Raw genomic sequence first — 122,847 nt, forward strand, 5'->3', positions numbered from 1 at the left:
AGTCCGAAAAATACGGCATATATGTATATAATATATTTTAAAAAATGTTTTGTTTTTTAAAGATGAAGCTTTGTGCTGTTACTATTGGCTGATGTCAACATTGTGTTTTTTCTCCTTTTGCTTCTTGCTGTTTTCCCAATTTTTGCTATTGTTTTTTTTTGTAATGTGCCGAGGGCCAGTACTTGGCTTGTTAGCGTCCCGTCACAGGCGACCGATGATGGTCGTGGTTGAGAGAAGAGTTGTTTGATGTTGGAAGCAAGAAAATGTCTGATGCATTGCAACAATTAGCCTTAATGCACTGCAAGAACAGTGGGTGTCGTGGGCAGCAGCATTTGGGGGTGTGGCCGCGGTGTCAAGTGCGGCGGATGAGAGGATGTAGAGAAAGAGAAAAGGCATGTTCAAGGGTAAAAATGCTCTGTTTGCGGGTCTGCTGATCACTCTCCGGGTGGGGGTGTCATTGGTGTCATATTAATACTTTTTTTTTTCTAGTATTTTCACGATCAGCCGGTAGGGTCCCAAAGATCGACTGCTCGATCGCGATCAACGGGTTGGCGACCCTTATACTACATTATAGAGGTGGAACAGTTCACAAAATAGATGGTTTGAATCTAATCAAGGTTATGGTTTTCAGTTCCATGTTCATTGTCGTTCTTTTTAACAACCCAGAAAACTACATCGCCCAATAATACACCATTACTATTCTGTTGTAATCAATTATGTATACTGTAGTTACAGAGCTGCCAATATTTGGTGTTTGCAATCCAGTAGCTCTCCTTTCATGCACTTTTGTCTAAGCTCGATAGTTGGCAACGACTTCATTGATGTTTGGATTAAGTCTTTGTGCTGTTGAGACTCTCAGGGTGGATTGCAGCAGGTGTTCATCTGTGAAATGACTCCTTTTATATATATATATATATATATATATATATATATATATATATGCAGTATATACATACATATATATATATATATATATATATATACAGTAATATATATATATATATATATATATAGTATATATATATATATGTGCATATATATACATATATATATATATAGTATATATATATATGTGTATATATATATACATATATATATATATACAGTATATATATATATATATATATATATATATATATATATGTGTATATATATACATATATATACACATTATATATATACGTATATATATATATATATATATATATATATATGTGTACACATATATATACTGTATATATATATATATATATATATATATATATATATATACACATATATATATATATATACTGTATATATATATATATATATATATATACACACATATATACACACATATATAAATATATATATATGAATATATACACATATATATGAATATATATATAAATATATATATATGAATATATACACATATATATGAATATATATATAAATATATATATATGAATATATATATATATATATATATATACATACATTTGGGGCGGTATGGCGTAGTGAGTAGAGCGACCGTGCCAGAAACCTGAGGGTTGCAGGTTCGCTCCCCGCCTCTTGACATCCAAATCGCTGCCGTTGTGTCCTTGGGCAAGACACTTCACCCTTGCCCCTGGTGCCGTTCACACTGGTGAATGAATGATAGGTGGTGGTCGGAGGGGCCGTAGGCGCAAACTGGCAGCCTCGCTTCCGTCAGTCTACCCCAGGGCAACTGTGGCTACAGATGTAGCTTACCACCACCAGGTGTGAATGAATGATGGGTTTCCACTTCTCTTTAAGTATCTAATAATAGAAAAGCGCGATATAAAATCTAATCTATTATATATATATATATATATATACAGGGATGTCCGATAATGGCTTTTTGCCGATATCCGATATTCCGATATTGTCCAACTCTTTAATTACCGATACCGATATCAACCAATATATACAGTCGTGGAATTAACACATTATTATGCCTAATTTGGACAACCAGGTATGGTGAAGATAAGTTACTTTTAAAAAAAATTAATAGAATAAAATAAGATAAATACATTTAAAAAAAAATTATTGAATAAAAAAGAAAGTAAAACAATATAAAAACAGTTACATTGAAACCAGTAATTAATGAAAATTTGTAAAATTAACTGTTAAAAGTTAGTACTCCTAGTGGACCAGCAGCACGCACAATCATGTGTGCTTACGGACTGTATCCCTTGCAGACTGTATTGATATATATTGATATATAATGTAGGAACCAGAATATTAATAACAGAAAGAAACAACCCTTTTGTGTGAATGAGTGTAAATGAGGGAGGAAGGTTTTTTGGGTTGGTGCACTAATTGTAAGTGTATTTTGTGTTTTTTATGTTGATTTAATAAAAAATAAAAAATAAAAAAAATAAATAAAAACGATACCGATAATTAAAAAAAACGATACCAATAATTTCCGATGTTACATTTTAACGCATTTATCGGCAGGCCGATATTATCGGATATATCTCCCTCTATATATATATATATATATATATCCATCCATTTTCTACCGCCTATTCCCTTCGGGGTCGCGGGGGGCGCTGGAGCCTATATATATATATATATATATATATATATATATATATATATATATATATATATATATGTATAGTTTTTTTTTCTCTCTCCATAAAATCTGTTATCATTTCTACAGTTTACATTGCGATAGATGACTTACTTTGAAATCATAAGTCAAGCAGATATTCAATATTTTCATTTTAACAGAAAACATTTTTTAAATGCATGATAGTATTTTATTTGTTGCATTATTGGATAATATTAAAGTTTAAAACATATGCAATTGCCTGCAAAACGTGTGTGTTTGTCCGTCAAAATTAAAAGAATGAATACGTTTTGTAAGAAAAGATAAAGTACTTTTTTTAACACATATTATTTCAAGGCTTTCGAGGGCCACATTAAAGAGGTGGCGGGCCAGTTGTGGTCTCCGCCTTGAGTTTGACACATCTTAGGCCTTTCAGTGCACGGGTTCTTTGCACTGAAATTACCCGTATGTGTGAAAATGATAATCATATTATCAAGTTGATACTGCTCTGACTGTCAATCAAAACTGAGCATTATTCTATTCATAAAGGCCGCTTTCTGTACTGGATCTGGTTGGATTGCGAAGGTGTACCTAATTGAGTGTCTAGTGAGTATTTGTGCCGAACAGAAAATAAATCCATCAAGTCAACACAGTCCTTTTTCACTGCGTCACACGAATGAAGGAAATGGCAAAATTTCTCGGGCTGAGCCCCTCACCATGGAAACAGTCTGATATCGTCATGACAACCAAGTCGCAACAAAAGCAGAATGCAATGAAATGAGGGGAAACAATAAAAGAGCGTAATCATGGTTGACAGTTTAAACCCTCACATATTTTTCTTTCTCTCACATTTTTCCTTTTGGCTCATCTTTTTTTCATGATGCCTGCCAATCATCTTTCACCCATGCAGCTGGGGACACTGCTTCACTCCGGGAGTCATTTGGCTGGAAAACTATTAGCCATCCCTGGGAAGGCGCTGCGATCTATTGATAGACTCATCAGACTATGTGTTTCGATCAAGTCCATTCAACCAGCTGGACAATTATCGCCTCAGGACACCAACGATTAAGTTGAGAAGTCATTGTGAGGATGCTGTTGTGTTTCAGACTTTACAACCACACTGAAACTTCCAGACTCACAAAGACGGAAAAAGTTCCAAAATTTGGAGTTCAACCAAAATCGAATAAAATACGCTTCAAAAACTTGTAATCCAAACTATCACACACGACCTCACACAAAGTTTTTCTTTGTTCGTTTTTGTGTTACGTCACCATGGAAGGGTGAAAAAAAAGACATGTGATGGTAACCATAGAGCAGGGGTCCCCAAACTACGGCCCAAAGGGCTGGATCCAGCCCGCCAGCATTCCAAGGTAAAAGAAAATAAAGGTTTTATTTTTATTTTCATTTTTTTAAATCTGTCCTTTCTAATCCATTTTCTAGTGCTTGTTACTCTTGGTGTCGCCTAGCCCCTCAGGCAAATCATCCATCCATCCATCCATCCATCTTCTTCCGCTTATCCGAGGTCGGGTCGCGGGGGCAGCAGCTTAAGCAGGGAAGCCCAGACTTTCCTCTCCCCAGCCACTTCGTCCAGCTCCTCCCGGGGGATCCCGAGGCGTTCCCAGGCCAGCCGGGAGAGATAGTCTTCCCAGCGTGTCCTGGGTCTTCCCCGTGGCCTCCTACCGGTCGGACGTGCCCGAAACACCTTCCTAGGGAGGCGTTCAGGTGGCATCCTGACCAGATGCCCGAACCACCTCATCTGGCTCCTCTCGATGTGGAGGAGCAACGGCTTTACTTTGAGCTCCTCCCGGATGACAGAGCTTCTCACCCTATCTCTAAGGGAGAGACCCGCCACCCGGCGGAGGAAACTCATTTCGGCCGCCTGTACCCGTGATCTTGTCCTTTCGGTCATAACCCAAAGCTCATGACCATAGGTGAGGATGGGAACGTAGATCGACCGGTAAATTGAGAGCTTTGCCTTCCGGCTCAGCTCCTTCTTCACCACAACGGATTGATACATCGTCCGCATTACTGAAGATGCCGCACCCATCCGCCTGTCGATCTCACGATCCACTCTTCCCCCACTCGTGAACAAGACTCCGAGGTACTTGAACTCCTTCACTTGGGGCAAGATCTCCTCCCCAACCCGGAGATGGCACTCCACCCTTTTCCGGGAGAGAACCATGGACTCGGACTTGGAGGTGCTGATTCTCATCCCAGTCGCTTCACACTCGGCTGCGAACCGATCCAGTGAGAGCTGAAGATCTTGGCCGGAGGAAGCCATCAGGACTACATTATCTGCAAATAGCAGAGACCTAATCCTGCAGCCACCAAACCAGATCCCCTCAACGCCCTGACTGCGCCTAGAAATTCTGTCCATAAAGGTTATGAACAGAATCGGTGACAAAGGGCAGCCTTGGCGGAGTCCAACCCTCACTGGAAACGTGTCCGACTTACTGCCGGCAATGCGGACACTGACACTGATTATACAGGGAGCGAACTGCCACAATAAGACAGTCCGTTACCCCATACTCTCTGAGCACTCCCCACAGGACTTCCCGGGGTACACGGTCGAATGCCTTCTCCAAGTCCACAAAGCACATGTAGACTGGTTGGGCAAACTCCCATGCACCCTCAAGGACCCTGCCGAGAGTATAGAGTTGGTCCACAGTTCCACGACCAGGACGAAAACCACACTGTTCCTCCTGAATCCGAGGTTCGACTATCCGGCGTAGTCTCCTCTCCAGTACACCTGAATAGACCTTACCGGGAAGGCTGAGGAGTGTGATCCCACGATAGTTGGAACACACCCTCCGGTTCCCCTTCTTAAAGAGAGGAACCACCACCCCGGTCTGCCAATCCAGAGGTACCGCCCCCGATGTCCACGCGATGTTGCAGAGTCTTGTCAACCAAGACATCCCCACAACATCCAGAGCCTTAAGGAACTCCGGGCGGATCTCATCCACCCCCGGGGCCTTGCCACCGAGGAGCTTTTTAACTACCTCGGCAACCTCAGCCCCAGAAATAGGAGAGCCCCACCACAGATTCCCCAGGCCCTGCTTCCTCATAGGAAGACGTGCTGGTAGGATTGAGGAGGTCTTCGAAGTATTCTCTCCACCGATCCACAACATCCGCAGTCGAGGTCAGCAGAGCACCATCCCCACCATACACGGTGTTGACACTGCACTGCTTCCCCTTCCTGAGGCGGCGGATGGTGGTCCAGAATTGCTTCGAAGCCGTCCGGAAGTCTTTTTCCATGGCCTCCCCGAACTCCTCCCATGTCCGAGTTTTTGCCTCCGCGACCGCTGAAGCCGCACACCGCTTGGCCTGTCGGTACCTGTCTGCTGCCTCGGGAGTCCCATGAGCCAAAAGAACCCGATAGGACTCCTTCTTCAGCCTGACGGCATCCCTCACCGCCGGCGTCCACCAACGGGTTCTAGGATTACCGCCACGACAGGCACCAACTACCTTGCGGCCACAGCTCCAATCGGCCGCCTCGACAACAGAGGTACGGAACATCGTCCACTCGGACTCAATGTCCAGCACCTCCCTCGTGACATGTTCAAAGTTCTTCCGGAGGTGTGAATTGAAACTCTCTCTAACAGGAGACTCTGCCAGGCGTTCCCAGCAAACCCTCACAATGCGTTTGGGCCTGCCAGGTCTGTCTGGCATCCTCCCCCACCATCGCAGCCAACTCACCACCAGGTGGTGATCGGTAGAAAGCTCCGCCCCTCTCTTCACCCGAGTGTCCAAAACATGAGACCGCAAATCCGATGACACAACTACAAAGTCGATCATGGAACTGCGGCCTAGGTGCCAAGTGCACATATGGACACCCTTATGTTTGAACATGGTGTTTGTTATCGACAATCTGTGACGAGCACAAAAGTCCAATAACAGAACACCACTCGGGTTCAGATCCGGGCGGCCATTCTTCCCAATCACACCTCTCCAGGTTTCACTGTCGCTGCCAACATGAGCGTTGAAGTCCCCCAGTAGAACGAGGGAATCACCCGGGGGAGCACTCTCCAGTACTCCCTCGAGTGAATCCAAAAAGGGTGGGTACTCTGAGCTGCCGTTTGGCGCGTAAACGCAAACAACAGTCAGGACCCGTCCCCCCACCCGAAGGCGGAGGGAAGCTACCCTCTCGTCCACCGGGTTGAACTCCAACGTGCAGGCTTTGAGCCGATGGGCAACAAGAATTGCCACCCCAGCCCGTCGCCTCTCACAAATCATATTGTCTAAAAATGCATTTTCCCATTGATAACGTGACATCATCGCGCTTGGAATATATGAATATATATATACACACACACATATACAGTATATATAAATATATATATATATATATATATATATATATATATACACACACACATATACAGTATGTATAAATATATATATATATATATGTATATAGATATATGCATGTATATATATATATATATATATATATATATATATACATATACACATATATATACACATACATATATATATATATATTTATATATACTGTATATGTGTGTGTGTATATATATATATATATATATATATATATATATATATATATATATATATATATATATATATTTATATATACTGTATATGTGTGTGTATATATATATATATATATATATATATATATATATATATATATATATACACATACATATATATACAGCCCGGCCCCCGGCCAAATTTTTTTAACCCAATGCGGCCCCCCGAGTCAAAAGGTTTGTGGACCCCTGCCATAGAGCAACAGTGTTAAGTACAATGAGAAAAATAATTAAATAAATATCAATTATTAAGTACTAAAACACGTGTAAACTTGATAGCTCATGAAAAACGGATCGACTAAGCTTGTGCGCAGAGGATTGCGTCTCTTAAATGAGCAAAATAGAGAGTCCAATCCATTTAGCAAGACTGTCTTCATGAGTTTGCAGAATATAGGCTAATTATCCGAACCCCCACAATACAGGGAGAGGGAGATGCAAATGTAATCATTTAGTGATCACAATGTGATTTATTAAAATTAAAACTGTTCTGCGGTACTTATTTTGCATCTACAGTGTATCCATCTAGCCATCCATCCATCTTCTTCCGCTTATCCGAGGTTGACCACTAAATGGTAACACCCGAATAGGTTTTTCAACTTGTTTAAAGGGGAACATTATCACCAGACCTATGTAAGCGTCAATATATACCTTGATGTTGCAGAAAAAAGACCATATATTTTTTTAACCGATTTCCGAACTCTAAATGGGTGAATTTTGGCGAATTAAACGCCTTTCTAATATTCACTCTCGGAGCGATGACGTCACAATGTGACGTCGCATCGGGAAGCAATCCGCCGTTTTTTCGACTGTTTTCCGTACTTTGGAGACATCATGCCTCGTCGGTGTGTTGTCGGAGGGTGTAACAACACGAACAGGGACGGATTCAAGTTGCACCAGTGGCCCAAAGATGCGAAAGTGGCAAGAAATTGGACGTTTGTTCCGCACACTTTACCGACGAAAGCTATGCTACGACAGAGATGGCAAGAATGCGTGGATATCCTGCGACACTCAAAGCAGATGCATTTCCAACGATAAAGTCAAAGAAATCTGCCGCCAGACCCCCATTGAATCTGCCGGAGTGTGTGAGCAATTCAGGGACAAAGGACCTCGCTAGCACGGCAAGCAATGGCGGCAGTTTGTTCCCGCAGACAAGCGAGCTAAACCCCCTGGATGTCTTGGCTCACACCGTCCCGAAGATGATCAAAAGAAGAATATCGACCCTAGCTTCCCTGGCCTGCTGATATGAGGGTATGTCTACAGAATATATTAATTGATGAAAATTGGACTGTCTGCACTCTCAAAGTGCATGTTGTTGCCAAATGTATTTCATATGCTGTAAACCTAGTTCATAGTTGTTAGTTTCCTTTAATGCCAAACAAACACATACCAATCGTTGGTTAGAAGGCGATCGCCGAATTCGTCCTCGCTTTCTCCCGTGTCGCTGGCTGTCGTGTCGTTTTCGTCGGTTTCGCTTGCATACGGTTCAAACCGATATGGCTCAATAGCTTCAGTTTCTTCTTCAATTTCGTTTTCGCTACCTGCCTCACACTACAACCATTCGTTTCAATACATTCGTAATCTGTTGAATCGCTTAAGCCGCTGAAATCCGAGTCTGAATCCCAGCTAATGTCGCTATAGCTTGCTGTTCTTTCCGCCATGTTTGTTTGTGTTGGCTTCACTATGTGACGTCACAGGAAAATGGACGGGTGTATATAACGATGGTTAAAATCAGGCACTTTGAAGCTTTTTTTAGAGATATTGCGTGGTGGGTAAAATTTTGAAAAAAACTTCGAAAAATATAATAAGCCACTGGGAACTGATTTTCAATGGTTTTAACAATTCTGAAATTGTGATAATGTTCCCCTTTAAGTCGAGGTCCACGTTCAATCAATCAATTCATGGTAATTCAATTCATGATGACGGACATTCTAAAGGAATTGTTCTCCTTATTTTGCTCATTTAAGAGGCGCAATCTTTAAGAGTTTAGCAAAACAGCTATCAGGACGTCACTGCACAACTCAAGTATGTGAGCAAGAAGCATTCATTTAGTATTGGACGACAACAAAACAGTGTAAAGAAAATGTCATCAGCATATTATTGTACATTTAAAATATTCCTCCATTCAGTCCATGCAGTAATGTGAAGCAGTGCAACACAAAAGAAGCATTTTCTAATTAAGCACACATTTCAGTCACTGAAGTCTGCAGGTGGCTAATTCCATTCATCTCCATTGTGTGGAAGCTCTGGAGGAAATTGACGGCACAGATCAGCTTGCATAGTTATGCCGCCACATGCAGTTAGGAAAACAGATTATCCACGTTTAAATGTATGTGTAATGCATTTAGAGGCTTTATCAAAATAATTCAGTCTTGAGAGGAAATGTTGGAATTGTTACTTTGTGGTTTTACTTCCAATTGGTGCCTAGATGATTATTTTTAGAGATGTCCACTCGCCCATTTTTTTCCAGGGAAACTCTTGTATTTTTCCTTTTTTTTTTTCTTGCATAGCACATCCTGCCGCCAGTGTTCTGGCAAGACATCACCCTAATGCAGTGCTTTTCAACCACTGTGCCACGGCACACTAGTGTGCCGTGAGATATTGTCTGGTGTGCCGTGGGAAATTATGCAACTTCACCTAATTGGTCCCAAAAATTTTTTTGCTAATCAATAATTATAATCTGCAAATAATGTGCCGTTGCTTAGTGTCTGTGCTGTGTAAAACTCGGCAGGGTAACCACGTAATACTCCATGTCAGTAGGTGGCAGCAGGTAGTTAATTGCTTTGTAAAAGTCGGAATGTGTCGAGTGAGACAAGGATGGTTTGTTGTAATCCCAATATGCAGACCACATAGGGAGGCAGTGTGCAGGTAAAAAGGTATGTAAAGCTTAAACCAAAAATTAACAAATAGGAAAGGGAAAGGCAATGGCTATGCAAAACGAAAGTACAACTGAACTAGCTACAAAGTAAACAGATACAGAATGCTGGACGACAGCAAAAACTTACAGCGTCCACAAAGTACATCTGTTCTTGACATGACAATCAACAATGTCCACACAAAGAAGGATAGCAACAATGTAAATAGTCTTGCTTGCTAACACAAAGCAGGTGTGCGGAATAGCGCTCAAAGGAAGACATGAAACTGCTACAGGAAAACACCAACAAAACAGGAAGGGTCACCAAAATAGGAGCGTAAGACAAGAACTAAAACACTACACACAGGAAAACACCAACAAACTCAAAATAAGGCACGGCGACCTGGTCGAGTTTCATTTTTTAATGTCTTCTGCTGGTGGTGTGCCTCCGGATATTTTAATGAGAAAAATGTGCCGTGCCTCAAAAAAGGTTGAAAAACACTGCCCTAATGGAATTGATTTTGAACGAACCTTTCACGCCACAATCTTTAGAATAAATCCCACAATATATTTTGTATTTTGTCATTAAATATGTACATTACGCACTAAAAAACAATCAAATTAATTATTTATTAGGTTATAGTTTCGTGTGAAGATGTTAAAAATCTGTTGATGTCGCGTCATCTACAGACATTTCGTAAAATAGCTGCATAGCCAGGTGAAATCCACTCAATTATAATTTATCTGATAAGTTTTAGTACCATATTTGTAATTGTCAGAACATGTTAATAAGTCAGGCCTTCAAATTAAAACCATTGCAATACATTTTAGTTGAAAGACCAGAAATTCACTAATTTTCCAAAAATGTCCCCTTATTTGCAAATGTTGACAGGCATGGATGTGTGAGTCATAAACAAGTTGTTCAAAACTTGTGAATTTTTTACTGAATCGGGAAGTACGGGTTAACCTACTCACTCCTGTTACTGCTAGCAAGTGATGAGTCCAACGATACTGAAACATCAATGCATTATGATAGTGGTTCTCAAACTTTTTTTCAACAATTAGCACCTCAGAAAACACTTGGATCTCCAAGTACCCCCATGATGTTCAAATACTGTAGCGTAGTAGAGTAGAATAGAATAGAATATATCTTTATTGTCATTGTACAACGAAATTGTAAGCATAACTAATTTAGTGCAAATTCATAACACATAAAACCATAAGAACATAGATAAATAGATAAAAATACATAAAATACATAAACATAGCAAGCACAGCTCACATGCACAGTCATTATTGTCGTCTTGTGTAGGCCTAAGTAGTCATTAAAAACAAAGCAGAGGTTTTTATTTATTTAACAAGTATATTTAACATTTTCGGCCACTGTAACATTACACACAGTTTGAACAGTAACACTGTGTTGAATATAGGAATATAAAATACTGTACCTTAATAAAGTGATCCTTTGGCGTACCACTAGATGGAGCCCCAGAATCCTTGCATTATGAAACCCAAGGAGTGATACTGTGTCCCTCAGTGCCTCCATGTGTTCATCACTTTAAAAAAAAAACCACATGACTGTTATAGCTACTCTGACATTTGACCGCAAAACGCCACGTTACAGCGCGTATTAAAAGAAGCCTTCTCACCTCGTTTGGACATCCGTTTTCGTCATTTTGATCTTAGAGTGCGTACTAAAGTAAAAGTTCTTATTTTCCACTTTGGCTCATTGACTGGAGTTGTGCAATCATATTCTTTTCTGTGCTGTTAAAAATAAAAACAGCTAAATAATATTAGCTAACCTTTCATTTTATTTGTTGGTCAAAATAATGACTTTTTTTCAATGCAGAAGATGGCCATAAAGAAACACCAACAAAGTGCAGTGTCATTACAGCTAGTGAGTGTGCCAAACACTCACTGAGACATCATTTACCCTTCACTACTGCTCGCTGAAATAAAAAAGGAACACGGGTAAATGCCACCAATTGTGCAATTGGGGCGGTATAGCTCGGTTGGTAGAGCGGCCGTGCCAGCAACTTGAGGGTTCCAGGTTCGATCCCCGCTTCTGCCATCCTAGTCACTGGGCAAGACGCTTTACCCACCTACTCCCAGTGCCACCCACACTGGTTTAAATGTAACTTAGATATTGGGTTTCACTATGTAAAGTGCTTTGAGTCACTAGAGAAAAGCGCTATATAAATATAATTCACTTCACAAGTGCTACTCAAACTCTATTTGTATAAATGTGGAAAAAGCCTAAAATCAAGTCTCCTCTCCCCTTCCTGCTTGAGCCACTTCACAGGCAGACCAGTGACTCGAGTAAATCGAGTACCCAAATCACTTCAGTGAGTAACTCATAAGAACGCAAGCAAATAAAAGGAATCAGGTTTCACATCAATTTTTTTTTTTGTACATCTTTTGCCAAAACATTCCTTCTTTTCTTTTTTTAATGATTTTGTTAGAGGAAATTTGAACTAGTCTGTCATGACATCTGACTGCCATCTTCTCCTCCACCATCACCACAGTGCACTGCACAGTACAGTGATGAGTGCACTGAGCCAGTGTGTGTGTGTGTGCGTGTGTGTGTGTGTGTGGACGGTATTTATTGTTGCCTGTCATCCCAAATCTCCATGGAGATGCATTCCGTACGCCATCTCTGCCTTCGGTGCAGCAACCTGGAGAGCAGCATAGGTTAGCTGGGAATGAATGTGAGCATGCACACTTACTGATTATTGCAAATAAATGCAGTGGATAAGCTCATTGATTAAACGTCAGATAGGAAAATATCTGCAACACAGCACTTTCCAGGCTCTGTTTTATTCATAGCTGCATAGACACACATGCCTACATGTTACACACACACACACACACACTCACACACACACACACACACTTGACATCTGGTTCAAACAGTCTTGAAACAAATTGATGTGCTTCTTCATTTACAGAGCAGAGGAAATACGGCTAAAAAGGTGAGTTATCAAAATAATAATTTGTTATTATTTGGTACGTACACGTCACATATACATACAGATGAGTTCCAGAATATTCTACTGTGCTACTTACAAATGTGCTTGTAAACTAAAGCTATACATGGAGAGTGACGTTGTTATAATAAACATAAGGCCACTATGGTAAGCTGTGAGAACAACAAAACACATCATGAGAGAGAAAGAATGAATGCTGTCCGCGGAAAAACACAACAGCTGCTTTCCACACGACTTGCAGGAAGTAATCAGATTACATTACAGCACATAGTCGTGTACCATTAACCAACATGAGGCCTAAGTGCAACCCTTGTATTGTATTTTCAATGCAAGATGCTCGTGAAAATGGACGCCAATAGTTTACATTTGGTCCTGACTCAACCAGCATTGATACAGTGAATGTCAAAAGCAGACAATGTGATCTCAAACTGTACAAAAGGTTTACTTTACAAACTTGTTCTCTGATCTTTCCTGCATTTGGATAAAGGTCTGCACACTAAATGGCGCAGAATGAAGACACTAAGAATAAAACAGTTTTTGTCTAATCCTAGTTCACAGTTACAGTTAGACTGTACGACCCCATATTGACAGGTTTTCTGCCATAACAACTAAAAGCTTTAATGAGTTCAAACAATCTACTTCTGCACTCCATACTAAATATACAAGAACAACTCACTTGGATGTGAATGTTGCTTGCTACATTAGTTAATCTAATAATAAATGATGAACACACTTTCTAGGTACAACACTAGATAATGAATAATGGATTAGATTTACATAGCGCTTTTCTAGACACTCAAAGCGCTTCACAGAGAAGTGAGAACCCATCATTCATTCACACCTGGGCACACCTAAGATCATGCGATACATGCCATAAAACATGTTACAGTATATACATTAGGAGTGTATGCAATTGTATTCAACAAGGTATGTATGAATGATAGAGAGTAAAAAATAAAATAATGTCCTCAGTAAAAATAATTCAGTCTACAGTTCCTTCAAAGGGAAGGGAAAAAAAACAGAGACAGATGCTGACTTCGTTGTGCACCTTGAGTTCATGATCTTTTCTGTTTCTTTTAAAAGCCGTTCAGCATCAGGTTAGCGAGGTGACCTCTGTCTGACTGTAGTTTGCAGGCGGCGCCAGCATGTCTTTGCAGCTCTCTGCAAAAGACGAGAATGCACTGATTAGAAGTGAAGTATTTTTTAATGCCATGAAATGATCGCATGTTTATACTGTGCCGCAAAGAGGGTGATCTGGAATAAAACAGTCACAAAAATGCCCACTTAATTCTAGAATTGAGGTAAACATCTTCATTTAGGACAATAATTGTAATTACAATTTAATTTCTAAGTTTTCATTTCTATGAATGGGTTAATACACACAAGTATTGGGAAAGCATACAAAATCCACACAGAAAGGTTCACAAAGAATTACCAGAAACAACTTTTTTAGGTGTGCAAGTCATGAATGAGCCGTTCAAAAAGAACACATTTTTTTACTGAATCAGAATGTTTTTTCATTTACTCGTTTTTGAAATTAATGCGCCGTGTATGCTTAAAATTAGGGATGTCCGATAATGGCTTTCTGCCGATATCCGATATTCTGATATTGTCCAACTCTTTAATTATTGATACCAATATCAACCGATACCAATATCAACCGATACCGATATCAACCGATACCGATATCAACCGATATACACAGTCGTGGAATTAACACATTATTATGCCTAATTTGGACAACCAGGTATGGTGAAGATATGGTACTTTTTACATTTATAAAATACGATAAATGAATAAAACATTTTCTTGAATAAAAAAGAAAGTAAAACAATATAAAAACAGTTACATAGAAACTAGTAATTAATGAAAATGAGTAAAATTAACTGTTAAAGGTTAGTACTATTAGTGGACCAGCAGCACGCACAATCATGTGTGCTTACGGACTGTATCCCTTGCAGACTGTATTGATATATATTGATATATAATGTAGGAACCAGAATATTAATAACAGAAAGAAACAACCCTTTTGTGTGAATGAGTGTAAATGGGGGAGGGAGGTTTTTTGGGTTGGTGCACTAATTGTAAGTGCATCTTGTGTTTTTTATGTTGATTTAATAAAAAAAAAAAAAAAAAATTAAAAAATTAAAAAAACGATACCGATAATTTCTCATATTACATTTTAACGCATTTATCGGACATCTCTACTTAAAATGAGCAAAAAAGGTAAATATTAAATGCTATTATAAATGTGCCCATTACTACATTACATGTATACTTACAGCATGTACATAAAACCTTAATGGAGGTTTTTGGATGTTTTATAAATAGAAAGAATAGAGTGGCTCCCACAGGCTCCATTGTAAGCGGATTTTTGATCGCATTTATTTAATATTTAGAATGCATTAAAAAACAAAACATATGTCTTCTTCTCTTATATTAACATTGAGAATGATGGGCTGAATTCCAAAAAAAGAGCAGTACCCCTTTAAGCACCCGCTAGTTTTTTCTTTAATCTTCCATATGTGATTACTGAAGTGTATTTATTTATTTGAGATGGGCATAAGAATCGATGAATTCATCTCTAAAATGTTGATTAATCCTGCCTTGAAGCGTCTGAGATTAAATGTAGTGTACTACTTGACTGCAACCAGCATAGGCGCTGTTTGCAATCTGAAGAAGAGGAACATGTTATTAAGTTAAGTTAAAGTATCCATGATTGGCACAGACACACTAGGTGTGGCGAAATTATTCTCTGCATTTGACCCATCACCCTTGATCACCCCCTGGGAGGTGAGGGGAGCAGTGAGCAGCAGCGGTGGTCGAGCCCGGGAATCATTTTAGGTTATTTAACCCCCAATTTCAACCCTTGATGCTGAGTGCCAAGCAAGGAAGTAATGGGTCCCATTTTTATAGTCTTTGGTATGACTCGGCCGGGGTTTGAACTCACGACCTAACGATCTCAGGGCCGACACTCATTAATGTGGAAACAGAGTGTGGTTGGGCAACATCCATGAAAATGTAACAAAAGATAAATAAACCTATGTATCATTATTGGTATAAAAATTATGATATGATTGTTCGGCTAAAAATCTGTTTTGAAACAAGAATCTTGTTTTGAATCTAGATATCAATGTTATGTTCACGCTAATATTCCCGTGGTCAACATGCGTCAGCGGCCCGTGAGAGGAGGCATCCACTTTGTCCGTCCATACTGTTAATGGAGACCTTTTAGTGGCAATCATGCAAGAGGAGTCACTAGAGAATATGGAAACTCATCGGAGCTTAGAAGCCTTTCTGTCTCTTTACGTCATCCGCGGGCTTCTCTCTCTCTCTTAGCGCCACTTGAAAGGCTGGCCGTGATGTCGTTAAGGGTTACTTGTTAGGAAACAAGCTGCCCGTTGTCAGGCTGCGAAAATAATGTGCTTTCAGCCAGGATGATATTTACTTTTGTGTGTGTAAATGGCAAGTGCTTGTAGAGACTTCTTGTGATGACACAATCGCAACATTTTTAAGGGAAGTGACTAATATCGCTCATTATCTATTGTATTACATACAGCATATAGTTCATCTCTGTCAAGTTGGGGATTTAATTTTGAATTCACAGTAACTATTGTGTTTATTATCATTCCATATGGTGGCTTGGTTGTTGTCACTTGAACCCCTTTTGCTAGTAATGTGCAGTATAATGTGTGATATTTGCATGTAATAGCTATTATGTACAGCTCACACATGGCTCATGATTGAATTAGCCCCTCCCCTCTCTTGCTAAGATTAGTTTTAAGGTGTTCTGTTTTTCCTCAGCGCTCTATTTGTGTGATCAGAGGCAAGCTTTTATAATCCATCCATCCATTTTCTACCGCTTGTCCCTGATTAATTAAATATTAGAGATAAGCAGATATATTAACATGTTATTTGAGCAATCAGATTGGCGAACTGCGACCTACATTCAGCAGTGACGTGCAGTCAGGGGAGGCAGGTGAGGCGGCGCCTCACGTGCCATCATGGAAAGAAAAAAATGTAAAAAGAAAAAAAAAAAAATTAAATTGTTGTGTATCCGGTGATTATACTATAAAGTTATTTTCCATTTAACTTCACCAGTTTTAGATTATTTTTATTCAAAATCGCTGAATTTTCACATTTGCCGTTTAAATACTGAGAAGAGACTTGCGGTGATCAGCAGCCAGTTGAGCCTCACCATGGATTGCGCAATGACTCTGCTAACTGCTGGCCTGCTGTGCAGTGAGACCGTATTGCTATATGAATTATATTATACATTTCCATAGTTTAGTTAGCTGAGGTATATAATGTACAGTGTATTTTGTCAACAACGGTATGTGTGTAACGTATTTCTTGTGCTGAGCAATCATAAAACGGCTGCGAAGACGCACTGGCTGAGGCTCGCAGTAATCCCGCCTCATGGTGGTAGAGGGCGCTAGTGATCCAAGCGATAATTTTTGCGACTACTCGGCTGCAGTATAAGTGACAACAAGCAGCAACAGTTAGCGATCGGTTATTGTTTCCTCTCGCCTGGACTTTTAACATGGAGGATTACATATATAAAATAAAACAGTTTTCTAAACTGGACTTTCAATCGAAGCAGGAGGTAATAATTAAAGTTATCGATGCTTTTGTTCAGAAGGAGCGGCGCATGGACTTCATTTATAAGTAAAGGTAAGAGCATAATAACGTTTTTTTTATTACATGTGCTTTTTTGTGTGCAACAGTTTGTATGTGTAAAGTTAAAGTTAAGTTAAAGTACCAATGATTGTCACACACACTAGGTGTGGTGAAATTTGTCCTCTGCATTTGACCCATCCCCTTGATCACCCCCTGGGAGGTGAGGGGAGCAGTGGACAGCAGCGGCGCCGCGCCCGGGAATAATTTTTGCTGATTTAACCCCCAATTCCAACCCTTGATGCTGAGTGCCAAGCAGGGAAGAATGCTGGTATGAGCTTTTAAACATAACCCGTTAACTGCTGCCAATCAAATGGTAAATAATATACTCTTTAGGGTTCATATGTTTGTAAATCTGACTGTGATGAAGTCAGTGCCTCACCAGCTATGAACCTCACCGCACGTCACTGACATACAGTACCCACAAAGACTACGTTCACATTGCAGGTTATGATGCCCAATTTAGATTTTTTGGGGGGGTCAAATCCGATGTTTTTATGTAGTTTTATATAGAATGTGAGATACAACAGGATAATGCATACATTTATCATTTGTTTACAAAACGGTTACAAAAAAGTGGGACCCCAAAAATGTACTGTGGTACCCCATTTTTATGACTTGATAGGGTCCCTGGGACCGTCAGTGAAGTGATCCACACAATAAACGACATCACATGCTGTGCAGTGTGTCCGCGGAAGTAAACATGGCCCCAATTAATGTGGGTCTCAGTCCAGACGCATTTGTGGAAATTTCAATTTCAATTGACTAAGACAAACTCTTTGAGGTGCAGCATCTTGTTTCTGATGGAGGTTCCAACACAAATACAGAAAAAACATATAATCACAATAATAGACAACAAACCCAAAAACAAAGTGTTCTCCCACTTCCACAGCACCCCTCATCCACTAGCTCACACACATATACATAATCCATTGCAACACAATACAGTGGAACCTCGTCTTACGAGCTCCTCATTGTACAATTTTTTTGATTTACGAACCAGTTCCCTCCGGGTACTCCTGCTTCCTCCCACCTCCAAAGACATGCACCTGGGGATAGGTTGATTGGCAACACTAAATTGGCCCTAGTGTGTGAATGTTGTCTGCCTATCTGTGTTGGCCCTGTGATGAGGTGGCGACTTGTCCAGGGTGTACCCCGCCTTCCGCCCGAATGCAGCTGAGATAGGCTCCAGCACCCCCCGCGACCCCAAAAGGGACAAGCGGTAGAAAATGGATGGATGGAACCACAGACCGAATAAATATATGCTTTGTTGTACGAACCTTGTCTCAGTGTACAAAGGTTTCATCCACCCGTAGTGTGCCTCGCAGAGCAGCCATTGTGGGCAGGTACCTCGACCTCCGGTGCTCATTGTTTGTCGGCTCAGTGTTGCAGGCGTTCACTACTGTGCTCAGTGCTACTTTGTCTGCTTTTTAATCGATTTTTAGCCGTTTCACAAAAATAATCTAGTTTTGCTAGCTCAAGGAGTTGAAAGTAAGCAATGGACTAACAATCAGGAAGTAACCACAGTGTTATTGACACTGCCTCCTCCCCGTCTACCTTTCTTCTGCTGCACGCAGAGAGGATTAACCATCAAGGTAAAGTTGATTTAATGTTGTATTCCATGTGCAGCTGAGATAGGCACCAGCACCCCCCGTGACCCCAAAAGGGACAAGCGGTAGAAAATGGATGGATGGATGTACCTGCCTGTTAAAGTTAAAGAGTTTTGTGATTTCAAACTAAGTGCACCACAGGGCTAGCGACAGTGTGTGTGTGTGTGTGTGTGTGTGTGTGTGTGTGTGTGTGTGTGTGTGTGTGTGTGTGTGTCAGCAGAGCGGTTGCAAATGACGACAGTCCAGCTAGTTGTTGTTTTAGCTTTGTTATTTAATTGAAAGTTTGTCCATCACCTCTTGTAATATGTGTTTGAAATACAGTACTGTATATCGATTTACATTGTGTTCAATGTGTACAAACTTTTACTAAAATAAGAACTTTTGTCAAGGCTGGAACCCATTATCAATATTTACTTTGTTTCTTATAGAGAAAGTTGCTCCAATATACAAACGTGTCTGTTTAAGAACTCTATTCAAGAACCAATTATGTTCATAAGTTGAACATCAGGTTAGGGATGTCCCGATCCGATATTTGAATCGGATCGGCCGCCGATATTTGCCAAAAAATGCGTATCGGCAAGGCATGGGAAAATACCGATCCAGATCCAGTTTAAAAAAAAACTCCGGTCCGTGTTTTCCAACGCACCGACTTAAATAATACATTCCACTTTTCTGCTGCTCCCTAATTTCCGTTCCGCATTTTCCAGCACACCTTCAACACATCCACAGGTCTGTGGATTCTCACGCAGTTGCTTTTAGCTGATGGCATTACACGACAGGCTCTCCTCAGTCTTTCCTGTGTCTCCCCCTCACAGACAGCAAGCGCACCTTCTTACACACGTCACATACTGTCACGTCATACGTCACATACGTATACGCCCTCTTCGAGCAGAGAGGTAGCAGCATGGCTAACGTTAGCTGTGATGCTAGCGCAGCTGTGTGACCAATGTTCCCTCTAAGGTGCGCGCCTGTGCAATTGCGCACTGCTCAAACGTCCTCTGCGCATAGCAATTATATGCCAAGCACAAAATCAAATAAAAAAATAAGCGCATAACAATTTTCGACACACGGACACGACAGAGAAAACTGTTTTTGTCATCATTGTTCAAATATTGTAACGTCTGTCGAGACGCTTATCTCCGTTCGGTGCCACACGTCCACACCATCAAAATGCCGAGGCAAACATTTCCACATCAACACCGTATGAGAAAATGTGTGATTTTTTTAGTTGTGATTTCCTTCTCTGCATGAAAGTTTAAAAGTAGCATATATTAATGCAGTATGAAGAAGAATGTTTTAATGTAGACATGCAAGCCTTGAAAGAAAATTTTGAAAATCAAGACTACATTTCCTGTAAATGGGTGCATTTCTACCCTATATTTTAACTTTAGATTTATTCTCGTATCAAACTCTTTTGGCTGTTTTTTTGACACTTACATCTGGCGCCCCCCTCCACACCCTGGATTATAAATAATGTAAATAATTCAATGTGATTATCTTGTGTGATGACTGTATTATGATGATAGTATATATCTGATAGTATATATCTGTATCATGAATCAATTTAAGTGGACCCCGACTTAAACAAGTTGAAAAACTTATTCGGGTGTTACCATTTAGTGGTCAATTGTACGGAATATGTACTTCACTGTGCAACCTACTAATAAAAGTCTCAATCAATCAATCAATCAAAACACACAGAATCATCAAACTGCTGTGATTATATGCATCAAGTGTTCATTCAAGGCTAAGGCAAAATATCAAGATATACATCGTGTATCGCAATATGGCCTTATATTGCGATACAATATTAAAAAAAGGCCATATCGCCCAGCCCTAGTTTCAATGATGCCATTTCTGTTTGTCATGTATAATTTTGTCTATTTTGTGTTTATCCTTGAATAAACAGGTCAGTTTCTTGTTACCAACCATTGTGTATTATTCAAACTCCCCTAATTCAGCTGGCTAGTTGTTATCAAGAGTACTAAAACCCTTTTCAACATGATTCTGACAACTAAGTAGGCTAAATAACTTTAAACTTTAATACATGCTCGGATAGGCCAGTATCGGTATCGGTCAGTATCGGTATCGGATCGGAAATGCAAAAACAATATCGGTATCGGATCGGAAGTGCAAAAACCTGGATCGGGACATCCTTACATCAGGTGCAACAGAATCTAACAGCAATTTGGAAAGAGGTAAAATAATTAAACAAACTCTTGTTCGTAAGTGCGAAAATAAATTTGATCTAAAGATAAAAAAGAGGTAATATTACGTTCTTGTGCAGAGCAAGAAAGGTGAAGTGCAAGTGCTGTAAAAAAGTTAGGCCAGGCAAAATAAATCTAGTGCAGCATGGAAGTGCACAGAAGACTAAGACTAAAGCACTATAATGCAGCCAGGAGCAACAGTTGGAACTAAATAGGCTAGATTAACTGGTGGCAAACATGTGTCCTGGCAGCAAAACAAGGAATCCAACAGGAAGTACAACCAAAATAGGAGCACCAGGACAGAAAGTGATATATAACACAGGAAACAAAATTCAAAACTGCCATGTGTGATCATGACAGGTAATGAACTTTAAAAGAGGAAAGAACAATTTTAAGGATTTTGTGCAACTAAAGTAAACCTTTTTTTAACCAACCTATTTTGCATAGGCGATCAAGAAGACGTCAGGCTATGACAGTTTGTGGTGCAGGTCTGTTCCAAAGAGCATTTGGGTGACCAGTCGAGGCCAGTAATGTTCGGACATTGACGTGAGTTCCGAAACAACTTTTTCTGTTTCTTTGTCATTTCTTTTCACACCCGTCTATTTTGACATTTTCGTCACCTGTCGTTGACGTCTCGGTCAGATAACCACGACCTGAGAGTTCAGTCTGACAAAAATGTGATTTCGATGTTTTGGCTTCATAGCCAACACGCTCCGATGCTGTACAATTTTGTTGTTGACAATATAACATACCATAAAGCTACATGCCATTACATACAATCAGGGACTGAGGATGCTTTCAGGAAGCATGTTGAGGTGAAACACCATTTGCTTGTAATAGGTTCTGTCAAAAGCTTCGGCAAATAGTTTCACAAGAGGCAAACTACAGTAAGTGCCCCATTTATGTGCTGTGCTTTTTTCCTGGCGTTCTAATGAGAGAAAAATGTATCTCAGCAAAGTGGCATTTTGCTGGAAAGCACCTTTAGTGCTGTCGAGACTTGATGGAGACAAGAGTCTGGATGGTAGGATTCAAATTCCGGATGTCGAGTTTCAGAAAACTGACAGACATCACTTTATAATTGTGCTCAAGTCAGGTGTGTTAAAGCCATCTGGTAGGCTTAACATAGAGAATGTGACTTTAAAGTATTAGCTTATTTAAACAACATTTTTACGTAACAGTCGCTGGCAGCAGTTATGAAGAATTATTCAAGAACACCTTTTTCCACTGAGCAAATACAGACAGACAAATGATGCAATTAGAACTACAAGGCTCCTTCATCGATCCACTTTTGAACCCTCAGCTGACTAATGACGAAAAACTGCCCTTAGCCGCAATCGCATTCTACAAGAGATGACAAAAGTCTTGCGAGTAGAAGTGGGTGCATATAAGAAGAGCATATACACTATATTTCCATTTAATGAGCGCTCTTAAACGCGTCAAGCTTGGGGTCACACAAGAAGGTCTACCGCCATGTTAATCATGCACCCAATGCACCCAAGCTCTGTGAAATCAATGCAACCAGGAAAGTAGTTTTGGTAACGCTTACAACAACCAAAATACTGTAAATATTATATGTAATCATTAATGTTTCTGTTACTACATCACATACATATTTTAAGTTACCAGTAGAGTGGAAAAACAAAGCTCACAAATAAATAGATCAAAATAGTATCAATCTCACAGATTCCCGAGCCATTTTGAGAGTTAATGAGGAAGCCAGTCATGTGATCTGTGACGCAGAAGTAGCAACCACAGATCCCTTCCCCATCAACAACAATGTGTGCTCTTTGTGAGATCTTTTCTTAGCATTTTTTTTATATTAAAGTGAAGTGAATTATATTTATATAGCGCTTTTCTCTAGGGACTCAACACGCTTTACATAGTGAAACCCATTATCTAAGTTACATTTAAACCAGTGTGGGTGGCACTGGAAGCAGGTGGGCAAAGTATCTCTTCCTCATTAAATAGACCCCCTTTTAGACCAGTTGATCTGCCGTTTCTTTTCCTTTCTCCTCTGCTCCCCCCTACCCCTTGTGGAGGGGGAGACACACAGGTCCGGTGGCCATGGATGAAGTGCTGGCTGTCCAGAGTCGGGACCCGGGGTGGACCGCTCGCCTGTGCATCGGTTGGGAACATCTCTGCGCTGCTGACCCGTCTCCGCTCGGGATGGTTTCCTGCTGGCCCCACTATGGACTGGACTCTTACTATTATGTTGGATCCACGGATCCACTATGGACTGGACTCTCACAATATTATGTCAGACCCACTCGACATCCATTGCATTCGGTCTCCCCTAGAGAGGGGGGGTGGGGGGGAGTTACCCACATATGCAGTCCTCTCCAAGGTTTCTCATAGTCATTCACATCGACGTCCCACTGGGGTGAGTTTTTCCTTGCCCTTATGTGGGCTCTGTACCGAGGATGTCGTTGTGGCTTGTGCAGCCCTTTGAGACACTTGTGATTTAGGGCTACATAAATAAACATTAATTGATTGATAATTGATTATGCACCATTGACAGTTACAACAAGCATGGTTGCATTCACAAACCCCCAGAATTATGAGCATCAATATTAACAAAAATATGTAGGTTTTTGTATGTTCTCTATGCTCTTTATGTCTATATGTACTACTTGTTGAGGATTTTAGTTCTCATTTTGAATGTATTACTTCAAATTTAAATTTAAGGGAATAAGCGGTAGAAAATGGATGGATGGATGGAATTGAAGTATTTAAATTACTAATATGGTCAACTTGATTGTTACACAATGCAATTAATATAAAAAACATTGTTTTTTTCTTTTTACAAACATGTTTTCAAGTACCAGTTCAGGTCAGGCACCACTTAAGCACCGGCACCATTTTTTCAAGTAGAGATGGACAGATTATCGACTGGGCCGATTATTTGGCATTTTTAGGTATATCGGTCTCTTTTTCACTTTCTCTTACTCCTGCAATGTTGATTGTTTGTGCACAGTATATTTATTCTACTTAGCTTTCAAAGCTTCCATTTTTTGGTCGGAAATCCAGTTTTTGTCCTTCTTTCCCGGCGTCTTACCTGTTCTGTTGTTTGTTTCGCTACTGCAACAAGCGAGCAAGGTTCATGTTACATGATTCCATCAAATAACAATGCGACATACATGGATGGACATCAAGATGACAGAAAAGATATCCTTGCCAAAAATCCCAAACTTTGTGTAAATATATTGACAAACAGGAAACGTATTATAGAAGTAAAGAAGAAGAGGCAGCACTCTTATACTTTCTGTAACATCCAGGAAGAAATTATGTCAGCCAGCTTGAAAAACATCACATCTATAAACTACAAGAAGGACCCTAGAATGATTTTATTTAAATATTCACAATATTTCAGGGTTTCTCACGAGGAAACCTTACAATGTGTTAAATCCATAAACTGCTATAAAATTGAGGAGATGGCGAGTTATTGTTTTGTAGAGAAATCACATATTTTTTACCAATTTTCCCAGGAGATTTCCTATATTTTGAAATGCAAATGTTGATGCTCCTCTAACCCGCAGAATTAGACACACATAATAAAGGTGTCCATAAAATTACCTGATGTTGTTTTACGCGATAAATTAACCACGAGATTAGTGCTGCATTAAACATTATGTCGCAACTGGTCCAACGTTTCTTAAAAAAAATGTTTTAAAAAAACGACTTAAAGCCTTGTCCAGCTGTTTACAAACGTATACCATTTATGTTTAAATAACTTTTACTGCAAATAAATATCGGTTTCAAATATCTGTTATCGATTTGGTACTAATATAGGTCAAAATATAAACTATACCCATCACTAGTTTCCCCTAAGTCTCCCCTAGTTACGAGCCAACATCTGGTCTTAGAAGCGGAAGACACACAAGGTTGATGCTGTACATTACTACAATACTACATAAAACTACTCTCTAAAAGTTATTTTTTCTTTCTAAAAGGCATGTTACATGTTAAAATGAGATATCTTGGGCGGGCCAAGGACGGAATAAATTGATCTCAATCATTTAAATGGCCAACATTGATTTGTGTTTTGAGTTACAAGCTCACTCATGAAACCAATTGAGCTCCTAAATTGAGGTACTACTGTATCTTGTATTGTTTTTTGCAAGTAAAACTACAAATATTCTTTACACAATTTGTTTTTGTTCATATTTGTAGTTGTCTGGAGCAGATTACTTGGATTAACATTATTTCTTATGATAAAGATCGCTTTAGTTTTTACTGTACGATTTTTGTCTAATCTTTTGGAATGGATTATGAGATACCACTGTATATATTTTCATCATCAAAAATGTAATTAGATTTGTAGACCAAATAAGTGGTTGGAATTGAAGCTGAAATGATTCCTTTAACCTGCAATAGCTCAAACCTATAGCCCGGGAGGATCGGGACACAGACATAAACGCTAAAGTCTAAAATCAATAACGTCATAGCTAGACATCCATGTGGGAGAGTTTGACTCATGTCTGGGACTTCATGTGTGCATGGTGTGCAGGCGTGACGGTCTCCATGAATGACTTGACTGACTAGTGACTAGACAGCCTTCCTGTCAGCTTGTGTCGCGTGTGATTCCCTTCTTGAGAGGAGAAAAGAAGATGAATTGCGGTCTACAAGTAACTCACCACTGTGGACGCTGGGGTCTCCTGGGGTTAGGAGGAAGCAGGTGGCTTCTTTCTTAGATCTATCTCGCCCCCGGGTGCAACGCAGTGACCACTTTTCATTGGGGGACAGCGGCTGGGTCAGACTGATGCCTTCCTCCTCTGAGAGGGTCACGTTTGCATCCCCGTTCTGTTTGGAGTCTGACAGCAAAACAAAACCCACAGTGATAAATGCCAAAGCTTTTATAAAGAGTCCCCCGACGACTGGGACTCTAAGGTAGAGCAAATTGCATGAAACCTTTGTCTTTCTTTGAGGAAATCCAATTTGACTGCCATGTAATAAGGAATAATTTAATCTTGTGCGCTACTGTCTTTATGACTAAGCAACATTCATCTGATTGGTATAGCCTCTGGGAGAAAGAGTAAAAGGCAAGACATACAGTGGACCTAAATATAATTATAAGGATCTTACATATACCTAAAAAGTAGAGATGTCCGATAATGGCTTTTTTGCCGATATCCGATATTCCGATATTGTCCAACTCTTAATTACCGATTCCGATATCAACCGATACCGATATATACGGTCGTGGAATCAACACATTATTATGCCTAATTTTGTTGTGATGCCCCGCTGGATGCATTAAACAATGTAACAAGGTTTTCCAAAATAAGAGAACAACTTCAACTCAAGTTATGGAAAAAAGTGCCAACATGGTACTGCCATATTTATTATTGAAGTCACAAAGTGCATTATTTTTTTTAACATGCCTCAAAACAGCAGCTTGGAATTTGGGACATGCTCTCCCTGAGATAATCCTGATACCCACTACAACTATGGGAAATACTATACTTTGACTTTCACAAAGTGCATTATTTTTTTTATTTTTTTAAACATGCCTCAAAACAACAGCTACAAAAACAATGAAGGCACACAGCTTCAGTCCAGAGTATACTAGAGTAATAAAGTAAACAATAACATGGTCCTCCTTTAGTGCAAGACTGCTTGGCATACTTTATAACAGGAAATAATAAACTGGGCTCAATCTGCCCTGCTCTAACGTATCTGTATGAGTAACTAAAATGTGCTGCAAGCTAGTGGTGAGTGCTTGAAGTGGCCTAGCAGTCAGCCAGATCATCTGAAATGCTGCGTTCAGACAGGGCAGCTCCGCTCACTGCAAGCTGCAAAGTGTGCGCCATGCAGGGCAGACTAGCCACACAAAACTCCACCGTAGCTATTGCCATACTGCGTGCGTTGTCCCTGACCACAACGTGAGCTTTTGCCCTGGGGTGGTTTTTGTTATATTTTTGTTTTTTCTCGGCGGAGTCTTTAAGTGACAACTGTGTGGTACTACTTTTTTTCGCTGTTTGCTTTTCATCCATCTTCCGCTTGTATTCATCGTGTATCTCCTTATGATTCTCGAAGAGGTGGGAGATCAAATGGTTCGTATTAAAGGAAGACGTTTTGGTTCCTCCTCGCATAACCAACTTTTAGCAGTCATTGCAAATTGACAGTTTTTTATCCGTCAGACACACTTTAAAATAATCCCAAACCATAGACATGGTGTCGTTAGTCAGTCATCGAGCTCGCTGGCTTGTTAGCCACGGCTACAGCACCGGCAACAACACACTCTTATTGTTGTTATGCTCCGCTCGTGGCGGTTTGATGAGGTCATCAAGCGTCGCCAGTAAACCTCTCATGCTGCAATCGTCAACTCCTGTGTTGTGTGTGGCAGAGGGGAGAGGGGAGGGGCGGCTGACTGGGAGATGGAATTGCTCTGTACTTCTACCTACGTCCGTGTTTTACCGGATATGTACCGCTTCGTACAGCGGCGTTTTAAAAAGTCATTAATTTTACTTTTTGAAACCGATACCGATAATTTACGATATTACATTTTAAAGCATTTATCGACCGATAATATCGGCAGGCCGATATTATCGGACATCTCTACTAAAAAGCATCAAATAAATGAACAATCAAAACATGGACGCACGTATTGGAACACCTGCCCATTAAACCATCAGGAAGTGCCAAATAGATTATAATATAATAATAAAGTTAAATAAAAAGCAAGCGATGTTATGCAATGTTATAAATTAAGGCTGTCAAAAATATTAAGTTAACTCATGTTAACAGGGATGGCGTGGATTGGTGTGTAGAGCGGCTACTGGGTTCCTGGTTTGATCCCCAGCTTCTGCCCTTTTAGTCATGTCCATTGTGTCCTTGATCAAGACACTTCATCCTTGCTCCTGATGGGTTGTGGTAAGTGTCTTGCACGGCAGCTCCCCTCATCAGTGTGTAATTGTATGTATGAATGGGTGAATGTGGAAGTAGTGTCAAAGCGCTTTGAGTACCTTTAAAGTAGAAAAGCGTTATACAAGTATAACCCATTTACCATTCATGTGATTAATCTCTGAAAATCATCACATTAACTATGTATGACACAGATTAATTACGCAATGTTTTTTGACCATAAATGGTCCTTAAAATTAACTGCGGATATTTACCTGAAAGGCAGCGCAAGTTATTATATGGTTAGTGATCAGGTCAATGCATTTATGGATAAATGGAATGCATTCAAATAAAACCATTCAAGTACAGTCATTCCTCATTTATCGCTGTTAATTGGTTCGAGACATGATCGCCATAAATGAATTTCTGGCAAAGTAGGAATTGTACAATAATTAGAAGAACAATAAATTAAATATTTTCACAGCGAGAACATGAAAAACGGTTTACTACTTTCTAAATAGGTTTTTAAACATTATGAGAGCCCTCTAGACATGAAATAACACCCATTAATCATCTCTACACCCTTTTAATCAAATATAGTAATGCTGCCTGAGGCTGAACCAAGCAGTGGACACAATATTGAACAGTGCGCTTGGCTTGGTCTCCAATACTACTGTAGTTATGATATTTTTATCCATTCATCCATCTATTTTCTACCGCGTGTCCCTTTCGGGGTCACGGGGGGTGCTGGAGCCTATCTCAGCTGCATTCGGGCGGAAGGCGGGGTACACCCTGGACAAGTCGCTACCTCATCGCAGATGATATTTTTAGTTTACTGTATATAGTAATTTAAAGGGGAACTGCACTTTTTTGTAATTGTGCCAATCGTACACAATCCTTATGAGACACAAGAAGACAAAAGTTCAGGGGTTTTTTTGCATTCTAATTTGTAATAATCTGCTCGTTCTAGGTGGCTAGCAATGCAGCTAATGGGAGCAATCCATTCTGCCTCTAAATTACTTTGAAAATGCATGCAAATATCGCCAACAATACTTCACGTACGTTCCGTAACCTGTTTAATTACCAGAGGTGGGTAGTAAAGCGCTACATTTTCTCCGTTACATTTACTTAAGTAACTTTTTGGATAAATTGTACTTGTCAGAGTAGTTTTAATGTAACATACTTTTTACTTTTACTTTAGTATTTTTGAGAATAAGAAATGCTAATTTTACTCCGTTACATTGAGTTTCATTCCGATTTATTACATTTATTTCACAATGAATTACAATTATCGATTAAGGCTTGCAAATATGTATTCATATGTCAGCGACCGTGCTTCCGGCCGGCACTGTCACATGACTCTGTTTCGCCAATCCAACGTAAGCAGTAGTGACGTTTGATTCCATTTCACCAATCAAACAAGTACAAAGTAAAGCTATAGGAAGCTGAAATAGGTCAGTATTTTTAAAGTATATGATAAAATATAGACCTACGTACTTGTTTAATAAGTATCAAAATGTTCCCAAAGAAGACACTTTAATTACGTGACATGACCCCAGCGTTTCACCCTCTGTTTGTGCTTGCTTCTATAAAAAGCAGTTAATCCTCTGTATATTCAGCTTCAAAATGATAGGGTTGCAAATCCTCATTTGTCCAAAAATAGTCGTCTTTGTTATCTGTTACCAAGTCTGCCATGATTAGAACACACACATGCATTTGTTTCCTGAAATAGGAACACACATTTGTTGCTCCAAGTCAAAAGTGCGCAGCTTTGGGAAAAGAAATAAATGCACTGAGGAAATAAGCTCCGGTATTGCTTAAAATGACCAAAATATGGTAAATATTACATATTGTTATGAATGTGTCTGTTACTAAATTATATATACAGGTAAAAGCCAGTAAATTAGAATATTTTGAAAAACTTGATTTATTTCAGTAATTGCATTCAAAAGGTGTAACTTGTACATTATATTTATTCATTGCACACAGACTTATGCATTCAAATGTTTATTTCATTTAATTTTGATGATTTGAAGTGGCAACAAATGAAAATCCAAAATTCCGTGTGTCACAAAATTAGAATATTACTTAAGGCTAATACAAAAAAGGGATTTCTAGAAATGTTGGCCAACTGAAAAGTATGAAAATGAAAAATATGAGCATGTACAATACTCAATACTTGGTTGGAGCTCCTTTTGCCTCAATTACTGCGTTAATGCGGCGTGGCATGGAGTCGATGAGTTTCTGGCACTGCTCAGGTGTTATGAGAGCCCAGGTTGCTCTGATAGTGGCCTTCAACTCTTCTGCGTTTTTGGGTCTGGCATTCTGCATCTTCCTTTTCACAATACCCCACAGATTTTCTATGGGGCTAAGGTCAGGGGAGTTGGCGGGCCAATTTAGAACAGAAATACCATGGTCCGTAAACCAGGCACGGGTAGATTTTGCGCTGTGTGCAGGCGCCAAGTCCTGTTGGAACTTGAAATCTCCATCTCCATAGAGCAGGTCAGCAGCAGGAAGCATGAAGTGCTCTAAAACTTGCTGGTAGACGGCTGCGTTGACCCTGCATCTCAGGAAACAGAGTGGACCGACACCAGCAGATGACATGGCACCCCAAACCATCACTGATGGTGGAAACTTTACACTAGACTTCAGGCAACGTGGATCCTGTGCCTCTCCTGTCTTCCTCCAGACTCTGGGACCTCGATTTCCAAAGGAAATGCAAAATTTGCTTTCGTCAGAAAACATGACTTTGGACCACTCAGCAGCAGTCCAGCTGGTGTCGGTCCACTCTGTTTCCTGAGATCCAGGGTCAACGCAGCCGTCTACCAGCAAGTTTTAGAGCACTTCATGCTTCATGCTGCTGACCTGCTCTATGGAGATGGAGATTTCAAGTTCCAACAGGACTTGGCGCCTGCACACAGCGCAAAATCTACCCGTGCCTGGTTTACGGACCATGGTATTTCTGTTCTAAATTGGCCCGCCAACTCCCCTGACCTTAGCCCCATAGAAAATCTGTGGGGTATTGTGAAAAGGAAGATGCAGAATGCCAGACCCAAAAACGCAGAAGAGTTGAAGGCCACTATCAGAGCAACCTGGGCTCTCATAACACCTGAGCAGTGCCAGAAACTCATCGACTCCATGCCACGCCGCATTAACGCAGTAATTGAGGCAAAAGGAGCTCCAACCAAGTATTGTACATGCTCATATTTTTCATTTTCATACTTTTCAGTTGGCCAACATTTCTAAAAATCCCTTTTTTGTATTAGCCTTACACAATATTCTAATTTTGTGACACACGGAATTTTGGATTTTCATTTGTTGCCACTTCAAATCATCAAAATTAAATGAAATAAACATTTGAATGCATCAGTCTGTGTGCAATGAATAAATATAATGTACAAGTTACACCTTTTGAATGCAATTACTGAAATAAATCAAGTTTTTCAAAATATTCTAATTTACTGGCTTTTACCTGTAGACTTGTAGTGTGTATATAAAATGTTGATGAGAATTTTGAAGTTGTTTTAGAGGACTTTGACTGTGACTCTGATTACCTGCATCTTGCAAGCGGTTTTTATTATCTTTAGGATTCTTCTTGTCTCTCATGATTGTGAACAATAAACTTTTTTTTTTTAAAGCAGTTCCCCTCTAACTCTTAAGGACTTAAAAATTGTAAATATGATCAAAAAAAATTAAAAACCAAACAAATATCCAGTCTGTGGTGAAGCTGCAGTATTTTAAACGTAAAAGTGTAAAACATTTTTAAAATGTTCCTGAATGACATTGTAACAATACAACTGCATTTATGTTCAAAAATCGGGGAGGTTTTTTTCCTAGAGCAATATCATATTAATCATAAATAATCAAAATTCTAAAGTGTGAATAATCAGATTTTTATTTTTATTTTTAAACAGCACTATTATAAATACAAAGCGATGAGAGAAAATGTTTAAAGTTATATTTGCATGGATAAAAAAATATAAGTGTTCAATTGAAAGTGAAAATAAATCTAAAACACAGAAATGTCAGCTGAGGATCACCTTAATTTCATATCAAGACAAAAACTAAAATAAAAGAAAAAAACAAAAAACAGATTTTCAAAAAGGAGGTAAAAAGTACTTCAGATAAATTGAACCTTTCGATATAGAACATTAGGTATTCTTACCTGATCGGTTTCTGCTCACTTTCTCCTCAGCCGCCAGTGGACAAGTGTCACTCTGAGTGCTGTTTCTGTGTGAGTTTGTCTCCGACTTCCCAAATGATGCAGAGTCAGTTTGAGTATCTGGATTGGGATTGTGCTTATTCTTCTTTTTGGGCAGCTTCTGTTTGGCCATTGCCAGCGAGTAGTACATCCCAAAATTATTCACGATGACCGGGACGGGCATTGCGATGGTCAGGACCCCAGCCAGCGCACACAACGCTCCCACCATCATGCCCAACCACGTCTGCGGGTACATGTCTCCATAGCCAAGAGTTGTCATGGTGACGACGGCCCACCAAAAGCTGATAGGGATGTTCTTGAAGTGCGTGTGATTATAACCTGTGGGGTCGTCTGGACTGGCGCCGATACGCTCGGCGTAGTATATCATGGTGGCGAAGATGAGCACACCCAAAGCCAAGAAGATGATGAGCAGGAGGAATTCATTTATACTGGCCCTCAAAGTGTGTCCAAGCACACGAAGACCTACAAAATGTCGCGTTAGCTTGAAGATCCGAAGAATCCGGACAAACCGCACCACTCGGAGGAAACCTAGCACGTCATTGGCCGCTTTGGATGACAGCCCGCTCAGGCCCATTTCCAGGTAGAAAGGTAAAATAGCCACAAAGTCAATGATGTTCAGCGAATTCTTTATGAAGACCAACTTGTCTGGGCAGCAGATGATTCGCACCAGGAACTCAAAAGTGAACCAGACCACGCAAACGCCCTCCACCAGAATGAGGATGGGCTTGGTCACCATTTCCCACCTCTCCTCTACACGGGTGACGTTGCCCACAACCACCAGCTCTGTGCGGTTCTGAAGCTCGTTGAAGGCTTCGTGGGTCTCCAAGCAGAAGGTGGTGATGGACACCAGGATGAAGAAGAGCGATGCAAGTGCCACTCCCTAGTGAGACACATCAAACAGGTATTATAGTCATCAATAAATTTAACCAACTAAGAAACAACCTGGAACAAGTCAATGGAGTTTAACAGGCCTTCTTTGGGAGGCTTTAGGGCTGGCACAGCAGCCTAAGATTATTTTTTGAACCTGCTAAGCTAACTTTAGTTGTATCAAAGGCAAAATTACTAGATGTTTAATACTGAATTTAAACATATACAACTTGAAGTCGCCACCGCAATTTTTTCTATACATGGTCGAAAATAATCTTTATAAACATGATAAATATATTTACCCGGTCACAACATTAGGTACACCTGCACACTCTCTGATCAATACAGAGCTGCATTAAAAAGCTGCTTTACGCAGCATTTATGCCATTGCATGCCGCACGTCAATGTTGTTATGCACATGCCACCATTAGATTAAAATAATATTTTATCCTACTTTTATCTGTGTGTTTCTTCACAGCCTGGAGCTCCTCATCCTTTTGGCTGATAACAAATAAGGAGGTCCATCTTGCTGTGGCATCGCAACGTAACTAGACTGCAAAACCCCGCATTCAAAACTACGTGCAAGCTCACGTCCAAATGCATGAACCTTACGATTTGATGCTTTGGCATTGTTTACATTTCTAAGTCAGAGAAGACTAAATTCATCATACAGGAAGGGGATTCATATGGCCCCATTCGTCACAGTTTACCTGACACATGAAACATGAATTGGGGGGTGCACTATTCACTTTAGCCACCAGATAGCAGTAGAGTGTTTTGTGGCAATTCCAACTTTTACCACAGCGTCAGTTGCAATGTAGAGTGGCACTTTCATTTCAGCAGACTTCATTGCAAAATGATTTGCTATACCTTCATCTCACACGAGATCCACCCAGGAATGGGGCCATATGAATCCCTACCCAATTGTAGGTCTTTTTTTTTTTAAATAAAACCATTTCACTTTTAAAGACAAATCTGAAATCCATCCATCCATTTTCTACCGCTTATTCCCTTCGGGGTCGCGGGGGGCGCTGGAGCCTATCTCAGCTACAATCGGGCGGAAGGCGGGGTACACCCTGGACAAGTCGCCACCTCATCGCAGGGGCAACACAGATAGACAGACAACATTCACACTCACATTCACACACTAGGGCCAATTTAGTGTTGCCAATCAACCTATCCCAAGGTGCATGTATTTGAAGGTGGGAGGAAGCCGGAGTACCCGGAGGGAACCCACGCAGTCACGGGGAGAACATGCAAACTCCACACAGAAAGATCCAGAGGTCGGTATTGAACTCACGACTACTAAGGACCTTCGTATTGTGAGAAAGACGCACTAACCCCTCTACCACCGTGCTGCCCCAAATCTGAAATGTATCTTTTTTTTTATTTTTATTTTTATTTTATTTTATCTTTTTTTTTTTTTTTTTTTTAGTTATGTCATTCCTGTAGATGTTTATTTATAAACCCCATGAATTGCCATTGAGTGTCACCAAATTGAAGTTCTACTTTTGGCAAATTATAGCCTATTGTACAACCACTGAAATGATAAACAAACAATCAGCTTCACATATTTAACATACTTTTTAAAAGTCAATTAGACACATGATTATAATGTGTCTAATTGACACATTAGACACATTATTAATTACAGAAGCTAAAAGTCTTGATGAAACAAAAACTAGCTCACATAGCGAGACAATAGTACACTATATGTAAGAATAAGATCATACAAAGGGTAGAAATGCAGACAAATGGCTTACATTGTATTTCTTTGAAACATAAATGGAAAGAAAAATTATTATTAAAAACGTATTATATGAGGACATTTTATTAATGAACAATAAGTCATTTAAATTAAGACTCACTTGTCAGTTAATTCAGAAAAGTAATAAGAGTGATTACCTCCCCCATTTACATGTTAGTGGAAGCAATTCAATTCAATAGACCTACATTGTGAACAGCCTGTCTTTCTTGTTTACTAAAGCCTGAACTGACTGTAGAGTCCTCACTGTCATCCTAAACAATCTCCCAGCTGGATAAATATGTACCTGTACCTGATGTGAACAGTCTGCTGTTTACTTTATAATGTGTTTGGACAACAGCAGATATAAATGTCCAATGAGGGCGGGGGTAAACAAGAGCAGGTTATGGAGCACAGTGGACATAATAGGTAACAACAATTCATGTCTCTCCAGTGTGTGCACACAGCTTTCTGCCCTGACAACCTTCTTGAGCGCTGAAGCGTTCATAAGATCCCCTGAGAAGTATGATGAGAGACGAGAGGAACGACCGACTGGCCTTGTCTGTGCCCTTAGAGGATCGAGGAAATCCCCTCGTTGCACAGGCACGGCTTCCCACAGACGACGCGTGCGCGCTCTGTGTGCGTTCCAGATATTACTCATACTGTGGGTACTGTGGGGACATGAGTGTGTTTACATTATGTGAGGAGGGATGCACTTCCCTTTTAGGGATAAAACTGTATTACCGACCATGGCAAGATATTACACATTCCAGCATGAAGGTTTAATGAATTAAGAGATAAGGTAAATGTTAGGTAAACAAAGCTGTGCATGTGTATCACTTATTATAAACAAATCAGGACAGGAAATTAACTGGAGGTTACCATTTGTACTCTTAATTTCAGATGAAAACAAGACAACTCCTCCACTGCAATAGAGGGCAACATATTGCCAATCCCAGGCTCGGGATCTTTCTGTGTGGAGTTTGCATGTTCTGCCCATGACTGCGTGGGTTCCATGCACCTGGGGATAGGTTGATTGGCAACACTAAATTTGTCCTAGTGTGTGAATGTGAGTGGGAATGTTGTCTGTCTATCTGTATTGGCCCTGCGATGAGGTGGCGACTTGTACAGGGTGTACCCCGCCTTCCGCCCGAATGCAATTGAGATAGGCTCCAGCACCCCCCGTGACCCCGAAAGGGAAAAGCGGTAGAAAATGGATGGATGGATATTGCCAAAATTTTGCAGAGTATTCCTGATCCCCTAAGAAACAAGGAATTGCTCAAATGTGTGTATTGTTTGAAATAATGAATCAATATGAAAAAAAACAATATTTGCTTTGTATGCCTGCATGGTGTACCTGACTACATATTATCACTTCAGGCACAATGTGACACTACAAGATAGGACATACAGTACTTTATTATTAAAAGGATGGCAACAAACAACCTAAAACTGGCGCATTGCAGACATACCAATTTATCAAATAAATGCATACAGATATTCCTAAAAAGGCAAATACAACATATCGTTCTTTTTCTTATGATGTGGCAACAATTTTTTTAAATCACTAAAAATTAACATTTAAATTATTAAAGAATTGTTTAGTTTTTTTAATATTTTTATTTGTGCTGTCAAACGATTAAATTGTATAATCACAGTAATCTTAATTTGAATTAATCACAATTATTCACAGTTAATACAAAAGCATTGCTGAGCTTATCTGTAGTACTTTTGTTAACAACAAGCGTTGTTTGTCGTCCACTACTGGTTGTCGATGTACTTGTAGCCTTCCTGCTAGCAGCTGCCTCAAAAACATGTATTGCTTTTGTATGATATTTTAAATTTGTTGCGCTTCGATGAGAAAATCAATCGCTGCAATACATGCAAATTACCATGGTTTTATCTTCGGTCCCATCGGGGTGTATTTTGAAGCGAAATTTGCCAACATTGCATGCCCACTTCTGGCTTGCTCTCAGTGTGTAACCTCCAGTGATAATGTACGTTTTGCCATTATAGAGGTGATTATTATTAGGGATAGACTGATTATCTGCGCTGATGTTTGGCATTTTGACGTACTGTGTATCAATATCGGCCTTCTTTTATCGGTATCGGGCAATTTTTTTAATTTTTTTTTACAACTACCGGATTTTTCGGACTGTAAGTCGCAGTTTTTTTTCATAGTTTGGCCGGGGGTGCGACTTATACTCAGGAGCGACCTATGTGTAAAATTATTAACACATTACCGTAAAATATCAAATATTATTATTTAGCTCATTCACGTAAGAGACTATACGTATACTATTCATCGGATTTAGCGATTCGGAGTGACAGATTGTTTGGTAAACGTGTAGCATGTTCTATATGTTATAGTTATTTGAATGACTCTTACCATAATATGTTACGTTAACATACCAGGCACGTTCTCAGTTGGTTATTTATGCGTCATATAACGTACACTTATTCAGCCTGTTGTACCAAAAAATACGGTGCAATAGAAATACACCAGGAGATACAACATATACACATATGATATCAGTATTAAACATTAAAAACATTTAAAATGTGAAAAGTACAGAGTAACTTAATAGTAATAACCAGTGCTCCTTTCTCCTTTCTGCTCTCCAGTGCTCAGACGGTATCGGCCCAGGAAAAAACATATCGGTCGATCTGTAATTATTATTAGCTTAGGGGAGCGGCTACACACTGTGTATGAAGACACAAAATTAGCTGCTATCATGTCAGCTGAGGGGACTAAAAATGAATACAGTCAGTCAAAGGGCTCGGAATTAAAAGGCATTAATCGGCAATGGTAATCACATACTATTTCAAGAAAATCGACCATACTGATCGGTGGGCGATTAATTTAGCACATTCCTCATATTTATTTTTATTGTAATGGGAAAAAGTGTTTGATTGTTCTGAACTCCAATCACCATGCCAGCAATGTACAGTAATGAGCGGAACAAAGCTGCCTAATTACCCTGCATGGACAAAGCTCAACTGTCTTATCTGATGTCTCGTTCTTCTCCTTTCGACTGCAAACGTGTTGAGACTAAATCAACAGTGCCTCTGCCATTTATTACAAAAAAAATTGTCCTTTTATAATCACAAAAAGCACAACGCCACAAAAGAAATCAACATTGAGGACAATAGTCCGCCTAATACTCATGAATGTGACTCAGCCATGATTGCAGCAACAATATGTTCTCCAAAAAAACAAAAAAATTGCTATGTACCGTTTCCTTTTAGAAAGGCTTTTCATCAGCATGCACTGATGATACGCATGCACACTTTAGACAGACAATTCCTTTTCAAGCATGGTAAGCATCCATTTCATGCACACGTATATACATATTTTGTTCACAACCTTGCAATCTATCTTCCTGGGATGGTGACGTGTGTTAGTTGCATCAACACATATGATGTCGCACACAGACAACAGGCTGTTGTGGCGACCGAGATCAAAACTGTGAATCCTCCCGTTGTGCGGGTGCCTGTCATGAGCCCACGAGGCCTTGGCAGCGTTTAGTTTACTCAAATGCCAAACGATTGATCCGTGCTATTAAACAGAGCTGGTGTCTGCACTTCTGCTGAGGAAGACACTATAGGTCCTGGCACGTTATTTGCTCTACCAATAAAAGACCTAAACTTAAATTTGTTACATTAACATCTTACCTGAGGAAGTGGTGGTAAGTTGTTTTGTTCTATAGACACTTTTACACAGTATGCAATTTTTCCATCTTTTTTCCATGTCACATTATGATTGCAGGTTGCCGTTTGTCTGTGTTGAAGCACACAGTTGTAGTAATATCCTGCTTTGTTGTGTTTTTCGTAAAAAGTAAAAGTGGAAATATGCTGGTAATCATGCAGTATCTCGGAATGGCCGAGCTGCACGTTAGTGTGCATGCTTCTATGCTGGCGACCAAATACATAGGGGGTATTTAATCGTTTATTTAAAACCTAACACACACAGCGAGAGAGACCACAATCTCCTGATCCCAGTTCTCCAGTGGAAACTTTAAACACATTTCAAAGATTTAATGGGAGGGACACGCTAACAGCCAATCACGTAACAGTATAGACTACCAATTTTGGTTGCACCGTCTTTCTGACTCGCTGTGGATTCACTGCATGGAGTGAGAAGAGAAACTGGGATATGTTGATATATCAACTCAATAACAGAAACTTTGATTTTGTTGGTTTTAATGCAGACGGTGCAGCAACATCCTGACACTTCCAATGTGTCTGTATAGTGTTCAATTGTTTATACACTACTGCCATACACTACTTCAAACCTTAGCCGCACTTATCCTACCTGGTTACCGGACATCCTGTCCACTGATAAATAGCGCCCTTGGTAAGTTGGAAATTGTTTTACTGTATTTATTGGCAGGCTTAAATAAGTCATAAAAAGTATCAATAATTATCTATATCGATCCAAATATTAAAAGTTATATCGTGATATAGTTTTCAGCCCTATGTTGCAAATATGATCATGCCTCAAGAACTAGCCACAAGCGGACACGAATCGAGCAATTGTCTTCATATGTTGCTGCTCTTGCTGGCCAATAAATACAGTGTTTCACCCAGTTAGCCAACATACCTGTGTGAATTGCTTATGTCATCACAACATCCGGTTTCGGCGGCTGAATTTTTGGTGCATCATGAGTCAATAGTGGGCAAATAATAAGCCAAATGTAAAATATAAAGATAAATATATACTTTGATTCCTAAGGTATAGCGATTTTTACGCTAATCGTTTCCAGCGTGTGCAGCTAGTTAAAAGCATGAAGAAATAGAAGCTCGAGAAGTTTTGTTGAGGATTGACGCTCCTTTTGCATTCCTCAGTTTTACTTCTTTATACTTCTTTCTTCATTTAGGTTTGTAAGACTGAAAATACACATAAAATAAACATAACAACAGTGTAATGTCCATTGTGTATATTTCATAAATAAAATAGAAGGTTTAGTGTTGATATATACACACGATAAACTACAAATGTTTACACATATAGAAATTCCACAACATTCACACACCAAACATTGCACACACTGTGACTTATTACAGTTAAACCTAAGGTGTAGCGTTGTTGCCCTCTACTGGTCAAATTTAGCGCTATATGTATTAAACAAGTTTTGATTGGCATTGTGACTCTCAGACAACTACCAACACGACCATGAATAATCATCACAAAGTCAGCCATTTCAATACAAAACAAAGTCAATATTTTTTGCACAATATCTACTTACAAATGTTTGACCAAGATTTGTGATGAAGCGTACACGCTGGGATTTCTACCGTTGTTGCTGCTTTGTCTGGATCAATATGTTTGTCGCTTAAAAGGTCCGCCAGAAAACAATGACTTGAGCACTTGCTTGGGGCAGCATTCACCCTTTGTTGTCCAGTCGTTGTTAAAAGTCAGATTTTTGCAATTTATTTCAATTTTTTTCAGGGTTGAATGAGTAGTCTTCTTTTACTTACCCCACTGCTACATCATTGTGACACATATGCCTCGCTGTTTCCCCCTGCAGGGTGGCGGGAGTACCGCGTACATAATCAACCCTAGTTTTAATGGCTTCATCAAGCTTATCTGGGCGATGTTTGGCGGGCCGAATGAAAAGCTTTGGCGGGCCAGATGTGGCTCATGGGCTGCCAGTTGACTAGGCCTGCACTAGATGGTACCACTAGATGGAGCACACGTACCGCTTGTTACATCTTGAGGTCTCAAAGAATCACTTGATTTAAGTACAGTGTTTTATTTTCCTACATTCAAACAATGTTACTGTTGCAACTGTGTGTAATGTTAAAGTGGGCAAAAAATATTAAATTAAATAAAACCTCTGCATTGTTTTTTTTAGAACTATTATAATCAGTCCAACAAAATAATACACAATAATACAATTCCAATTCCAAACCAAACCCGGCCCAGCAACCTTCAGAATAGCAATCAACAGAGTAATTGAGAGGACACACAAACATGACACATTATAACAATCCAAAGTAGTCAAACAAAAATGAATAATATCAACAACAGTATCAATATTAATAAGAATTCCAACATGTCAGTGATTAAAAATACCCAGTTTACATTATCACAGCCATTTATAAAAAATTTAATAAAAACATATAAAAAAATAAATAGTGTCACAGTGGCTTACACTTGCATCACATCTCATAAGCTTGACAACATATTGTGTCCAATATTTACCACAAGGATTAAAAAAAATCATATTTTAGGTTCATTTAATAGTTAAAACAAATTTAAATAATGGATCTCATATTCCAGTATATGACTCATAAATATCTAAACTAAATGCATTTTTGTCTACTGATATCATCTCCATAGCTTGTGTATACCAGTCAGTATGAGTTGGACTATCAACATCCATCCATTTTTTTAATATTACCGTTTTTGTTATGATGCATATTGAAAGAAATGCATTTTTACTCTTTGATGACACGTTACTAAATTGATGCAGATCACCAAGAATACAAGTTTGCAGTGTCATTGGGATGTTTATATTTAGGGATGTGATTGCTTCTTTTGTTATTTTCAACCATAACACTTTTGTTCTCTGACATTCACACAATAAATAAACAAGAGTTCCCTCAGCTGCCCATAACTTGCTATCTACTGGACCAATTTTAAACAGCTGAGAAGATGTAAAATACAATCTATTCAAGATCTTAAATTGACTCAGCTTATTTGTAATGCTCCTAAAGGGCTTATTGGCATTTTTCCAAATATCATTCCATGATATGTCTCTTTCATCTAAAATGTTTAATCGATCATCCATTTCCGAACACATGCATCATTTGCATTTCTAGTATGAGGTTCATTTATTATTCCATAAAATATTTTAGTTAATTTCTTAATTGTATCTTGATTAAAACATGTATTTTCCAGTCCATGGCTATTAAAAGGCATACTTTCAGAGGATATGCATTTCTTTACAGCGTGTTTTAAAGAGATACAATTTAAAAAATGATTTCTGGGTATATTATATTGATCAACTAATTAATTGAACGGTTTAAAGGACTTTACATGAATTATTTGATGAGGTTTAGAAATACATTTATCATTCCATGTGGTCCATTTGACCACATTTTTATTAATAATATTAGGGTTGTACCAAAGCGGTTGATTCACGGATGTAATTGGGTTGATTCAAAGTCTTTTCTGGCACAGTTTTAGAATGTTAAAGGTGGTTTCAATTGGGCTCTGTCTCAATTCATTAGGTATTTTTTATAATGTAATATAGACTCCCCACATCAATGTCCAAATTCATTAACAGATTTGTTTCTATGTTGATCCAGTCCTTATCTGCAGATGAATGGAACAAGTGGATTGCTTGTTCACAACTATAGGAGATATATTAATGTAAAAAGTTTGGTAATTGTAGTCCTCCCTTATCTTGTCGACTAGACAATCTTAAGTAAATGCATATGGCCGTCTTTCCACACCATATCAATTGTGATATCATCCATCCATCCATGTTCTACCGCTAGTCCCTTTTGGGGTCGCGGGGGACGGGGTGGCGGGGGGCGGGGTCCTGCAATTGTTTGATTCCATTCAATAATTCATTTTCTTCAACACGGCTTTTACTCTTAAAGCTTGCAATCCTAATAAGTTGTCCCCTTACACAGCACCTAAGTGCTTCCCATATTGTGGAGATGTCAGAGACAGAATCCTGATTATTTTTGATAAAATCTGAAATCTAATTTGTAATTTATTTTCCTCACTTTATAATAAATAAATATACATTTTCCATTGTTTAAATTTAAAAGCCACTGGTGGAAAGCGTGCGTTGATTTGGATTGGACTATGATCAGAAATAATTATTGGGTGGTTTTTAGCATGCATGTTCTCTACAATTGCCTTATGAACAAAGAACATATCAATTCTTAAACATATACATATATATATATATATATATATATATATATACATATACACATACATACATACATACCAGGGCCTCACCTGCCATCATGGAAAGAAAAAAAATGTAAAAAGAAAAAAAATTAATTAAATTGTTATATGTATCCAGTGATTATACTATAAAGTTATTTTCCGTTTAACTTCACCAGTTTTAGATTATTTTTATTCAAAATCGCTGAATTTTCACATTTGCCGTTCAAATACTGAGAAGAGACGGTGCGGTGATCAGCAGCCAGTTGAGGCACGTCACTCAATTGTGCCTCAACATGGATTGCGGACTCGGCTAACTGCTGGTCTGCTGTGCAGTGAGATCGTATTGCTATATGAACTATATTATACATTTCCATTGTTTAGTTAGCTGGGGTATATAATGTACAGTGTATTTTGTCAACAACTGTATGTGTGTAACGTATTTCTTGTGCTGAGCAATCATAAAACTGCTGCGAAGACGCACTGTGTGAGGCTCGCGTAATCCCGCCTCCTGGTGCCGCGTTATTGCATCTCCGCCGCAGACTGCACCCCCCGACGGGAGCGCCACACCAACCAAAGCCCACACCCAAACCCTCTACGTGCAAGACCGAATACACCCAAAAAAAGTCACTTAACAAGAAGCCAAAAAGTGCAAAAACAACAATGCTCGCGCCGGAGGAGCCGTGAACGACTGCAGGGACACAACATTAGGTACACCTGCAGACTGCAGCACGGATTTCATATTTCATTCATTCACAACTCCTCCAACACGAACACCACTGTTCCCGCACTTATAAGTAAAGGTAAGACCATAATAACGTTTTTTTATTAAATGTGCTTTTTTGTGTGCTACACTTTGTATGTGTAAAGTTAAAGTTAAGTTAAAGTACCAATGATTGTCACACACACACTATCCATCCATCCATCCATTTTCTTCCGCTTATCCGAGGTCGGGTCGCGGGGGCAGCAGCTTAAGCAGGGAAGCCCAGACTTCCCTCTCCCCAGCCACTTCGTCCAGCTCCTCCCGGGGGATCCCGAGGCGTTCCCAGGCCAGCCGGGCGAGATAGTCTTCCCAGCGTGTCCTGGGTCTTCCCCGTGGCCTCCTACCGGTCGGACGTGCCCGAAACACCTTCCTAGGGAGGCGTTCGGGTGGCATCCTGACCAGATGCCCGAACCACCTCATCTGGCTCCTCTCGATGTGGAGGAGCAGCGGCTTTACTTTGAGCTCCTCCCGAATGAGAGAGCTTCTCACCCTATCTCTAAGGGAGAGCCCCGCCACTCGGCGGAGGAAACTCATTTCGGCCGCTTGTACCCGTGATCTTGTCCTTTCGGTCATGACCCAAAGCTCATGACCATAGGTGAGGATGGGAACGTAGATCGACCGGTAAATCGAGAGCTTTGCCTTCCGGCTCAGCTCCTTCTTCACCACAACGGATCGATACAGCGTCCGCATTACTGAAGACGCCGCACCGATCCGCCTGTCGATCTCACGATCCACTCTTCCCCCACTCGTGAACAAGACTCCGAGGTACTTGAACTCCTCCACTTGGGGCAAGATCTCCTCCCCAACCCGGAGATGGCACTCCACCCTTTTCCGGGAGAGAACCATGGACTCGGACTTGGAGGTGCTGATTCCCATCCCAGTCGCTTCACACTCCGCTGCGAACCGATCCAGTGAGAGCTGAAGATCTTGGCCGGAGGAAGCCATCAGGACCACATCATCTGCAAATAGCAGAGACCTAATCCTGCAGCCACCAAACCAGATACCCTCAACGCCCTGACTGCGCCTAGAATTCTGTCCATAAAGGTTATGAACAGAATCGGTGACAAAGGGCAGCCTTGGCGGAGTCCAACCCTCACTGGAAACGTGTCCGACTTACTGCCGGCAATGCGGACCAAGTTCTGACACTGATCATACAGGGAGCGGACTGCCACAATAAGACAGTCCGTTACCCCATACTCTCTGAGCACTCCCCACAGGACTTCCCGGGGTACACGGTCGAATGCCTTCTCCAAGTCCACAAAGCACATGTAGACTGGTTGGGCAAACTCCCATGCACCCTCAAGGACCCTGCCGAGAGTATAGAGCTGGTCCACAGTTCCACGACCAGGACGAAAACCACACTGTTCCTCCTGAATCCGAGGTTCGACTATCCGGCGTAGCCTCCTCTCCAGTACACCTGAATAGACCTTACCGGGAAGGCTGAGGAGTGTGATCCCACGATAGTTGGAACACACCCTCCGGTTCCCCTTCTTAAAGAGAGGAACCACCACCCCGGTCTGCCAATCAAGAGGTACCGCCCCCGATGTCCACGCGATGTTGCAGAGTCTTGTCAACCAAGACAGCCCCACAACATCCAGAGCCTTAAGGAACTCCGGGCGGATCTCATCCACCCCCGGGGCCTTGCCACCGAGGAGCTTTTTAAACTACCTCAGCAACCTCAGCCCCAGAAATAGGAGAGCCCACCACAGACTCCCCAGGCCCTGCTTCCTCATAGGAAGACGTGCTGGTAGGATTGAGGAGGTCTTCGAAGTATTCTCTCCACCGATCCACAACATCCGCAGTCGAGGTCAGCAGAGCACCATCCCCACCATACACGGTGTTGACACTGCACTGCTTCCCCTTCCTGAGGCGGCGGATGGTGGTCCAGAATTGCGTGTGGTGAAATTGTCCTCTGCATTTGACCCATCCCCTTGCTCACCCCCTGGTATGTGAGGGGAGCAGTGGGCAGCAGCGACGCTGCGCCCGGGAATAATTGTTGGTGATTTAACCCCCAATTTCAACCCTTGATGCTGAGTGCCAAGCAGGGAAGAATGCTGGTATGAGCTTTTAAACCCGTTAACTGCTGCCAATCAAATGGTGAATAAGATACTCTTTAGGGTTCATATGTTTGTAAATCTGACTGTGATGAAGTCAGTGCATCACCAGTCATGAACCTCACCGCACGTCACTGATACATACATACATACATACGTATACATATATATACATATATATATACATAAACATACATATATATATATATATATATATATATACATACATACATATATATACATATATATACACATATATATATATATACACATATATATATATATACACATATATATATATATATATATATATATATATATATATATATATATATATATATATATATATATAGTATTTTTCGGACTATAAGTCGCAGTTTTTTTCATAGTTTCAGGAGCGACTTATGTGTGAAATTATTAACACATTACCGTAAAATATCAAATAATATTATTTAGCTCATTCACGTAAGAGACTAGACGTATAAGATTTCATTGGATTTAGCGATTAGTAGTGACAGATTGTTTGGTAAACGTATAGCATGTTCTATATGTTATAGTTATTTGAATGACTCTTACCATAATATGTTACGTTAACATACCAGGCACGTTCTAAGTTGGTTATTTATTTATATATATATATATATATATATATATATATATATATATATATATATATATATATATATATATATATATATATATATATATATTAGTCATCCTTATTGTATAGCTAAAGTGTTTTCAAACAACTAACAGAGTGTCGTTTCAGTGTTTGACTTTTCCTTCATGGCGCTTCTGTGTAGAAGACATGTCATGTGGATACTTTGTCTTCTTTAAACATTGCGGCACTTGGCTTCCTGTTGTGTAACTACACAACCAATAGTGTATTTCAAGGGGATGGTATTAGTAGAGAGAGAATTACAAGGGGGGAAAAACCGAAATAACTGAAACAACCGACATGGCAGATTCACTTCTGTGAATGTCGATTTTGATTTCTTTTTTCCGCCCAGCCCTTGTCTTGCCTTATGTCAGCCAGGATAGATTCAATCTTCTTGTGACCCTATACTGAATACGTGGCATACATTATGGATGGAGGACCACATAATTATCCTTTCTCACATTTTTGAGTGACTGTGATATACTATTGTTTGTTCCTTTTGTCTCATGCATTTGATTACTATACATTATATTTTAGTCACGATAATCAAATGCACTTTACTCCACTAAAGGGCAGCATCTGAAATGTGATCACCTTCAAGACGCTGACAAAGATGTCCACTAAATCCACTTCCATTAGCTTCCACATTAAATGCTACTTACACATTAATGCATCCATAATTAAGGTGCAACACCAATCAAGGCCCTTTCTCTGCATCATGGCTACTTTAAACATTTCATTTTGCTGAGACTGCTGATAAAATGATGACGGCTGATATCAAAATTGCTGCGCACTACAGTAAATCAGCAGCAAAGGGACAGTAAAGCCATTAGGGGTTAAAAAAAAAATCCCATTTGTTGTAACTGTGATTTGGGTCCTGAGGCCCCCTTTCAAGTTATCTCATTCCTGTTAGGTTTGCCCTAAAGCAATGACCCACGCATTGAGTGGATACTGGAAAAAGACAACAACTATGACAAGTTACAGCATTGACTCAGGAGGTCAAAGGAAATGTACTCACAGGGAGACCACAAAGACAATCAACAGAAGTCTCCCTAGTATACTGTTTATAAAAAAAAGTGTCACACCCCCGTAGAATACAAGGTTTTTTTTAAAGTAAAATCAACCTTTTATGAACAGCGCTAAAACCAGTATGGTGTAGATCAAGACATGCAAATCAGTTATATCTATTAAAAGAAAAAAACAGCATATTGTAAACTTATTTGGATAATTTCACTTATTTTTGTAAAATTCTTATTTGTGTTAAAAACATTTTCACATAAGACTGCTTAATACTTAAACAAAAGGAATAGGTCTGCAAGGATTAATCGATTAATTTGATTAATTTAAATAAATAAAACTTTGATCTATTTTGTTGCTTCGATTAAGGTAACATGTTATCAAAATAATCGATAGCTTCAGCCCTACACAGGAACACATCACAACCTGACCTTTAACACAATTACCCTAGTATTTGGTAAAAGCAAAGTCCATCATGAACAATAATGAAAATATATTACTATCTGTTGCAACACACACTCAACAGTTTGCTCAGCATCAGGCTGCATCGACCATTGCCTCTGCCCCATCATATCATAAGGGAATAAGAGCATCATAAGAACAATTTGAATTAATATAATCAGTACACAGTCTTATAATGATTCTATTTTCCGTACCATAGGGCGCACTGGATTATAAAGCGCACGGCCAATGAGCGGGTCTATTCAGATTATAAAGTGCATTAAACGGGTCATATTAGGGCTGGGCGATATGGCCTTTTTTTAATACCTCGATATTTTTAGGCCATATCGCGATACACGATGTATATATCGATATGTTGCCTTAGCTTTGAATGAACACTTGATACATATAATCGCAGCAGTATGATGATTCTATGTGTCTACATTAAAACATTCTTCTTCATTCTGCATTAATATATGCTCATTTTAAACTTTCATGCAGAGAGGGAAATCACAACTAAGTCAATTTAGCAAAACTGTATTTATTAAACAGTTATAAGCAGTGGCCCAAACATTCATGTCATTTCCAAAACAGAAAGTGCAAGATTGTCAGAGACATTTTAAAACAAGCTATAAGTGCACTTTTGTGAATTATGTCACTAAGATGACATTTCAAAACAGCACTAAATTAAAGTGTACTTTTTGTACAGAACGCCACTACAATAGTTTAAAACAAATAAAGCGCACTTTTGTGCATGATGACACACAAGATATTTCAATAAGTGTCACATAAAAATGAGCTGCATATCAAATAGTATATGTCCTACGGTGTTGATGTGGAAATAGTTGCTTCGGCATTTAGTTGGTGTGGCACCGAACGGAGATGTTGACATGTAAAGACATATTCCCGCTTGAAGCCAAACCACCGTCAACGATGGACCCCGTGCTGTTTTTCTTGGGAATTAATTATTCCTCCATTTGTTACCAGATTCACACCTTCTTTCTCTCGTATTACCACTCAAACCACACCGTTAGCTGTTAGCATCACAGCTAACGTTACCATGTCGCTACCTGTCTGCTCCGCGGGAGCGTGTGACGTTGCTCACGCGACAGTATGTGACGTATGTAAGAAGGTGCGCTTGGTTTAAGTCTCTGTGAGAAGGAGAGACACAGTGCAGTTTAATGCACCGCAGCTAAAAGCAACTGCGTGAGAACGTATACTCCAATATCACGATATAGTCATTTTCTATATCGCACAGAGACAAACCCGCGATATATCGAGTATATCGATATATCGCCCAGCCCTAGGTCATAATATGATTTTTTTTTTCTACATTTAAAATACTTCCTTGTGGACTACATAACATGTAATGGTGGATCTTTGGTCAAGATGTTGCATTAACTATAATTTATCAATCTTCAAGCTGCTTTCTGACCGTCTCTTCAGGATGCGCCGTTTTGTCGGTGGTCTTATTTACATGGCTCCATTTAGACAGCATCTTCCCCCCATCATCTTTGTTGTACCAATAGATTTTAGAGTTACAACTGTACGGTACTTTACATTATAAATGGCAACACCGGAGGATGAATACCCCACAGCAAGCGGATAGGGACAAAGAAGGAGGTTATTATGGGGAAGGTGTGGAACAGATGTCAAAGTTTTGGTGTTGCTTGCTTACGGGTACTCGCTAGCATCATTTATTGAAGAGGCGTCATCCAGCTGCAGAAAATAAAATAGCTTCGAGGTCAGTAAGCACAACCAGAATTAATACATACGTGAGACGCGCCGGTTATAAGGTGCACTATCAATTTGAGAAAATTAAAGGATTGTAAGTGAAATTTGAAATAGAGGTTTATTTGAAATAGGGACAGATACAAAAACATAAGACATCTGAAACAGTTATCCAATGTATGCATCATAGTGTTTGTAGCCAAAGCTAAATTACAACAAGTGTGCCTTATAGTACAAAAAATAAGGTAAAAAAGGAACTCTCAACCTATGAATGTTATATATTATATATTGTATCTGCATCCACAGTTGACTTTTAAAATCAATCAATCAATCACTGTTTATTTATATAGCTCTAAATCACAAGTATCTCAAAGGGTTGCACAAGCCACAACGACATCCTCGGTACAGAGCCCACATAAAAAAGCTTCCAAATCTTTTTTGAGAAACGTAATGATGCACACTCCGATGATCTCACAGCCTATATATCTTCAGCAAGCGCCCCACAGCCGAGATGAATAAACAAGCTTCCTAATCACGCAGGATTACATCCCGCCTTTACCAAGTGTTCTTAAAGTCTCACTGACAAATCAGTGGCGCTATGATTCAATTCAAATCATGACTCTTAGTCAAAGATATGTTCGAAAGCTGAGCCCAAAGAAATACAGTAGATGTCTGAAAAACACCAGTTTATTTTTTGTGTGTGTGTCACGTTGAGACAGATGTTACATGAGTGTCAATAAAGAAAGCAGTTTATAGAAAAATATTGACCAGCAAAGAGAAAATTAAGATTTTATGAGTCTGGCATGAAGAATGTCAATATTAAGCTCTTTTCTGGGTTCAACTACCTGTTGAACAGCAATCCAAACACTCGTTACTGCCAATCTGTGTACACATAAAACAAAGATCGCAAAAACACGTAATCAATGCTCATGTATTTTATTAACTTGATAATACCTGAATAAAACTTCCATCATGCCAGAAGATTACACATTGATTTCCAACTTTTACATAAGCTGCTGTCTTAATTGCTTGCTCCTGTTAACTTTTTGCTGAGAATATATTAATTACTGCTGCTTGAATAGGCTACTTCAGATGAATGATAATGAATAATGGTAAAGTTGTGATTGTCAATTTGAGGGGAGAAAATTAAGGGTCTGATCGACTCAGATCCCAAATAACAAGTGCTAAATAGCATGCACAAACATACAAAAATTGCAAGTACTATAAATTGGCGTGTTGCGATTAATCTATCGAGACTGCATGAACAATTGCTTACAAGAGCAAAAGTGTGTACTATACTACTGCCTGTCAACATGGATTGTCATTTAATGCACCAACTTACGAGTTTTGCTATGCAAGAAAAAGCATGTTGTGAGAGGTATTTTCATATAGGAACCTCTATTTACAAAACCCTCAATACACAAACGTTTAGATCTAGGAACCACAGGCAGAATAGAAATATGCTTTGTTGTACAAACCTTGTCTCCACGCACGAACGTTTCATTCACCCATTAGCCATGTCTCAATTCGGCAGCCACATTCGCAGTGCCCATTTCTGGGACGCTATATATATATATATATATATATATATATATACACAGGTAAAAGCCAGTAAATTAGAATATTTTGAAAAACTTGATTTATTTCAGTAATTGCATTCAAAAGGTGTAACTTGTACATTATATTTATTCATTGCACACAGACTGATGCATTCAAATGTTTATTTCATTTAATTTTGATGATTTGAAGTGGCAACAAATGAAAATCCAAAATTCCGTGTGTCACAAAATTAGAATATTACTTAAGGCTAATACAAAAAAGGGATTTTTAGAAATGTTGGCCAACTGAAAAGTATGAAAATGAAAAATATGAGCATGTACAATACTCAATACTTGGTTGGAGCTCCTTTTGCCTCAATTACTGTGTTAATGCGGCGTGGCATGGAGTCGATGAGTTTCTGGCACTGCTCAGGTGTTATGAGAGCCCAGGTTGCTCTGATAGTGGCCTTCAACTCTTCTGCGTTTTTGGGTCTGGCATTCTGCATCTTCCTTTTCACAATACCCCACAGATTTTCTATGGGGCTAAGGTCAGGGGAGTTGGCGGGCCAATTTAGAACAGAAATACCATGGTCCGTAAACCAGGCACGGGTAGATTTTGCGCTGTGTGCAGGCGCCAAGTCCTGTTGGAACTTGAAATCTCCATCTCCATAGAGCAGGTCAGCAGCAGGAAGCATGAAGTGCTCTAAAACTTGCTGGTAGACGGCTGCGTTGACCCTGGATCTCAGGAAACAGAGTGGACTGACACCAGCAGATGACATGGCACCCCAAACCATCACTGATGGTGGAAACTTTACACTAGACTTCAGGCAACGTGGATCCTGTGCCTCTCCTGTCTTCCTCCAGACGCTGGGACCTCAATTTCCAAAGGAAATGCAAAATTTGCATGGTTGGATGATGGTTTGGGGTGCCATGTCATCTGCTGGTGTCGGTCCACTCTGTTTCCTGAGATCCAGGGTCAACGCAGCCGTCTACCAGCAAGTTTTAGAGCACTTCATGCTTCCTGCTGCTGACCTGCTCTATGGAGATGGAGATTTCAAGTTCCAACAGGACTTGGCGCCTGCACACAGCGCAAAATCTACCCGTGCCTGGTTTACGGACCATGGTATTTCTGTTCTAAATTGGCCCGCCAACTCCCCTGACCTTAGCCCCATAGAAAATCTGTGGGGTATTGTGAAAAGGAAGATGCAGAATGCCAGACCCAAAAACGCAGAAGAGTTGAAGGCCACTATCAGAGCAACCTGGGCTCTCATAACACCTGAGCAGTGCCAGAAACTCATCGACTCCATGCCACGCCGCATTAACGCAGTAATTGAGGCAAAAGGAGCTCCAACCAAGTATTGAGTATTGTACATGCTCATATTTTTCATTTTCATACTTTTCAGTTGGCCAACATTTCTAAAAATCCCTTTTTTGTATTAGCCTTAAGTAATATTCTAATTTTGTGACACACGGAATTTTGGATTTTCATTTGTTGCCACTTCAAATCATCAAAATTAAATGAAATAAACATTTGAATGCATCAGTCTGTGTGCAATGAATAAATATAATGTACAAGTTACACCTTTTGAATGCAATTACTGAAATAAATCAAGTTTTTCAAAATATTCTAATTTACTGGCTTTTACCTGTATATATATATATATATATATATATATATATATATATATATACCGTATTTTTCGGACTATAAGTCGCAGTTTTTTTCATAGTTTGGCCGGGCTCCAGTGCGACTTATATATGTTTTTTTCCTTTTTTATTATGCATTTTCGGCAGGTGCGACTTACACTCCGGTGCGACTTATGCTCCGAAAAATACGGTATATATATATATACACACAGGTAAAAGCCAGTAAATTAGAATATTTTTAAAAACTTGATTTATTTCAGTAATTGCATTCAAAAGGTGTAACTTGTACATTATATTTATTCATTGCACACAGACTGATGCATTCAAATGTTTATTTCATTTAATTTTGATGATTTGAAGTGGCAACAAATGAAAATCCAAAATTCCGTGTGTCACAAAATTAGAATATTGTGTAAGGCTAATACAAAAAAGGGATTTTTAGAAATGTTGGCCAACTGAAAAGTATGAAAATGAAAAATATGAGCATGTACAATACTCAATACTTGGTTGGAGCTCCTTTTGACTCAATTACTGCGTTAATGCGGCGTGGCATGGAGTCGATGAGTTTCTGGCACTGCTCAGGTGTTATGAGAGCCCAGGTTGCTCTGATAGTGGCCTTCAACTCTTCTGCGTTTTTGGGTCTGGCATTCTGCATCTTCCTTTTCACAATACCCCACAGATTTTCTATGGGGCTAAGGTCAGGGGAGTTGGCGGGCCAATTTAGAACAGAAATACCATGGTCCGTAAACCAGGCACGGGTAGATTTTGCGCTGTGTGCAGGCGCCAAGTCCTGTTGGAACTTGAAATCTCCATCTCCATAGAGCAGGTCAGCAGCAGGAAGCATGAAGTGCTCTAAAACTTGCTGGTAGACGGCTGCGTTGACCCTATGTCTCAGGAAACAGAGTGGACCGACACCAGCTGGACTGCTGCTGAGTGGTCCAAAGTCATGTTTTCTGACGAAAGCAAATTTTGCATTTCCTTTGGAAATCGAGGTCCCAGAGTCTGGAGGAAGACAGGAGAGGCACAGGATCCACGTTGCCTGAAGTCTACCAGCAAGTTTTAGAGCACTTCATGCTTCCTGCTGCTGACCTGCTCTATGGAGATGGAGATTTCAAGTTCCAACAGGACTTGGCGCCTGCACACAGCGCAAAATCTACCCGTGCCTGGTTTACGGACCATGGTATTTCTGTTCTAAATTGGCCCGCCAACTCCCCTGACCTTAGCCCCATAGAAAATCTGTGGGGTATTGTGAAAAGGAAGATGCAGAATGCCAGACCCAAAAACGCAGAAGAATTGAAGGCCACTATCAGAGCAACCTGGGCTCTCATAACACCTGAGCAGTGCCAGAAACTCATCGACTCCATGCCACGCCGCATTAACGCAGTAATTGAGGCAAAAGGAGCTCCAACCAAGTATTGAGTATTGTACATGCTCATATTTTTCATTTTCATACTTTTCAGTTGGCCAACATTTCTAAAAATCCCTTTTTTGTATTAGCCTTACACAATATTCTAATTTCGTGACACACGGAATTTTGGATTTTCATTTGTTGCCACTTCAAATCATCAAAATTAAATGAATTAAACATTTGAATGCATCAGTCTGTGTGCAATGAATAAATATAATGTACAAGTTACACCTTTTGAATGCAATTACTGAAATAAATCAAGTTTTTCAAAAATATTCTAATTTACTGGCTTTTACCTGTATATATATATATACACACACACACACACACACACACACAAACACACACACACACACACATACATACGTATATGTACACTGTGTTCCAAATGATTAATTATTATTATTTTACTCAAATTTTCATAAAAAATTGATGCAAATATCAGTCAGTATAATTTTCAAGTCATCAGCCGTTAGAGTTTAATTAAAATTTAATTGAACAAATCTCGAAATGATAACAGTATTTTCACAATAAATAACCCAAAGTCCACTGTTCCAAATTATTAAGCACAACAGCGTTTCAAGACATGTTATAGGCTGTAAAGAACTCAAAATGGTCACATGTTGAATTTGTAGCATTATAAAGACCATATAGATTAAAATATTTTTGATTGAAATAACTTTTAATTAAACAGGCCGAGTTACATGGTAAAATAGGACCCCTTGCTTGATATCACTTTCATAAGCCTTGCATTAGGGGTGTGGGAAAAAATCGATTTGAATTCGAATCGCGATTCTCGCATTGTGCGATTCAGAATCGATTCTCATTTTTAAAAAATAGATTTTTTTTTTTTTATGTATTTTTTTAATTTTTTTATTAATTTATTTTTTTTATTAATCAATCCAACAAAATAATACACAGCAATACCATAACAATGCAATCCAATTCCAAAACCAAACCCGACCCAGCAACACTCAGAACTGCAATAAACAGAGCAATTGAGAGGAGACACAAACACGACACAGAACAAACCAAAAGTAGTGAAACAAAAATTAATATAATCAACAACAGTATCAATATTAGTTACAATTTCAACATAGCAGTGATTAAAAATCCCTCATTGACATTATCATTAGACATTTATTAAAAAAAAAAAAAAAAAGAACAATAGTGTCACAGTGGCTTACACTTGCATCGCATCTCATAAGCTTGACAACACACTGTGTCCAATATTTTCACAAAGATAAAATAAGTAATATTTTTGGTTCATTTAATAGTTTAAAAAAATTACATTATTGCAATCAGTTGATAAAACATTGTCCTTTACAATTATAAAAGCTTTTTACAAAAAACTACTACTCTGCTTGCATGTCAGCAGACTGGGGTAGATCCTGCTGAAATCCTATGTATTGAATGAATAGAGAATCGTTTTGAATCGGGAAAAAATCATTTTTGAATCGAGATTCGTGTTAAATTGGGAAAAAAAAAATCGATTTTGAATTGAATCGTGACCCCAAGAATCGATATTAAATCGAATCGTGGGACACCCGAAGATTCACAGTCCTACCTTGCATCCATTGAACTTGTGAGTTCTTGGACAGTTTCAGCTTTAATTTCTTTGCAGGATGTTAGAATAGCGTCCCAGAGCTGCTGCTTGGATATGAACTGTCTCCCACCCTCATAAATATATTGCTTGATGATGCTCCAGAGTTTCTAAATGGGGTTGAGGTCACGAGAGGATGGTGGCCACACCATCAGTTTGTCTCCTCTTATGCCCATTGCAGCCAGTGACTCAGTGGCGTTCTTTGCAGCATGAGATGGAGCATTGTCATGCATGAATATCATTTTTTGTTCTTCTTTTTGTACCATGGAAGAAAGTGATCAGTCAGAAACTGAGGTCATTTTCACACCCTCAGGTACCTACCAGCTCTCTCCCCATGATTCCAGCCCAAAACATGACACCCCCACGCCCTTGCTGCCGTCTCAGCCTTGTTGGGACATTGTGGCCATTCACCAACCATCCGCTGCTCCAGCCATCTGGGCCATCTAGAGTTGCACGGCGCTCATCGGTAAACAAAACTGTTTGAAAATTAGTCTTTATGTAATCCTGAGCCCACTGCAACAGTTTCTGTTTGTGAGCATTGTTTAGGGGTGGCAGAATATTAGCTTTAAGCACACTTGCAAACTTCTTGAGGATCCTACACCTGTAGGTTCGTGGGACTCCAGAGGCAACAGCGGCTTCAAATACCTCTTTGGTGCTTTGTAATGGCCTTTTAGCAGCTTCTCTCTTAATCCGATGAAGTTGTCTGGCAGAGACTTTTTTTTTTGCCTTTATCTGCACAAACTCGCCTGTGCTCTCTTCGATGATCACGCATACGTTTTTGGAAATATCCAATGTTGTCATACCCTGAGCAAAGTAGTGTGTACTATCTTACGCTTTTCAGCAGCAAAGAGATAGTTTTTTTTCCCATATCGCTTGAAACCTGTGGCCTGCTTAATAATGTGGAACATCATTTTTAAGCAGTTTTCCTTTTATCGGGCTCACCTGGGAGACTATTTATCACAGGTGTCTGAGATTGATGTCAATAATCTACAGAGCCTTGAGACACAATACTATCCATGAGTTTAATAGAAAAACTACAAATTTAATGTTTTTGACTCTTAAATCCAGTTTGCATAATAATATTGGAACAGTGTATATACACAGGGCTCGAATTTAACCATGGCAACCGCGGCAAAAAAGAAAAAGACAAAAAGCTGACAAGTTGATATTAATAATGAATTTTTAAAAAATGTGTGTATATATATATATATATATATATATATATATATATATATATATATATATATTTGTGTGTGTGAATATATATATATATATATATATATATATATATATATACACACACACACAAACGTATATATCCACATACATACACACACACACCCACAGGCCACAGTCTTTTAACCCAATGTTGCCCCAAGTCAAAAAGCTTGTTTGGGGACCCCTGATATAAAGTCATTAAGTAGTTTATATTAAAAAATACAATATTTCTCTCTGAGCATTATATAAATCTGCCGACAGCCGCACACATACACTCGATAAATCTAAACAACTTGTGCTTCATAATTGTGTATGTTTTTCTTTTCTTTTCTCCACTTAGTGGATCTGACAGCAATATCACAATTGTGAGAACGTGAGCAAGGGACATAACCATGAAGTGTTGGGAAGGCTAAACCATCCCAATTCACATCACTCCAGATGCGGCTGAAGGACTCTCTCCAGGACCAACACATCCTTGACCGCATGGGCTGGGCTTGAAGGACGCGGCCAACAAATTGAGACACAACTAGTGTGTGCCTGCAGCACATCCATTGTGGGCGGGCTTATTGATCTTCGTCAGCAGAGCAGTGTTGTTGTTAGCTACTGTGCTAATTGCTACTTTGTATGCGTTCATGGGTTTTGCCTTTTGACAGCATTTTTCTAGTTTTGCAAAGCTCAATATGAGTCCAAAGAAAGCAGTGATCAAGCGATGGTTTTAAGATTCAGAAAGTATCCACGGTGTTGTTGACACTGCTCCTCAGATATTAACAGTAAATTAGCTAGTAGATTAATAATAGTTTTGACAAAATGAAACAATTGGAAATGACGCAATATGTTACTCCATACATCAGCAGCCAAATTAGAAGCCTTTGTAACCCATTTTGAAATGGTTCCATTATCATTTATATACAAAATAATATATTGTGATCTATATTGTTATTCCAGGAGGCTGCAATATATATCGCAATGTAACTACACGTAGATGATCGGAATCCGCAGCATAAAATCCTGATCGGAACATCCCTATATGTAAACAATATAATCCATGATCTTTTCAAAATGCACATGGAGATAATATACCTACTGTATGCAGGCATGAAAAGGCCAAAGAGAAAATACAAGCATCACGAGTGGGTCAATACAATGTAAAGATCTCTTCTACATCTAAGATTAACAACTATTCCAGACTTTACAATTTCCAAACCTTGGAGATTAATTGCTAATATTCCCTGGTGATGGAGAGCCATGACTAAGAGTGAGACAGAGTGCAGGTCATTCAGAGCTGCATGATTCAGTGCTGACGGCTGCTTTCCTGTACAGTGACAGCCTGCAAATGCCACCTGGACCAGGAGAGAAAATAAACACTGTTTGCAGAGTGACTGGCACACAAAAAAACATGGTGCCTTTGAAGAGATCACCTTTTCATTTCATTAACAGAGAATGAGAGCCAGCCTCTTTCAGTGAAATGTATTTTTCTTTTTTTAATATTATTCTGACAAATGAAAGCTCCTCCAGCTGTAGTGACACTTAATAGTCACTTTCAGGTTCACTACACTGGGCCTGGGCTGCTTTTGTTACAAATCCATTAGGCATAGTCAACTTTCAAATGCTTACAGTATATACAAGGACCCACTCACCAATATGAGTTACTGATTTCAGTTTATCTCGCTCAACCACTTTATTTTATACATGCCATTGTAAATGAAATGCAATTTGCTTGGAATAAACATGTTTTTGTATGGCAACAAGAATTTTTTAAAAAAAAGCATCTGTACCAACTCAAGTACTTTTAGCCTATACCTACGACATACAATGTGGGCCATAATTGGTTGAAGCGATGCATAGGTCGCTTCCTCAGTCACTGAATGACATTTTTTTTTAAAAGCTTTTTATGTACATTACCCTTCTCTTCCCAAATAATGTTCTAGGTGGACTTCAAATTCAGGTCAAATATGCAAGTGGGCATCAAGTACGGTAATAATAATAACCACCTTTAAGGGTGCACAAAAAAAAATCAATTCACATCCGAATCCAAGTTCTTATTCATCTTGGAATCGATTCATAATTTTCTAAAATCGATTTAAAAAATTAAAAAATATTTATTTATTTGATACAATTTTAGGCCATCTTCATACAACCAGAAGGAGCTTTTCTTACATTTAATCTGTTTTGAAAAAGTTTCATCATAATTATACCAAATAATACATTGGGAGAATCAGTTTGCATTGGTAATCAAGTTGAATCGAGAAACGCTTCTGGATCAAATTGTCACCATAGGAATCGGAATTGGATCGAATCGTTAGGTGCCCAAAGATTAACATCTCTAATCACGGAAAAACTCTGGACGGTTAGTACCGTTTTAAATTAAAATAATCGGAAAATCATAATTGATAGCCACACTTTGATAAACTTACGGACGGGCTGGCGCTAGCTCACAAGCTTAAATGCTAACAAGGAAACAAGAGCCATTAAGAAATGACATTCCCCAATATAAACTTTAATGAACACAGTTAAGGCTGAGCAACTAAGCTATTCAATTGTGCAGAGTGATCGATATATACTCGGAGGAATATGAAATAGAGATGTTTTTACGGTGCGTTCATGGAATAGGACACCTCAACGTACGCTTGAACTATTTTAAACATCAGAACAATGAACCAGAAAACTGAATCCAAATACTGCAACTACTCTGCTCTATTTCTTTTGACTCTGACTCATGTTCTAGTCCAGTTGCAAGTCGGGTAGCAGGCATTTGCCGACGCTGCATCTACATGTGCATAAAAAAACGTCTCCCAAATGAATAGATCGCAACTGCGAATCTGATCTCATTGTGGAGCTGTTTGCAACATTTACGCGGATGCAAAAGGGCACAAGCTTTTAAAATTATTTAAAGCATTATATCCTGCTCTCTTACAGCTTTTAAGTTGTAATAACGTGACACCGTTCGTAACACATGCACACGCATTAGGTTTGTGTTAGCTAATAATAGCGATTTCGGTAGCTAACATTAGCTATCATTAAATATATATTATATCATATTAACAACAACCAGACAGTTGCTTCTATAGGACTGCTTGTGTATGTGCACACGCTCCATGCATGTACGATACAGCGAAGCGGGGCAAGCCTGAATGCCAAACAAATTCCTCTGGTCGATGAGCTATTTTCATTCAATATAATTATCGTATTTTTCGGACTATAAGTCGCAATTTTTTTCAAAGTTTGGCCGGGGCTGCAACTTATACTCAGGAGTGACTTATGTGTGAAATTATTAGCACATTACAGTAAAATATCAAATAATATTATTTAGCTCATTCATGTAAGATACTAGACGTATAAGATTTCATGGGATTTGGCGATTAGGAGTGACAGATTGTTTGGTAAACGTATAGCATGTTCTATATGTTATAGTTATTTGAATGACTCTTACCATTATATGTTACGTTAACATACCAGGCACGTTTTCAGTTGGTTATTTATGCATCATATAACGTACACTTATTCAGCCTGTTGTTCACTATTCTTTATTTATTTTAAATTGCCTTTCAAATGTCTATTCTTTGTGTTGGGTTTTATCAAATACATTTTCCCCAAAAATGCGACTTATACTCCAGTGTGACTTTTATATGTTTTTTTTCCTTCTTTATTGTGCATTTTCGGCCGGTGCGACTTATACTCCGGAGCGACTTATAGTCCGAAAAATACGGTAGTAATTGTGAAAAATATAGAAACTTTAAAAATATATATGTTCCGTTAAACCACTAGTGGTAACATAGGCTAGCCCGTGGTGTTCTTGTTATAGTTTTTGGTTTGCAAAATTTAACTGTTAGCAAGTTGTAAACAGCCCCTTTAATAGAGCTGTTCAAAAGACTCGATTTGTTTACAAATGCCACATCGTTAGTCAAAAACTCTTCTGGGCTAGAATATACATCCCCTCTACCACCAAACCCCCGCCCCACCACACATCAACCCCCCCCCCACCCCCACCCCTTGCGTAGTTTGTGGGGGAGCGGGGTTTGGTGGTAGCTGGTGTGTATATTCTAGCCCAGAAGAGATAGTGCTGCAAAGGATTCTGGGTATTTGTTCTGTTGTGTTTATGTTGTGTTACGGTACCGATGTTCTCCCGAAATGTGTTTGTCATTCTTGTTTGGTGTGGATTCACAGTGTGGCGTATATTTCTGACAGTGTTAAAGTTGTTTATACGGCCACCCTCAGTGTAACCTGTATCACTGTTGATCAAGTATGCATTGCATTCACGTATGTGTGCATACAGAAGCCGCACATATCTTGTGACTGGGCCGACACGTTGTTAGAATGGATGAAAAGCAGACGTGACGACAGCTCGTAGAGGACATTAAAGGCAGTGCCTTTAAAGCACACCCCCAAGACTGTGGTCCGGGTGGACTACGAGATATAATTAATGACTGATGAACACCTTCGTTCGATAATGAAGGTTGCCTCAGCTCAAAGCCTGATCCCAGACATTAATGAACTAGCATCCAAGAAAAGATGCCAGGTATCTGGCTTGGGCACATCCGATTAGATCAGTGTGTTGCAAACTGAGCAGTTTAAAGTCCTGAATGTTTGGTTTATTCATTGTTACTTTATTTTCAAATTTATTAGCCTGTGGAAAAAGTTAATGTTGATATTTTTAATTCATTCATTCATTCATTATTTATTTATTTCAGGCAATGACATAAAAAAGTACAAAGTTGACAACACATAATAATATAAATTAATATAGTGCAAAAGGTAATGTATAGTATGTAATGCATGATTTTCCAGTTTTGCCTGAAAGGGAATGGGAAGAAGATAATTTCTTTAATCCCACCCCCAGTTCTCCATCTTTTTTTTGTTTGTTTACTAGGGCATGCATATACAATATGCATTAGTTTGACCATTTAAAATCAACGATAAAAAAAAGGAGATGCTTGGAAATAGCATAAAAATTTGGAAAATTTGAATTTGAAAACTTGGAAAAACAGGGTTTCATAGCGTTACTCTTTGGTGTAACCATCATGAGCGTTCTGTTCAGGTATATTTCTTTTATCTTTTTTGATAAATCATCATATTTATGTATTACTAAATTTAAATAGGTATTGATCAATCTTTAAGCTGTGTGTATTTGATTTCAGTTTGCTTTTGACATCTTATTTAGAATTGTAGTTGAAACTTTTACAACCTTGTGTTGCGCTCATGATGGCGTAACCAAACTAGATTTCATTTAATGTCTTATTTTGAATATTTATTCCCTTTTTTTACATTTAGTATATTTAAATATTCATTTATAAACATTGAATACATTTCCAATATCAAAAAAATGCAATTGCATTCATCTTATAGGGTAATGTTTAGTTACACCAAGTCATGAGCGCAACACTAAGCTTCATCACTTTGACTTGTAATATCTCTAATTCTGGTGGTGTTTTATGCTTTTTTCTTTTTGGAACATGTACTATACATATCATACAATAAAGTCCCATATAAAATTATGTTTCTAGCAATACTTTAATTTTGCCTTCGAAAGTAACACTCCAATGTCCATTAGTGGAGCTGTACACCTTTATATTCAAGCGAGTTAATCCGTTTTGGGGGGGAATTGAGGGAATTATTTTGAAATTATTATGAATTATTATTACATTGTTGCACCTGCAGGTGTAACAACATTAGGACCATAAAGAAGAACCAACACTCACCCTGGCTGCTCTGGATGAGTAGGGGTCATCAAACAAGGCCCAGAACTTGGGTTGCCAAACTTCGCAGCACCCCCTCGACCTGTCAGGACAGTCCTCTATGCCAAACCTCCTGGGCATCTCGCTGTCGTCGTCCGTGTCCTCCGGTTCTGGCGGTTCGAACGTCTCCAGGGCCTCCTCGGCGTCTCGGTGCTGGCGGTAAGTCATCCAGCAGCAAGGCTCCACGTCGGTCTCGTCTATGCCCCAAAAAGCCAGCTCCTCCTCGAAGAGAGGTCCGCACACGTCGGCCGGGCAGTGCAGCTTCCCAGTCCGGTAGTAGTTGAGCACATAGGCGAAGATCCCCGGGTGTCGATCGAAGAAAAACTCGTTGGTGCTCGGAGGCGCCGAGTCGGACGACTCCTCGGTGCTGACCTGCGGGTCCGGGTTGGCCAGCCATGCCAGGCGGGTCCCGGGCAGGGTCCTTAGGGTGCTCTTGTAGGTTTCATGCCGGGTGCCACCTACGTTGATGATGATTTTATCCGAATCCTCGCCCCTGGACATCTCCTCCTTCAGACATGTTTTGGACGGAGGTTTGTTGCCGGACTTTCGCCCTCGGTAAGACGAAACACACACGGAGCTGATCATTTAGACCCAGTACCCGCCACAAATGAACACTTTGTGCGGCACAACTCAAAGCATTAACGCCAGTGCGCACTCATCGCAGCTCCCTCAAACCACCTGTTTGCACTTTGTGCTGATTGGAATCCTCCAGATGTTTGCGCTTATTTCGAAATCATTAGCGCAACACGTTTTTTGTTTTCAAATTAAAAGCTCATCAATTACGCAGGCCTGCAAGGTGGACTGACCTGACACATCCAGGTCCGAATTCTGCAATCCACTGACTTTTTATCCTCTGACAAAGCTGGAAACATTCAACAGTTCTTCCTGCAAGTGGAGCTGATGTGCGCCTCTTTTCCAGCTGGAGATGTGCCGCTGCTCCTCCGTAAGCATCCTCCTTCCCCTAGCGACACAGCTCGGATTAACTCCTTGGCTGCTGGCGCGTATCCTGGAACCACTCCCTCTAATGATTAGGAGCCTAATTAGACTTTAATTGTGAACTTGTGTGTGCGCCATTTTCAACACAACGCTAAATACAGCTAGCAATAGCATATGTTAGTAAACAATAGCTCAGGCGAATTTAGGCAACATATGTTGGTCGAACCTACTGTTCTGTTGAACAAATGCATCAAATGGACCCGCCCTGTTGAGGATTTTATCTTTTTAGAAGGACGGGGAAAGGTCATTTTTTTAAGATTCGTCGCTGTCGAAAAAACACGTCTGCTTCAACAGGTAGCTGTGAAGCGTTCAAGTGCACTCGGGAAAGTCATAACACGGTGTAATGTGGCCACCCAGTGGTCATTTGGGTGAACAACATGTTTTCAAATCTTAATTGGATGATTGAGCTATTTTATGTTGAAAATGTAAATGTTTGTATCATAATAAAGAGACTAAAAAAAGGTTCATGTCCTTTTGTTAAAAATATTGTATCTGAAAACTTGTCTGACTAGAATAAACTGAAAGTATAGTGTCAGAGAGTCAAATAGTATAGACTTGAATATTTAATCTAACAGCTAATGTACTGTCATCTTTGATTACATGAAAACACAACAAATCAAATTGAATAGACTGTTAATCTTGAATTTTCAAATGTTAAATGTAACTAAATTTGAAGGGAGGTTTGAGTTTGATTTTTAATAAGCAATGTCTACTTACCCATCAATATCAGAAGTCAAATAATGTTCTAATGTGATCCAATTTAAGAAACTATTTAAACTAATATTTACAACACAATAATAATAACATTATTATCCAATAAGGTTTATCTAATTGTGTCTATCTCCAATGAGAATTTTGATTATTTATTCATCCGTTTGTGTTACAAATTGAGCACAGGAATTGAACAAATTGCTATGTAATGGAAAGAGGCAATATTAAATAAGCTCTTCCTCTTACTACTCCTTTTCAGACACAAAAAATATAATTATGTCATGTACTGTATAGTAAATTAATGCATGTTTAAAATAAATTAAAACCATAACCATAATATCAGAGCTTTATAACACATTTTTATTGTTTCAAGGACATTAACAGCTGCGATTTGGATATCATGCCAAGCCTAAAATTATATACCAATGATGAAAACATTACACTTATCAATATGATGCAGTACAATTGTACACCACAGCAAATCACAGGAATAATTTAATGCTTTAAGAAATAATTATCTTTGCAAAGGCTGAATTTTTGATACAGCTTTTGTATTGGATAATGCCACATTGTGCAGGTGCACCTAATGTTGTGGCCAATGTGAGTAAGTTTGACAAGCATTAAAATAGTCTTTTAGTCCACTTCCTCAATAGTGGGGCCCTTTGTGCTGCCTCCAGCCTGACTGTTGCAACCTCCTGGTGGCGCTCCTTGATAGAGCTTACTGATGATAGGCTTGCATGCATTCTCTAATTCCCTCAGCTGGTGCTCGTACTCCTCTTTCTCGGCCAGCTGGTTCTTCTCCAGCCACGAGATTGCCTGCGCGCACTTGTCCAAGATCACCTTTTTATCCTCCTCGCTGATCTTTCCCTTCACGTTCTCGTCCTCCACGCTGCTCTTCATGTTGTACGCGTACGACTCCAGTGAGTTCTTGGCCGCGATCTTGTCCCTCTGCACGTCATCGTCGGCTTTGTACTTTTCCGCGTCTTGCACCATCTTCTCGATCTCCTCCTTGCTGAGACGGCCCTTGTCGTTGGTGATGGTGATCTTACTCTCTTTGCCGGTGCTTTTGTCCACGGCGGACACGTTTAAAATGCCGTTGGCGTCAATGTCGAAAGTGACCTCCACCTGTGGAACCCCCCTGGGAGCTGGAGGGATGCCTGTGAGCTCAAATTTGCCCAGAAGGTTGTTGTCCTTGGTCATGGCTCTCTCGCCCTCATAGACCTGAATCAGCACCCCTGGTTGATTGTCTGAGTATGTGGTGAAGATCTGGGTCTGCTTGGTGGGGATGGTGGTGTTGCGCTTGATCAGAGGCGTCATCACTCCACCTGCGGTCTCAATCCCGAGAGACAGAGGAGCCACGTCCAGCAGGAGCAGATCTTGGACGTTCTCTGAGGTGTCCCCCATGAGAATAGCGGCTTGGACTGCAGCGCCATAGGCCACCGCTTCATCAGGGTTGATGCTTTTATTTAGGTCTCTCCCGTTAAAAAAATCTTGCAGAAGTTTCTGGATCTTTGGGATTCTTGTGGAACCACCAACCAGGACAATGTCGTTGATCTTTGCCTTATCTAGCTTGGCGTCTTGCAGGGCCTTCTCAACTGGCTCCAGTGTTCCCCTAAAGAGCTCAGAGTTCAGCTCCTCAAAGCGTGCCCTTGTGATGGAGGTGTAGAAGTCAATACCTTCAAACAGAGAGTCGATCTCGATGTTAGCTTGCGTGCTGGAGGACAGAGTCCTCTTGGCTCGCTCACAAGCTGTACGCAGCCTCCTCACCGCTCGCTTGTTCTGGCTGATGTCCTTCTTATGTTTCCTTTTGAATTCTTCCACGAAGTGGTTGACCATGCGGTTGTCAAAGTCCTCACCGCCAAGGTGCGTGTCCCCCGCGGTGGATTTCACCTCAAAGATGCCGTCCTCAATGGTAAGGATGGACACATCGAACGTTCCACCGCCCAGGTCAAAGATGAGAACGTTGCGCTCTCCTTGTTTGCCTTTATCCAAACCGTAAGCGATGGCTGCCGCCGTGGGCTCGTTGATGATCCTCAGAATGTTGAGTCCAGAAATCACCCCTGCATCCTTGGTGGCTTGCCTCTGAGAGTCATTGAAGTAAGCTGGAACTGTGATGACTGCGTTGGACACCTTTTGTCCCAGGTAAGCTTCTGCTATCTCCTTCATTTTAACCAAGACCATAGAGGAGATCTCCTCTGGAAAGAAGGATTTGAGCTCGCCTTTATAATCTACCTCAACTTTGGGCTTCCCATTGTCATTGATCACTTTGAAAGGCCAGAGCTTCATATCGGACTGTACGACCGGATCATTGCATTTCCTGCCGATGAGCCGTTTGGCGTCAAAGATCGTGTTGGTAGGATTCATAGCGACTTGGTTCTTGGCCGCATCCCCGATGAGTCTCTCGGTGTCAGTGAAGGCCACATAGCTGGGGGTGGTCCTGTTGCCCTGGTCGTTGGCTATAATCTCCACCTTGCCATGCTGGAAAACCGCAACACACGAGTAGGTGGTTCCCAAATCGATGCCAATGGATATGCCTTTAGCAGAAGACATCTTGCTTGTTCCTGGAAAATACAGTCAGGGATAATATTCAGGATTGGGATCAAAATAGTCACTAGATATTAATAGTCTTCAATCCAGAATGTGTAAGCGGTACCAACATTGAAGACATACCACAACTGTTAAAAGCAGAAGTTATGTAAACAAAAGTTACTTACTTCAAGTCTGTGGCTGGGACTTGTTGAGACAGCTTGTCCTGCGTTTTCACCTCTGTGGTTCTTCTTCTGATCACAAGTGGACTGACTCGTCCCTTTTATAGTTAGAAACAGTTTTCCAGAATGATCCTCTCAAAGCCCACCCCCCCAGCTCTGTGACTCAACTGTTAATATTAGCCTGGCCCAGCGCTCAGGAGAATATTCCAGAGCGGGACGGCAGTTTGGACGCTGAGCCAGGCTGACCGCGGGGGAGCACAATAAATCTGTGCGGCGCAGTCACAGAGGTATTTGCATTAGTGTTGTGAGCTCTATTCCAACAAAATAATAGAAAACAAGAACTGAAAAGCCTGTTTGAAATTACTCTACTGTGTGAACTTTCTTTATTGCTGATTGAAAGCATTCTCCTCTACTTTGTATACAGTTTAGGCATTTTGATCATAAGAAGTTCAAATGAAGACAATCAGATGGCAAAAACATGCCGTCTAACATTAGTTATTATGTTAAGGACATGCACCACTGACAAGATGCATGCTGTTTGAAGTTAATCAACATCCATTTAATTAGGAACAATGCTAACAAATGTTTTTAAAAAGGACATTCATATCCTATCATAGCTTTAAAAGTACAATTCAGTTACACATTTGTTATTCAACTGCACTGCTCCTAGTGAGGAGTCTTTAAATGTAACATATTTATGTGTTGCTTAAATTAAAATTGGCTTTGACCTTGTCCAAGAGAAGCCGTACATATTTTGGACGACTCAGAAGATGGACGGCACACAGTGAGGCTTCTCCTAGCGTCTCAGGTTTGTATCATTATAGAACAAGTGTCACATATCCTCACTATCATTTGTTGTATTCAAGACTAAAGTAACTGGATGGTACCTTTTTGGGGCATGTATGCAAATACCATTTACATGGATCATGAACACATAAAAACAACAATATTGCTAAAATAATGTACATTTCGTTTGTTTTGGCTCAGTCCAGACTTTCCCACATGGAATGTAATATATAACATACGTCACTGGCTGGATTCCATTCTTATGGCATTTGGCACAAAGTGTACAAATAAAAATATAAATAAAAAGCCGTAGCAACCAGCAGTACTAACAAATAAGTGCATGCAAGCAATTTTTTTGTTTATATAGTTGACAAGACATGTAATATGTTAGCTGATTATACAACATACTGTACTGCTTAGTTTTTAAAGCTATATTTGCTTACATGCTAGTAAATTACAACCAGCATAAGTAAAATAATTCCTCCATTTGATAGCAATTTGTAAAATAAAATAGACATTTCTTGTTATTTCAGGAAAGCACCACCAGGCTGTTTCATTAATACCTGCAAGCAAAACATAACATTATTGTACACATGGAGAAGGATGCACTTAAAGAAGTGAGAGCCTACCTGTAATAATTAGGCTTGAAGGGGCCATTCTTGTTGAGGCCCATGTACTTGGCCTGCTCATCAGAGAGCTCAGTCAGGTGAGCGTCAAAGTTTGGGAGGTGCAGACTAGCCACATATTCATCTGAAAGGAAGACATAGTTTGTACGGATACAGTTTCATTTATGTGTGCATATTGTACAGTGGTACCTCAACTTAAGAGTGTTTTGAGATAAGAGCAGTCTCTCAGCTACTTTTTATGCTTAAAGTTGCAAGCAAAAATTTGAATTACAAGCATCCCCGCCATTAATTGGCAAAGCAAATGTCATAATGAACCTCATAAGATCCGCCTAAAACAGCTGGTCCTAATCTATAGAGTTGGCTTATAGTTAGAGGTAGACATAACTTTGTTTTTCAACCATGGTAAGGAAGAAAGTGAGTGTGAAGGACCGTGCAGATAAGAAATGGATGATATCCATTCAATTAAAGAAAGAAATCATCAAAAACCTGGCAAAGTGTCGCTAACTTGGTAAAGCATTTGGAGTGTATCACTGCTAGGTTGCACCACACTGAAGCAGAATGAGTCTAATGCCAGCCAAAAATGTTGAAATAATAATTAAACGGGGGGCGTTGAGCCATGAAATTATGGAAAAGCTGCTGATGATGTGTTTGACAAAGAAGCAGCTGAAGGGAGATACCGTAGAAGTCCACTCTCCAAAGTAAATGCTGTAAATTATTATTACATTACAGTACTTCATAAAATTACTGTCATTGTTTGTAGTGCATTCTACTGTTTTGTTTGTATACAATATTTCTTATTTAAAAAGCATATTACATGCTCAAATTGTGCTGTTTTGGTGTGGCACCAAGCACCAATTAAATTAATTTCAATTCATTTAAATAGGAGACATTGATTTAAGATACAAGTGTTTGGAGCTAATAGCTATGTCCCAGAACCAATTAAGGTTTTACGTTGAGTCACTAATGTACAGCTAAAAAAAAAGGAAAGAAAGAAAAAAAGAAAATATAAAAATAATCAGAAGGAAAAAAAAGAAAGATAGAAAAAAAAGACAGACCAAAAGAAATAAATGAATAAATAAAGAAGCACACTGCCCTGGGAGACACGACACCAACGTTGTAAGGACACGCAGGCATGCGGAGGCCATACACACTACTGACTCAGCCACACCGAAAGTCAACAAGGTTGGAAGTTAAGTTAATTTTTTTTAAATTATGTTTTCAATTAATGCCAATTCCCTATAATGTACGTTTTTGGGAGTTTATTTGTGATTTTTATTGTGATGAGGAAGTTTGTCAGTAAAAGCATGTCATTTTTTTTTCTTCGTCATTTTTTTTTTCTTACTACTTACCCATTTTCTTAGGCAGAAGATATACATCCTGCTTGTAACGTCCCTCTGGAGCATTGAACAACTCAATCAGGGCCAGGGCCTAAAGTCAACATGATAAAACGAGAGCTTTGGCCTCACAAAAGGTTAACATTCAGCACCTAAGTATGTTATATAAAGGTGTGTCCCCACTGCAAGTGCAGAACTACTGACCTGAGTTGTAGCAGTGATGGACAATACAAACGTAGGCACAGTGGAGCAGCTCAGATTCAGAAGGCGACCCTGAGAGATAACACAATTCTCGTACAAACAACCATCTAGAGATGCGCAGTAACTACCGTATTTTTCGGAGTATAAGTCGCACCGGAGTATAAGTCGCACCTGCCGAAAATGCATAATAAAGAAGGAAAAAACATAAGTCGCACTGGAGTATAAGTCACATTTTTTGGGGAAATTTATTTGATAAAACCCAACACCAAGAATAGACATTTGAAAGGCAATTTAAAATAAATAAAGAATAGTGAACAACAGGCTGAATAAGTGTACGTTATATGAGGCATAAATAACCAACTGAGAACGTGCCTGGTATGTTAACGTAACATATTATGGTAAGAGTCATTCAAATAACTATAACATATAGAACATGCTATACGTTTACCAAACAATCTGTCACTCCTAATTGCTAAATCCCATGAAATCTTATACGTCTAGTCTCTTACGTGAATGAGCTAAATAATATTATTTGATATTTTACGGTCATGTGTTAATAATTTCACACATAAGTCGCTCCTGAGTATAAGTCGCACCCCCGGCCAAACTATGAAAAAAACTGCGACTTATAGTCCGAAAAATACGGTACCCATTCAGTTCATGTAATGCCTCACCAGGAAGCACAGAAAACAAACTTGAGACATGATTTCTACATCGGTAAGCAGGAAATTACCTCTGCAAGCATCACAACTCTCTTTCCATCAGGCCAGATGATGTGGTCCACCTGCGAGCGCACCCTCTCCCAGGTCAGCTCGGGGCTGCGCAGACTTGCCTGAAGAAGACAAAAGTCAATTCCTACAATTGTCATAGAAAGTATAGTACAGTATACAGATTAGACATTTTACCACATCAATCTCAGTGTTGGAATGTCCCATGTTGCAGACAACACAGCCATTCTTCATCCGATCCAGCTGTTCTCTGGTGACAACATTCTTGTTACCTTTATAAAAAAATGTAAGCAGAGCCACAGATGTAAAACCTAGGGTTGTCAAAAATAACAGTTAACTAATGTGATTAATCTCAAAATATATTTGCATTATTTATGTATATAAACAGATTAATTGCGCAATTTGTTTTGACCGTACATGCTTCTTTACTGTAACACGGCATGGTCACTTGAAAGGTTAAAGCATATGTCAGTGCAAAGATGAGTGAGGCAACTGCGACTGTTGTGCTCGCTGGCAAATTTCACTTGAAATACACCCAGATGGGACTTTAGATAAATCTGTTATTATGTTTTGAGCAAATAAATGAGGTGCATTCATGGAAAACATGTTAAAATGTTGATGTATGACATTCTAACAATACAATTGCATTTTTGTCCAAATATTGAGATCTTTTATTTGCATTTTTTTTTTTACTTATGCAACCTGCAAATAATCATGTTTAAACCAAAATTGAAAGTGTGATTAATCTGATTTTAAAAATATATAATTTGACAGCACTAGTAGAATAACATGCAATAAAATGATTATGGTACATTTAATTGCCATGAATCTAGGAAACCAAATGTTTTTTGTTAATATACAGAAAAACAACAAAAAATACGCTGCCCAGTAGTTGGCGATGTCCCTTCACAACGCACACATGCAAACACAAACTGCTTGTACTACTAAGTATTCTAAAAAGCAATTTCAATACACTCAAAGTTTGATATAACCCGGTAAATGGGGTCCATAAAATACTGATTGCAGTATTCCCGAGATTGCATTATATAGGAATCCTTTTTTTTTTTACCTGTTTCTTTTGGAAAAAGTTATGCGCTGTAGCACAGCTGTCTAAACCTGCTTGGTAGATTGTGCCCCCACACCACGTCACATAATGGGGCGGGCGTTATGCACCAGTAGGTTTGGACATACCTGGGTCGATATGTTGTTATTTTTATTTAGTTTTTTTGTTTATTCCTTCTTTTGTGAGAATTTAACAAAGATTTACTGTCTAAGTGTTACGATCTGGTCGCATGTCTGCGAAGGTCGTGTCTCCCAGCATGCAAAGGACGACAGGAAGCAGCTTGCAGGTAATAATAATAACTGGGATTTATATAGCGCTTTTCTAAGTACCCAAAGTCGCTTTACATGTAGAACCCATCAATCATTCACACCTGGTGGTGGTAAGCTACTTTCATAGCCACAGCTGCCCTGGGGTAGACTGACGGAAGCGTGGCTGCAATTTGCGCCAACGGCCCCTCCGACCACCACCTATCACTCATCATTCAATTCACCGGTGTGAGTGGCACCGGGGACAAAGGGTGAAGTGTCCCGCCCAAGGACACAACGGCAGCGATTTCTTTTTTTTTTTGGATGGTAAGAGGCGGGGAGCGAACCTGCAACCCTCAGGTTTCTGGCACGGTTGCTCTACCCACTTCGCCATGCCGCCCCGGTGTTGCTTGTTTAATTCCGGTACGAGTCACAAACACAAACAGGGTATTAGACAAGTGGCCAAAGGCCAACGAGACCGAGGAGTGGAGAAAGTTGGACGAACATCTCAGCGGGCTGCTGCAAAATGCGCTGCGCGGGTCAGTGGTAGCCAAGTTAAACCTGTTCGCGGAAATCCTCTATGAAGAATGCAGCAACAGGTATGGCGAGGTGACCATCAGAGAGGCCACAATAAGACCAAAGAGCAGGAGGGAGAAAGAGATTGATGACTTGGTGGCAAACAGAAGGCAGCTCCGCAAGCGTTGGAGGAAGGCAGAGGAGTCTGAGAAGGAGGGCCTGAAAGCTCTCTGGGATGAGATCAGAAGACGCCTCGCTAACCTCCGGAGGGCAGAACGTATCAGAAGACGGAGAAAAAGGAAAGAGAAAGAAAGGTCAAGTTTCTTCAGGAATCCATTCCGGCATGCACGCGGGCTCCTTGAAGAGAAGACAAGTGGAACCCTGGATATCTCCAAAGAAGAACTGGAGGAGCACATCCGCACTCAGTACAGTGACCCAGCAAGGAACAACCCGCTAGGCTCCCCAGGGTATGTGCCCAGACCCTCAGAACCATCAGCCCTGTTTGATACATCACCACCCAAGCTCAGCGAGGTCAGGCAGGTGATCCAGCGGGCAAGATCTGCTTCAACACCAGGCCCGAATGGAATACCGTACAGGCTGTATAAGAACTGCCCCGGAGTGTTGAAGCTGTTATGGACCCTGATGAGAATTGCCTGGACTAAGCAGACCATACCATCCGAGTGGCAGAGGGCAGTGGCAGTTTCTATTCCCAAACAACAGAACGCTAAGACCATCGAGCAGTTCAGGAGCATAGTCCTACTGAATGTGGAGGGAAAAGTCTTCTTTTCTGTGATGGCGAGAAGAATGACTACCTACCTCACGGAGAACAGCTACATTGACACCAGCTGCCAGAAAGCCGGGGTTCCAGGTTTTCCTGGTTGCGTAGAGCATGCTTCTATGATTTGGGAACAGATCCAGACCACTAAGAGGGAGAAGAAAGATCTGCACGTCATATGGTTAGATCTAGCCAATGCCTATGGGTCAGTGCCACACCTGCTCGTAGACTATGCCATGGAATTCTTCTACATCCCAGATAACATCAGGACCATGATCAAGATCTACTTCCAGGACATGCACATGTGCTTTGCACTGAAGAAGGTGACCACTGGCTGGCAACAACTGGAGGTAGGGATCGCAATGGGATGCTCAATTTCCCCCATCCTCTTCGTGGCAGCTTTCGAGGTCATCCTGATCGGAGCAAGGCAGGTGGTGGGTGGTGTCCGGCTGCCCGCAGGCCAGAGGCTCCCGCCCCTAAGGAGCTATATGGATGACATCACCTGCCTGCTACGAACCGCCCCATGCACATCCAGGCTACTTAAGAGGCTGGATGAGCTGATCACCTGGGCCAGGATGAAGTTCAAGCCTCAGAAGTTAAGGAGCCTCTCAATGCGAAAGGGGAAGAGGAACGACAGAGTCACCTTCACCATCAGCGGAGAAGACATCCCACGCATCGTGGATCAGCCCATCCGAAGCCTGGGAAGACTATATACACCTGATCTCTCAGACAAGGACATGGGAAAAATCATCCTCCAGCAGCTTTCGGAGGGCCTGTCCAAGATCGATGCAGGCCAGCTACCTGGGAAGTACAAGGTGTGGTGTTACCACTTCACCCTGTACCCAAGGATGATGTGGCCTCTGAAGCTGTGTGAAGTCACGTCATCAGCCGTAAGCCGGATGGAAGCAAAAGCCAACTCTTTCATCCGAAAATGGCTTGGCCTGCCACGGTGCTTCTCAGCTGCTGGCCTGTATGGATGGAACTCACTCCAGCTACCCCTGAAATCTATCACCCTGGGCTACAGGCAGGAGAAGGCAAGACTGGTGATGGAGCTAAGGGACTCCTCCGACAGGGCGGTGGCGGATGCAAAGGCCAGTGTCGAGACTGGAAGGAAGTGGAGGGCAAAGGAGGAAGTCCAGAAGGCGATGGGGAGACTGCAACATCAAGAAGTCGTGGGCATGGTGCAGACAGGCCGGGCAGGCCTTGGATGGAGTGATCCACCCATCCTATGGTCCAAGGCAGGCAGGAAAGAGAGGAAGGACCTTGTTGTTGCTGAGGTCACCAGGATTGAACAGGAGGAGCTCAGAGTAAGGTCTGTGGCACAGGGGCAGCAGGGGAGGTGGACAACTTGGGAGGGTGTCTCGAACCGAGCAATCAGCTGGGCAGATTTCTGGAAACTGCCACAGGCTCGGCTCAGTTTCCTCATCAGGGCAACATATGACACCCTCCCGAGCCCAAAAAACCTCCACCAATGGCTTGGCACAGAGCAATCCTGCGACCTCTGCGGGACCATCAATGCCTCACTCCAGCACGTTCTGTCAGGTTGCAAAATGGCGCTGACACAGGGTCGGCTCAGATGGCGGCACGACCAAGTGCTCAGCAAGCTGGCAGAGGTGCTGGAGAAAAGTCGGCAGGAGGCAAACAAACAGAGTCCAGCAGAAAGCCAATGCAGGATCCACTTCCTAAGGCAGGGGGAACCTGCGACACATTCCAGCAAGAGAACACCCGCCAAGCTATTAACACCAGGGGCGGCGTGGAAGATGGAAGTGGACCTGGGCAGGCAGCTCCAATTCCCACAGGAGATATGCAGCACCACCTTATGACCAGATGTGGTGCTGTGGTCTGCAGTTCTGAAGTCAGTAGTACTGATTGAGCTGACAGTGCCATGGGAGGAGGGACTGGAAGCTGCCTACGAGAGAAAGAAGGCAAAGTATGCAGACCTGGTCGCGGACTGCAGAGAAAGTGGATGGAGGGTGAGACTGTATCCGGTGGAGGTGGGAGCCAGAGGCTTTTTGGGCAGATCAACATCACGTCTGCTCAAGGACCTGGGACTACGTGGAGCCACTCTGAGCAGATCCACCAAGGGGCTCTCAGAAGTAGCAGAAAAAGCTAGCCACTGGCTCTGGCTCAAACGACGCGACAAGGCTTGGGGAGCAGTATTCAAGTAGGTTTTGCTGCAGGGGGTGTCAGGGAGACGTCCCTGTTCACTGCCCCGCCACCGGGAGATGTTCTGGGCTAAGGGGCGAAACATCAATGAGAGGTGGTCCCCAGCTGAAGACCCTGCAGCAAAACCTTTTCTGGTATGCGGTCAGGTTTAGGCCTGCCTCAGGGAAGAGGACGTCCCTGCCATGCACAGTCCACCACAGGCACCGGTGGAGGTGCGACAGGCCTAAGGCCCAGCGGCAAGACCACCTTGCTGTAATTAAAAGACTTAGACTTAGACAAACTTTATTGATCCACAAGGGAAATTGTTCCACACAGTAGCTCAGTTACAAAGGATGGAAAGTGTAAGGATGGAAAGGATAATGCAGGTATAAAGTAGACTAAAATGTGCCGTAGTAGCAATATAAAATATAACATATATGTAATATTAACATATTATATATACAGTATATAATATATACTGATATATTATTTTTTTATATAATATATACAATAATAGGGATAATAATTAGCCTAGCTTGAATCTAACTGGAACGCAAAGGGTCGCCAACAGCGAACAACAAGACATTCTAAGTGCAGCAATAAAGACTAGTAACTGTAAAGTAGAGTAAACCAACACAGGTCATGACAGTAAGTTTGTAAATATGCTGTAATTTGGTGAAAAACAACGCGGTTGACTCTGGCTGGAAAAAACGGGCGAAAAATTTGGGGTCCATGACACGATTGCGTTACTCTATGTGGAACATTGCGTTATATTGGATCACGCTATATCAAACTCTGAGTATACTCTTCATCTGTGTGTGCATGATTTTATACTTTCATTTATGTATGCAACTCATGCGACACAAACAGTGGCATAGTAGTAAACACACACTTTGTTACAGGATCCTTACGGTCGTCTGCAATTCATTTTTTGGTAGAGATTTATGAAAATGTGCATGTGTTTGTCCCATTTTTGTTAGAGATATACTCAAAAGATTTCTGCCACATTCAGAACCTTTAAGACCCTGTATTGGACCTTGAGAACACTTGTAAATGGGTCTAAAAGTGGACACATGTTGTTGTCAAACAACCCTATATTCAGTTGAAAATGGTCCGCCTTAGTGATGCAGGTAAACACAAAAGCACTTTGAAGCATTGAGGTACAAACTATTATAATATACAATGATTGTAAGTGAGATTGTGTGAGGTTCCATACCAGTGCAAGTTATCACCACGTCCATCTGCCGGATGACTTCACTCAGCTTGACAACTCTGAAGCCGTCCATACTGTGCAGGTACACAGATACACATTTATTAGTTTAAAAGTAAACAACTTAAAAATGATCATCAAAGCTCCCCTGGTCCACAGTAGAGCACATTAAGTGATGTAACAGTATAGAATGAGCAGACACTCACCATGCCTGCAGGGCACAGATGGGGTCAATCTCTGTGATGACCACAATGGCTCCCAAGGCTTTCAGAGCAGTGCAGCAGCCTTTACCTACCTATAGGACAGCGAAAGACTGCATTAAACACAAGTTTGCAATTTGTGTAATATCAGGTAGACATACACCTGAAAATATGTTGTAGATATATGACTAACCTCTCCATAACCACACACCACCACTTGTTTTCCCCCAAACATGATATCTGTTGTCCTCTTCAAGCTGGTAGAGACAAGCAAAATCCCACACAATCTTGATAAAAGCACTGTGCGCCTCAATACTGTTTCCAAACATTTCTAGTGTCTACGTATGTGAAACGTCCCGCTCACCCGTCCAGGATGGATTCACGGCAGCAGTACAGGTTGTCGAATTTCTGCTTGGTGACTGAGTCGTTCACGTTCATCGCAGGGACGCACAGCTTGCCGGCCTTAGACAGCTGGTACAGTCTGTAAAGACAGTTTGGAACGTGACCAGATGTTCAACCTGAGAAGCACTCAGTGACTGCACTCAGTAGGTGAGTGGCCTTTTAGGTCCAAAGGGTCATGGTTTACATATACTACTATAACTCATATGGCTGCTTTTGATATGGTTTCTTATGACAGATACCAGGGACCAGGAGGCTTACCCTCAAGCTACTGCTTTAAAAATATGACAAAAATCCTGATTTCCAGTTTGGTTTCAACTATTTCAAATATTCAATCAATCAACCAATCAATCAATGTTTATTTATATAGCCCTAAATCACAAGAGTCTCAAAGGGCTGCACAAGCCACAATGAAATATTAAATGGTAAATAGTAAATGGGTTGTACTTGTATAGTGCTTTTCTACCTTTTTTAAGGAACTCAAAGCGCTTTGACACTATTTCCACATCCACCCATTCACACCACATTCTGTCATTTTATAAAAAATAAAAAAAAACACTTCAAAATTTTAGACATCTTTTAGACAATTTGCAAAACAAACAGGTCAAATTCTTTGGAAGATTTTCGTGACAATTTTCCCAATCATTATTGGTGTAAAAATCTGACCCACTACATTTTAAAACTAAATGTCTACCCCCAAAAACACCTTACCTATGAACTCCTGTGACACTCTCCTCAACAATGCCTCGCACTTTCTTGAACACACTGGGGTACTTCTTGTAAACCCAGTGTGTTAAGTCCCCGCCATCATCCAAAATCTAAGGAAGACCGATCAGAAAAAATAATCACATTATAGTTGAAGCCCGAGTCACTCAATGATAAACATATAAAAGACAGAGGGGTTGGACACAGGTGATACCATATTGGCCTGCCAGGACTCAGTGCTGACACAGCGATCGATGCACCACCAGAAGTCATCCTCTGATTCACCCTTCCAAGCAAACACGGGCACTCCTGCAGGTGATAAAACACACACTGTTGAAAGCAAAGAAGCCAAGACAATTAGAGAAGCAGCTGGCTGTGTGAACATCATGCCAAATGATGGAACAAAAACAATATTCAATTTAGGATTGTTTCACATTATGTAGTAAACATTTTTCCAATCAAGAAAATTCTGTTCAGTGACAGACTTTGTGTGCAATGATGAAAGAAAGATGATTTATTAGCACATTTGTCTTTCTGACTTAATTTTTTGTAGCACACATTATTACAATGAAGCACTTGATTTAATATGTCATAGTAGTGGTACAGTATGTGCAGCAACATACTGTAAATGCCTGGAAAGTTTTACTCACTAGGGGCCCTATTATCCAATTTTGCGCTAAAGTGTTTTGAAGTTACGCATGTTTTTCTTATTCGTATTCTCCCATAAAGCCTGCGAACACGTCCACCCGCACAGGTTAGGCAAAACTGCTTCAGTCGCAAATGAAGGCGGGCTCATGGCATTGTGGGTAGAGCAGCCGTGCCAAACCTGAGGGTGCCTCTTACCATCCAAAACGCTGCCGTTGTGTCCTTGGGCAGGACACTTCACCCTTGCCCCCAGTGCCGCTCACACTGGTGAATGAATGATGAATGACAGGTGGTCAGAGGGGCCGTAGGCGCAAACTGGCAGCCACGCTTCCGTCAGTCTACCCCAGGGCAGCTGTGGCTACGAAAGTAGCTTACCTCCACCAGGTGTGAATGAATGATGAGTTCTCATTTCTCTGTGAAGCGCTTTGAGTGTCTAGAAAAGCGCTATATAAATCTAATCCATTATTATTATTATTCATTACTAATGAGGCAGACTTTTCCGTGACACATTTTTTTCTTGGTTTTGTGAAAACAATGGAGCATGGAGTTTTACTAAAACTTGTGAATATCATTGAAATCCATTAAAAAATATTACACAGGACTGTATCCATCCAGGCAGCGCTGGAGTCATTACGTGTTTGTGTGTTGTCATGGTGATATAGTGTGTATACATGCTACAACAGCTTTTTTTTCCAGACATAATGTGAATAGTAATCCGAATAGGGTGAAACATTACATCAGTTATTATTATAACCACCCTAATTTTATTTGTGATGTTAAGAGTTCTGTTTAGTACAAATGTTTGTGAAGCTGTGGCGTGTAAGAGGGGCTTGACAGCTATTTGTGTGTGTCTGCTTGTCTGTGTGTCTGCTTGCGTGTGAGAGCGTGCCAGTTTAATATTAATTGTCTAAAAATTCAATGGAATCAATCAATAGATGCTACATTACAGTATATATGTATTAAATAGTTCGATGATCACTGTCCAGATGAAATCGTTACATTGAACATCCGTTAGTACCAGGATGTTCGAACACGGCCGATACACGAGCGGTCGCCTTCAACTATGGTCTCACCCACAAGACAACAATGTGCATTTTGATTTTTGATAGTTAATTCAGAGTAGAATTATGGTCATTTCATTCCGCCTTAATGGATGTTTCCAGGTGTCTCAATTAAAGCGAGGAGAGCTTTCTGAAAGCTTATCTTATAATTGTATGTCATGTGGCGTACACTGCATCCAAAATTCAAGTGCAATATTATGTTTTACCTTCTAATGGTGCTAGAATTATTCCAGCTTCAAAGGCGCATAAGAACATCCATCCATCCATCCATTTTCTACCGCTTATTCCCTTCGGGGTCGCGGGGGGTGCTGGAGCCTATCTCAGCTACAATCGTACACCCTGGACAAGTCGCCACCTCATCGCAGGGCCAACACAGATAGACAGACAACATTCACACTCACATTCACACACTAGGGCCAATTTAGTGTTGCCAATCAACTTATCCCCAGGTGCATGTCTTTGGAGGTGGGAGGAAGCCGGAGTACCCGGAGGAAACCCACGCAGTCACGGGGAGAACATGCAAACTCCACACAGAAAGATCCCGAGGCCAGGATTGTGAGGCAGACGCACAAAAGTGCTTAAATTGACGAGAATACAACAAAGGCCAGATTTTACGAATCTTGGATATAGGATGTGAATTGATTGTTTTGAGCCCCGCTAATTATTTTACACTGTATTACAATTTGTTTGTAAAAATACAAATAAATACTTCAATATCTACTTGTCACCCTGACTTAGGATTTCAAAGCAAGTTATCGGTCAATTTGTATGTACAAAAATCAAATAATCAAATGCGTAGGCAATTGTGTAATAATATGAGGTGATTAAAAATGTATATTCATACATTCATTGTTATAAGTGGCCCTCTGAAATCAGCCATAACTGCGATGTGGTCTTCGATGAAAACAGGTTCGGGCCCTAGAGCCTCAAATCGGACTTACCTGTCTCAGCGAGAGCAGCAGCCACTTCATTCTGGGTGGAGTAGATGTTGCAGGCTGTCCAGCGGCACTGGGCCCCCAGAGCTACCAGTGTCTCAATCAATACCTGAGAGGCAGCAAAGATGTGTGTTGATAAATCGTACAAGACAAAGATGGTAACATGAGAAAGTGAGTGCAGTGAACAGGATGTATGGACATACTGCCGTCTGAGCTGTGATATGAGTACAGCCTACAACCTTCGCCCCCGCCAGAGGCTTCTCCCCCTGGGCTCGCTTCCTCAAGGAAATAAGGGCTGACATGTCTGGGGAGCAAACACAGTGAGTGCATGTAAGTGGCGGTTGGGCACAGAGGACAGCCGACTGAGTAAACAAATGTAACGTTTTGTAGTACCCAAACAGAGCCTTGTTCAAAGGGTGTGATGACAGAGGTAGTGGACCAACAATGTCAACAGCATTGCTGACCAGGTTTGGGTTTGTGGAAGCACTTAAACCTCGTTATTACTCACACAGGCAACAGAAAGAGCCACAAAGGCTCTGAGGGAAGAAACTAAAACAAGAGCACTTAAAAGAGTGCAGACTGCCGCCAAGGCCTAAACATTTGTCACTTTCAAACGCACTGTGTGGATGGCAATGATTTAGGAACAGTTACAAGGCAGACTAAGTTCCATCCTGGTCACAAAATGTAATAAGATCCTACATAAGCACAAGAAATAACCCTTTAAAATGACATAAATGAGATTTTCCATGTTATTTAAAATCCTGCTAAATGAAAAATGTGAATCAAATTCATTTATTATCATTGCAGCTTCTGACCTTGCATACACATTGCATATGTTGAGATAAACACAGGACATTTTGCAGCAAAATATACAAGTATTAGAAAGTGTATGCATACACATAAGCTCACATTTCTAGATGAACCCTCCTTGCAAGAAAATTAGGCATCCAAAAGCAAAATAGCAGAAATAGAAAGTACAATAAAACATAAAAAAAATAATTTGCCCACTTTGAAAATCTTAGACAGACATTAGCGTTGATGGGTTTATGTGTTCTGAAATGTACTATATTATATGCCAATGGGGCTGCCTTAACAAAGTCATTTCCTGCAAAGGATCAACAAGATTTACCTATCCATGTGATATTAGGAAATACAGTATGTATTAATAAGATCAACATAATGACAGGAAACCTATTAATACAAATAATATATTCATATAGCAGCAAGACAACAACACCAGGATATATCCATCCATGTAAATTGTAAACAAACAACCATTCACATTAGGGATGTCCCGATCCAGGTTTTTGCACTTCCGATCCGATACCGATATTGTTTTTGCATTTCCGATCCGATACCGATACTGACCGATACCGATACTGACCGATACTGGCCTATCCGAGCATGTATTAAAGTTTAAAGTTATTTAGCCTACTTAGTTGTCAGAATCATGTTGAAAAGGGTTTTAGTACTCTTGATAACAACTAGCCAGCTGAATTAGGGGAGTTTGAATAATACACAATGGTTGGTAACAAGAAACTGACCTGTTTATTCAAGGATAAACACAAAATAGACAAAATTATACATGACAAACAGAAATGGCATCATTGAAACTAGGGCTGGGCGATATGGCCTTTTTTTAATATTGCGATATTTTAAGGCCATATTGCGATACACAATATATATCTCGATATTTTGCCTTAGCCTTGAATGAACACTTGATGCATATAATCACAGCAGTATGATGATTCTATGTGTTTTGATTGATTGATTGAGACTGTTATTAGTAGGTTGCACAGTGAAGTACATATTCCGTACAATTGACCACTAAATGGTAACACCCGAATAAGTTTTTCAACTTGTTTAAGTCGGGGTCCACTTAAATTGATTCATGATACAGATATATACTATCAGATATATACTATCATCATAATACAGTCATCACACAAGATAATCACATTGAATTATTTACATTATTTATAATCCAGGGTGTGGAGGGGCGCGCCGGATGTAAGTGTCATAAAGACAGCCAAAAGAGTTTGATATGAGAATAAATCTAAAGTTAAAATATAGGGTAGAAATGCACCCATTTGCAGGAAATGTAGTCTTGATTTTCAAAATTTTCTTTCAAGGCTTCAATGTCTACATTAAAACATTCTTCTTCATACTGCATTAATATATGCTACTTTTAAACTTTCATGCAGAGAAGGAAATCACAACTAAAAAAATCACTAATTTATTCATACGGTGTTGATGTGGAAATTTTGGCCTCGGCATTTTGATGGTGTGGACGTGTGGCACCGAATGGAGATAAGCGTCTCGACAGACGTCACAATATTTGAACAATGATGACGAAAACTGTTTTCTCTGTCGTGTCCGTGTGTCGAAAATTGTTATGCGCTTATTTTTTTTATTTGATTTTGCTATGCGCAGAGGACGCTTAAACAGTGCGCAATTGCACAAGAGCGCACCTTAGAGGGAGCGTTGCTCGCACGGCTGCGCTAGCATCACAGCTAACGTTAGCCATGCTGCTACCTCTCTGCTCGGGGAGGAGGTATACGTATGTGACGTATGACGTGACAGTATGTGACGTGTGTAAGAAGGTGCACTTGCTGTCTGTGAGAGGGAGACACAGGAAAGAGTGAGAAAAGCCTGTCGTGTAATGCCAGCAGCTAAAAGCAACTGCGTGAGAATTCACAGACCTGTGGATGTGTTGAAGGTGTGCTGGAAAATGCGGAACAGAAATTACGGAGCTGCAGAAAAGTGGAATGTATTATTTAAATCGGTGCGTTGGAAAACACGGACCGGAGTTGTTTTTTTAAACTGGATCTGGATCGGCATTTTCCCATGCCTTGCCGATACGCAATTTTTGGCAAATATCGGCAGCCGATCCGATATTTGGATCGGACATCCCTAATTCACATTCACACAGTCACAGAGAGGGAACTGAATTTCAAAGACATCGAACCAAAGTCAAAGTTGTGTTTTACAAATCCTGGTAACAAAAGAAAAAAAACAATCATCTTAGAAATATTCTAAATGTTACCAGTGTGATGTACCTTGCTCAGCAATTTCAATTTCACGTCGCCCAAATTCAGCCTGTTTGATGTTCTTAACACAGAAGTCATTGCTGCCCTGGGTGTTGACCTGCGCTTTGTCTCGAGGTGAGGTTTCATCATCAGAGCTGTCAGTGTAGGACGCAGCTGGGAAATGGTGAGCACAATTAGTCATCATTGAGGATAGATCTTATTAAAAAGTGTGTATGACTCAATCTGTACAATGTGTGAAATTTAAAGTGTGTATACAGTATGGGATTACAAACACGATACACACAATACACACATTTCAACCGAGCTCCAGTGAAGAAACACTGCTATCTTACTAATTGTATACCTTCAGACTCACAATTGCCTATTTGGCTACTGTTTAACACTGTACTACGAGGCTGATTAGCATGCAGAGCCATTGATCATTCTGAAGATGCATTGTACCTGAGCTGTAGCTGTCTGTGGAAGACTGCGAAATGGAGCGAGACAAGGAACGGCGACCTGCCTTGGTTGGGTATTTGGTGAATTCTTGTTTATCCTCCGTGTTAGCAAACTGGATCTAGAAAGAAGCATATTATTTACAAATGCTTGTTAATCAGAATCAGAATTAGCTTTATTGGCCAAGTATGTTTAACACACAATACAGTTGACTTGGTAGGCTCTCTTTGGTCAATGTAAATATGAAAGACCCAGCCCACCACGATCAATATGAAAGACAACTTCAGTAAGTGATCTTGGGTCACCATGCAACGACAGAGGTTCCTCTTTTTATTGCACCTTGGTCTATGATGACTTGGAGCTGAAAAGAAAGCCAGAATTTGTCCTCATTTTCCGGCTATAGTCCACCAAAAAAGTAAAATGCTCTGAGTTATACAGAGTAGTTGATTTTTTTTTCACGAAAACCTTCAACGCCTACGACTACACTGAATTAGCTCATCTCGGTGCGATACTTTAGGTTCGCGTTAAAAAGGGGAAAAAAATTTATGTTTATATAGAAAATATTAATTTTTCAAAATCCTAATTAATTCCTATAGTTGTACCTCAACTTAAGAGTGTTTTCAGTTAACCTCTGCCTTGTTTTTATTGAATACTTAGGCTTACTACGCTACTGTATTTTAATGTTGGCCATTATGGGGGTACTTGGAGTGTTTTCTCTGTTGGTACTTGGTGAATGAGGTTTGAGAACCACTGTTCTATTCTATTGTGTTCATACAATATTTCTTAACTCAAAGTTGTTGTTTTTTAAATACATGTTACATGTTAAAATTGTGCTGTTTTGGGGTGGCCAAAAACCAATTAAATTGATTTCAATTCATTTCAATTGGCAAGGCTGATTTGAGATATAAGTGTTTTTAGTTAAGAGTTCTGTCATAGAACCAATTATAAGTTAAAGTACTACCGTCTAGATGAGCTTTTACTTACATTTTCTTGATTGATCACAAGGTAAATACCAAATAAATTCATCAACTAGTTCTTATTTTTTCCAAAAAATAATTTTGATGGACTTGGAGAACCTTTTTGTCTAAATGTGCTGAACTCCTGTTTCGATGCCCGTGTTTTATTGAGCACAATAATGCAGCCTGGGAGTTGTGACATAGTGTAGTTTTGCATGAATGGAGCTCAATTTTTTAGAGCCGACATCACCTACAATAAACAGCATCTCATCTTAATTGCTTTAAGATGAGCTTAATCAACAATTTAAACATAATTCTTAACAATCTATTAGGTAATTGGTGAGTTGGTTATTAGGTCCATACCGTTTTTAAAAACAAGAGCCTTTAAAGTCAATGCTTCAAATTGATGTTATGGATACAAGCAGTCCAAGCCTTTAATAATATAGTTAGGCAGGTTTGTTACACATTTAGTATGAGAAAAATACATCACATGACAGTTTCTAATTTATTTGACTCATAGAACATGTGACCATAAGTGTGTTCCCTTGCAGATAGCTCTACTAGACCTCAGGGATGTTTTCATTCACTGTGGAATGCTGTCAAATTTCCTTGTTATCCTATTTTATCTGTCCATAGAATGTGTTTGGACTCAAAACTAACTTGCCTGCCAGGAGAGTTGACACAACACACATCACACAGACGATAAATCCGGGAGCATGTAAATAAATGCCTGATGGACATCAATGAGGTGTACTGACCTGCACCTAAAACAATCATGACATAAAGCGTAGAATTATAAATAACTATGTGGAAAATACATAACTTTCTGCACTGTTTGGGTACGTTTATATGATAATAAGACTAGTTGCAAGAGAAAACACACTTGTAACCTACTAAAAGCACAATCTTGTTTCCGGCACTCATAAGAAACACAAGAATGCTGTAAGAAAGAGCAGAAGGGAACTCAGCATGTCTCCTGTTTTCTTAAACCACACTGAGCTATGTAAGCTTAACATCACTTTGGACTCCAGAGGATTCAGCCCAGGATTTTGTACATTACTCTACTTTCTCCTTGTCTTTTTTTCTGATTTATGATGGATTACTCAGTGGTACTCCAGTATGCATTTTCTTTCAAAACTCCCTCAGGGTGACCCATGCAATATGGATAACCTTGATCAGGAAGACAAATAATAAAAATTTTTAAATAAAAAATCCCTCATCATCTCTATGCTTTTAAGAATAAATGTGTCTGAGTGCCTAGTGATGTATTAGTGGTGACTCACCCTTTCTCTCCCGTGCACATGTGTGTGTGCCATCACTGCCTGTTCTGTGCCTGTGTGTGTGTCCTCTGTTTGATGGTACTAGGTGTCCCTGATGCTATTACCCCAGAACACTCCCAGGCAGAGCCAGGGGGAGGTTCCCACCTATTATCCTGATTTCTAATGGCCAACCTGGAGGGAGAGTGAGAGAGAAAGCGAGGCCAGGTTGATTCAGTGTGACCTCTCTTCCTTTCACTCTCAGTGCCTGCCCTTGGCAACCAGTTGCTAAAGTCTGTGTTTTTGGAAGGATATTATTTAAATTGAAATGCAAAATAGGTCTACCAAAAACCCATTTATCACAGACATGTCAATAAAAGGGAATTGACAGACAGCAGTTTCCATTAGCCTTAGGCTGAATCAATAAACATCCAGTTCCATCTCACAGTTAAAAATAACCTTTCTCTCCAAAATAGCCAAGCTGGGTCACAGACTTAAGCTGAGGTGCGACTCTGTAAGTGGCCAATCGGGCGATATTCCGTTCTTACTCAGACGTCGCTAGTGCTCTACAGCGCCTTCAGAGCCAAAAGACGGTCCTAAATTAACCGTCTACTTCTTTAAATAACTGGACTTCCTTCAGTCTGCCAAGGGCCTGTTTAGATGAACACATGTATAGTGGATAACATACTATTGTGAAAAAACAATCCCTCCTGCACAACTGACCTTACACTGTATATATAAAGTAATCTCATATAGTAAAAGGTAGCAGTAGTGAACACTTTAAATAACAGGTACACAGGAAAAATAGGATAACACTAGTCAACATAAATGTGTTACATTTCTCATCTTATAGTGACTTTCAGTCAAATATACTGTAGGTCCCACACAGTACTTTAACATGACCTACAATATACTATAGTATATTGTTACATTAGCAGCTGGTACCTGAGGGCCAGAAGACAATCCTCAGTCTGTTCTATACTGTATTGTGACAGGGAGCAGTGGTTAAGTGACCCCGCAACCCTAAACACATTTAGATCTCAGCATTGTGTGTCTAATGTTATCAGACAGACATTTATTCTCACTGTAGTTCCACAATATGTCGAATAGGAGGCTTTAAAGTCAAAAATGTTGACTAAGTACAAACATTGTGTCAGGCACCAGTGTAAATATTAGCATATTTGGATGTCATTTACAATATATGAGAACACACCTGCTGTATATTTTAACTTGTCATAGGGTAAAAAAATAATAGTAATTTCAAGTGGCTTAACAAAATGCCAAAACAGTGGAACATCTCAGGTAAACTCAAATGTAAAACTAATAATAACAAATGAAAAATAACTAATGTGTTGAAATTGTCACCATAATAAAACCTATAGGCTACTTACTACACAGGGAGTGTTTTAAGTAACTTAATATCACACTTAGCTTACACACAAGTGTAAAAAGAAGCTAACCGATATATAATAGTGAGCAGCCTAGGACGGAGTCGGCTCTCTTGGTTGCTTTGTTGGGTCTGTTCCTGTCTCTGGTCATGCTGCCCCCACCCCAGCAAACGATGATGTGGAGCACCGCAGGGTTCACTGTAGTCTACGTGGGTGTTTTGATGTTTTTTTTTGTTTGGTTGTTTGTCTTTGCATGGTGCAATCGTATGTCACAATGTAATATTAATTGCAATTTTTTGTTTTTTGATGCATTTTGCTTTTGTAGCTATATGTAGAAATGGTGCCGCTGAAGTGCGAACTGGTTGCATCAAGTCTGTGGTCATCTATTGTCTTTTATGTCCTTGGTGTTCTTTAATGTTTCTCTCTTGTTTTCATGTGTTTTTGCCTTATTTTTTGTTGATTTGTTTGAACCTGCACTGCAATCACATAATTTCCCCATTGTGGGATGAATAAAGTCTATTCTATCTTTAGCAAAATTACTCACTTTTTGATACAGATGACGTAAGCAAATACTGGGAAAAGGCTTTCTGAAGTTGACTTTATGCTTCAAATTCCTAACATTATTTGATAGAAAATGTGCAAAAAATGTGTGCTGTCAAAATATAAATTTTTAAAATCAAATTAGAATCACATAATCACAGAAAATTATTGCTTGCATATTTGAAATATATATATATATATATATATATATATATATATATATATATATATATATATATATATATATATATATATACATACATACATACACATATATATACATTTATATATATATACATATATATACACACAACACATATATATATATATATATATATATATATATATATATATATATATATATATATATATATATATATTTATATATATATATATATATATATATATATTTATATATATATATATATATACATATATATATATATATATATATATATATATATATATAAATATATATATATATATATATATATATATATATATAAATACATATAAATATATAAATATGTATATATATAAAAAGTAAATGGTAAATGATAACTTAATTATTACATTTGAAAATAATGCAACCTCACATTCTGTAACCGTGACTGGTGCATAATGGTGCTACTGAATAGCCTGGTCAGTAGCCCCATTAGCCCCTAGCAGTGTTACCTAGCCTGCTGTTGGCATCTTAAGGTCGGCAATAAAGTTTAAAAAGAGCATCAGACTCTTTGTACTTCTGTCAAGATGCAACATCACTTACAAGATGTGACCTTTTATCACCGCCGAGCATTTGTTGCAGGTGGCTGAGTCTGCATTCATTTAGCACGGAAATAGGGCACCAATAGCTTTTTACTTTTTCAGTGTGGTTACTATCATTTATTTACTATGGAACAGGGTTTCACTAGCCATTCCTAATCACAACTCGCACCACCTTTCAGGTAACCAAGGTAAAGGAGCATGTGCTGTCAAAACATATTTTGTGATTAATCTGTGTTTGTACATGATTAATGCAATATTTTTTTGTGATTATTCGCAGGCGCTAACTAATGTCAAAACATATTATGTGATTAATCTGTGTTTGTACATGAATAATGCAATATTTTTTGTGATTATTCGCATGCACTAACTAAAGTTAAATTGTGCACTCACCCTCTGATGACTGATGATGGGAGCAGTGACATACCTCCACAGCTCGTGCTTGTGAGGTGAGTCAATTAACAGACTAAACACATCTTATTTTGCAGTGTATCGGTTCTGTCGTGTGTTGTGTATAGTGTTGCCAGGTGTTGTATGGGCTTCTAAGGGAACGGTGTATGAGTGAATGTCATTGTACTGTAAAGTACAGTATACGATGTCCCCAGGTAATCACTTATGGCATGGGTGTCAACATGGTGGTAGCGGGAGGAGGGGGTTGGGGGGGTAGCGTCCCGGAAGAATTAGTGCTGCAAAGGGTTCTGGGTATTTGTTCTGTTGTGTTTATGTTGTGTTACTGTGTGGATGTTCTCCCAAAATGTGTTTGTCATTCTTGTTTGGTGTGGGTTCACAGTGTGGCGTATATTTCTAACAATGTTAAAGTTGCTTATACGGCCACTCTCAGTGTAAACTGTATTGCTGTTGATGAAGTATGCGTTGCATTTACGTTTGTGTGCTTACAGAAGCCGCTCATATCTTATGACTGAGCGGGCACGTTGTTAGAAGGGATGAAAAGCGGACGTGACGTCAGCTCGTAGAGGACGTTAAAAGCAGTGCCTGTAAGGCACGCCCCCAAGACTGTGGAATACGAGAAATAATGACTGATGAACACCTTTGTTCGATAATGAGGGTTGCTTAAGCTCAAAGCCTGAGCCCCGATATTAATGAACTACCATCCAAGAAAAGATGTCAGGTATCTGGCTTGGGCACATCAGATTAGATCAGTGTGTTGCAAACTGAGCCGTAAAGTCCTGAATGGTTGGTTTATTCATTATTTTATTTTCAAATGTATTAGCCTGTGGAAAAAGTGAATGTTGATATTTACCTCAGAAGGCTGCAAATAGAAAAGAGGCATTACATTTTTTATTTAAATTGTATTTGATATGCCATTGATATTTTTTAATTATTATTATAATTATTTGAAACTCGATTTTGCATGTCACTATAAAGTTGTATAAGCCTTGCTTGTTCAATATTTAATGCAAAACTTGTTTGGGTCCCTATTAAAAGGTTAATTTGTTCAACCTTGGCCCGCGGCTTTGTTCAGTTTTAAATTTTGGCCCACTCTGTAGTTGAATTTGACACCCCTGACTTATGGTGTCTTCCGTGTGTACTAAGTATGAAAGTAAGTCCTTTGGTAATGAATGTGGACTACAGATGAAAATTTGCTGAATACTTAATCTGGTGCACATGATTCATACTTTGTATGAATAACACAAAGTACAAACTATCCAAAACAAGTTACAAAAAAATTCAGAAACAACAACTATATAAAACAACTTCAAGGGCATTCAATTTTTTAAGGTTCCACTGTGTATACATTTTAGGAATCAACTAATAAGCATGGATAAGCCTAAGCTTCTCAAGACAAAGAAACAGTATTCTTATTTTGCCAAGTCAGTCACCTGATGTGAAAACTAAAACCAGCCTTCCTTTTTGCTGATCTTCAAAAAAACTTCAGGTATTAGATGCAAAATGTTTTGTTTTCACAAGTTTCAAAATTACTCTTTGTACCAGTTTTTAAGAGAAGGCATGTCATTGAGTCCACTGGCATCAAATTAAAATGATGATGCATGAACAAATACACGGCCAGTGTCATTCCCAGCAGGGTGCATTGTGTAACTGATGGAAAGGAGAGTGGAGGAGGAGGTGCTCATTGACTCATGCCCCCACCCACACACACGTGTATGTCCATATCAACAGCTACATGTACACTTTGAAGTGTTTGTTTCTGCACCCTAAACTAAACAATGTGACTATGCAACATTGTCTTCTTCATCTTCCCAGCCATTGTTTGTGTAACTCCACTAGTATTTCTTTCACCCATTCACATGTTTTATACAACCGAGTGGAACAGTTTGACACTGGGATCTCACATTTATTCATAACAAAGCGCTTTGTTTTCAGGAGTGTTCTTCACATTCCTACTATCCAATATGTTTTTATTCAGACTTCCAACCGCGGCTTACAGTCTATGTTTTATTGCATCAGAGTTCAATGTAATATCTATGCACGTCATTGCTGGGAACATTTATATTCTCATTATGACATCGTAAACAAGCATTACAAATTGTGTACTTTAGATGAACTCAGTGGAAATATAGTAAACCACATTGTGATAAATGCTTAAAAAAATTAAATGAATTTTGTCCAAATAATAGTGCACATTTTTGTCAAATTAGCATATGCACTACATTATATTTGTGGTGCTGCCCTATACTTATTATACATATGCCATTGCCTTATTTTGACCTGCAAAAACTATGTAACGCTATGGTTGGCATAAAGTAAAAACAATGATATGTTACAAACTGTTTTGCCTAATAGCTGTGACAAAATGGCAACAACAATTTATCTAATACTGGTTAAACGTTCACATTTCTATGGATAGCTTCTTTAGAATTATGCACTGTGACAAATATACGGTACTAGCTCCTAAGCAGTATACACTGCGGTGCTATCATCAGCCAGGTTATGCAAACTGTTGTCTCATTAAGGTAAGACCATTTGTTTGGTGACTTGGGGTAAAATCATAAACTTGACATCTTAATAACAGGTGACTACTGAAGATGACGTTTAATTATTTCAAAGAATCATAATGTTTCATTTCAATAGCTGAGAATTGAAAAAAGTATAAAGAGGCCTATGTATATCATTACCATGCAGCACGTCACTGCATTAATCACAATTAATTAATCAAGAAAAAGATGGTGAGATATTTAATTGAAGCTAAGAATATTTACATATTCTGTGCATATATAACTCGAAATACCCCATTTTTTATGTACCCAATTAGTTAATCTCATTGGTTTGTCTGAGGCGCTATATATAAAAAGAAAGCTTGCAGGTGACAACATACAGAAAGATATTACAGTGGTTCCTTGATTATCACAGGGCTTACGTTCCAGACCCTCTCGTGGTAGGTGAATTCCCGCAAAGTAGGAATTTTTATCAATATTATATCTATTTGAAGCCTGCTCAGTGTCCTTGTAGTTAGAGTGCCCGCCCTGAGATCGGTAGGTTGTGAGTTCAAACCCCGGCCGAGTCATACCAAAGACTATAAAAACGGGATTGATTGATTGATTGATTGAGACTTTTATTAGTGGGTTGCACAGTGAAGTACAATTGACCACTAAATGGTAACACCCAAATAAGTTATTCAACTTGTTTAAGTCGGGGTCCACTTAAATTGATTCATAATAAATGGGTTATATGGGTTATACTTGTATAGCGCTTTTCTACCTTCAAGGTATTCAAAGCGCTTTGACACTATTTCCACATTCACCCATTCACACACACATTCACACACTGATGGCGGGAGCTGCCTTGCAAGGCGCTAACCAGCACCCATCAGGAGCAAGGGTGAAGTGTCTTGTCCAAGGACACAACGGACGTGACTTGGATGGTAGAAGGTGGGGATTGAACCCCAGTAACCAGCAACCCTCTGATTGCTGGCACGGCCACTCTACCAACTTCGCCACGCCGCCCCCAATAATACAGATATATACTATCAGATATATACTATCATCATAATACAGTCATCACACAAGATAATCATCAGGGTATATACATTGAATTATTTACATTATTTACAATTCGGGGAGTGGAGGGGGGCGGGGGGCGGGGGGGTAGGTTTGGTTGTTATCATAATTTCAGTCATCAACAATTGAGAACAGAGAAAGAGAGAGAGAGATCAGAAGGCATAAGAAAAAGTATCTACATTTGATTATTTACCTTTGATTATTAACAGTCCGGGGAGGGTGTTAGTTTAGGGTTGAAGTTGCCTGGAGGTGTACTTTTATTGTGGTTTTGAAGGAGGATAGAGATGCCCTTTCTTTTATACCTGTTGGCAGCCCATTACCTGCCTGCTAGACATATTGTGGGTTTCCTGGACGTCGTCTACATCGCTAAAAGAAAAATCTAAAGAAGAGAATCCCTCTGCCATCTTCCACTAGTTTTTTTAATATACAAATCGCCCACTTGAATATTCCCTCTTTCTTTTCTCCAACTCTCTCGTCATCATTTGGGATGTCTGTTGTGATTTCCTTTCCTGGTTCCATGACCCGCCATATCTTGCCTCTGATTGGCCTGTCCCTAATCAATGTTTTGCCCTAATCTCAACCAATCGTGACTCATCATAGTAAACAACCAACCGATCATGGATGTTCTTATAAGTGCAAGCAGTCTTGGAAGGAGCAAGGGAAGGGGTTTAGTAGCCCATGAGAGGGAATGGTGAGCGGGGGAGAACTAAAAACACAACAAATAAGCGGTGTTTGGTCATTTTAACGTGAAATTAATTATATCGATAATACGATATTTTCTTAATTCATATCTTCTTTAAAAATATATCGATATATCTTACAAACTCGATATATTGCCCAGCCCTACTTCCTCCTATTAATTTTGTAATGCGAAACAGTAAATGTGTGATGTCCTATAGTCTTATCAGCATACTTGCCAACCCTCCCGGATTTTCCGGGAGACTCCCGAAATTCAGCGCCTTTCCCAAATACCTCCCGGGACAAATTTTCTCCCGAAAATCTCCCGAAATTCAGGCGGAGCTGGAGGCCACGCCCCCTCCAGCTCCATGCGGACCTGAGTGAGGACAGCCTGTTTTCACGTCCGCTTTCCCACAATACAATCAGCGTGCCTGCCCAATCACGTTATAACTGTAGAATGATCGAGGGCGAGTTCTTGGTTTCTTAAGGCAGTTTCATTAACGTCCTCCCAGCGCGGTAACAACACACAACAACAGCAGTCATGTTTTCGTCTACCGTAAAGCAGTTCGTCTGCCGTAAACAGCAATGTTGTGACACAGGACAATACTGCCATCTACTGTACATGCATATGTGACAATGACATCTACCGCTTTTAGAGAGTGCAGTGCACAACTGCGCACACAACAAGGAGACGAAGCAGAAGAACGAGGAAGATACAGTCGTGGCGACGACGAGTAAGATGAAGAAATACGCTTGTAAGTTCCAAACTGCAGCTGCGATTGGACCTGGATAGCCTCCGGGAAGAAGTAGTGGACTACCAAGTGCTTAGCAGTGAAGATCTTCCTCAGGAAGCAAAGATTGACCGTTTTTAGGCCATGCTAGGGAGAGATGGAAGATTCCAGACTCTAGTGCATTTGATGAAAGCACTTTTGTGCGTGCCACACAGCAATGCATCATCAGAGAGGGTGTTCAGCATGGTTAGAAAAATAGTGACAGAGAATAGAACGAGGATGGACAATTCAACCCTTAACTCAACAATGAGTAGATGAGTGTTATGTGTGTGTATATGTGTGTGTGTATATATATATATATATATATATATATATATATATATATATATATATATATATATATATATATATATATATATATATATACATATATATATATATATATATATATATAAAAATATATATATATTATATATATATATATATATATATATATAATAAAATAAATAAATAAATATATATATATATATATATATATATATATATATATATATACAGTATATATATATATATAATAAAATAAATATATATATATATATATATATATATACAGTATATATACAGTATATATATATATATATATATATATATATATATATATATATATATATATAATAAAATAAATATATATATATAGCTAGAATTCACTGAAAGTCAAGTATTTCTTATATATATATATATATATATGTATATACATATATATATATATATATATATATATATATATATATATATATATATATATATATATATATATATATATATATGAATATATATATTATATATATAATAAAATAAATAAATATATATATATATATATATATATATATATATATATATATATATATATATATATATATCAGAGGTGTGGACTCGAGTCACATGACTTGGACTCGAGTCAGACTCGAGTCATGAATTTGATGACTTTAGACTCGACTTGACAAAATGTAAAAAGACTTGCAACTCGACTTAGACTTTAACATCAATGACTTGTGACTTCACTTGGACTTGAGCCTTTTGAATTGACATGACTTGACATGACATGCTACTTTCCCCAAAACCCAAAGATGAAAAAGTTATTCGGGAGCGCTCCGTATTTTTCATTGTGTACTTGTCTATCAGCGTTGCGTGTGTCAGCTGGTGTGGTCTCAGTACAACAGCCAATCAAATTAGATCTACTTTGTTTTCATCACACAGCATTCATCCAATCAAATTGCAGGACAACCAACGAAGAAGACATGTCCAAACCACACGCCAGTGAACAAAAAATGATACCTAAAATAATTTTGTTTGGGTATAAAAATTACGAGGTGGTCAACACAAAACGGTTTGCAGTATGCAACACATGCGGTTCCAAAATTACTGATGGAGAGGCAACAACTTCCAACTTCGTCCGGCATTTGAAGTTGCACAAAGAACGGTAAGTTTTGAATGTAAGATAACGTTTATTGGCTAAGTAACGTGACTTTTATTTGCTGTGTAGTTAAATCAGTGAGGCTGTAAACTCACTGCTAACGTTATAACGTTATTGCAAACACGGGAATCTGTTGCAGTTCACTACCTTATTCATACTTTTTGTTCAGTGATTTTTTTTAAGCAGGGTTACGTTAGTCAATATATCACACGTAACGTTAGACGGCGGTCAGCAGCACCGCGTATTTTAGCCACCTAAAAAAAGACAAAAATAGTAAAATAAAGGTCAGTTAAAATGTATACTATATTATGAATATGTGTACCGTTTTAGCTAGCTTTCTGACATACTGTTGGTTGTTTACCTCAGTGGTCCCCAACCGCGGCCCGGTACTGGTCCGTGGATCGATTGGTATCGGGCCGCACAAGAAATAATTTTTTTATTTTTTATTTTTTTAATTAAATCAACATAAAAAACACAAGATACACTTACAAGTAGTGCACCAACCCAAAACAACTCTCTCCCCCCTTTTGTTCTGGGCATTGAACATGAAGACTCTTCCTTCACTGTTCCGAGTGGCCATGAGAGTCTTGGCAGTGCCTGCCTCCAGTGCTCCAGTGGAGCGAGTTTTCAGCCATGGTGGCATCATACTACGCCCCCATCGTGCACAAATGACTGACAGACTCTTGGCTAATTTGGTCTTTTGCAAATGCAATGCAGCATAGGGCCCTGACATATAAAAAGTACAACTTTTTTGTTATGTTCACGTATATGTCATGTTTTTTCAATGTTAACACTTTTGTACAAATAAGTACATTTGCACTTTATTTTTCAATGTGTTTGTTCTGTAAAGGAATGAGTTAATGTTTAAAATGACTGGTTAATAGTGCTATTATAAAGTGCAATGTCAGCACAATTTTCTTTCCTGCAATTTAAAATGCACTTGTTTTAATAAATAAATACTGAGTTTCAAAAGCATACACAATCTGTGTTAATATATTAGTCTGTGGTTAAAAGGACTTGAAAGGACTCGAAACTCAAAATGCAGGACTTAGGACTTGACTTGAGACTTTCCAGTCTTGACTTTGGACTTGACTCGGGGCTTGCCTGTCTTGACTCGGGACTTGACTCGGACTTGAGGGCAAAGACTTGAGACTTACTTGTGACTTGCAAAACAATGACTTGGTCCCACCTCTGATACATATATATATATATATATATATATATATATATATATATATACAGTATATATATATATATATAATAAAATAAATATATATATATATATATATATATATACAGTATATATATATATATATATATATATATATATATATATATATATATAATAAAATAAATATATATATATATAGCTAGAATTCACTGAAAGTCAAGTATTTCTTATATATATATATATATATATATATATGTATATACATATATATATATATATATATATATATATATATATATATATATATATATATATATATATATATATATATATGAAATACTTGACTTGGTGAATTCTAGATGTAAATATACTCCTCCCCTCTTAACCACACCCCCCACACCCCACCTCCCGAAATCGGAGGTCTCGGTTGGCAAGTATGCTTATCAGGGTGTCCAAAGTGTGGCTATAGGGGCCATTTGCAGCCCGCAGCTCAAGTTCTGTTGTCGAAATAAAATCAAAACAAAAACCGTAAGAAAAATTACCAACAATATGCAATAAGAACAAGCTGACATTGTAATATTAGTAACCTTTCAAAATGGCTCCCACATGCTTTGGTAGAAAACACTTGGACACCTGTGTTCTTTCAGAAAACATGTTGGGAATAAGCTAAGAATGTAACCATTATCAACGAGCAATGACATGGTTGTCTGAGCTCAAGTACAGAATGTCTCCATCATCGCTCTCTCTGAGCTGCAGGATGTTTGGCATGATTGTCATCGAAATAAACAGGATGGCTTATAAGGCATGGGTTTAGAAAAAGCCACTCTGATTGGATAAACACAAGATGGCGCACGCAAGTTTTGGTGACAGATGCATTATTATTTTTTGACGCAGCTCGTATATCATTAGTTTGTGCAAACGCTCACAATGTTGTCATAAAGGCGATACTCCTTGAAATGGTTATAAAACGGCACCGTGGAGTAAATAGTGGGGCATTGTGTGTTACTAACAACCGGGACAATATGCCACCATGCACCCCCAGCCCCCACCATCCCTGCCCGGGAGCCCCGCTCGGCTGATGGCGGTGGTGGTTGCACTAACCTTCTTGACGGATTTCAGCGTGGGGACTGCGGTGAAGGCTGCGGAGGGCATTTCGCCGACGTTCATGTTCACGTCGCTGCTGTTCTTGCTCACGGTCAACGCCGAGTATTTCTCCGCGACGTTTTCCGTTTCCTTGACATATTTCGTGCCTTGTTTGACCTCCGCCTTGTCGTCCACCGCCGAGTCGGTCATCGCATCCGAGTGCCACTTGGTATCCCGTTACCTCGACTGGAGTTACCGCCGCTCGCCGCTAAAAAGCAGCGACACGCAGTTAGTCAACTTCGCGGGGAAATGTTTCACCTGTTTTCTATCGGATGACTTCGTGGGAGAAGAAGATTGGGGCAACACTTCTTCGGCACTGCGGCTGTTCGGCTGTCATCCACAGGCAGCATCTCTGAGGGGAGGGGCGGTGCGTGGAGCCCGGTCACCTGAGCAAGTGTGGGGGCGGGACTTAGCATCTATCCATGAGCTCCTTGGAGGGAAACGAGACAGTCGAGACAACAAACATTTTTTTTAAATGTCAGCTTTTCGAAGTTGTTTGTACATACCAGCTATTATTTTAGTCTTGCGGTGCAATGGTTTTTTTTATTTAAAAAAAAAAAAAGTTAAGGTACCAATGATAGTCACACACACACACTAGGTGTGGCGAAATTATTCTCTGCATTCGACCCATCACCCTTGATCACCCCCTGGGAGGTGAGGGGAGCAGTGAGCAGCAGCGGTGGCCGCGCCCGGCAATGATTTTTGGTGATTCAATTCAATTCCAACCCTTGATGCTTAGTCTCAAGCACTCTAACCACAAGGCCACTGAGTAGTTGCTTCGGCATAACATAGAAATGTGTGTCAACATTATTATGCTCCAGGCAAAAAAAAAAATCTACATAAATGTCGATTTAGACTTAGACTTCCTTTTTATTGTCATTCAAATTTGACCTTTACAGTACAAATAAGAATGAAATTTTGTTGCATTAGCTCATGGTAGTGCAGGATAAAAAGCAATAAGGTGCATATATAAATAAATAAATAGGTTACTGTACAGATAAATATATTGCACTTTTCCACATGCATCCACGTTTATGGATGTATGTTATATTGTCTTTTTTATTCCAGCGAGTTAATCCATTTTGGGGGGAGTTGAGGGGATAATTTAATTATGATGCGTTCAAGAGTCTTACGGCCTGAGGGAAGAAGCTGTTACAGAACCTGGAGGTTCTGCTTCGGAGGCTGCGGAACCTCTTTCTAGAGTCCAGCAGTGAAAACAGTCCTTGGTGGGGGTGGGAGGAGTCTTTGCAGATTTTCTGAGCCCTGGTCAGGCAGCGGCTTTTTGCGACCTCCTGGATAGGAGGAAGAGGAGTCCTGATGATCTTTTCCGCCGTCCTCACCACTCTCTGGAGAGACTTCCAGTCTGAGGCATTGCAGGCACCAGTCCAGACAGAGATGCTGTTGGTCAGTAGGCTCTCTATAGTGCCTCTGTAGAATGTGGTGAGAATGGGGGGAGGGAGCTGTGCTCTTTTCGTCCGACGCAAAAAGTGCATGCGCTGCTGAGCTCTTTTTACAAGAGCTCCGGTGCTTAGAGACCAGGTTATATTGTCAGTTATCTGCACCCCCAGGAACTTTAGATTTAGGGCAGCACGGTGGAACAGGGGTTAGTGCGTCTGCCTCACAATACGAAGGTCCTGGTTTCGATCTTGCGCTCGGGATCTTTCTGTGTGGAGTTTGCATGTTCTCCCCGTGACTGCGTGGGTTCCCTCCGGGTACTCCGGCTTCCTCCCACTTCCAAAGACATGCACCTGGGGATAGGTTGATAATGACTAAATGGTCCCTAATGTGTGAATGTTGTCTGTCTATCTGCGTTGGCCCTGCGATAAGGTGGCGACTTGTCCAGTGTGTACCCCGCCTTCCGCCCGAATGCAGCTGAGATAGGCTCCAGCACCCCCCGCGACCCCGAAAGGGATAAACGGTAGAAAATGGATGGATAAATGTCGATTTATTCATGGTATTACTGGTTGTTGTTTATGTAAATAATGTTTTTATTCATGGTATTACTTGTTTCTATTCATGAAAATAATGTATTTTTTCCACGATATTACTGGTTGTTACTGATACTGGTTGTATTGTGAGGCGCATGCACTAACCCCTGTTCTACCGTGCTGCCCTTATTGCATCCATCCATTCATTTTCTACCGCTTGTCCCTTTTGGGGTCGCGGGGGGTGGGGGGTGGGTGCTGGAGCCTATCTCAGCTGCATTCGTACAGGGTACACCCTGGACGAGTCGCCACCTTATCGCAGGGCCAACACAGATAGACAGACAACATTCACACTCACATTCACACGCTAGGGCCAATTTTTTGTGTTGCCAATCAACCTATCCCCAGGTGCATGTCTTTGGAGGCGGGAGGAAGCCGGAGTACCCGGAGGGAACCCACTCAGTCACGGGGAGAACATGCAAACTCCACAGAGAGAGATCCCGAGCCGGGATTGAACTCAGGACCTTCGTATTGTGAGGCACATGCACAAACCCCTGTTCCACTGTGCTGCCCGCCCTTATTTCATTTACATTTTAATCAATTAATGACACATTTACATAAATATTTGAAGTATTTATCTATGTAATTTTGTTCCATTCAACCTCAAATCACATGTATTTATTTAATTCCAATCATAATTAAACCAATAACACATTTAAGTACTTATTTAAAGATGTATTTATTTTTGTTCCCAGACACACAGCTCTGCATGACTGAGGATTATTAAGGGGACAAGACCCCTAAAGAACTGCACTTTATTTATCATTGTTGACTCTGCGATACGGTGGCAACTTGTCCAGGGTGTACACCGCCTTCCGCCCGAATGCAGCTGAGATAGGCTCTAGCGCCCCCAACCCCAACAGGGACAAGCGGAAGAAAATGGATCGATGGATGGATTTTAAGTGATTTAGTTAGCCTTTTTTTTTCATATTTTTTAGTATTATTACTCTGTATTTGTTTTTGTTTTCTTTCCTTGATGTTGAAAGTGTCTTGATTTTTGTGTGAATTTAAAATGTATGTTTGTTGTTCAATAAAAAAAATAAAAAAATGTAGTTGCTTCCGCCTCCGGAGGAAGTTCCGCATTAGTCCCACCCTCTTCGCTATGATTGGTCCATTCTTTCAACGGAAATCCGTTGATTGACAGCTATGAACGGCAAAGCGAAAACTAATACTATTCAGTAGAGGTTCCTAACCTTTTTGACTTCGGAGACTAACTTTTCCACTACAGACAGGCCGGGTGCCTCTCAAATATTAACGCTGAATTAGTCATTTACTCTTGATTTAGCTTGTTTTCAATAATTATATCTAACAGATTTACAGTTTACCAGCCTTGTCAAATGATATGAAACCATGTGTTAATCAATAATCACAAAGATTATTATTGATTTAACACAGGGGTCCCCAAACTACAGTCATTATTATTATTATTATGTAAATCTGTCCTTTTTAATCCAAGGGACTAATGAATAATTGATGACATGTTTAACTAAATACAACTAAATTTATAATAAATATGTCTCTTAACAAAACGTCAATATTTGAACACAATAATTAATTGTCATTACTGCCACAAGTGGTCGAAAAGTGTATTACAACTGAGTATCGCTGCGTGCCATACGGACCACAACTTAAAAACAGATATTTTTTGGCTGCCACATCATTTTAAGTGGCCCACAAAAGCTTGGAAATGTGTGTCAATCAAGTATTTTATTTGTCTTAATAAGTGTATTCATTCTTTACATTTTGACAGTAAGAAATACACGTACTATACATGCATTTGCATACATATTAAACTTTAATATAATGCACAGGTGTCAAACTCATTTTGTATGGCTCGCAAACGCCTGGAAATAATATGTGTACAAAGTAGTTTATCATTTCTTACTAAATATATTATTTTTTCCATTTTGACAGAAAAAAAATGCATGAAATTGCATATTAAACTTTAATAGCATCCAATAATGCAACAACTATTATATGTTCATACTTTCCAAATAATTTTCTTTGCTAAAATAAACATAAATCATTTTAAAGCAAGTTATCGATCAAATTATACACTGTTAACATGACAATAGATTTGACCCTAAAATGCATGGTGGTTTTTACAGCACATTACCATAAGTTGAAAAAAACTGAGCTGCCAGGTTTTTTTTTACTGTAAAATCTACGGTGAATTACTGTAAATGGAAAAATGATAAAACATTTGTTTACAGTAAAAACATGGCAGCTCAGTTGCCTGAATAAAAAAAGTGGTACTTTTTTTTCCATTTGCAGTAATATGTTGTAAAAAACACCATACATTTTTTTTTTGTTAAATTCTGGTTAATAAGCTGCCAATTTTTTGTTTAAAAAACCGTAATGTTTTTATTATTACATATATGTACATTGTACAGTAAAATTCTGGTGACTCATGTGCCACGTTTTACTGTAAAAGCTACAGATTTTTTTTTCACAGTGCATGTAAAAAATACTTATGATAATCAAATGCATCGGCAAATTCATATAATATTCGCGGTCACAAGCAGCCCTCTGATGGTAGCCATAAGTGCGATGTGGCTGAGTTTGACACCTCTGCTATATAGTATACAGTAGTCTGTGTGGGGGTTAAGTGGGGATGTTGGGGGTGGGGGCTGAGCTTTTGTAAAAAAAAAATATTTAAATAATTTATTAAAATAAATACATCATAAATGTTCATATAAAATTAGTATGCGCCTTAAAGTTCAAAACTAAGGTTGCTTGAGTCAAATTAAGAATGTCTAAAACTACCTACAACAATCACTGTCAAAAATATGAAATGGTCTGTTTCACCTGGATAGCAAACGCTTCACTCAACACAGATTTCATCACATCATCAAAGGTCACCTTCAAGCATTCACACAAAGAACCAACATTTTGAAACAATTACAAAGTGATGTAAGAACAGTAAGAATATAATACATGGATTTGTGGCAGCATAAGAGAAAGTTATGTGCAAGTTTCATCTCTTTGCTCATAACTGTGGTGCATTCAAGGACACTGGGTTAAAGTTAGAGGCGTCACTAGGTTTTAAAGATAAGAGGAGACATAACTTCCAGGACTATAGGAGATACACTAATAATGATGTAATAATATTAATGACATATTATGATTATTATCCAGTGATGACAATCCTATGTGCATCAGCAAATCTCTACTTTACACTCTGAAGTAAAGGAAAACTTGACATATTCAGGATAATGACAGGTTATGTGATTATTTAAATGTATACAAACACATAATTCATATTAAATGATTTTGCTTTTAAAATTTTGAAAATGTTTTTCTTCTTAAGGAAATACATTAAGGGTTTTTATCTTCATGTTAATCTCATCTTAATTAGTTTTACATGTGTTTAAACAAAATAAAGATTGTTTTAACCAAATCCATGCATTTTCTCTAGTGCATGTAAACATAACGAGTGTTTGTGTATGGGGCAGCGACCAATACCATGGGTTCAGAGTGGGATGGGTGGCCCTTTAGAAGTCTTGTGTGTAAGAGGGCCCATAATTTGGTGCTGTTAAAGTTAAAGTACCAATGATTGTCACACACACACTAGGTGTGGTGAAATTTTACCTCTGCATTTGACCCATTCCCTTGTTCAGCCCCTGAGAGGTGAGGGAAGCGGTGAGCAGCAGCAGTGCCACGCCTGGGAAACCTTTTTGGTGATTTAACTCCCAATTCCAACCCTTGATGCTGAGTGCCAAGCAGGGAGGTAATGGATAATGATAATGGGTTGTACTTGTATAGCGCTTTTCTACCTTCAAGGTACTCAAAGCGCTTTGACACTACTTCCACATTTACCCATTCACACACACATTCACACACTGATGGAGGGAGCTGCCATGCAAGGCGCTAACCAGCACCCATCAGGAGCAAGGGTGAAGTGTCTTGCTCAGGACACAACGGACATGACGAGGTTGGTACTAGGTGGGGATTGAACCAGGGACCCTCGGGTCGCGGACGGCCATTCTTCCACTGCGCCACGCCGTCCCCACGATCCCATTTTTATAGTCTTTGGTATGACTCGGCTGGGGTTTGAACTCACAACCTACCGATCTCAGGGTGGACACTCTAACCACTTGGCCACTGAGCAGGTCACTGTGCCTGACTATGCTATACTTTTCAAAAGTGAAACAGCTGCTGGTCCATCCATCCATCCATCCATCCATCCATCCATTTTCTACCGCTTATTCCCTTCGGGGTCGCGGGGACAGCTGCTGGTGAAACTTCTTAAATCTTAAAATTAGGCATCTCACACGTTAACTATTTGGGAAATAGGATTCAACACAAACTATCCGCAAAAACGATTGAGTTACTCAGGTATTCAACAATTACTGATTTTATATGTACATATAAAAAAATGCATTTTTAAGTGGGTAAAATAAAAAAACAATGAAACACACGTTTGACACACCAATGAGGTATTATTGCCTACATCTGCCTGGCCAAAAAGGTCACTACCTGTATCGAACCAAAATAGTGAAACCCACCTCTCATCTAGTGGATGGGTTAAATGCAGATACTAATTTGATATAAATTGTATATGTTATAAATAAAGTTAAATTGTTCTTCTTTCTTTATTTGTTAAACAACTATGTTGAAATACACAACCTGTGATCGTGAAAAAGATCAAATAGTTGGCATGCATCAAGCATGAGACGGCATCTAGGTAGGAGATTGCTGAAATTACTCAAATCAGGTAAAGAACTGTCGAATAGATTGAAAAGTGGAAGGATTATAGGGAAACGTTGTGCAGGGGACCCAATATCCCATCAATACTGGATCATGAAAAAAAATGAAGGCAACTTTGAACAGGAATGTGACGAAAAATGAACGTAACTTTGTTGTGACGTTGCAGAAGCTTGTGGAAACAATGCCGTAACCAAAACTCTGAATTTCCCCCCGGGGATTAATAAAGTATTTCTGATTAAAATATTACAGTGTGAGACATTTCTTTTGGCCAAGCAGTATATTTAAATAGAACAATTTCCCCTACAACAATGACATTGTATAAAAATGTGTTCCAAAAAGTGGGTAAATTGGATAAGTACACTGGGGGAGAAAAAACATTACTATACAAATATTCTCACCACAGTATCACACGTCAAATCTTTTGCTTGGTTGATGCAAGGTCGTTCCACACTGAACATGGGTGGAAGAAAAAAAAAAGTAAAAGTACAGAATATTACATAAATGATATGATACAAATGCAACATCAATGTTAATTTGTGTCTCTGACAAAACAGGCTGTAGCATTTACATTTATCCTGTTATTGAATAGACAAGGTGGGAGTTTGACTTCACTTAATTCTGCGTGAAAGGTCCCAGTTCAACAATAACTTGTGTCCACATTAAAATAAATAGCTGGTCCTCAGTGTTTGACCAGAGGAGGTTGGAAGCATTTCTCAATCTTAGGCAAAAGGACTTGACATTTCCATAAAAGGGGTTGCTGGCCTGCTGCCTGGAAGACCAAAATATGTGAAGAGACACAAGTAAAGAAGATATGGCAGATGGGATGAAGCGACCCAGGCAGTGCAGAGGTCACACAAAGAAGTGATGATGTTGGTCAGAGATGCTATGAGACTCGAATCATCTGAGCCACCGTCTCGTCAGCGGCTGCCTGCGCCGCTTCCTGCTGTTGCTGTGAGAGAGAAAATTGGTTATTTATATCACAACGTAAAAATAGAAATGGGTTCATCCAAGTTCTTTGATGGATAAAATATTTAACGCGTCAATACCTGCGCCAGTGCCAAAGCCATTTCTTCTTTTTCCTTGGGTGAAAAGAAACGTCCACCATCTCCTCGCTTACGCTGCATAGCATGACGGTGGCGAGACTCGTGGAGGTATTTCTAAAATAGAGAATAAGGGTGATCTGGATTGTTTTCCATGGATTGACTACATCTGGGGAAGCATCGGTGACCATTACGTTATTAATGCCCATACTCTTCTATCTGTTTATAGTCTGGCATCATGAGCCTTACATACCCTCCTTTCTTTGGGGATCTTGCCCTCAGCCTCCAGCTTGGCTCGGGCCTGTCTTCGCTTCAGGATACGATGGTACTGCTTGGCGTTTACATACAGGGGCTCCTCTTCAAGCATCTCAGCTCCTGGTAGGGGTATACGTTGCATTGTGGGAACTCCACCACCTCCTGGAACCATCTGATTTGGAACCCAAACATACACACTGTGCTTAGAACCATTGCCAAGGTTGGGGGCATTCCAATTGTGGAACTGACTAAAAAGTAGTAAGCATTAGCATTTGTTTCCCTTATGTGCCGTTTATAGACGCGCTGAATCCAACAGATGCCTTTTGGTTGTTTAGATCGAAATGTTAATGACTTACAAGTATTCTGGACATTTGACACTTAAACTAAATTAATAATTATGGCAATTGTTTGTAATTCTGTTAAATGATTTAGAAAATGCTGCAGCACTCAGTCTTCGGTCTTAAATGACAACTGTGGTTTAGACAGGTTTTCTATTTAGAGGTTAGATCCAGTGATTTGTACTAATGAGGGATGTAATTATATGACACTTTCATATCACCGTTATTATTATCACGGTATTGTCGAATATATATATTTAAAAATTATTTGTTAAAATTATACAATACACAATATACTTTCCTCTGCCAGAAAAAAAACATTAAATCGTTTTTTGGCTTCTTAAGAGCCATATTATTGTTATTTGAGTCTTAAAATATGTTTATTTTCTTTTGTTTTCATTTCTTAAGGATTTAGAGTGTTGCTGAATGATACAGGCAAAACCGGGGTAGCGCGCTTTCCTTTTGGTTTATCAAGGTTCAAGGTTCAAGGTTCAACTTTATTGTCCCCGCGGGGAAATTTGTCTTTGTCTATGTGACGTCACATGGGTTTGCTCCCTATTGTAAAATGTGTATGGATCTTCACGTCTACTTTGTCACTCTATAGGACAGCACAGCCTGTAGGTTCAATGTTTACAATTGAATAGTTTAGCTGCTCAGACAGCAATGTGTTTATAAAAGATTGGATATCACGTTTGTAATGGGTTAAAACAATATGTTTTGTATTCATGCTAGCATTTAAGGTAGCAAGCGATTAGTGTGCAAGCAGCTTCTCCAGGAAATGAGCAATATGACCTTTTTTCAAAGTGAGGTAATCAATCCCAATTTTACGCTAATTAAAACTGTCTGGAATTTTACCAAGGTTTATCAATAATACCGGCAATGTTACATCCGTGGTACTTAACATTTACATTTTTGAAAGCTGGTTCATTTCAGTAATTCAATTTAAAAAATCCACTCTTTGTTCTTTATTCCTTAGATTCAATACACAAAGTAAATTTTTCACAAATGTATTTCCTAAATTCTTAATAATTTTAATGATTATAGTTTACAGCTAATACAAACTCCAAAATTGGTATCTCATCAAATTTGGAAAATTCTTTTAAGGTTCAATATCGTAAACTACTAGTTCAAACACCTAATCCAAAAAAAGCCTTTAATTGATATCATTGTCTTACGGTAATTGAACTCCTGAAATTAAATCATCTTTGCATGGTATTCTAACTCAGTGGTCCCCAACCTTTTTGTAGCTGCGGACCGGTCAACGCTTGAAAATTTGTCCCACGGACCGGTGGGAGTAAGGAACTTTTGTATTTTTTTATTTTTTTTTTGTCATAAAGAAATACAATCATTTGTGCTTACAGAGTGTATCCCTACAGACTGTATTGATCCATATTTATATATAATGTATATATTGTGTTTTTTATGTTGATTTAATAAAAAATAAAAAACATTAAAAAAATTTTTTTTATTTTTTTTATTTATTTCTTGTGCGGCCCGGTACCAATCGGTCCACGGACCGGTACCGGGCGGCGGCCCGGTGGTTGGGGACCACTGTTCTAAATCATTCATGTAAAACTAGAAATGTAGTTTCCGACAACCCTAATGTACGGTATCTCACCTGTCACTTTCTCGTGTATTCAAACACATGCAGTTGCTTTTATATTGAAATACTATTGTACTATAAAATTGAAAATGTGTCTTAAGTGTGACAAAACTGCCTAAACAGTTAGAAATAAACTAACAGAAAGAATACCATGTTTAACACTGTTTGAAGCTCTGTGACCACATCCACACCTCAAAAAAGGAATAAGTGAGGGGAAAAATACAATAAGATGTTGGGTACCTCTACACCGGGTCTTACCATGACCATTCCACCTGCATTGACCATGTTGCCAGAGACGGGCAGGGTGACGGTCACAGTGCCTTGGCTGTTTGTTGTGTTGGTGTTGGCACCTCCTGCCTGTACAATCTGGGCACCTGCCAAGCTAGCGGCTGGAATTGTGATCATTCCTGACAAGTACGGATCCTCTTTAAAATGACAATTCAACAGCATTCCTGTTATGAAGGCAAAGGAAAATGAAGGAAAAGTGTAGTGTACCCTGCTGCAGGACGGTACCGTCTGCATTGACGGGTTGGTAGACAATGGTCTGTCCATCAGCTGTCTGTGCAACCTGCTGGCCCTGAACACTGATCTGCTGGCCCTGTGGAACCAGAGGCAAAGGCAAAATACACGCAGGAATGACTTTTTAGAAAACAACTAAGACTTTAACCGCTGCTGGCCACCAATTAATACCTGGTTCTGTCCAGCTGTGATGGCTGTCTGGGGTTGCTGGATGATGATCTGCTGGGGCTGACCCTGCTGGCCCTGAAGTTGCAGAGTCTGACCACCTTGCAACTGGATCTGACCTGGCTGCACCAGCTGGATCTACATAATGACATCCAAAAACTGCATTATAATCAAAACAACTTTTTGTGTTAAAAAACATGTCACCTAAAACAACAACCATACCTCATAATCAACATTCTTAATCTACAAAGACAGACTCATCCCTCACCTGTTGTAGTCCCTGAGCTCCAGACACAGGAACCTGCATAATGGTTTGACCCTGGCCTCCTGACATGGCCTGCACCATGATGGGTTGTCCGGATGACGTGATGAGCTGCCCACCACTGACCTGCACCATCAGAGGTTGTCCTTGAACCTACAGAGAAGGACAACTGTCACACCAGCACAACACGTTTTGTACTTTGACATGCAACAATACTTGCATGTCCAAGGATGAACTTCTCTGCACACATGTTTGGTCACATGACTGAGTGCTTGATCATAACAAATATTCTGAACAAATGAGTGACAATGATAATTTGGAAATAAATTACTGAGAATAAATGTTTTCCCCTCAAAGCCAAAAGAAAAAAACCCAATAATGTCAAAGATGGAGGGGAAAATGTCACTTTAAAATGTGAAATTAAAGTACTTCACCTTTCAGGTGTTGACTACACAAACATGTCCTACCAGAGTCTAGACATTATTGCCCCAAACAACATAGAATAATTGCAGAGTCTAAATATGGGTTATATTAGAAAAAACATACAAAATAGGATTTGTAGGTCAGTCAGTCCTTGTATTTTGGACAAATAAAAAATAATTAATAATAATCATAACAAATTCACTTGTTTCTAGTATTGATGTTTCTGAATCCAAAGGTTAGTGTGAACGTCAATCAAAATGATAAATGATTTCACCAAAAGCTCTTAGCTTGAATTGTATCATTATTCAGGATGACACCCAGTGATTAGTCCCAGGCGTCAAGACCGATGGCAGCATCCTTACAAGCTTGGCCAATGGCCATTCAAAAACTTAAAAGTAGATTTCCTGAAAATAAATAATGTTTGTTGGCCTGTCAAAATGCATTTTCAGTCAGATAATAGCTAAAGTTACATTGATTGCTGTAACTCTGTGCACCTTTAGCCGGCAATAATTAGTGTAGATCATTGGGAGGTACGACCACATCCACGCTAGCATCTAGTGTGACATATACTGTACATGCTTTTTTGCATAACAGAGCGGAAGAGAAGCGAGTCTCTGGTATGAAACATCACCTTTGCCTTTCACATAGGCAGTATTTAATCTCTGTTATGGCTAAATAAAATTGCCAGATGGGCTTGGCTCTCACATCACATGTCGATTATGCGGGCTAAAGATGATCTATCACAGGTCAGGTTGAATGTCAAACCATTGCCATTGTTTTTGCTTACACACAGTCAAGATAATGACATCAAGCTAACACATGTGATACTGGTTCATTCAGCAATGAATGAATTTTGTACTCCAACAAATGTTCACAATGACAGCACAAGCGGAACTACGAAGACTGGCTGTGCTGAGTGAGCAACATGCAGTTCAGACAGCTAAAAGACATGCTGGAGACGAGAGGATGAGCCAAACAGCACAGATGTACATAAAAATGAAACAAATTAGCCTCCCTGCTTGTAGCATGCAAATGCATATCGGCTTACAACATGGTCATGACACCGACACAGGGCGGCAAAGACACCACTACCTGGAGTGTCTGCACCTGCTGGCCTGAGGCCGCCACCACTGGTGCTTCTGTTTGCAGCTGCACAGCTGTCACTGTGCCCTGTGTCTGCAGTTGAGGCAGGATAATGAAATCTTAGAAAACATTGATCTCGGATCCGCTGTAATGTTGTCATGTTTGGGTAGCTTCACAAAAGAATGGTTAATTGCCAAGCACTGTTACACACAGGTAGTACATAGGTAGTCAACCCAAGAGATAAGTTAACCTGAGCTCACCTGTTGTTGGATCTGTCCATTGGTTGTTTGTACTACGATCTGCTCTCCTGTAGCTGTGGTGGCAGCGGTGTACTGCTCCATAGCTGCTTATCCAACACTCCGCTCTGGAACATACATTTTGCAAAAATAGATCCATTAGCACTATGGAGTTTTAACCAAATGGCTCCAGCTCTTCTTAGCGACCGCAAAAGGGACAAGCGGTAGAAAATTATGGATGGATTTGTTTACGGTTAGCTTTGAACTATTGTCTAGTGATGGTTGAAATGAATAGATTATCAGAACATTGTTTTATTAATGCACAGATGTCAATTTATTGTCAATATGTGGCATTTTATGATGTCCCTTATAATTAATCTACATGTACCGTTACTTTGTCGCATTACTGTTTAAAGGCAGTTCCTCCACTGGTCCCAGTTCATTTAAAAGGATTATTGTTTGTTTTTAAATATTTTAATGGATCAGCTCTTCAATACCTGTCTGACCTCTTACAATACACCTCCACAAGTTCTATAATGTCTGCTGGTCAAGTCTTCCTCGTCATCCCAAAGTCCAAAAGAACAGATTAAAATCTAGAGGGGATCGAGTCTTCTCAACTGTAGCTACGAAGATAAAAAATGATTTCCCTCTAAAGATTAAGACGTCCCAAATATAACTACTTTCACATTGCATTACAACATATTTATATTCCATGGCTTTTAAACAAGCATGAAAGTTGCACTATCTCTGTCTTTTGTTTCTTTTATGTAGGGATGTGCCAAAAAGTGTGTGATCACCATTGTATTGCCAATCACAAATATAGATCCCCTCTGGCTGACACTATATTTATTTAGCATCTAGCAGCTAATTATGTGTCGCTTCCCTATGCTAATAATAATCAACTTCATTACAGAAAATTCCGTTCATATTAGACATTGTCTTTTTTTGTAACGTGAACGACCAACTAAAAAGAGCTGATTTTACAAAAAAAAAAAGAATTAGGCTTGATACCCTACCAAATCTGGCCTGCCACATCCTTTTATGTGGCCCACGAAAGCCTGGTAATATTGTGCTTCCATAAAACACTTCATATTTCTTACTAAATGTATTCATTCTATCAATTTTGACAAAAAAAATAAATGCATGTACAATTACATGTATTTTAACTTTAATAGTATCTGATCATGCAACAAACACATTAACATATATTCCAAAATATTTTTTGTTAAAATAAAAAATAAATACTTAAAAGGCCTGCTTGTCAATCTGACTTATGATTTTCAAAACAAAATATCCATCAATTCGTTCGTAAAAAATATCAAAACCATAGGCAATTGTCTAATAATATAATGATGAGGGGATTATACACAAATATTTTTATATATTTACTGTTACAAGTGATCCTCAGAGTGCAGCCTTAAAGAAGTAATATTATATAGGTTTTAAAACATTTCCTTGTGTTCTACATGACATGTAATGGTGGCTTTTTGTTCAAAATTTAGCATAGATTATGTTTTACAGACCATCTGCAAGCCGCTTTCCGACCGTCTCATCAGGATGCACCGTTTTGTGAGGGGTCTTACTATGTGCCTCCGCTTTGACCGAGTCTTTTCCCCGCCAGCCATGTTGTAGTTTTTAGCGCTTCCATGTCGAGTCTACTGACAGATTAAGTTTGATCCATCCATCCATTTTCTACCGCTTATTCCCTTTGGGGTTGCGGGGGGCGCTGGAGCCTATCTCAGCTACAATCGGGCGGAAGGCGGGGTACACCCTGGACAAGTCGCCACCTCATCGCAGGGCCAACACAGATAGACAGACAACATTCACACTCACATCCACACACTAGGGCCAATTTAGTGTTGCCAATCAACTTATCCCCAGGTGCATGTCTTTGGAAGCGGGAGGAAGCCGGAGTACCCGGAGGGAACCCACACAGTCACGGGGAGGACATGCAAACTCCACACAGAAAGATCCCGAGCCCGGGATTGAACCCAAGACTACTCAGGACCTTCGTATTGTGAGGCAGATCCACTAACCCCTCTTCCACCGTGAAGCCCCAGATTAAGTTTGATCTATATGCTAATTCCTATTAGAAATGGCAACAGCGGAGGATACATGTGCATGTACGAGTCAGTCTTGTTGACTACAGCGTTGGACTCGCACAAAACACTTTACAAAGTAATTTCTACCATACAAGGTGATATCCGCTGACGTCACAATTGGGGAAAACGTCCCTATTGGGGCAAACTCCGAATGGCTTGTTTGGAGGAATTAGATTAAGACAAAATGTATTGATCCACAAGGGAAATTGTTCCACACAGTAGCTCAGTTATGTCAGTAGCACAGTATGTCCGCCATACCTCCATTGTTTGATTTCAAATTTACAGGATATATGCAGATCCCAAACACAGTGAGTGAGTCATTAATTAGCGGAGGTCAACATGTATACTCTTGTACCATAATCTATCAGACTGTAGTATTATTGTTTAATGGTAAACTGTCAATATGTGGTGTTATTTTCTATTGTGCACAAAATGTGAACACACATTTGTTGACTTGCTTTGAGAGCTGGTATGGCTTCAAGATTGTTGATTGCAAGAAGAGTTGGTTTGGCATAATGGGGCCTCTTTAACTTTGGCCCACACTATGAACAAGTATGACACCCCTGTCATAAATCATCTTTTTTTTTTTTACATTTTTGTCGTTTTAATACGGTATTTATTGTGTCACGGGACAACTTGAAAACAGCCCAAACTGGCCCCGGTCCACACTTTTAAAACCCTTTTAGCTCAATTTCGTCTTCGTAGGTTTGGCGGACACATTTTTGATATAACCCGGGGCAGTGAGTCATTATTTAGCGGAGGTCAACATGTATACTCTTGTACCATAATCCATTAGAGTGTAGTATTATTGTTTAATGGTAAACTGTCAATACGTGTTGTTATTTCCCCTTTTGCACAAATTGTGAACACATATTCGTTGACTTGCTTTGAGAGCTGGCATGGCTTCAAGATTATTTCCATAAGTATGTCTGCCATGCCTCCATGGTTTGATTTCAAATTTACAGGACATATGCAGATCCCAAACACACAAAAACAAGTACCAATAGACAAGAAGAGTTGGTTTGGCATAATGGGGCCTCTTTAACTTTGGCCCACACTATGAACAAGTATGACACCTATGTCATAAATCATCTTTTTTTTCTTTTTTTTACATTTTTGTCGTTTTAATAAGGTATTTATTGTGTCACGGGACAACTTGAAAACAGCCCAAACTGGCCCCGGTCCACACTTTTAAAACCCTTTTAGCTCATTTTCGTCTTCGTAGGTTTAGCGGACACATTTTTTAAATAACCCGGGGCAATGAGTCATTATTTAGCGGAGGTCAACATGTAGAGTCTTGTACCATAATCCATTAGACTGCGGTATTATTGTTTAATGGTAAACTGTCAATATGTGGTGTTATTTCCCTTTTTGCATAAATTGTGAACACGTATTCGTTGACTTGCTTTGAAAGCTAGCATGGCTTCAAGATTGTTTCCATAAGTATTTCTGCCATGCCTCCATGGTTTGATTTCAAATTTACAGGACATATGGAGATCCCAAACACACAAAAACAAGTACCAATAGACAAGAAGAGTTGGTTTGGTGAAATGGGGCCTCTTTAACTTTGGCCCACACTATGAACAAGTATGACACCCCTGTCATAAATCATCAGCTTTTTATTTTACATTTTTGTCGTTTTAATACGTTATTTATTGTGTCACGGGACAACTTGAAAACAGCCCAAACTGGCCCCGGCCCACACTTTTAAAACTCTTTTAGCTCATTTTCGTCTTCGTAGGTTTAGCGGACACATTGTTGATATAACCCGGGGCAGTGAGTCATTATTTAGCGGAGGTCAACATGTATAGTCTTGTACCATAATCCATTAGACTGTAGTATTATTGTTTAATGGTAAACTGTCAATATGTGGTGTTATTTACCCTTTTGCACAAATTGTGAACACGTATTTGTTGACTTGCTTTGAGAGATGGCATGGCTTCAAGATTGTTTCCATAAGTATGTCTGCCATACCTCCATGGTTTGATTTCAAATTTACAGGACATATGCAGATCCCAAACACACAAAAACAAGTACGGTACCAATAGACAAGAAGAGTTGGTTTGGCATAATGGGGCCTATTTAACTTTGGCCCACACTATGAACAAGTATGACACCCATGTCATAACTCATCTTTTGTTTTTTTTACATTTTTGTTGTTTTAATAAGGTATTTATTGTGTCACAGGACAACTTGAAAACAGCCCAAACTGGCCCCGGTCCACACTTTTAAAACCCTTTTAGCTAATTTTCGTCTTCGTAGGTTTAGCGGACACATTGTTGATATAACCCGGGGCAGTGAGTCATTATTTAGCGGAGGTCAACATGTATAGTCTTGTACCATAATCCATTAGACTGCGGTATTATTGTTTAATGGTAAAACTGTCAATATGTGGTGTTATTTCCCTTTTTGCACAAATTGTGAACACATATTCGTAGACTTGCTTTGAGAGCTAGCATGGCTTCAAGATTTTTTCCATAAATATTTCTGCCATGCCTCCATGGTTTGATTTCAAATTTACAGGACATATGGAGATCCCAAACACACAAAAACAAGTACCAATAGACAAGAAGAGTTGGTTTGGCAAAATGGGGCCTCTTTAACTTTGGCCCACACTATGAACAAGTATGACACCCCGGTCATAAATCATCAGCTTTTTATTTTACATTTTTGTCGTTTTAATACGTTATTTATTGTGTCACGGGACAACTGGCCCAAACTGTCCACACTTTTAAAACCCTTTTAGCTTATTTTCGTCTTCGTAGGTTTAGCGGACACATTGTTGATATAACCCAGGGCAGTGAGTCATTATTTAGCGGAGGTCAGCATGTATAGTCTAGTACCATAATCTATTAGACTGTAGTATTATTGTTTTATGGTAAACTGTGTGATGTTATTTCCCCTTTTGCACAAATTGTGAACACATATTCGTTGACTTGCTTTGAGAGCTGGCATGGCTTCAAGATTGTTTCCATAAGTATGTCTGCCATGCCTCCATGGTTTGATTTTAAATTTACAGGACATATGCAGATCCCAAATACACAAAAACAAGTACCAATAGACAAGAAGAGTTGGTTTGGCATAATGGGGCCTCTTTAACTTTGGCCCACACTATGAACAAGAATGACACCCCTGTCATAAATCATCAGCTTTTTTTTTTTGTCGTTTTAATAAGGTATTTATTGTGTCACGGGACAACTGGCCCAAACTGGCCCGGTCCACACTTTTAGCTCATTTTTGTCTTTGTAGGTTTAGCGGACACATTTTTGATATAACCCGGGGCAGTGAGTCATTATTTAGCGGAGGTCAACATGTATAGTCTTGTACCATAATCCATTAGAGTGTAGTATTATTGTTTAATGGTAAACTGTCAATATGTGGTGTTATTTTCTATTGTGCACAAAATGTGAACACACGTTTGCTGACTTGCTTTGAGAGCTGGTATGGCTTCAAGATTGTTTCCATAAGTATGTCTGCCATGCCTCCATGGTTTGATTTCAAATTTACAGGACATATGCAGATCCCAAATACACAAAAACAAGTACTAAATGCTGGTTAGCGCCTTGCATGGCAGCTCCCTCCATCAGTGTGTGAATGTGTGTGTGTGAATGGGTAAATGTGGAAGGAGTGTCAAAGCGCTTTGAGTACCTTGAAGGTAGAAAAGCGCTATACAAGTACAACCCATTTATCATTTATTTATAATAGACAAGAAGAGTTGGTTTGGCATAATGGGGCCTCTTTAACTTTGGCCCACACTATGAACAAGTATGACACCCCTGTCATAAATCATCAGCTTTTTATTTTACATGTTTGTCATTTTAATACGTTATTTATTGTGTCACGGGACAACTTGAAAACAGCCCAAACTGTCCCCGGTCCACACTTTTAAAACCCTTTTAGCTCATTTTCGTCTTCGTAGGTTTAGCGGACACATTGTTGATATAACCCGGGGCAGTGAGTCATTATTTAGCGGAGGTCAACATGTATAGTCTTGTACCATAATCTATTAGACTGTAGTATTATTGTTTAATGGTGAACTGTCAATATGTGGTGTTATTTCCCCTTTTGCACAAATTGTGAACACGTATTCGCTGACTTGCTTTGAGAGCTAGCATGGCTTCAGGGCGCTTTAGCGAAATAAAACGCCAATAGTACAAAATAATTAAAGAAGGAATTAATGTTCTCCAGGAGTGCATCGTTTAATTTCCAGTGGTTAGTAAAACTTGGTTAGAAACCGTTGAAGGTTGATACGTGTAAGTATTGTGAATCGTCCCTTTGTCTGAGCTTTGACATGCTAGCTAAGCAGCTAGCTAGCTCGATGTTAGCTCGGAGAGGCGACCATCATGTTCCCTGCAACAACCACGGCCAACGTCAATGTATCCACGGGCTAAATGCGTGGCGACAACCGGCGGTCGAAAACTCTGCCGTTCGATTTCGTGCACTTAGCGGGGTTAGTAATTTGGTTGGTCCGTGGCAAACCAATCCGTGTTGACAACTACCGATGCCTTCAATCGCGTCTGCCTTACCGTGTAGTCGCTGTCCGGTTCCCCTCTGATTGGCTCCAGTACAGCTCACTAAAGCCCAATCAACAACAGTGAGCGAACAAAATGGCGCAAATGAGACAACTGCGCTTGGGGAGGAGGTGCTCGGCTCAGCAGCTCCGTCACAAATGATAAGCAGTGTTGCAAAGTAGACTAGACTTCCTTTTTATTGTCATTCAAATTTGAACTTTTCAGTACACATAAGAACGAAATTTCGCTGCATTAGCTCATGGTAGTGCAGGATAACAAAGCAATAAGATGCATATATAAATTAATAAATAGGTTACTGTACAGATAAATATATTGCACTTTTTCATATGCATCCACGTTTATGGATGTATGTTATATTGACTTTTTTATTCCAGCGAGTTAATCCATTTTGGGGGGAGTTGAGGGGATAATTATGATGCGTTCAATCATACTTGCCAACCTTGAGACCTCCGATTTTGGGAGGTGGGGGGTGGGGGCGTGGTTGGGGGCGGGGGCGTGGTTAAGAGGGGAGGAGTATATTTACATCTAGAATTCACAAAGTCAAGTATTTCATATATATATATATATATATATATATATATATATATATATATATATATATATATATATATATATATATATATATAAGAAATACTTGACTTTCAGTGAATTCTAGCTATATATATATATTTATTTTATTATATATATATATATATATATATATATATATATATATATATATATATATATATATATATATATATATATATATATATATTTATATATATATAAAAGAAATACTTGAATTTCATTGTTCATTTATTTACACATATACACACACATAACACTCATCTACTCATTGTTGAGTTAAGGGTTGAATTGTCCATCCTTGTTCTATTCTCTGTCACTATTTTTCTAACCATGCTGAACACCCCTCTGATGATGCATTGCTGTGTGGCACGCACAAAAGTGCTTTCATCAAATGCACTAGAGTCTGGAATCTTCCATCTCTCCCTAGCATGGCCCAAAACCGGTCAATCTTTGCTTCCTGAGGAAGATCTTCACTGCCAAGCACTTGGTAGTCCACTACTTCTTCCCGGAGGCTATCCGGGTCCAATCGCAGCTGCGGCTTGGAACTTACAAGCGTATTTCTTCATCTTACTCGTCGTCGGCGTCGCCACGGCTGTATCTTCCTCGTTCTTCTGCTTCGTCTCCTTGTTGTGTGCGCAGTTGTGCACTGCACTCTCTAAGAGCCTAGATGTTATTGTCACATATGCATGTACAGTAGATGGCAGTATTGTCCTGTTTAAGAGTGTCACAACATTGCTGTTTAAGGCAGACGAACTGCTTTATGGAAGACGAAAACGTGACTGCTGTTGTTGTGTGTTGTTACCACGCTGGGAGGACGTTAATAAAACTGCCTGACAATAAACCCACATAAGAAACCAATAACTCGCCCTCGATCATTCTACAGTTATAACGTGATTGGGCAGGCACGCTGTTTATATTGTGGGAAAGCGGACGTGAATACAGGCTGTCCTCACTCAGGTCCGCATGGAGTTGGAGGGGGCGTGGCCTTTAACTCCGGCTGAATTTCGGGAGATTTTCGGGAGAAAATTTGTCCCGGGAGGTTTTCGGGAGAGGCGCTGAATTTCGGGAGTCTCCCGGAAAATCCGGGAGGGTTGGCAAGTATGCGTTTAAGAGTCTTACGGTCTGAGGGAAGAAGCTGTTACAGAACCTGGAAGTTCTGCTTCGGAGGCTGCGGAAACTCTTTCTAGAGTCCAGCAGTGAAAACAGTCCTTGGTGGGGGTGGGAGGAGTCTTTGCATATTTTCTGAGCCCTGGTCAGGCAGCGGCTTTTTGCGATCTCCTGGATAGGAGGAAGAGGAGTCCTGATGATCTTCTCCGCCAGTCCTGATGATCTTTTCCAGTGCCCAGATGTCGCAATATACATCTATTTCGCCATTTTGAATTATATTTTAAATGCAACAAATTCCACAAAAGAACTATGGACAAAATGCACAAAGGCGTTTCATAGGTTAGGCCAGGGGTAGGGAACCTATGGCTCTCGAGCCAGATGTGAATCTTTTGATGACTGCACCTGGCTCTCAGATAAATCTTAGCTGACATTGCTTAACACAATAAGTAATGAATAATACCGCTGGTAATCAGAGTGTTAAAAATAACATTCAAAATATAAAACATTCCCATGCATTTTAATCCATCCATCCGTTTTCTATGGCACCTGTTCAAGAAGTTGCAATAATGGTAAGAAGTATTTTATTTATTATTGGTTAGCTTCAGAATAACAATGTTCAGTGTTAAAAAATATTATATGGCTCTCACGAAAATACATTTTAAAATATTTGGCTTTCATGGCTCTCTCAGCCAAAAAGGTTCCCGACCCCTGGGTTAGGCGGAAATGTTTGCTTAACAATTCTAAGCATACATCTCCACACCGATAGAAACTAAGAATGTAGCAATTATTAATGATATCAACCTAAACAATTTTTGGAAAAATAAATGTCATTATATAAGAAAATAAGATATGGTTAAAGATGTCGAAGAGGGTCCGTGTACCTTCCGTTCATTCTATTTCCAATTCTGAAACGCAAATCAAAAAAAACAAATTAGGGCAGTTTTTTTGATTTGTATTATTTATGGCAGATTTGAAAACAAACAAAAAAAGGTTGATTTTCATTAAAATATTGCCATAAATTTTGATTTTGTGCTGTTTTCCCTTTCATTGTGTGTATTTTTCCTGATAAACCCCAAATTCGAATATATGTTCATCCAAAATGCAAAAATGCATGGTTATCTGTCACTTGTGATGAAAATTGATCCGGAAGCAGTAGTTTAGCGTTTCCTTTGCGTTTAGCGTGTTTTTAGCATAACGGTAACATCTTTGTTCAGCAGGACTCCTATTGTCGTTTTAAAAAAGTTTCATTAAATAGTTGTCCAATTTTTGTTTCAGAAATTAAAATAGAAAAAATGGCACGGAATGTGTTTTTTTATTTGCATTTAAGATTTTGAAATAGAATGAACGGAACGTACACGGACTGAAGAGGGTGGTTAAATATGCATGACTTTAAAGTCATGAATGGAGTCTTTTAAAGCTAAAATGGTTAAAAAAAAATTATCTTGCGAACTCGTGTTCAATATGGTATATAATTCCAAATGTCATATTCCAGAGATTGGGAGGAATACATTTTCTGTTGCATTGTGACTTTCATGTCAACTCATTACCAGTCTGATTTTCACCAACAGACCCTACTTTACTGGAAATTATTTTTTAAACACAACATCTCTCCACACAACACACCTATATAAAGTTCCAATGGTAGTCACACGCACACTAGTTGCGGTGAAATTATCCTCTGCATTTGACCCATCCCCTTGTTCACCCCCTGGGAGGTGAGGGGAGCAGTGAGCAGCAGTGGTGGCCGTGCCCGGGAATTATTGGGGGATTTAACCCCCAATTCCAACTCTTGATGCTGAGTGCCAAGCAGGGAGGTAATTGGTCCTATTTTTATAGTCTTTGGTATGACTCGGCCAGGGTTTGAACTCACAACCTACCGATCTCAGGGCGGACACTATGTGGAATAACCGTCACATTCTAGTTAATAAAAAATCCATATATATAGAAGAATGCAACTCTGTAGGTATTTTTGTGGACAGTTGTGGCAGTTTGTTTACATATGAAAAAATGTATGAAAAGTATCAATGTTGTTGTTGTTCACCAAAGCAATACCTCTATCCTTGAAATCTATGGTGACTCAGGATGTTTTATATTCAAATACTACCCCTTGTCTGAGAAACCTTAAAATTGAAGATGTTCATTTTTGTGATGAAAAATGTTCCAACAAATATATGAGGGCAGTTTTAGTTAAATAATATTTTATGGGCACAGTTCATCGACAAAATATCCTGAAGGAGTTGACAAAAGTTGAGCTAAGGAAAATAAGGACAAGATATATTACATACCAGATTCTTCCCAAAATTAAAGAAATACAATTTAAAATTATTAATGGAGCCAGATGTGGCTCTTTTGATGACTGCATCTGGCTCTCAGATAAATCTTAGCTGACATTGCTTAACACGATAAGTAATGAATAATTCAGCTGGTAATCACAGTGTTAAAAATAATGTTCAAAATATAAAACATTCTCATGCATTTTAATTCATCCATCCGTTTTCTACCGCACCTGTTCAAGAAGTCGCATTAATGGTAAGAAGTATTTCATTTTTTTATTGGTTAGCTTCAGAATAACAATGTTATTCAAATGAATAAGAGACTTATTATACTCTAAAAATGTTGGTCTTACTTACAAATGCACGCATCGAGTTGTATTCAGTGTTAAAAAATATTATATGGCTCTCACGGAAATACATTTTAAAATATTTGGCTTTCATGGCTCTCTCAGCCAAAAAGGTTCCCGACCCCTGGAATATACCCTTCAAAGGATTTTTTTAAAACTTAAATTTAACATGGAGGTTAATGGCTGTTATATCTGTGGAGCTGTAGAGGATGTCAATCATCTGTATGAGGAATGTGAGAGTGTACATGTGTTTTGGGAGGAGATCAGAGATTGGCTGAGAAACAAGGCTGTGGAGATGTCCCCGTTCTCTATAGAAGAGATCTAATTTGGTATTTTTTTATAAACGACTGTAACATAGAAATGTTTGTCAACATTATTATGCTCCAGGCAAAATGTTTTCTACTTAAACGTCGATTTATGAAAGTAAGGCCTATATTTTCTAATTGGCTTAATGGTAGAAATCAGTGACACACACACATTCTCACTCCGTAGATCCTCTGGGACTCCGTGCCTCCAGAACATGCCTTTAAGTGTATTGATAATCCCCTTAGATGTAGTAACTGGGGGTTTCTCAATGTCAATGTATCTCGAATAACAGTCCACTGCTCACAGGCAGGAGCTGCCTTTCAGGTAAAACATATCCACCCCCACCTTTTGCCAGGGGCGCATGGGTGGTGCTGATGGGATCATGGGCTCAGGATGTTGTGATTGGCTCTTAATGCATGTTACACACTGTGCCACCATTTTAGTGATTTGACTCGTTATGCCCACCCACCACACTGACTGCTCTGCTCTTGCTTTGCATTTAGATATGCCCATATGACCTTCATGCAGACGGGCCAGCATTTCTGCTTGCATAGTCTCAGGAATCACAATCCTCTGACCTTTCATTAAAAGTCCT

General features: G+C 39.6%; 4 protein-coding genes across 12 annotated transcripts; all 4 read right to left on the reverse strand.

Moving 5' to 3' along the window:
* Positions 1-11,092: 11,092 nt before the first annotated feature.
* kcnc4 (potassium voltage-gated channel, Shaw-related subfamily, member 4) lies at positions 11,093-64,149 on the reverse strand. 2 transcript variants are annotated; one of them, XM_061987547.1, is made up of 5 exons: positions 62,811-64,146; positions 32,457-33,393; positions 26,083-26,259; positions 14,003-14,115; positions 11,093-12,642 (listed from the first exon to the last, which is right to left on the reverse strand). In XM_061987547.1, exons 1-4 carry the CDS (start codon positions 63,429-63,431, stop codon positions 14,048-14,050), a joined length of 1,803 nt encoding a protein of 600 aa, XP_061843531.1. In that variant the 5' UTR covers positions 63,432-64,146; the 3' UTR covers positions 11,093-12,642; positions 14,003-14,047. The 2 variants fall into 2 exon arrangements, with proteins under 2 accessions (XP_061843531.1, XP_061843539.1); XM_061987555.1 differs by lacking the exon at positions 26,083-26,259 and having other exon boundaries at positions 62,811-64,149.
* A 751-nt stretch (positions 64,150-64,900) lies between these two features.
* Positions 64,901-67,451, reverse strand: hspa1b (heat shock protein family A (Hsp70) member 1B). The gene is made up of 2 exons (XM_061987568.1): positions 67,268-67,451; positions 64,901-67,114 (listed from the first exon to the last, which is right to left on the reverse strand). The coding sequence occupies exon 2, from the start codon at positions 67,101-67,103 to the stop codon at positions 65,187-65,189; it is 1,917 nt and encodes a 638-aa protein (XP_061843552.1). The 5' UTR covers positions 67,104-67,114; positions 67,268-67,451; the 3' UTR covers positions 64,901-65,186.
* A 163-nt stretch (positions 67,452-67,614) lies between these two features.
* On the reverse strand, positions 67,615-98,747 carry ahcyl1 (adenosylhomocysteinase-like 1). 3 transcript variants are annotated; one of them, XM_061987580.1, is made up of 17 exons: positions 98,355-98,747; positions 84,327-84,441; positions 83,895-84,038; positions 81,039-81,139; positions 80,842-80,944; positions 78,409-78,503; positions 78,201-78,307; positions 77,455-77,571; positions 77,284-77,347; positions 77,097-77,185; positions 76,897-76,967; positions 71,114-71,208; positions 70,942-71,040; positions 70,212-70,280; positions 70,023-70,101; positions 68,677-68,797; positions 67,615-68,610 (listed from the first exon to the last, which is right to left on the reverse strand). In XM_061987580.1, the coding sequence occupies exons 1-17, from the start codon at positions 98,544-98,546 to the stop codon at positions 68,604-68,606; spliced, it is 1,668 nt and encodes a 555-aa protein (XP_061843564.1). In that variant the 5' UTR covers positions 98,547-98,747; the 3' UTR covers positions 67,615-68,603. The 3 variants fall into 3 exon arrangements, with proteins under 3 accessions (XP_061843564.1, XP_061843579.1, XP_061843572.1); XM_061987595.1 differs by lacking the exon at positions 98,355-98,747 and adding an exon at positions 86,560-86,646; XM_061987588.1 differs by lacking the exon at positions 67,615-68,610 and having other exon boundaries at positions 68,673-68,797.
* Positions 98,748-104,722: 5,975 nt separating this feature from the next.
* On the reverse strand, positions 104,723-117,789 carry nfyal (nuclear transcription factor Y, alpha, like). 6 transcript variants are annotated; one of them, XM_061987630.1, is made up of 10 exons: positions 117,644-117,789; positions 111,040-111,143; positions 110,789-110,872; positions 109,280-109,426; positions 109,018-109,149; positions 108,823-108,925; positions 108,586-108,734; positions 106,385-106,558; positions 106,138-106,248; positions 104,723-106,040 (listed from the first exon to the last, which is right to left on the reverse strand). In XM_061987630.1, the coding sequence occupies exons 2-10, from the start codon at positions 111,118-111,120 to the stop codon at positions 105,975-105,977; spliced, it is 1,047 nt and encodes a 348-aa protein (XP_061843614.1). In that variant the 5' UTR covers positions 111,121-111,143; positions 117,644-117,789; the 3' UTR covers positions 104,723-105,974. The 6 variants fall into 6 exon arrangements, with proteins under 6 accessions (XP_061843614.1, XP_061843600.1, XP_061843608.1 ...); XM_061987616.1 differs by having other exon boundaries at positions 108,568-108,734; XM_061987624.1 differs by having other exon boundaries at positions 110,786-110,872.
* Between the last annotated feature and the right edge of the window lie 5,058 nt (positions 117,790-122,847).

Source organism: Nerophis lumbriciformis, linkage group LG01 (genome assembly GCF_033978685.3).
Source record: "Nerophis lumbriciformis linkage group LG01, RoL_Nlum_v2.1, whole genome shotgun sequence".
Taxonomy (NCBI): domain Eukaryota; kingdom Metazoa; phylum Chordata; class Actinopteri; order Syngnathiformes; family Syngnathidae; genus Nerophis; species Nerophis lumbriciformis.

Bases quoted from the DNA above. Each gene is read 5' to 3' on its own strand.
- kcnc4 (XM_061987547.1), bottom strand. From the start codon at position 63,431: ATGATCAGCTCCGTGTGTGTTTCGTCTTACCGAGGGCGAAAGTCCGGC. The intron at 26,260-32,456 runs GTAAGAATACCT...TTTTGCTGTCAG, and splicing joins AGTGAGCAGAAACCGATCAG to ACTCCAAACAGAACGGGGAT. The intron at 14,116-26,082 runs GTGAGTTACTTG...CGTCTTTTGCAG, and splicing joins AGACCCCAGCGTCCACAGTG to AGAGCTGCAAAGACATGCTG.
- ahcyl1 (XM_061987580.1), bottom strand. From the start codon at position 98,546: ATGACCGACTCGGCGGTGGACGACAAGGCGGAGGTCAAACAAGGCACG. The intron at 84,039-84,326 runs GTACAATGCATC...ACCATTTCCCAG, and splicing joins CACAGACAGCTACAGCTCAG to CTGCGTCCTACACTGACAGC. The intron at 71,041-71,113 runs GTAAAATGTCTA...TGTCTTCTTCAG, and splicing joins CCAACACTGAGATTGATGTG to GCAAGTCTGCGCAGCCCCGA.
- hspa1b (XM_061987568.1), bottom strand. From the start codon at position 67,103: ATGTCTTCTGCTAAAGGCATATCCATTGGCATCGATTTGGGAACCACC.
- nfyal (XM_061987608.1), bottom strand. From the start codon at position 111,120: ATGGAGCAGTACACCGCTGCCACCACAGCTACAGGAGAGCAGATCGTA. The intron at 108,926-109,017 runs GTATTAATTGGT...CTGGTTCCACAG, and splicing joins TCACAGCTGGACAGAACCAG to GGCCAGCAGATCAGTGTTCA. The intron at 106,249-106,384 runs GTATGTAAGGCT...TCTCTATTTTAG, and splicing joins AGATCCCCAAAGAAAGGAGG to AAATACCTCCACGAGTCTCG.